The sequence below is a fragment of the Hypanus sabinus genome, chromosome 20 (assembly GCF_030144855.1).
Source record: "Hypanus sabinus isolate sHypSab1 chromosome 20, sHypSab1.hap1, whole genome shotgun sequence".
Lineage (NCBI taxonomy): Eukaryota > Metazoa > Chordata > Chondrichthyes > Myliobatiformes > Dasyatidae > Hypanus > Hypanus sabinus.
The window spans coordinates 30222555-30366733 of NC_082725.1; the positions used below are offsets into that span (position 1 = coordinate 30222555).

The 144179-nt window shown below is 40.9% G+C and overlaps 1 pseudogene; it reads right to left on the reverse strand.

Annotated features, from left to right (window-relative positions):
- Nucleotides 1-15035: 15035 nt before the first annotated feature.
- LOC132378202 (RNA-binding protein 25-like) lies at nt 15036-70840 on the reverse strand (annotated as a pseudogene).
- Nucleotides 70841-144179: the final 73339 nt, after the last annotated feature.

Below are 144179 nucleotides of genomic sequence, written 5' to 3' on the forward strand. Positions count from 1 at the left end.
TTTGCACCGAATGGAATCGCACTGCACTCTCATTGTCCTCAGGAATGACAGTGGAGCTTGAACATAAAATGATACACTCACACATCTTTTGCACTGACTCTTAAAGATGTACTTCAGCTCTTCTTGTTTTTTTTGCTGTAATCTGGAAGTAAAATTTTGCAGAAGTAGGAAATCTGAAGTAATACTCAGCATCTGTGGAGAGAAAAGCAGAGCTTCAGACCAATCATTACAAGCGTGTTCTAAAGGCTTTCATTCATAATTTTTGTAAAACCTTTGGGTTCCTCTCTGTTGGTTTCCATATTTGTGCACGACTTGATTATGAGAAGTTAGAATCCAGGAAATTGAAAATAATGACTGCTATTACTGTCATTAATGCTAATTTAATTTAAATATAGGAAGAAAAGCCACCTACATACAGTCGGCTTGCCTTATCCGCAAGTTCCGCATGCGCAAATTCAACCAACTGCAAATCTAGAAAACCCAGATGTGCTCTTCCAGCACTTGTTGTTCGAGCATTACAGACTTTTTTTCTTGGTCACTATTCCCTAAACAATGCAGTATAACCACTAGTTTACATAGCATTTACATTGCATTAGGAATTATAAGTAATCTAGAGATGATTTAAAGTATATGGGAGGATGTGTGTAGGTTACCGTAGATCGGGATCGAAAAAAAATCGTAAGTTCTCTTACAATGTAAGTCAGAACAGGTACATCTGGTATTATTTAGCGTCAGTTAGTCAAACATTTGCCTTAGTATATAGTATATATTTTACCTTTCTATGCATATAAAACACTTAAGAATGTAGGTTTCAGTGCCGGGCTCAGGAACAGAAGTTCCCAAGTTCGATCCAGTGACTGATCACTCCCAAACGCACTCTCCATCCGTACCTGGTTGATGTGGAGGATCAAAAACCCAAAACCCCAAAACCCAATAATTAAACCACTGCGTTGCTTAGTAATAATTGTAGCTTTCATTGGGGCAGGGCCATTCTCACTTTATTCTTTAAAATTGTTCTGATCGTTGACCAACTGTAGCCTAACACTTTTCCAATGACCAATGGCTTTTCACCTCTTTCCAATTGCTTCATTATTTCCACTTTATTTTCAATCGTGTTTGTGATTATTTTCGTGAACAGAAACACTGTGGATTCAGAACTCTCCTGCCAGGTCCTAATGTCTTCCGCACTGAGACAGGTTAAATAAGGTCTGGGGTTCCGCTGGGTCCTACGGTCCACTGAATTGAGACAGGTTGAATAAGGGACTTGAGCATCCGCATTTTTTTGGTCTCCGCAAGGGGTCCCAGAACCAATCCCTCGCGGATAAGGAGGGCCGACTGTATATGCAGCAAGGAAATCAGTTGTGTATTAATGATTTATAATTAGTTTTACATACTGCAGATCTAATGGAAAACTTCTCACTGACTTATGTTTGCCATCATCATAATTTATTAACATAGACCATATAGACAAGTGATTTAAATCTATTGCAATTAAAGTCTTGTCACTCAAGACTTTCGTCATTGAATGTGGATTTTATTGACAAAGCCAACATTTATAGTCAATCACATTACGTCACGAACTATGAGAATTTGTAGGTCACTTCTGAGACCAGATAAGATAAGTAACTTTGCTTTCTGAACCAGACTTCTGAACTTGATCAAGATACTTTTATGTATTGGCAGCAGTGTAACATCAGAATGACAGGCTCTGAGCTGAACATGGATAAAATACCCCTGATTTATATTTTGGGAGGATCAATTTATCTCTGATGGTGTTGCAATACTTATGTGAAATGCTGTTTGCATTGCAGCAAGCCGTTTGTTACATTCACCAAGATACGAATCAGATTTACTCCATTCTGATCATCTCACTTGTGGATAAGCCTGATGTATGTCAAGTTGATATTTTGAACTGCAAATCAAACCTTCTTTTAAGCTTTCACCTCAAGTGTCCATGGTGTGTTCTGATGAACTGTACCAATATTCTGCCTTAAGAAAGTCAAAAGGCATCCAGTGCCAGTTGCCTTACAAGGACAAGAAGAATGAGTCGGTACACAAGAGAGGCAGCAGATGCAGGAAGTCTTAAGCATTACATATAAAATGCTGGAGGATACATATAAAATATTGACTGTTCATTTCCTTCCATCTCTACTGTCCATTGCTCCACTGGTACTTAGGGCAGTGATGAATGTCCTCCGACTCTGGTAGCGTTCAGGTCTTCCTTCATCGCATCAGTAGCTTGGTTTTTACTACTGTCAGTTATGCAAGTTCTTGGTGGAGACTCAGGAACACCGTTGCATTCAGACATTGATGGATTCTTCATTGCTGTTTCTGTAATAGTTTTGTTTTACCGGTCAGGGTCGTTAATCCTAAATTGAACCCCCAAACCTGGAGGACTGGTGGACCACTCTTAGTCTGGCCTTTACCCTTTGACCTATTTGGCATGAGCTAAAGCCTAATGCCCTGACTCCAGCCAACATATCTCTTCAGGTCATTGAGGCACGCAAGCCTCCAAACCACGACAAGGTTGTGGCCCTATTTTCTTCCATAGATGCTACCTAACTTGCTGAGTTCCTTCAGTATTGCCTGTGTTGACCACAATCCATACAAGGTAGATACAAGGAGAAATTAATTTAAAAAAACAGTGATATTATCAAAGTCCTGGATTTGTGACTACACGACACCCAAGTAATTATATTGTGGAGAGTAACGCTGCCTCATGAGTAAGCTCCGGTGTTAATCTGGTTTCAGCCAGATTTACTTCGCAAACTTTGTGTGTTAATATGATGTGTGTGAATACATATTGGGGAAAAAAGCAATTGAACTAGAAATGATGAAATCAGAAATATCCCAGAAGGATGAGTATCTTATCATGAAAGATAAATCTTTCATTATCCAGACTGTCATTTTCCAGATACAGAGAAAAAAAAATTCTTTGTGTAAGAACCAATTCTCAAAAAGCTGTAATGATGACAAAGGCAGCGGGAAGGTAGAAAATGAAGTGATAATGAGCCTCATCTGAACTCTAGCCATCAGTGCTGCGGAGTTCTCTGATGTGCTGTCCTAGATATTGTGCTGACATGTGCAAATTCCATTCAAGTCTCCCCCTGCTGTGAAGGACAAAGCTGAATTTCTTGAAATTGCGCCATTATATTGAAATTTTGAACTCTTACTGAATATATGTAAATAGAAATTACTTATTATAAGCAGACTAGTAAATTTGGCTTTCCTAATTCCAAAACTATTTAATTTCTAAATGTCCCACCTCTTGCTCAGAGTAGCAAGCTTCACTTGAAAATAGATTAGTGGAAATTGCTGTTATCATGTTACCTGTATATTCTGTCCTTGAGAAGGGGTCTTTTTTTTAACTTTGAGTAAAGTATTAAAAGAAAGCACAATGAGGACTCCTGATGTTTTACTGTTACCAAGTTCTGTTGAAAAATACAGGAGTCATGATCATTCTTTTACGATGGGTTTATTTTTATTCTCACAATTGAACGTCCAGTGATGCCCAGTGAAGAGAATGCTTTAAATCAGACCTGAAGGTTCTGCTGAGGGTTTAGATGCTACCTGGGCTGTTAAGTTCCTCCAACATTTTGTGTGTGTTGCCCGGAACCGGAGCCTTTTTCAAACACAGCAGTGATACGCTCTGCCTCTCCATCAAGCTTTAGAGCAAGGTTAAGTTAAATGTCTCTTCACCTTTTCTCAGCTCTTGATCCTCTATACATTGACTTTGGAAAATTAAAGTCAAGGCGTATGTCTCACATACGCATGTGTAAGGAATCTCAGCTGTGCATTTTTAGGCTTACAGAAACACATGCTACAAACTCAATCCCAATCACACTTCTTAACCCAACCCTGTTCTTACTCACATGCTGCTCATACAGTGATTCACAGCCACAGACCAGGCCACGTTCATATGTGAAAATTGTTCTCCCAATTGCGTACACCCATGAATATTCTGACGTCCATTCTGGACTGACGTTATGCTGATTAGCTATTTTATATATGTTATTTATATAAACATAGAAACATAGAAAATTCAGAGCACATTACAAGCCGTTCAGCCTACAATGTTGTGCCCACCACGTAACCTACTCTAGAATTTCCCTACCGCATAGCACTCTGTTTTTCTAAGCTCCATGGACCTATCTAAGAGTCTCTTAAAAGATACTATTGCGTCCTCCTCTTCCACCTTCACTAGCAGTGTATTCCATGCACCATCATTCTCTTTGTGAAAAACCTATCCCTGACATCCCCCTTGTATTTACTTCCAAGCACCTTAAAACTATGCCCCTCGTGTTAGCCACTTCAGCCCTGGGGAAAAGCCTCTGGCTATCCAATGCCTCTCATCATCTTATACACCTCTATCTGGTCACCTCTCATCATCCATCACTACAAGGAGAAAAGGCCAAGTACATTCAATTTATTCTCATAAGGCATGCTCTCCAATCCAAGCAACATCCTTGTATATCTCCTCTGCACTCACTCGACACCATTCATATTCTTCCTGTAAATGAGGTGACGAGAACTGAACACAGTACTCCAAGTGGGGTCTAACTAAGATCTTATATACCTGTATCATTACCTCACGTCTCTTGAACTCAATCCCTCAGTTGATGAAGGCCAAAACACCATACACGGTCTAAACAACGCTGTCAACCTCCGCAGAAGCTTTAAGTCTCCTATTTACACGGACCCCAAGATCTTGCTGATCCTCCACACTGCCAAGAGTCTTACCATTATTTTTACATTATTTTTATATTCTGTCTTCATATTTGACCAAAATGAACCACTTCACACTTATCTAGGTTGAACTCCATCTGCCACTTCTCAGCCCAGTTCTACATCCTATCAATGACCCACTGTAACCTCTGACAACCCTCCAGACTATCCACAACACCCCCAACTTTCATATCATCAGCAAGCTTGAATCTTTCTACTTCCTCATTCAGTTCATTTATAAAAATCACAAAGAGGAGGGGGTCCCAGAACAGAACCTTGCAGAACACCACTGGTCACCGTCCTCCATGCAGAATACGAACCATCCACAACTGCCATTTACCTTCTGTGGTCAAGCCAATTCTGGATCCACAAATCAAGGTATCCTTGGATCCCATGCCTCATTACATTCTGATTAAGCCTTGCATGGGGAACCTTATCAAATGCCTTTTTGAAATCCATATACACTACATCCACTGCTCTACCTTCATCAATGTGTTTTGTTAGATACTCAAAGAATTCAATCAGGCTCATAAGGCATGACCCGCCCCTGACAAAGCCATGTTGACTATCCCTAATCAGATTATGTTTCTCCAACTGCTCATAAATCCTACCTCTCAGGATCTTCTTCATTAACTTGCCCACTACTGAAGTATGACTCACTGATCTATAATTTCCTGGGTTATATCTACCCCCTTTCTTGAACAAGGGAACAACATTTCCAACCTTCCAATCCTCTGGTACTTCTCCCAACCCTATTGATGATGCAAAGATCATCACCAGAGGCTCACCAATCTCCTCCGTCACTTGCCACCGTAGCCTGGGTATATCTCAACCTGTCCCAGTGACTTATCTAACTTAATACCTTTCAGAAGCTCCAAATCATCCACCTTCTTAATGTCTGTACACAGAGGTGTTTAAGTCTGCTTTAAGTCAACCACACAATTGCTAAGGTCCTTTTCACTGGTGAATACTAAAGTAAAGTATTCATTAAGTACTTCCACTACCTCCTCCAGCTCTACGCACATGTTTCCACTCTGACTCCTGATTGATCCTATTCTCACACGGCTCACCCTCTTGCTCTTCACATACTTGTAGAATACCTTGGGGCTTCCCTTAATCTTGCTCACCAAGGTCTTCTCATGGTCCCTTCTGGCTCTCCTAATTCCATTCTCAAGCTCCTTCCTAGCAACCTTGTAATTTTCTAGAGCTTTAACAGTACCTAGTTTCTTGAACCTTTCGTAAGCTTTTCTTTTCTTCTTAACTAGATTGTCTACTTCCTTTGTACCTCCATGGTTCTCTTACTCTACCATCCTTTCCCTGCCTCAATGGAACATACCTATGCAGGACATTTGCCACCTTTCTGCTGTGCATTTCCATGAGAACATCTACTCTCAATTTATGTTCCCAAGTCCCTGACTAATAGCATCACATTTCCCCCCTACCCCAATTAACTGTTTTCCCAAATTTTCTGCTCCTACCCTTCTCCAGCACTATGGTAAAGGAGATAGAGTTGTGATCACTACCTCAAAAATGCTCTCCCGCTGAAAAATCTGACACCTGATCAGGTTCATTTCCCAATACCATATCAAGTACAGCCTCTCCTCTATCTGGCTTATCTACATATTACATTAGGAAGCCTTCCTGAACACACCTAACAAACTCCACCCCATCTAAACCTCTTGCTCTAATAAGATGCCAGTCAATATTAGGAAAGCTAAAATTACCCATCACAACAACCCTATTATTGTTGCACTGTTCCAGAATCTGCCTCTCTATCTGCTCCTTGATATCTTTGTTACTATTGGGCGCTCTACTAAAAACACCCAGTAGAGTTATAGTCACCTTCCTCTTTCCGACTTCCATCAACAATGACTCAGTAGACAATCCTTCCATGACTTTCTCCTTTTCTGCATCCATGATATCATTCCCGATTAGCATGCCTCTCCCCCACCTCTTTTGCCTCCCTCCCTGACCATTTTGAAACATCTAAAGCCTGACACACTCAGCAGCCCTTCCTGCCCCTGAGATATCCAAGTCTCTGTAATGGCTACAAATCATAATTCCACATATTGATCCACATTCTAAGTTCACCCTCCTTGCTCATGATACTTCTTGCATATATAAATTAACATTAATTTCTGTTCAGCAGGGAGGTGATGCTGCAGCTAACAATCCTGCATTAGTATAATTTGACTATTCTAGTGTCAGTAACTGGGGTAAATTGTTATGTAATCTCTATGATTTGATTGCTAATGCATATTGTTTTGATAAAAATCAGCATTACCGCCAGAAATATATTTACAAAGATGACAAAGATAAAGTAATTTATTCATTACACAAAATAAAATTTATTACAAATTAATGGCTTAAGCAAACTAAAGTGCCTTGAGCTGTCAATGGCAAAATTTTAAATGCACAATTTAAGATTAATGAAAGACAAGATACCTTGGTGACCTGGATTGGTATTTGTACCACTGGTGTGATATGGGCAATACAAACCTAAAACATTTCACATCGATTTTTGGTCTGTGTGTGCTGTACAGACTGAATACAGCCTCAGTGGAATTAAATTGACCTGCACGATCTTACTTTAATTACAGTAGAGTGACTCCTAGGGGTGAATGAGCTTTGGATTAGATTGTACTTGGTTTTAATTGACTAAGCCATGTGCATTAGTTAGTGTACCTGTGAAAAGCAATCATTTGTAGAAGGCATCAAAACAGTGATACTTGCAGGAAGAGTGACTAATTATACCTACATCAACAGGGCTGACTGGTTGTACAGAATATGGTAAAGGACACAGCCTATCACCCCAGTCCCAGGAATTAACCAAAGGTGTAACATTTCAGCATGGAAAGTATTTAAAAAATATATATTCTTTCTCAATGAAAATGTACCCACTCGTGAATATATAGTTGATGGAACTTGCACTATCTAACATCTTCCTTACAATCAATCATAGATATTGATCATTCTCCCACTTACCTTGCTTCAAAATTGCACTTGAAAATGCAATAAACACCCAGCAAGTCAGGTAACCATTGTGGAAAGAGGAACAATTAATGTTTCAGGTTGGTCTAATGAAACAGGGCAGGTGATAAGTTTCTGTAAGAGAACACTTTGCATCTAGTGACCACAATGCCAGGAGTTTTAAAGTAAATATACAAAAAGATAGATCTGGTCCACGGGTTGAGATTCTAAATTGGAGAAAGGCCAAATCTGATGGTATCAGAAACAATCTAGCAAATGTGTACTTGGTAAGTGGGAGGCCTTAAAAAGTGAAATTTTGAGAGCATGTGCCTGTCAGAATAAAAGGTAAAAAGAACAAGTGTAGGAAACCTTGGTTTTCAAGAGATACTGAAGCCCTGCTTCAGAGAAAAGGAAGGTGCATAGCAGGTACAGACAAGCAGGAACAAATGAGGTGCTTATAGAATATAAGAAATTCAAGAGAACAATTATGAAATATATCAAGAATGATAAAAGAAGGCAGAAAGTTGCTGTAGCAGACAAGTTAAGTGAGAATCCTAAGGGATTCTACAGATATGTTGAGAGCAAAAGGATTGCAAGGGACAAAGTTGGTCCTCTGGAAGATAAGAATGGTAATCCATACAAGGATCCAAAAGAGATGGGGGAAGATCTTAAACGTTTTTTTTTTTTGCTTCTGTGTTTACTCTGGAGGTGAACACAGATTCTATAGAAGTGATACAAAGTGATAGCAATTTCATGGACCATGTACAGATTACAGAGGAGGAGATATTTGTTATCCTGAGGTAAATCAGAGTGGATAAATTTCCAGATTATGACAAGGTGTTCCCACGGACCCTATGGGAGAGAAGTGCAAAAACTTCTTAGGTCCTAGCAGAGATATTTAAATCATCTTTAGCAAAAGAATAGAAACCAGAAGATTGAATGATAGCCAATGTTGTTCCATTGCTTAAGAAAGGCTCTAACCATAAACAAGGAATTTATAGGCCACTGACTCTGTAAACAGTTGTAGTAAAGTTATTGGAAGGTATTCTAAGGAATGGGCTGCCGGCAACAGTGGTGGAGGCAGATATGATAGGGTCTTTTAAGAGGCTTTTAGATAAGTACATGAAGCTTAGTGAAATAGAAGGCTATGGGTAAGCCTAGTAATTTCTGAGGTAGGGCTATGTTTGGCACAACTTTGTGGGCTGAAGGGTCTGCTTTGAGCTGGAGGTTTTCTATGTTTCTATGGAACCAGATTTATAAGTATTTTTAAGACATGGACCTATTAAAGATAGTCAGCATTGCCTTGCATGTGGTATGTCATGTCTAACCAATCTAATAAAGTTTTTTGAGGAAGTTACCAGGAAACTGGATGAAGGCAAGGCAGTAGATGTTGTCTATGTGGACTTTAGCAAGGTATTTAATAATTTCCTGCATAAGAAGTTGGTCAAAAAGATTAAGTTACTCTGCATTCAAGATCAGGTGGTAAATTGGATTAGACATTGGCTTTGTGGGAGAAGCCAGAGAGTGGCAGTTGAGGGTTGCCTCTCTGAATGGAGTACCACAGAAATTGGTGCTGGGTCCATTGTTGTTTAACATCTATATCAATGATCTGGATGATAATGTGGTTAACTGGATCAGCAAATTTTCGGATGACACCAAGATTGGGGGTGTAGTGGACAGCGGGGAAGGCTATCATGTCTTGCAGAGGGATATGCATCAGTTAAAAAAATGGGCTGAATAATGGCAGATGGAATTTAATGTAGTGTGAGGTTTTGCCCTTTGGTAGGACCAGAGAAGGTTCTTACATAGTGAATGGTTAAGAACTGAATAGTGTGGTAGAACAAAGGGATCTGGGAATACAGGTCTATAATTCATTGAAAGTGGCATCACAGGTAGACAGGGTTGCAAAGAAAGCTTTTGACACATTGTCATTCATAAATCAAGGTATTGAATACAGCAGATGGGATGATATGTTGAGTTTATGTAAGACATTGGTGAGGCCTAATTTGGAGTATTGTGTGCAGTTTTGGTCACCTACCTACAGGAAACATGTAAATAATATTGAAAAAATACAGGGAAAATTTACAAGGAAGTTGCCAGGTCTGGAGGACCTGAGTTATAAGGAAAGATTGAATAGGTTAGGACTTTATTCCTTAGAAAATAGAAGACTGAGAAGACATTTGATAGAGGTATACAAAATTATGAGGAGTATAGGTAGGGTAAATGCAAACAGGTTTTTTCCACTGAAGTTGGGGCAGGAAAACAACCAGAGGACATTGGTTAAGGGTAAAAGATGAAAAGTTCAAGGGAACATGAGAGGAAACTTCTTTACTCAGAGGGTCATGAGAATGTGGAATGAGATGCCAGCACAAGTGGTAAATGCCAGCTTGATTTCAACATTGAACAGGTTTGGATAGGTACTGTACATGGATAGTAGGGGTATGGAGGGCTATGGTCCTGGTGCAGGTCATTGGAAGTTGTGAGTTTGAATGTTTTGGCACAGACCAGATGGGCTGCAGGACCTGATTCTGTGATGTTCTTCTCTATGATTCTATGATTCTAAAACTGGCAAAAGTGGGAAAGAAACAAGTTTTCTGTACCAGTGAAGGAGGGGGGAGTAATTGCCTGAGCTGCTGTGCTTTCTGATTTTATTTCAGAATTTCAGTATCTACCATTTTATTTTGATCTTCCATTATTTGTAACTATTTATTAACTATTTGCATGTTCTGTTAGAAATAGACCTTAAGACAATCACATATGGGAGTAGAATTAGGCCATTTGGCCTATGGCGTCTGTTCCACCATTTCATCATGGCTGATCCATTTTCCTCTCTACCCCAATCTCCCGCCTTCTCCCCATAGCCCTCCATTCCCTGACTAATCATAAACCTATCAACCTCTGCCTTAAATATACCCAAAGACTTTCCTTCACAACTGCCTATGGCAACGAATTACATAGATTCACCACTCTGTAGCTAAAGAAATTCCTCCTCATCCCTGTTCTGAATGGACATCCCTCTATTCTGAGGTTGTGTCCTCTAGTTTTAGACTCTCCCACCGCAGGAAACATCCTCTCCATATCAATTCTATCAAGGCCTTTCAATATTTGATCCCTTCTCATTCTTCTGAATTCCAGTGAATACAAGCCCAGAGTCATCAAGCACACTTCATATGATAAGCCTTGCAATTCTGGAATAACTTTTGTGAACCTTATTTGAAACCTGTCCAATGTCAGTATATCCTTTCTTAGATAAGGGGCCCACAACCGCTCACAATAGTCCAAGTGAGGACTCACTGGTGCCTTATAAAGCCTCAACATTATATGCTTGCTAGTCCTCTTGAACTGAATGGTAACACTGCATTTCCCTTCCTCACCACCAACTAAGCATGTAAATTAATCTTTAGGGAATCCTGTATGAGGACTCCCTATTTGCTTTGCACCTCAGATTTTTAAAAATGTCTCTCCATTTAGAAAATAGTCTGTGCTTTTATTTCTTCTAACACAGTGCATGACTATATACTTGTTGACATTATATTCCAACTGCCTCTTCTTTGCCCATTCTCCTAATCTGTCCTTCTGTTTCCTACACCTCCACTTATCTCTGCAAATTTGGCCACAGAACCATCAATTTCTTTGTCCAGATCATTGACATATAATGTAAGAAGAAGCAATCTCAACACAGACCCCTGTGAAATTGCACTAGTCATCAGCAGCCAACCAAAAGTGGCTCCCTTTATTCCCACTCTTTGCCTCTGGCCAATCAGCTCTGGCTATGCTTGTACCTTTCCTGTAATACCATGGGCTTTTAACTTGTTCAGCACTTAGTTCACACTCGGAACCAGTTGTAAATAAAATCTTTTTTTTTTTAATCTGCAAGACTCTACTGACCAATGTCTGTCTCTACACTCTGCATCTGCTTAGACCAAGTCAAATGCAACACGTGCACTACTTCTTTTTTCAATATTATCCAAAGGTACAGCATAGTAACCGGCCCTTCTGGCCCATGAGACCATACTCTCCATTTGCATCCAGGTGACCAGTGAACCTACTAGCACGGAATTCGGAATCTTTGGAATGCAGGATGAATTTGGATCACCCATAGGAAACCCGCACAGTCATGGAGAGAACATGCTAACTCCACTTCGAGACAGGTAAGAACTGAACCCAGGTCACTAGAGTTGAAATAGTGTTAGGCTAACCACTATGCTACCATGCCTTCATTGCCAATTGTTTCAGAATAGTTTATTAGGAAAGGACAGATGATATCTCTAAACAAAGTACTGATTTTTACTCACGTACTGTGATGTTACTGGCTAGCTGTTCACAGATATTTCATAGTTCAGACAGTAGTTAGAGCACAATGGGTTATGTAGCTAAACCATTAATAACCAGACCAAAACCTCTATGCAAAGGTTATTGCCAAAACAGAGGCGAGACACTGACTCTACACCTTTGAGCAACTACAGCGTGCTGCAGTCACTCTGCACCCAGCAAACTCCAGCAAGCAGCACCAGGATCAGAAACAAATAGGAGAGATAAATAATGGGTAAGACAAGAGAGAAAGCTCCCCTGGACATCCTCAAAACTCTGACTTGGGATTTTTTATTTACATCTAGAGAATGCTAAATATAACATTTCTCATGAATGACAGAACTTCCAATTGTGAAGTACTCCCCGAATAATACACTGGAATTGTCAGGATATATATTTGTGCTGGGAAGAGAAATGATGACTCAGAACTGTGCTACCAACTGAGCTACAGCCAAGAAACAATAACCTTAAAATTGGACTGATTCTGTATTCCCATACCACGAAGTCTCCATTAGTGCATAGCTTCTCTAGTTGCACAGAAATACAGATGCTTTAAATTCAGAGGTTGCTTCCTCAGTGCTGTTATTAATTCACCATCCCCAACAGATTATGTCTTCAATCCCCACATTAATAAAGTCGCATGAATTCAAACTTTCACACATCTCTGAATATTTAACAATTGCATTTGTTTCAATTTATTTTACAAAGACCAGACTCCCTTTTAAGTAACAAAGGAGAAAACTAGAAAATGATCAATAATGGATGGACTTTAATCTATTGATTTCTTCTAATTCTAATCTAATTTAAATTAGTTTAATAAGGGCTGTGAGTATAATATTTTATAAACAAAAATAGTAATCAAGAAGTTAATCAAAGTTCAAGGTAAATTTATTATCAGGGTACATATATTACCCTGAGTTGTTAATCTCCTCATAGTATATAAAATATCAGCTGTTCTCCTCGCTAATGCTCCAAGTAACTCAGTGACAGATTTACAAAGATATGATGCTGGTTCCTAATTAGTTGTGTTCATTTTCTCTCTGTTTTACTGAATATCTGAGCAACTTAGAAGGCTGAGTGAATGATTTATGACTGTTTATGACCAATATTGAAAGAATTAAGTCAGGAAATTGCATCTCAAACAGAGGCATCGCTTAATAATACCATAAGAGAAGAAATTTGTTTAAATGACAGACTAAATTGTGTTATAATGATGATATTGTTGTTATCTGCTCCATTTGTGAATCAAGAGGCTGATGGAGAAATGACAAGTGAGGTGTGAGTCTCACCAACCACAATAACTACTTCATATGTTTACATGACTTAGGCTGGAGTTCAGTTACAGGCTTCTGCCCAGCTGTAGGCCAAACCTGGACACTGGTCCATAGCTGCTATTTGCCTTCCCCTTAGTGTAATGTGCAAATTAATGTAAGTTTAGTTGTTACTTTAAGATTGCTTAACAATGGTCGTAGTTATAACCTTGCCTGTGGCTGGACAGAGACAAGGTCTACAAATGGGCAGTGGTCCAGGAAGTCCAGGAAAAGGCCAAGATGAAGCTCAGAGCCCTCTCCAGCTGCAGGCAAGACTGGAATTATGTTCCATGATTTGATTTGTCCAGTCTGTCATTGGATAATGTGAACTACAAGAAGAAACTTGCATGGGAAAGGCAGTTGCACTGTGGTAATTCCACTCTCGGAAATGCAGATCCAATGGTACAAGTAGTTGTCATAGCTGGGGTCTTTCTTCATTGCAGTGGATGACTAGCAGCCACAGGTCAGAGCTGAGTGTCCAGTAGGGATTAAACATGAGTGAGCTGCCCCTGAATGGACATGAGAAACCCCTCCACCAGTGGAGCTACCCCTCCCTGGACATATTATACACCCCCTTTGCATTTGTAACAAGGATGAATTCCCTTAAAACTATTCCAGCTTTCAATATTCACCACATCTTCTTTTCATAATAGTCTTTCAACCTGCAGTTACATCTTTCAGGGTGGAGTGGTTCAAGGGAAAAGGAATGTGTTGGGAAATGAGGTCTTTGGAGATGTAAGTGCAAAAAGAGCATGATTGTTTTCAAACACTTCATACTCCATCTCCCACTGTCTTTCCAGACTTGGCCAGGAAGTAGTTAACTCTATAATAATAGTTAATATGTATGGTTTCATTGCTGGAGAGACAGAACACATGGTAGAAATTTGATCAACAATCCAGGAGAATGAATTATTTTGCAATTGTCTGGCGGAAGCAGTTACTTGCTGTGAAATGTTTTGAATGGAAAATTGTTCAGAAAATATTCACAACCAGAAGAAAGGAATCAACTATTGTGAAATGTTATCAATAACCTCATCATGGCACATAGCTGTTATGTTTTGTAACTCCAAAGCATAAAAATAATTTAAAGGAAAACAAGGGAAACGAGAGAAGTAAGTCTTAGTTCATAGTCTACTTTAAGTGAGGTGCATGCTTATCACGTGGTAGCTTCATGACATATGCAGTTCACTTATCTTTACATATAATCCATATTGAATTATTCAAACAATATATTTACAGAATTACTCAAAAGCTTCTGCAATATTGAATGCAGAATTCTTCTCCCAGCTTAGCCGTAAATTCCAACTTGATATAGCATGCGTCTCAACCACTGTATATATATATATATATATATATATACACTTGCATCCTATATAATACAAATACTATGTAGACATCAACAGTATAGTCAATTTTTAAATTGTCTCATTCAGGCCTAAAGACTTAATCACTCAGCAGGCCTTCTCCCTCTTGTGCGACAATGTCCCTCCCAACAAGGGAACCACTGTGCCCGGGAGGTAACACACACACACAGCTACAAAACAATCGCATGTCTCAGAGCCTCCACTAAGACTGCAGGAAGCTCTGGACCCCTTTCTTCTCCCTTTCTCTGTTTTTCTATCTGGATCTTCTTCGATTCATTTTCTTTCTCAGGTTCCTTCTCTTTCACACCATTCTCTTTATCGCTTATATTCTTTCTCGCTATCTCTTCTCTCCTTTTCAACCTCTTCTTTTTTTCTCACCATCCATTTTCTTCTTTCTGGGATGTTCCTCTTGATCTTGGGAAGGCACATTGAATTCAGTAGGGTATTCTCTTATTAGTCCTTCTGTTGCTCCCTTTTCGATCTGATCTCTCCTCTTGCTCCTCATCCACAAAATCGTTTGACGAATTCTCTGTTTTCATGTCTCCATTGACACCTTTCATTTTGTCCTTCCATTCATCCAGCTGAGCCTTGGTCTGTGCATTTACCTTTACAAGCAACTTTTTGTCTCCTGCAATACAATAACCTTATTCACATAGAGTAGATTACAGATCTTTTTATTCACAAAAATGAATACTTACAACTTTCCTGAAGCTCCTTGAACTCTCAGCTTAAAATCAAGCCACATTTCAAGTAACTGCCTGATTAGCATATCAATGGCTTTCTCAGATATTTTACCTACAAAAACTATTGTAGTCAGACCACTGCGTTCATCAATTTTGCATTTCCTCTGAGGGCCATGGTCCTTCCCTGGTCCAATAGGCTTTCTAACCAAAGGTACAGAGGCTGGCACCAACACCTGTCTGCTCTCTGTTGGACGATGGTTGATGGCAATGCATCATCCAGTACCCTTCTTAATTTGTTTTCAGTTGACTCTATTACAGGGGATGTGGCATGAAAATTATGGATGGATTTCCAATCGTTGCAGTTGGCACCACCACAATGCTGGCCCCCCTGTTGTTATGCATACAAGTTCAATGTGGCTTGTTGGTTATTATAAGTCACTGTCATGAATACTATTACCAGCTTAAGTTCTTAGCTGGATTCTGCAGGTTTCAGTTTAGTATCTTTAAAATGTGTTTAAACTCATTTTGCAGAGCCAGTGTCCACATCCATTTTAATTAACATGCTGTTCATTTCTGTTATACACCATATTGCTTAACTGTTAGTTTTCACATGTAAATCTCAAGACTACACAGTCCTGTGTCACTCTCACTCTTATCACATTTTTCATCATCAGTATGCTGACTAGTGCTCTTTCTTGAAATTGCAACTTGAGTTTTTAGCATTTTCTCTTTCCTGTGCAGTCCATTTATTTGGCTGCCTGACATACTCTTTGATTATGTCTTAATTTCTTGTGTTGTCTGCAAATTTCATCTTTAAATCTGCATTTGTCTGGTGTATGTGATCTCCACCCTTCCAAAAATGTAACACAATATTTTCAGCCAGACTGTTAGTATTTAGACATTGCAATTTTTTTCATGTTCACTTTCATTTCTGACTGCAACTCAAATGTTTCTCTGTCTGTTGTTTCCATTGATACAGCTATTTCAATTGATCTTTTAAATGTAACTTATGCTTTCATTAGGAGCTTTCTTATAAGATTTCACAAACTAAACAGTCTCTCAGTGCATCATTAAGTCCATCATTGAAATGACAATACTCAGGCAATCTCTTTAATTCAGATAAAGTGTTCTACAATCAACAATGGCTTTGGTTTCAAATATTTCTGCATTATTTCATTACTTTAGTGAAGCTCTTTTTGGCTGGTTTGGATGAAGCATTCAAACTTCTAAAAAAACTGTATGCTATTCCACCCAATGAACTCAGCAGAACTGGTACTTGCTTCTAGTTGGCTATTTCATTTACTTTAAAATGTTGCTCAATTTGCTCAGCATACATATTCCAGTTATCTTTTGTGTAATCAAACATATCAATCTTTCCAATGTAGCCAGCTATTTCTGCTTCTTTTTAATGATTATTATCACCCAGTACTCACTGTTTATGAACCCATGAATTAATTTATTTTCTGCCTTTTTTTTAACTTGATTGTCTTTCCTTTTGCCAAAGAAATGTGCTGCTCTGAAGAAAAATAGACATGTTGTGCTTTTTTTTTAAAAACTTGACCGTTTCTCACTACTCTTTTTGTTGAACGCAAACATTTTGCTGTGGTTCAAAAGGTAGGTAGTCATCTCAGGTTTGTTTCAAAAACACAAAACTAATTGAGAGAAAAAAAAGGGAGATGAGAGAGACAGACCCGCGTATATCAAGTGGTAGCACCATATCACATGCAATTCACCTACTTTTACATATAAGATGTAATGAATTATTTAAATGAACATGACTGCTGAATCAAACAATATATTTACTATATCACTCAAATACTACTGAAATATTTAATGCACAACAGAAAAGTCACCTCAGGCAAAGTTCTTCAGTCAAAATATTTATAAGTATTTTTATGAGTTCTGTGAAATGCATAACATTGCCACTACAGACATGCCATTGGGAATGTCTTTTATTGAAGCTACCTATGACTTGATTTGAAGTTCACATTGGTAAAAAAGTACTGTGGCATCATTTGAGATATAGACAACCTAGGGAGGTAATAATTATAATTGTCTCTTCACAATTACCAAGAGAAGAGAAAGGGTGCAAAAAAAGTAAGTATACCTTTTGAATAGTGGCCAATCAGAGACAGTGAGCAAGAGAAAAGTGATTCACACAGGTTGGCAAGTGTTCATTAAAAAGCAGTGCTTCAACTTTTGAACAAAGGACAATCGGGGATCAGAATTCATTAGCAGGTGCAAATAAGGCTACATCCACACTACGCCGGATAAATCCATAACCAAAGCTTTTTCTCTTCGTTTTTACCCACCATCCACACTAAAACGGCGTTTTCATCCCCCCGAAACTGGAGCTTTTCAAGGTGGGTATTTTTGAAAACGTTGCTCGGGCACATCAGTGTGGACGGGGTAACCGGAGACTTTTGAAAACACTGCCAGACGGCAGCACGCTATTTCATTGTTTTCTTGAACACAACTTAACAATTTCAGAACAGACAGCAAAGAGACTGAAGCCAGAAGAGTTAGAAATGTACTCACCAAATACTTCGACCTATAACTTACTGAATAAACAAGTATACTGTACTCACTTTGACCTGTTTTCTGTCCTTGCTCGTATGAATGAGGCTTACATATTTATACAAGTACTTCTCTGACAATAGATGTGCAACAGCCTAATGTAACATTGTATGGAAATACAAGATAATGCTGATGCAGACATGTCTTATACATTTATCAAGGTGCTTTATTAGTGCAACAGAGTTAGTCAGTTTTTCAATGTTCATCGTCAGCCGGGTCAATCTGTCCATGACCTCCTTGTCGGTTGCTGCTGTACGCTCCAGTATTTGCTTTTTTTTAGTTTAAAGTTCTTCTGCGCGAGAGCCAACAGCTGTCTGTAGTTTTAAGTTTTTATAGTCTGTAACTACACAAATGCGCACTTTTACGGTGAGATTCGACAACAAACATGTCCCTTGTTTTTGGTAGATGTATCCTGCACATGGGCAGGAGGAGGAGATACACCGAAATCTCCATTTCAGTGTGGATAGAGGTATTTTCAAAAATGCATAGTGTGGACGCCTATCGTTTTTACGTGAAACCAGCATTTTCAAAATTATCCGGTCTAGTGTGACATCAGCAGTTGGAAATTATTGGAAGGTATTGTAAGAGATCGGATATATGAGTATTTTAGTAGACGTGGATTGATTAAGGATAATCAGCATGGCTTCATATATGGTAGATCGTGTCTAACGAATCTTATTGAGTTCTTCAAGGATGTTGCCTACATGGACTTTGTTGTTGTTGAGTGCTGTTGAGGTGTTGTTGACCTATGACAGCCCTATGGATATTTTAGTTGTCCATAGGGTTTTTGTGGCAAGATATAGAAGTAGATTGCCAAGCTTTTTTTACATGCAGATACTGCTGTTGCCCAAATATGGACTTCATCAAGGGATTTTTCTAGGTCCTGCATGGAAGGTTGGCCAAGAAGGTTCAGTTGCCTGTGTTACGTACCCCGTAACTGGGTCACTTACCAGCAAAGATAGAGAGGTCCGTTGAAGTCTGATGGTACTATTTTTAACAGTATTTATTGATAAAAATACACAAAAATAATATCAATGCAAACATACAGATAACATACGTCGTCAATACTAAATCTAAAAGCGCAGGTATAATAATAATCAATAAGAAATAGCTCTATCATTGTCTAGGGGGATAATGTATTGTCCAATGGAAATATAAAAGTCACTCAAGCTCATTCAAGCTGCAGCTTTTTGGTTGGAGAGAAAGACGGAGGTTTAACCTGCCCATTCCTTTTATGATGTCAATCCTTCGAGAGTCGTTGGGGGACTGATTTCCCCTTTTGTGGTTAGTTAAAGCCGTGCTTCCGTGGTAAGGACCACCAATTCCGAGGCAAATGGAAAAGGACGTACGTGGGCTTTTCCACCGGCTTTTGCTATTACGCTGTTACAGGAGTTCGAGCATTTCTTCTGGTGCGTCTAAAGGGCTGTACCCCAGACCCTCTTTTATCCTGCCTCACAGGGTCTCAGATGTCAATCCCTCCATCAACCCCCCCCCCCCCGGTTCATTGCCTGGGGGCTTCGATGAATCGTACAGTATCCAATACACAATTCTGTCTCCAAGAAACAATAGCCGTTATCAGTGGTTCCGCCTTTCAGAGGCCAGGACACATTCCAAACCCTTCGTGGATTCTGCATGACTTTCTCTCATTTCCTGGGTCTCCTGAACTGACTTAATAGTGATTGTGTGATTCTCAGAAAGGAGGAGGCTACTTTGTACCCTTTGGCCCCTCAGAGTTGTGGCACATTCGTAACACTTGGCATTCAAGATAAGGTAGTAAATTAGATTAAACATTGGCTATGCAGGAGAAACCAGAGGGTGGTAGTAGATGGTTGTCCCTCTGGTTGGAGGCCTGTGACTAGTGGATTGCCACAGGGATCAGTGCTGGGTCCATTGTTGTTTGTCATCTATATCAATGATCTGGATGATAATGTGTTTAATTGGATCAGCAAATTTGTGAATGGCACCAAGATTTTGGTTGCAGCGGACAGTGAAGATAACTATCATGGCTTGCATTGGGATCTGGATCAGCTGGAAAAGTGAGCTGAAAAATGGCAGATGGAATTTACAGATGGAGTGTCCCAAATAAATGAAGGGAATCCCAGCTATTTTCTCAGTTTCGTTTTGTTCTTTAAGAGTTGTTGCAAATAAGTGGCTGTCCTTATTAACCAATGGTCCAATTAACTGGAATCCACTGTGTAAATAAATTAAATTAAATAAGTAATGTTAAAAGACAGCAAAAACATAGTGAGGTAATGCACAGGGATGCATTGTCCATTCATAAATTTGAAGGCAGTGGGGAAGAAGCTGTTCCTAAAACATTGAGAGTGCATCTTTAGGCTCCTGTAGCACCTCCTTGATAGAAGCAATGAGAAGAAGGCATGTCCTGGGTTCAAATGATTCTGTTTATTATCAGAAAATGTTTACCTTATACAACCTGAAATACTTGTCTTTGCAAAAATCAGATGAACCCAAAAAGAATGAATGATAGAAAAACCTTAGAACCCCATGACCCCCTCTCCACCCTCCCCCATGCATCAACACAACAACATTCCCCCTGCCCGCTTCAGCAAAAATCATCAGCCGCCATCACCACCAAGCAACAGCAAAGAGTGACCATGATAGGCTATCAACAAAGACTGTTGTTTACCTGACAATTCAAAGTGACACAAGTTCTCTCTCTCTCTCACTTCCAAGGCACAGAGAAATATCACCCATTTTCACAGTGAAAGGGGAGAATAACAGTCACTTTATGATATTACAGTCTGCTATGTTGTTTTTCCACACATTTGCGACAGCGAAATCCTGATGTTCCACCTCCCATGATGCCTCAGTCACAACATTGGAACCAGTCATCCACAGGGCCACACCCCAAAATTACTGTCTTCCAAGCCACATCAGAAGAATGTTGGAAAACAGTCAGCCAGCAAGTTCCAGGAATGGGAACTCATTCACTGTAAAAAAAAGATGCATTTTGAGTGTCACTTGATAGAACCTCAACCACCTTGCAAAGGGAAAAAGAGACATCAAAGAAAAAAATCTAAGCTGTTTCTGCAGATGAGCTCAAAGACCCAGTTACTTGGTGTCATCTTAACTCTGGGATGAAAGATGCCACCATTTTAAATGAGAGAAATTTTAGGAAACTTCTTCACTCGAAGGATTGCAAACCTTTGGAAGTTCCTGTCCCAAATGGCTGTGGAAGTTCATTTATTGATTATGCTCAAGGAAGAGGGTGATTGGATTCCTTTACACCGAGGAATGCAGAAGTATGGTTAGGAGGCAGGAAGTTAGAAGTTCATGCCTCAAGGGGCTGACTGACTTTTTGGTTGCATTTTCCACATCCCCATGCTCTTATGAAATGATGTTACAATTGGGTGGAGCACCATGATGTGCACTAGAGAATAATGACTCCACCTTGATAACTTCATCATCTTGGCCAGGTACTAAGTCAAGCCAAAGAAATGGTACAGGTAAAGCAAAAAGATCAGTTTCTATGCATCCCATTCAAAATGCAACAAATCTTCCTTATTCCATCTGCAGTCAATAATTTGTCATCTTTCAGACTGATGAATCAATAACAATACAGGAACTTCGCAGCAAAGAAAGAAGATCATACAAATTCCTTAACCACCTAGAAAGATGATCAAGATCCACAAAATTAAATTGCCTACAGTGAAAAAGGCATTCAATTCTTTTATGCAGTGCATTTGTGGATATGGAGTCTCTTCACCGTTTTAAAATTTGTATTGACTATTTTTTGTAAAAGAACCATTTTGTCTTCTCCAACACTTAAATAATTTTTGGTTGCGTTCCACGGAGGTTCCTCCTGCATTTAATAAAGTGGTCACTGAGTGACTTCTGCTGCTCTCTTCTTCTTCTTCTTCTTCAAGTTTTGACATGTACACACTCAGGGATGCTTTTCGTCAAACCACTGTTTTAACACATAGTTATTTGAGTTACTTTGACTCTCTATCATTCTGACCATTCTTCTCTGATCTTTCTCATTAACAAAGCATTTTCACCCACAGAACTCCTGCTCATTGGATGTTTTTTTTGCACCATTCACTGTAAACTCTAGCAACTTGTGCATGAGAATCCCAAGAGATCAACAGTTCCTGAAATGTTCAAACCACCCTATCTGGCACCAACAACCATTCCACGGTCAAAGTCACTTAGATTTCATTTCTTTCCCATTCTGATGTTTGGTCTGAACAACGACTGATCATCTTGATCAAGTCTGCATGCATTGAGTTGGCTGATTAACTATCAGGTAATAAAGTGGCCACTGAGTGTATTTTTCCCCTATCTGACTTAAACATACAGAAGCATTTTACAATCTAACCACCTAAACCTAATCTAACCTGAAGCAATCTAACCATCTAAATAGATCCCTCAATATCTAACATAGAAAAAAATCTTTTCTAAGATTAACTCAAAAATCTGATGAGTTTTAAGATAAAGATAATTCCAAGAAAATAAAGATATGATACCCAAATAAATCAATAAAGAATGTAAACTATAAAATAAGAGGTTGTACTGTCATTCTTAGATAATGACTGCATTTTTCTTGGAACACTCAACCCTTTCAGTATTTTAGACATTAAATAAATCCCACTTTTGTACGAGCTGTTACGAAACCCCGTAACTGGGTCACTTACCAGCAAAGATAGAGAGGTCCGTTGAAGTCTGATGGTACTATTTTTAACAGTCTTTATTGATAAAGGGGCACAAAAATAAGATCAATGCAAACATACAGATAATATACGTCATCAATACTAACTCTAAAAGTGCGGGTATAATAATAATCAATAAGAAATAGCTTTATCGTTGTCTAGGGGTTAACGCATTGTCCGATGGAAATATAAAAGTCACTGTTAGTTCGTTCAAGCTGCAGTGTTTTGGGTTTGAGAGAGAGACGGGTTAAACTTGCCCAGGTCTTTTATGAAGCCAATCCTTCGAGTCTTTTGGGAGTTGGTTTCCCTGTTGTTAGCTAAAAGCTGATTTTCCGTGGTAAAAGCCACCAGTTCCGAGCAAATGGAACCAAACGCACGTGGCCTCCTTCCAATGGCTTCCGCTATTACAGGATCGCTAACGTTTCTTCTGGTGCATCTGAGGGGCTGTTCCCACAGACCCTCTTTTATCGTGACTCACAGGGTCAGAGATGTCAATCAGGTTGGGGGTGATGCAATCCCTCTCTCAACCAGCCCACTTTGTCTGAGGGCTTCCACGTAGCCCAGTATTGCAATACACAAGTTCGTCTTCAAGAGACAATGGCCGTGTCCCGTAGCTTTATATCGCCAGGGAACGAGACATTCCGCACGTCTCTCTCTCATTTCCTGTGTCTCCTGACCCAACTCAATAGTGATCTTGCGATTCTCACAAAGGAGGGGGCTGCAGGTGTAACAGCTCCTTTCTTCAACGCGTTTTCACCAGCGGTTAAAACGAAGTAGTACAGAGTCTTACAGGATTGTAGAATCTAACACAATACAAAAGCTTTTCCTTTTCACTACAGAGTAATACAGTTATACATTCAATTCAGCATCTACACAGTTAACGATTACAGTGTCACTTCTTTTAATATCTTAACATCTTGTACCTTACTAAAGTCTTGTAGCATCAGACTCCAATTTAATAACCACCTATTTTCATTTCTTTCCTTCCGCAAACAAAAACTAAGGAGTTGTGATCTTAGCTTACGTGTATCCACAAAAGTTCATGCAAATACTAATCTTTCTGTTGCTTTCAAACTTAACAGGCAGGCTTCCATGGGGTTGTCTTTATTATTCGCATGCGTTGTCGAAATCCCGTAAAAACGGCTTTTGCTAATTAAAAATGGCGTCCCCATTAACCGTCGCCTCTTTTCCAGTTAGTTCCCACAGGGGGGAGCCTGGGTACCTTGGCGAAATAAACTCTCGCCCGCCTCTTTCATAGGAGTTATTTTATCAACCCCGTGTCCCAAACTTAGACCATCTTCTGAATTTCCACCCAATTCTTTAATTTTACACAGGTGGCTAGCCCTCTCGTCAGGACCCTTCAGGCTATGTGTTTTCAGTTCAACCTCTTTGTTCATTTCAAATTCTGCCTTTTCACACCACACTCTGGAATAACAATAGCATGCCCCCCCCCACCCCCGTCATCTCCTGGCTTAATCTGTAAGCGATCTGCAGGGTTTAAAATTTCTTCATTCGATTTGGGAACTACATATTTCCCATTTCCTTCAATAATAATATTTATCTCCCCATTTTTGAGCTCCGCATTAACTTTTAACACACTTTCGAGCACAAACACCTGGGAACTCTCACTTCCCACTATTACCAAGGTTAACCCTTTCTTCACTGAACCACAACTATCTGACCCGCAAGGACAGCCTTCCCTGTCAACGGAATCAAATACCTCAGACTTTTTCTGAGCTCCAGTACTAGGTTCAGTACCACGTGCATCCACATCTTGGACACCTCAAATGGGACATTTGCCTCTTCCAGGCTTTCAATACCCGTACCCTTTTCAAATTCTAAGTTCCCCTGATCCTCCCAGTTACTCTCTGGGCAACGCCCTTCTGGAGTAAACTCAACCCCGCGGGCTGAAGCAACCTCATCTGCCAACCCAACAGATTTCTTCAAGGCAAGGGCACCCTCTTCAGCTAGGACTGCCCTCATTTCACTATCAGGAGCACCTTCAGAATTTTCACCTTCTTCAAACAGTTCTGCCAAACCAGACAGATCATCCCTGTCCAACTCTGGACCTCTTAACCGCTCTATCAGTTCCTCATCTTTATTTTCTGCCTCTAGAACTTTTCTCCTCGCTAAGGGCAGGTCTACCTCCTCTCCCTTATTCTCTTCCACTTTACTACTCTTCGTTTTACCACCCTCTAAACCCTTGTGGTACAGGGTCGGTAAAATCGTCTCGGCCAAATCGAAACTGGCCAGATTTAAACTGCTCCGTTTCTCAGCTGCCTTTCTCGACATGCTGCGAGTGATCACGCATGCGGGATAGATCTTGGAATCTAGGGGCGGGGCCGCAACACTCATCGGCCGGCTGGTCATTGTCATTGCTGCCCAAACCTTACCACCTGCTAAATCGTTACCAAGAAGGACGTCCGCGTCAGTTCTTGGGAATTCTGATCGCACCCCTATTTCAACTGGTCCAGACAGCAACTCACAATCCATAATGACCTTATGTAAGGGTACCATTTCTGTCCCTTTGCTTATTCCTTTTACAGCTACCATTCCCGTTTTTTGACCAAAATCTAGTACCTTACTGCTGGTCAACGATAGCTCACTCCCGTATCTCTCCAGATCCGTACTGGAACTGGTGTGTCCCCCTCCCTCACAGACACGGTTCCGTTTGACATACAAGTCTCAGACCCTTCTCGTACTCTGTCTACCCAGGGCTCTCTTGTTGATTTACTGATTACCACGGCACATCCGATAGGGATTGCTGCTTACCCTTTTCCTGTCTCTTTCCTTGGAGCAAAGCACCAAGATGCAATATGCCCCCCCTTCCACAATTAAAACAGGTCAAGCCCAGAAATCTCTGGCCGTCTGGCCTTTCCCCCTCAACCTTACCACTAGCTCCCGGCGGGACCTCTGCCTCAGCCGGCGGGCTTTCTCGATCGTTCCCACAGTCTCTCTGGGAACTTTTATTCGAGGAAAACTTTGTCTTTTCGGTTAGGGAATATTCATCTGCGAACCTAGCAAATTCTGAGGTGGACTTATTCGGCTTCTCATTCAAATACATCCGGATATCCTCCGAAACCCAACCTTTAAATTCTTCAATCAGAATTATCTCCCTGAGATGCCAATAATCCTCATCCACTATCTCTGCTGTGCACCAACGGTCCAAGAGCACACCCTTCTCATAGGCAAACTCAGTATACGTCTGATTCCACCCTTTCTTTAAAGTTCTGAACTTTTGTCTATACGCTTCCAGTACTAGCTCATAACTCCGGAGAATGGCCACCTTTACTTTGTCATAGCTCTCCTCCTCTTCATCCTCCATGGCCAACGCTGTATATGCCAGCTGTGCCTTCCCTTTTAACACACTTTGTAACAGCGCCACCCACTGCTCTTTGGGCCACTTCTGATTCACTGCCACCTTTTCAAAAAGCAAGAAATAACTATCAACATCCGTCTCCTCGAACGAAGGTACAAACCTCAACTCTCGACTAACATTGAACCACTCCTCTCGGTCTGACCCCTGAACTCGTGGTTCTTGCCATAACTTCTCCATCTCCAAGTCATGTTTCCTCTGTTTCTCTGCCTCCCTCTCCTTATCGGCCCTTTCCTTCTCCTTCTCAGCTCTTTCTTTCACTTTCTCAGCTGCTTCCAGCTGTTTTAACTGAATTTCATGCTCTCTTTGTTTCTCAGCACTTTCCTGCTCCCGTTTCACCTCTAACTCCTTTAGCTGGAGTGCATGCTCCCTCTCTCTCTTGGCCCTTTCCCTCTCTTTCTCTCTCTCGGCCCTTTCCCTCTCTTTCTCAGCTGCCTCCAGCTGCTTTAACTTAATTGCATGTTCCAACTTTAATTTCTCCAACTCTAACTGAGCCGTCCCACTAGCTGGTGCCTTTTCAGGGATATTTTCCAATACTTCAGCTGCAAACACATTCTTCCCAATATAAGATAGATAGATAGATAGATAGATAGATAGATAGATAGATAGATAGATAGATACTTTATTCATTCCCAAGGGGAAATTCAACATTTTTCCAGTGTCCCATACACTTATTGTAGCAAAACTAACTACATACAGTATTTAACTCAGTATAAATATGATATGCATCTAAAATCACCCTCCCAAAAAGCATTAATAAACAGCTTTTAAAAAGTTCTTAGACAGTTTACTAAAGTGCATTGAGTGGTAACTTAAGCTCAGTCCTAACCCCGGCACTTTAACATGTCTTGCCCCTGGTGGTTGAATTGTAGAGCCGAATGGCATTGGGGAGTAATGATGTCTTCATCCTGTCTGAGGAGCATTGCATTGACAGCAACCTGCCGCTGAAGCTGCTTCTCTGTCTCTGGATGGTGCTGTGCAGAGGATGTTCAGGGTTTTCCATGATTGACCGTAGCCTACTCAGCGCCCTCCACTCTGCCACCGATGTCATACTCTCCAGTTCTGTGCCCACGACAGAGCCCGCCTTCCTTACCAGCTTATTAAGACGTGAGGCGTCCCTCTTCTTAATGCTGCCTCCCCAGCATACCACCACAAAGAAGAGGGCGCTCTCCACAACTGACCGATAGAACATCTTCAGCATCTCACTACAAACATTGAATGATGCCAGCCTTCTGAGGAAGTACAGTCAACTCTGTGCTTTCCTGCACAGGACATCTGTGTTGGCAGTCCAGTCTAGCTTCTCGTCTAACTGCACTCCCAGATACTTGTATGTCTTAACCTGCTCCACACATTCTTCATTATTGAGTTATTGCCCTTCGCACCTCCCACTTTTTCATTGACAACCTCACCTCTGCGAGGTTTAACCCCTTCGCCAAATTTATCAAGTCTGATTTGGTGGCCGCCTCTAGCACCTCCAGAGTCGGGTTTTCTATAAATTCACCCACGTCCATCTTTGCTGGTTTCCCATCTGGCTACCCGCATAACCAGATCCAAGTTTTGGACTTACAAGCCCGATTCACTGGCCTCCCAATTTGGTGTCAAATCTCGAGATGAGAACCCCAATTTTGTTACGAAACCCTGTAACTGGGTCACTTACCAGCAAAGATAGAGAGATCCTTTGAAGTCTGTTGGTACTATTTTTAACGGTCTTTATTGATAAAGGGGCACAAAAATAAGATCAATGCAAACATACAGATAATATACGTCGTCAATACTAAATCTAAAAGCGCGGGTATAATAATAATCAATAAGAAATAGCTCTATCGTTGTCTAGGGGATAATGTATTGTCCGATGGAAATATAAAAGTCACTGTTAGTTCGTTCAAGCTGCAGCGTTTTGGGTTTGAGAGAGAGATGGGTTAAACTTGCCCAGTTCTTTTATGATGCCAATCCTTCAAGTCTTTTGGGAGTTGGTTTCCCCGTTGTTAGCTAAAAGCCGTTTTTCCGTGGTAAAAGCCACCAGTTCCGGGTAAATGGAACCGAACGCACGTGGCCTCCTCCCTACCGGCTTCCGCTATTACGGGATCACTAACGTTTCTTCTGGTGCATCTGAGGGGTTGTTCCCACAGACCCTCTTTTATCCTGACTCACAGGGTCTCAGATGTCAATCAGGTTGGGGGTGATGCAATCCCTCCCTCAACCAGCCCACTTTGCCTGAGGGCTTCCACGTAGCACAGTATTGCAATCCACAAGTTCCTCTTCAAGAGACAATGGCCGTGTCCCGTAGCTTTATATTGCCGGGGAACGAGACATTCCGCACGTCTCTCTCTCATTTCCTGGGTCTCCTGACCCAACTCAATAGTGATCTTGTGATTCTCACAAAGGAGGGGGCTGCAGGCGTATCAGAGCCTATAAGGATAACTGGTATATCATTTACTGCGGAACAATTAAGCACTGTCCAAATCATTTCAAAGTTCAAAGTTTAAAATAAATTTATTATCAAAGTATATATATCACCATATATAACCGTGAGATTGACTTTCTTATAAGCATATGCAATAGATACATGAAACACATAAATACACAGTTTGGTGCCTTTTGCACATTGAATGTCTGTCCTATTCAGGCAGTCTGTCATTGATTCTATTTTGTTTCACTGGTTAAGTGGTTCCATTTAGTATCAGAGAATGTATACAGTATACAATCTGGAATTATTAGTCTCCATAGATGTCTATGAAGAGTAAGAGTTTTAGGTTGTATACATTCTCTGATATTAAATGGAACCAATGATGCATTGAAACACAATAGAATCAATGAAATACTACCCCAACAAGATCAATGTGCAACAGACAATGAACTGTGCAAATCCAAAAATATAAAAAAATAACTATTGAGAACAAGAGATAAAGAGTCCTTGAAAGCAAGTCCATTTTCTGCATAAGATAATCATTTCTTATGTTTTATCTCCATAACATGTCACATTATTTCACCAGTGGGATTAATGCTTTTTCTCCCAGCATCCTTTTGCTATTATCAGCTGAAAGGAAAAGTCTATATTGACATCTATCCATCATCCTTATCTATAATAGTGTGGACAAGAGACAGTGCTGGACAACACCCTTCAGTTGCTCAGTGACAGGTGATAACATCATTGACCTTAGCTTCAAAATGCATTATCAACCTCTCCAAATTCAGAGCTTTATAAGTCTGTGTAAAACGTTGTCAAGCCAATATCCAAACTGATTTACAGTACCTAGCGCACATTGACATTATATAATATTACTTTGGTTTTTCATTATTCAGTGTGTGAAGTGCATTGCTGGTGATACAGAACATTGATCAGCATGATAAAGAGGAGATGTCTCCACATTCTACAGATAATAAGCAAAAAACAACAGAAGAAGAAATTACCTAAATAAATCAGTAGGACGTTTAGTCCAGCTTCTTCAAGGAATATGCCCAGATGGTTGGGAAGGTATCACCAGTAAATGAACTCAGAGAAGAGCTTGTGAGCAGACAGCTGGTCTCATTCTATATTAAAAATGGTCAACTTGCAGATCCCTGTGCATGTCCTGTATCTGATATACGATGGAATTCTTGGTTCACTGCAGGACAGACACAGCTTTCAATCATTTTCATAGAAAACATGGTGCTAATTCAATTAAGCTGTTTTTTGGTTTGCTGCCAATGCTGCTAAGTCATCCAGCAAGAAGCCAGTTGGAATTGTTCACACCATTAGGTTCTAAGTTGTGAGTAGTCCTTGCCAGGCATTCTATACATATTTGAATATAGGCCTGGGCAGCACAAAAATTACTCCCATCAGAAAATTAAGGTCAGCATTGACATGAATTACAAAATGTGATGATCTTGGAGAGTAGGCTTTCATTAAATACCATTGAGAGCTGCAAATGACAGTGATGTCATCATGTTAAGTAAGCACAGAAAGGGCTTGAAGTGCACAATAGGTCTGGTAGAATATGTAGAGAAGAAACCATGCTTAAGTTTGAAGAATTTCCATCAAAACCTGAAATGCTTTAAGCCACAGAGAGGGGAGGTGTGGGGGGGGGGGGATGGGTAAAACGTAAATACATTTTCATGCGTCTGAAAATATAGCTAGAAGATTGAAAGTAGAAGAGAAGACACAAACAAGTGCTGGAACAGTGAGATGCGAACCACAGCAGATGCTGGAAGCTTGAAATAAAAGGAAATGCCAGAAGTGCTTAAAATGCTTAGCAGGTCATATAGCTTCTGTAGATAGCAAAACCCCTCTATCTCCTATAGTCTATGGGCTTTTCTCTTCATCTGTGAACGGAAGCCCGATTAATCCCCCTGTATTACACTCAGTGAGCAAGCTGAAATTGTTCAGGAGTTGCAGCAAATACTTACTGTATATCTCATCCTATCCCTTCCTGCTGCCCAGGGGCACAAACTGTCCTTCCAGTTGAAGAAGCAATTTAAAAGCACCACTTCTAATTTGGTTTATTATATCTGATGCCCACAATCTGGTCTCCTCCATATGGGAAGTCATAGATTAATAGAACTGTATAGCATAGAAACATGCCTTCAGCCCACTGTGTGAGAACTGACTATCAAGCAACTATCCTATATCAAGTTAGATATGGCCCTTGTGGCTAAAGGGGTCAGGGGGTATGGAGAGAAAGCAGGTACAGGGTTCTGAGTTGGACGATCAGCCATGATCATAATGAATGGTGGTGCAGGCTCGAATGGCCGAATGGCCTACTCCTGCACCTATTTTCTATGGTTCTATGTTTCTATAACTAACTTCATTTATCAGCAAGTGGCCTGTAGCCAAACATACCTTAGTAACTCAAGGACCCATTTAGAAACCTCATAATTTCGTGAAAGTACCCCTCGGGGAATGTAATCCAGATTCCAACCACCATCTGGATGATAAACCTCTTCCTCAGATCTGCACTGAATATCCCACTCCTTGCCTTCAACCAGCCTTTACTCTTCATAGACACAAACAATTCTGCAGACGCTGGAATCCAGAACAATATATGGAATATGTTCCAGTAACTCAGCAAACCAGGCAGCATCTATAGAGGAATAAATAGTCAACAATTCAGACTGAAATATTGACTGTTTATTCCCCTCCATAAATGCTCTGTGACTTGCTGAGATCCTCCAGCTTTTTATGTGTGTTGTATACTTTACCTTTGATTCTAGATACCTGTACTATGGTTAAAAATTCTTATTATCCTCTTTATTTATGCTTATTATAATTTTGAGTACATTAATCATGACAGCCCATCACCAACCCCCCCCCAACCCCCCACCAGCATTTACTGGATTCCAAACAACACCATTCCCCTAACTATGTCTGAGTAATCTATTCTCCCTTATATGCCTATTTGTACCCCCCTCCTACCGCACCCCGATTCTCATCCTACATTGGGGAAAAATTACAATGGCCGATTAAGCTACCAGTGCATGTTTTCCAATGCCTACTGGAAAGCCATGTGGTCACAGGGAGAATATGCAAACGCCACAGTGATGGCACATAAGCTCGGGATTGAATCGGGTCACTTGAACAGCGAGGCAGCAGTTTCGTCTGCCGTTCCACTGTGCCACCGTAAATTTACAAGAACTAACACCTCAAATTGGCATGTAAATTTCAGAGCAGATATCTTAATACTCAGCTGGTGCATGCATGGATGCAGCCAAAAATCACAGATCAGAATGATAAATCAATAAATACAGAATGCCTCTTGCTATTCTTTTACTTCAGAGGTTAGTTGATGTCAATGTTCTCTTGACAGATGTTGGCCATTTTTTACATTGTATTTTTCTCTCTCTCTGCGGCTATGAAAGCTCTGTGACCTTTGAAACAAAGTAGTACTGACTGGAGAAATTAATTCTGGTGTTCCTGACAGACTGATGGAACACTGAAAGATAATAATCGCATAGAAGTTAGAAGTGGCATTCAATCCAAGAGCTGGTCATACTTGACCTGATCTGACAACTCAAATCCTCTCTGAACTCAGCATCCAGGACAGCAGTTATTTGTTTATTTATTCAAGACGTCTCAGGAGCATAGACATCCCATGAATCTATTGAACTAGTCAATGTCTCTCACTGCTGATAGCTGTTTTCCAGCGACAGATAGTGTGGATTCGTGTTGTATCTTTGAAAATGGTAGACAATACTTTCCCACGGGAGTACTTGGTAACTGATCTGGGGTTCCACTGAGTTTCCTGTTTTATATATGGAAAACCTGCGGTCAGTGAGGAATAACCACAAGTCTCTCTAGATGGTAGAATTGAAGCAAACAGGAATAAGAATTTTTACTGTGAGCTAGCGTCAATTCAATAGCATTAGCTCAAATTTTTGTACTAACCAAAGCCTATTTTGGCATTAGAAATAAAACTAATAACCTAAATGAAGTAGACTCTCCCTACATCCTTGAATCTTTGGTGACTTCTACGTAATCTGTCTATGCCTAAGGGTAACATTCAAGATCCTGCATTCTTTTCTAAGAAGGTATGTTGGTCTACAGCTGGTGATGACTTTAGTAGATCACCAGAGTTTCTTAGGGTGATGACTAATACCTCATTTCAGAGCTTGGACATCTGGGCTGTATTTACTTGATTGTGAAGTTCTGATGAAATGCATGTCTGCCTGTGTATTGCAGGAATACTGGCAGGATACCGTGTTCAGTCAAACTGACAGCCTATCAAAGTAAAACTCCAGCAAAAAAAAAAGTAAAAGAAAATTAACGATCCCAATCCACTTGTGGGACATTTAGAGTGTGCTTTCTGTTTTGAACAAAAGCAAAAGAACACTAAAGAAACAGGTATCACTACACAATTTTGCCCACAGAATTCCTAACAAGCTTTCAACCTCTAGGGCTGGAAGTCAATGAATTCTTTCTAATCCTAGAGAGTCATAGAGCAACAGAGCATGGATACACGAACTTGACCCAACAAATTATTGCAAATCCAATGATTTCACATGTTACACCTAAATGAATGAAGTGAAAATTCCTTGTACCTACTGTGAATTAATCAAATAGTGCTCAAGATATTATAGGATGAGTGCAGAAAAGTGACTGCAAATATGGGCTAAAAAGTTTCTACGGAGAGATATGTTTGGAGATATGAAAAATAAAGATTTAGAAAAGAATGGGTGGATAGTCTTGGAGAATGAGTCACTATGAATGACATTGCTAGAAAATGGACCATTTTAAAGGATACATTTAGGAAATGAAAGAACATAGGATGTTCAAAGGAGCAAAAATGCCATGAAAATGGGGTGAGAGATAAAATAGTAAATTGTTAATTCAATTGCACTAAGAAGCAGGGAGGGTTCTACAATTGGCAAGGCGTTAAATAAATTTCAATAAAAACTGGGTAGGCATGCATAAACTCAGTCAAGATGATAAACACATCTTGTTTATAATTGCTTGCTTTCAACACCTAGTAGAAGTTACAGTAAATCAGCAAATTATTACAGAAACAGAACTGAATGAAACTACCAAAGTTGTGCAGAACATAGATAAAAGATTAAATAAATTTCCCTTCTGATAGTGGGGATAAGAAGACATAACACTACATTGCATAAAATAAGAGAGAAGCAATTGAGGGGTTAAGTTTTGGGGTCCTCCGGCATATCCATTTTAGACATTGTAAGATCTGTGAAGCTGCCTAGGTTTCAGACTCTGCAGTATATCTGGACAATTAAACAAATATTTAAACATTTCTGAATCCACCAGCAAATGCAGAAGGTTATGGAAGGCATATTTATTAATTTCTTATTTTATTACATTGTTCAGCATACATCAAGCCTTTTATAATCTCAGAAGCTAACAAATATGCCTTTTTGTATAATGGCACTTTAAATCTCTGCCCTAACTTTCAATATTCCAAACATCTAGTGCAAAAAAAACACTAAAATGTGTTATTTTATCTACAGCAATCGGCTGAATGCAGATTTAAGACTCTTAAAATAGCAAGCAATTTGTTTGCCTTGAGATAAATTAGCATATCAGAAAGTGACTTTTGTATAAAATCATATTGCTATTCAAGTAAAAGAAATCTTAATACGACAACTTGCTGCACTGACGTGTTAGAGTCTGGGAGACGGTTTCCTAGGCAATCAAGGGCATCATAAACGGCTTCTCTCTTTGAAAAGATGAAGTCTCACCAAGAAAACTAGGACATTGGTCTCACAGGGAAAGACTGACGCAAATGCTTACAACAGCTACAAGAAGCTCTTCACTTCATTAAGCCTCAGGTTTGTACCAACGGACTCCATTTAACAGTTTGGTACTGAGACAGAATCATAAAGTCAATGCCTGTGCATCATGGCATTTCAGCTTGACAGAAAAAGCACAGATATTTCAACATTACTATTTATCAACATATGAAATTATCTATCGTAGATGAGATTACTGTCTTTTGAATGTGCTGCATGCTCTTACTTTTAATAGAAACATAATAATTCCCCACACAGAGCTTATATATAGAAATGTTTTAAATGCTTGTTATTTTATTGACCGCACAAAATGGTAGCAAGATAATTTTTCACTGAACTCAAGAATGATTGGTAATCCAACAGAATCATTTTTAGTGTGAACAGAGTTGTAGGGGGAAGGCGAAGTTATATTATCCCATCGAAAGCAGAATGCTTTTTGTTGGTTGGTATGATTTATGAATGTTTTGAAATCAATGCTGGCTCAGAGATCCCCATTATTAGATCTTCTTTCACCCTGAAGGCAATGAATTGAGTTAGGTGAAATAAAATCTCTAAAATGAAAGCAACTCCCTTGAGATACTCGCGGTTTTATGGCAATAGATCAAATCCAAAAGAATATACATTGTTGTGGTTATATAAAACTTTGGTTAGGCAACATTTGGAGTATTGTATGCCGTTCTGATTGTTGTATTATAGGAAGGATATGGGGGCTTTGAGGGTATAGGAGAGGTTCACCAGGATGTTGCTTGGATTAGAATGTAAGAGCTATAAGGAGCATTTGGACAAAGGTAAATTATTTTTTTGAACCATCAGTTGCTGAGGGGAACTTGGTAGTTGTATTATGATAGTCATGATCTTTGTCCCACAGAGGAAATGCTTAATATTAGAAGGCAAATATTTGGTTTAAGATGGGAAAAAGAATTAAAGAGTATTTGTAAAGCAAGGCTTTTACATAGGTGCCTCCAAAGTGTGGCCAGAAGATCTAGTAGAAGCAGATATGATAGCAATATTTATGAGGTATTTTGACAGACAGACAAGCAGGGCATAGAATGATACTGGCTATGTGTCGGTAAATGGGATTAGTTTAAGACTATGTTCAGTGGAGGCATGGTTGTTGAAAGGCCTTTTCCTGTGCTGTACGCTTTTATGAATGTTAAGCAATATGACAAGAAATAATTAAGCCACATGAATGTATTTTGGGAATGCTTCTAAAGTTATAGAATTTTAACAATAACAATCATGTCCTATTGAAAATAATAGAAGTGGGTACAGACAAGAGTAAAAGGAATTTCAAAATTTGATTATTCTTCTGATGTAACTAGAGAACAGATTAGGTAGGACCAGTGGACATGGTGTATTTGGACTTTCAGAAGGTAATTCTAGGCTGTGTCCTTCCTGCTACTTAAATTTACTATGGCTGTCCTAGCTCGGGATTTTACAAAACACAAAGAACCGGAATTCCAAGGTGGAATAACTTTACTTGAAGATACAAGGTTACAACAAAACTTTCCTTTCCCCATACCCTCCCATGTTATGAGCTGTACTCTGCTGCCTATCACCTTTTTTAGGGTCAGTCTGTAATGAATCCAACGAGGCACAATTTTTAGCGATGAACCGGGTCTCCCGCCTCTGATTGCAACTGCTGTCACAGCATTCCAACTCCTAACGTCTGCTGGCAAGTGACTGGGTCACCCTTCTCTGACTGCCTTCATAGTTAACAGGTCTTATATTTAAGCTGAAATTCAACTAGTCATAACCAGTTGCAGTCCCCCCACCTTTGATTTAACATTAAGTGTCACGTTCTCTCCCTCTAGTCGGGCCAAAGAAACAGAGCATTCATTGCATTTTTGATGCAATTTATTTTCTCGTAATTTTGTTTTAAATAGTCAAGTGTCAAATATAACTTTAATAGCTACGATGGGATTGTACAGGTAATAAGGTTTCAGGTACGAAGGTGCTTTTTTACTGGAATTAGAAAATCACAAAGGTGATATATTTCAGATGAGAAAATACATACTTTGAAACTTCTCCACCTACATTCCTATATTGGAAAAAAGCTAACCATATATACGTAGCTATGAAGATACAGTCAGTTTCTTGATTGTAAGCTCTTTGTTTGCTTATTTTACAGCTTGCATGGTTTAACCAGCCGACTTTTAAAGACTTTTAGATAGGTGGTCACGAATCACATTTTCCTCTTATTAAGGAGAGAGAGAGCCTGGAGCATGTCGAATACGAGGTGAACGTGTAGTTTTTGGGGTACTGCAAGTCTGTGTCTTTATTGATGCTTTGCTGCATGCTTGAGTACTCAGCAGGGAGTGCCGATGTTTTTTTGCTGGGGGGGAAGGGGGGTCATTGCTTTGCTGCTGCTGATGGAGGGAGGAGTTGAAGGTCCTTGGGGTTCTAAAATTTAACCGTCATGCACTCTTCAGTTTTCATGGATGTTTGCAAAGGAAAAGGATTTCAGGATGTATATTATATACAGTTTTCTGACATTAAATATACCTATTGAAACCTATTGATAATACAATAAATCAAAGAAGATGTCTCCTGCAACTTGTACATTTATAGAGCCTTTGGTTCTCTCACTGATGCTGAGTTATCAGAACTGATAACTTCTTTCTACGTGGACCAAAATTATTTCTTCGGCATAGCTGCCTGACTTTGTTAACATAGGTACATCTAGTTATTCTTTCTGCAGATGTGGCTGGGCAGACAGTAACATACAACACAAGAGATTATTCTACTATATTAGACATGGGATCAGTGAGTAATGTTCTGGATTGGGCTGGAGTCTGCTTAACAGGTAGGAAACATTAACTAGACTTGGTGCTACAGGGACTAGTGCTGACACCCCAGCTTCTTACGCACCACACATGGGTGATGCTTAAGTATTCAGCACCATACGCCTGCATTTGACTGGTCTCGTGTTCACTCCTGCTCAACGCTCCCAGGGGAAGGTGGCTGCATGTGATGATCTCTCTCTCTCTCCTCTCATCTGCTGCTCCTGGAGGAGGGTCCGTGCACTTGAATGGTCTCTCGTTCCCTCTCGCTCAATGCTGATGGAGGATGGTGCAAGAGTCCTGGGTCTTGGGCAAGGTTAATCGCCATGGTTTGTGGATTAGACTCCATCATTCACATTATGATATGTTTCTGTTCACTCTTCTTTTTGTTGCTATTTTGTGCGGTCTTGATCAGGGCAGATGGGATCAGCAGCCATGAGTGAATGAACGACACAGCGGTACATTGAACTCAACTAAGCTGAACTGAACATGCTGGGAACTTTTTGATGACTTTGTGGGTTTGTGCTTTATATTCTGTGTTTTTGACTCTTTTCTTTTTCCAGTTTGTGTGATTTGTTTTTATTTTTACATGTTAGGGGTTTGATGTTTTACTTTGAATGGGTTCCATGGTATCCTTTGTTTTGTGGCCATCTGTGGAAGAGGAACTTCAGGGTTGTCTACTACACAGCATACATTGATAATAATTGTACTTTGAATCGAATTTGAAAACATACAGGACATGTTAAGAATGTAATAAAATAACGTTGATTACCTTGTTGAGCACAATTCCAGCAGCATTTAAGTTCTCAACACCATTCAGGACAACTTGACCTTCCATCCATTATGCTAAGTATTAACCTCCTCATCTGCATAGTGATCACAGTCTGTACAAAGTACAGTACAGCTATTTGCCTAGGCCAGGGGTCAGCAACCTTTATCACTGAAAGAGCCATATGGACCCATTTCCCACAGAGATGCCGACCCCTGGCCTAGGCTAATCCGAAGAATCTCCAACACTTATGTTCCCCGCTACCAAGAAGGAGAGAGGCAGCAAACATATGGGAACAATAGTACTTGCAGGTTCATCTCTAAATCACTCCCCATGCTAACTTGTATACACAATTACCATTCCTTTTCATTGTCAGTGGAATTCCCTTCCCAACAGCAAAACAAGAAAGTCATTCACCATTATCTTTTTGGGACAATTAGGGATTGGTGAGAAATGCTGACATTTAATCAAAGAATAATGTAAACCATAAAGTGCTTGATTAAAACCAGCAAATGTACAGCAAAGGCCCATAATGCTTTCCCCTTACATTCCTTCTTCACCATTCCTGCCTGTCCCCTCCCCCACACCTTGATCTTTCCTCTTACTGGTTTTTCACCTGGCACCGACCAGCCTTCTCCTTCCCACCCTCCCCCCACCTTCTTTATAGGGTCCCTGCCCCCTCTCTCATCAGTCCTGACGAAGGGTCTCGGCCCAAAATGTTGAATGTTCGTTTCCACGGATGCTGCCCGACCTGCTGAGCTCCTCCAGCGTGTTGTGCATGTTGCTTTGACCCCAACATCTGCAGAGTACTTTGTACCTTCATATGTAAGATTTGTCAGTGATTTCAAAACCATACAAAACAGCATGCAATAATAACATGCCAAATATTCTAATCCAAGTATATTACCAAATATTCTGTATATTATATTAGTTTCAAGGTAAATATTCTTTCTGCTCAGTCATCGTTAACCTTGACGTTTTTCTAAGGAAAAGACATATCTTCTGAGTGATCTTCAAAGGAAAGAAATCACTTTCTTGAGGTTATTTCTAACCCACATCCTGCCTGGTAAAGAAAAGGAATTTAAAGTGGCCAATAGTACTAATGTTTACTTTGTGCAGGATAGATACTGCTCTTAGTAGAAGCCACTTTGATCTACTCTCTTGAAAAATTACACTCTCATCTTTCCGATTTTATCAGATTAGTATTTTGTAAGGTGGAAAATTTTGCATCACAGGACATGCCTGCACTACATGCTCCAGTGCAGCTTCAGGCTCTGAGCAAAAAGCTTGCTTGTCTGTATTGATTTAACTAGCCCTCATCCGTTTTTGTTTACTGATTTTGGATGAAGTCAAATTTCAGAGTAGAGACCTGGCAAAGAAAATCCAATGATACCAACTAATCACCATCCTGTTGAAAATTAAAGAATGCAAGTGTTCATCACATTTCTAAATTAATAGTTGCAGAATGACTGATTAAAAATCCATAAATGAGGTGGCACAGTACGGTCATACTATTAGAGTGCCATCAACCCAGGCTTAATTTTGCCATTGTCTGTACAGAGTTTATACATTCTTTCCGTAACCATGTATGTTTCCTCTGAGAGCTCTAGTTTTTTCCCACATTCCAAAGACATACGGGTTGAAATGCCAGAGCAGACTCGATGGGCCAAATGGCCTAACTCTGCTCCGATACCTCATGGCCTTATGGGTTAGTAAGTCACATGGGTGTAACTGGGTGGCTTGTGCTCATTTAAATGGATGGGCCTGTTTCAGTGTTGTATCACTAAATAAATTTTTTTAAATGTTCTAGATGCACAAATATTTCATCATGTATTTATTTTCCCAATAAATGTTGTGTATGGCCTATTATTAGTATACTGCTAAAGTACCTTTGTTTTGATTAAATATCCTTTTTTTATATGTTCTTTGAAAATCGCAGTATAAATTCTGCTGTTGCCCATGGTTGAACATTCTATGAGTTGGGCAGACTGCTGAGAGAATAAAACACGCTGAATTACATCAGAAAATTCAGCTATCAATTCAAATAGTCAGCTGGTGTTTCTTACTAGATTTGAAAGCTCTCTATTATCATCCCTTATAGATGTTTCAGGATTCTCCTCCAGTTTCCTGGAAATGATTAAAAAGAGTGGGGAAAAAACTGAGGCACCTCCAAATGGTAGGTTTTTCATTAGACTTTGACTCAACAGGCTTAGGCTAAGGGTGCTGAGTTCTTTGTTGTCATTTGTTTTTGATTGTGGAACTTGGCATGGGAAGCTGGAGCCAAGGTTTATAACAAGCTCGGCAAGAAGAAGCTGAGTAAGTGACCCAGGAGGGTGCAAAATACCAAGGTTTCAGAGAGAAGGCAGAGGTAATTACAGACAAGCTTGTTTTTATTGTCTATAAATCCTTAGTCCTTAGTTCAGTGAAGGTAGAACGTTTAAGGCAGCAGAATGTTCCTCCTCTGAGATGTGGTGTTTCAGTGTATTTACCAATCTCCCCGATGACTACATCAGCAGGAAATTGACCCGTCTTCAGCTGCTGACAGACAAGGTCAAGGAACAGGAGCTGGAACTGGTACTCACGGGCATAAGTGAGGCTGAAAAATTCCAAAGTGAAACTTTTACTAAATCTGGTCACACCCAGCATGCAGCCTTCAGGTAACAGATGGGTGGTCACCAGGAGAAGTAAATGGAGGAAGCAGTTGGTGCTTCTGGGGCCATTCCCTTCAGGAACAAGTATACCCCTTTGTAGACTGTTGGGGCTGGGGGTGGAGGGAAGACCTATCAGGGAACAGCAGCAGCAACCAGGTCAGTGGTACTGTGGCCAGGTCTGTAGATCAGAAGGGAAGGGTAAAGTGAGGCAGAGCAATGGTGATAGGGAAGCGAACAGGAGATTCTGTGACAAAGAAAGAAATGCCAGGATGGTGATTTGCCTCCTGGGTACTAGGGTACAGGATGTCTTGGAGCAGCTGCAGCATAATCTCAAGGGGAAGGGTGAGAAGCCAAGGGTCATGATACACATTGGCACCAAACACATAGGTAGAAAGGTGAAAGAGGTCCTGTGCAGAGAATGTAGGGCGTTGGGAAAGAATCTGAAGAGCAAGACCTTCAAGGTAGTAAACTCTGTATTACTCCTGGTACCATGTGCTAGTCAGGACAGGAAGAGGATGATAGTTGTAACCCAGCTTAATTAAACCCAAAGATGCAATGTTAGAGCTCCACTTACTGGAGGGGTGACCATGCGACTTTCAGGATTGCAAAGAGAACTTGAAAAAAATAGCTATGCAAGAATGAGGCGTGGCTGACGACAGTGTGGGCAAGCAACAGGAATGCAGCAAACTATAGAAACTAACAACAGATATAAACTGTTAAAAGTGGAATTAGTAGTTAGTATCTCTACCCTACCTACTGGAAATTCTTAGGGTGAAACCCCTGGCAAGAGATGATATCAATAAATGATTTATTGAAGCTACAGCTATAACGGGCATCAGCTACAGTGAGACGATATCGACAGAGACTGGGGTCCAAGACCTCTACTGTGTAACAGGGAATTAGTTCTGTTAAGTCATACCAAGAGATTTGATCAAGGTTTTTTTGTGTAAGTATTGTGAATCTACTTTCCATGTTTGACTCAGCATTTCATCTAACAAACCAAGAAATAAGATGGCCGAGCCACCCAAGATCGAAGAACCAGCACGAGAATGGAATGCTTCAAGATGTAGAGGACTTAACACAGTCAGATATTTAATTTTATTTCTCATTTAATGGATCTGAATTTGATTTTCTGGAAGCATGAATTATTATGTTGTGAAATGAGTTAAGCTGGATATATTTTTTGGTGGGGGCGGTGGGTTGAATTTGTAGGCTTGCTGACTTGAACTGAAACTGAAGTTAACCATAATACTTAAAATAGGAATTCAATTAGTTTCCTAACTAACTAGGGAAAAATAAAAAGGCAGGTGTTAGTCTGTAAACCTTTAAATAGGGAATTACACTAGATCTAATTAGTTAGAAAAATTGGAGTAATAAAGGTTATTCTAAAGTTTCTCACTGATTCTAACTAAAAAGGAATTTGGGTTTCATTTGTTAGCTGAGATTTGGAACCTAAACAGAACATTGGAGTTCTGAATTGTTCTTACTCATGTAATTATCTTGCATATATTGCTATATTTTAATAAACAAAAGTTACCTCCAGAAGTTTTCTATTCACTGCCTCCTTTTGAAACTTACAGCTTTTGATTGGCGGCAAGCACAGGGTGTAGTACTAGGTCGGGGGTCGGCAACCCGCGGCTCCGGAGCCACATGTGGCTCTTTTACGTCTGTGCTGCGGCTCCCTGTTGCTTTGGGAAATAATTGGTTGTGGCGACCCTTTTCCTGGCACATCCGAACCGACTCACAATTAGATAGCCTACGGGGGTTTGCGAGCACAGAGCTTTGGAGCCTCTGCGCCATGGGGGGCAGGTTGAGGGAGGCTTAAAAGTGAGGCTGAAGATTTCGAATAAAGTTGTTTCCTTCGACTGCAGTTACCGACTCCGTGTCGTAATTTTAGCGCTGCGTGTAGCACACTGCTACATGGTCAGTATTTAATTAAAATGTATTTTATGTTAGTTTGTTAGCTTTTGAAATGTAAATCTAAATTTGAAGATTATGGTGATCTTGTACAATCTAAATAAGACGTTGTGGCGACCCATTTCCTGACACATCCGAACCGGCTCACAATTAGCCAGCGTTCAGGCTAAGGGAGATAGCCTACGGGGGTTTGTGAGTACGTGTCTTTTGCAGCATCCGCGCCCATGGGGGGGGGCGGGTTGAGGGAGGCTTAAAAGCAAGGCTGTTTAGTTTGAATAAAGCTATCTTTGACTGCAGTTTACTGACTGCGTGTTGCACACCGCTACAACGTGTTTATATCGCTGGCTGTCCAGAGGGGAGGTGCTGAAACGCTTTGTCGTGTGTCTGGAAGAAGTGAAAACTTTCCTGGGCAGCAAAGGGCTCACCTTTCCTGAGCTGGAACAGCCAGAGTAGCTGGAAAAGCTACACTTCATGGTAGACATGACAGCGCACCTGAACACGCTGAACACAGCTCTTCAACGGGGTAAGGACGTACAGCCCTGCACATGTTGGAGGATGTTTTGGCATTCGAGCGCAAGTTGACGTTGCTTGCCAGAGATTTACAGAAAGGCACATTGTCTCACTTCCCCAATTTGAGAGAGTTCAAACAAGGTCACGACATGATAAATTCGGAGTATTTACATTCTGCAATCATCGCAATGCAAACATCGTTTGGGAAACGCTTCTGTGAGTTCAGAGAGGAAAAAAACACATTATCCTTCCCGGTCACTCCCCTAAGCATCGATCCATCCCTACTGAATACGACTGCATTGTCAGGTGTGAGTCAACCTGAACAAGTATGATAAATATTTTAATTGCCTATTATTTTACATATATTCATATGTTTTCATTGTTCAGTGAAATAGTCCTTTTATTTTTCAGGTTGACAGCTGGCTGACGTTATTTTTGGTTTGCTGCTGGCGGCAAATTTAAGTTTGGCATTTTTCATAAATACAAGAAGGACTCAAATAGACGTTGAGTATTTTACTTAAAAGTAACCTTCAACCCAACGTCTTTTTTTCGGAGTTCAAAATGTTTTTGTTGCATGCAGAAATGTAATTTCGTTTTCTCTGCAGGAGTTCATCAATTTCATAAATGCAACACATTATAGTTTGTTTATACATAGCATAAAGGCAAAACAAAACATTCTATGCAGTGTTATTTCATTTTAAATGTCAAATGCGTTTTGCGGCTCCCAGTGTTTTCTTTTCTGTGGGAAACGGGTCCAAGTGGCTCTTTCAGTGGTAAAGGTTGCTGACCCCTGTACTAGGTAATTAGATTTTTCTCATCAGGAGAGCAGCAACCAGTCACACAAGATAAGATGAGCACTGCACAGGTGTTACATAGCACAGATGAATGAGTGGCTGAGGAGCTGTTGCAGGAGGCAAGGTTTCAGTTTCTTGGATCATTCTGGGGCAGGGGTAAGCTATAGAAGACAGATGGGTTGCACCTAAACCGGAGGGGAAACAATATCCTGGCTAGGAAGTTCACCAGTGCTTGGGAGGCTTTACATTAGCTTGGCGGGGGATGAGAACCAGAGCACTTGATCAGACCTTGGAGGGATCCAGAGGAAGGTAAATGTCAAGGCCAGTAAATACAAGCAGGAGCAAAGTAGTAGATACAATAGGACAAATAGTTGGGTAAAGGAGATGAACATAGAACACAGATTAGTACATGGAGCTATGATGTTGTGGCTGATAAAGTGACTTGGTTGAGAGAGGGACAGGAATGGATGCTTAAGTTCCAGGGTTTTGATGTTTTAGAAAAGACAGAGAGAGAGGGGAAAGTGCCAGGGGCGGGTGGGGTGGAGTAGTTGCACAACTAACAGGTACAATATACCAGCTGTGCTTAGAGGGGACATAATGGAAGGAACATTCACTGTCTATATGGGTAGAGTTCAAAAATAGGAAGGGTGCAATTAGTCTAATGAGACTGTACTGCAGATCTCCCAATAAACATCAGGACACTGAGGAACAGATATGCAGACAGATTGAGAAAAGGTGTAAAAACAATAGGGTTGTTGTCATGGGAGACTTCAAATTCCCTAGTATATGAATTTGGCTAATCCCCAAGGCCTGATGTGACATATGCAAGGTTGTTGAGAGAGGTTAAGAGTTTGCTGGGGCCTTGACCAATATCTTTGTGTCCTGTCGAGCCACAGGCGAAGTCCTGGAGACCTGGGGAGTAACTAATGCTGTTCAAAAAGGGATCCAGGGATAATTCTGGAAACTATGGATAGGTGAATCTCATGTCAGTGATATCAAAGTTACTAGAGAGATTACATAGGATTTATGAACAGCTCGAAAACCATGGTCTAATTAGGGAGTGTCAACATCATTTTGTATGAGCAAGTTGTGTCTTACTAACTTGATTGAGTTATTGATGACATGACAAGGGTGATTGATGAAGGTTAAGCTGTGGATGTTGTCTACAGGGATCTTAGTAAGGTATTTGACAAGGTACCTTATGGGAGGCTCATCCAGTAGATTAAGATACATGAGATCAATGGTGAATTGGCCGTTTGGATTCAGAACTGGCTTGCCCATAGAAGACAGCATGATGATAGAAGGGATATTCAAACTAGAGGTCTGCAATTAGTGGTGTTCCATGGGGATCTGTACTGGGACCTCTGCTGTTGTGATGTATAAAATTACCTGGATGAAAATGTAGATGTGTGGGTTAGTAAGTTTGCACATGATACGAAGATTAGTGGTGTTGTGGATAGTGCAGCTGACTGGCAAAGAATACAGTGGAATATAGGTAAGTTGCAGATATGGACGGAGAAAGATCAGATGGAATTTAACCTGGCTAAATGTGAAGTGTCGCACATTAGTAATCAAATATAAAGAGACAGTCTACTGTTAAGGGCAAGACCCTTAACAATGTTGATGAGCAGGGGGGTCTTTGAGTGGAAGTGCATAGCTCCCTGAAAAACCTACATAGGTTGATAGAATGGTTAAGAACATTACAGCTTTATAAAACTCTAGTTGTGCTGCATCTGGAAAGCTTTTACATTTCTGCTCACTGTTGAGGCTTTGGAGGGGGTACAGAGGAGGTTTACAAGGATGCTGCCTGAATCAGACAGCATGATCTACAAGGAGAGATATGACAAACTTGGATTGTTTTCTCTGGAGTGGAAGAGGCTGAGGGGAGATCTGACGGAGGTTTATAAGATCATGAGAAGCATGGATGGACTAGACCAAGGGTCGGCAACCCGCGGCTCCGGAGCCGCATGCCGCTCTTTGATCTCTGTGCTGCGGCTCCCCGTGGTTTGTTAGTTTTTGAAATGTAATTCGAAATTTGAAGATTATGGTGATCTTGTACAATCTAAAAACGTTGTGGAGACCCCATTTCCTGGCACATCCGAACCGGCTCACAATTAGCCACCGTTCCGGCTAAGGGAGATAGCCTACAGGAGTTTGTGAGTAGGTGTCTTTTGGAGCATCCGCGCCCACGGGGACAGGTTGAGGGAGGCTTTAAATCAAGGCTGTTTAGTTCGAATAAAATTACCTTTGACTGCAGTGTCTTTATTTTAGCGCTGCGTGTAGCGCTACACAGCTACAACGTGTTTTTTTATCGCTATTAATATACATAACCACTGCCAATGCCTGACACCCGCCAGTGTGCGCTTTCTTTTAATTCTTCGATCCAAGGTAGGCTAACTATGGAGTAACCTTCAACCCAACGTCTTTTTTTCGGAGTTCAAAATGTTTTTGTTGCATGCAGAAATGTAATTTCGTTTTCTCTGCAGGAGTTCATCAATTTCATAAATGCAACACATTATAGTTTGTTTATACATAGCATAAAGGCAAAAAAAAACGCTGTATGCAGTGTTATTTCATTTTAAATGTCAAATGGGTTTTGTGGCTCCCAGTGTTGTCTTTTCTGTGGGAAATGGGTCCATATTGGCTCTTTCAGTGGTAAACGTTGCCGACCCCTGGACTAGACAGTCAATATCTTTTACCCAGGGTTGAAATGTCAGATACCAAAGAGCAGGCATTTAAAGTGAGAGGGGCTAATTTTAAAGGAGATATGAAGGGCAAGGTTTTTACACAAAATGTGCTGACTGGGCTGGAGATAGAGGCAGGTACATGAATGTGAGGAAAATGGAGGGACATGGACATTGTGTAGGCAAAAGAGAATAGTTTAATTAGCCGCTTGATTACTAAGTTAATTGGATTGGCACAACACTGGGGGGTTGTCCTGTGTTGTTATATGTTCTATGTTCTAACCAGTTTCTGTGAGTTTGAGTTCAATAATTTGTTTTATGGTGTGCCAAACAAAGCTTTTAAGTAGTTTGCAACTGGGCCACGTCCTTTCTCAAAGTGAAGTAAACAAGCAGCTGAATGGAGCAAACAGTAAAAGGATGATACACCATAAATGCAGCTCAAAATTCAAAGTAAATTTATTATCAAAGTACATATATGTCACAATATACCACCCTGAGATTCATTTCCTTGTGAGCATTCACAGTAGATACAAAAAAACACAATAGAATCATTGAAAAATGACACACAAAGACAGACAAGCAAACAATGTGCATAAGAAAAGCCAAGCAGTTCCAAACAAAACAAATAATAATAAACAAACAAACAAATAAGTAATTGTGGAGCCCCTCAAAATGAGTCCATAGATTGTAAGATAGTTCAGTGCTGACATGAGTAAAGTTATCCATGCTGATTTTGGAAACTGACGTTTGGAGAGTAATAACTTGTCCTAATGCTCATTCACTATGGCAGCAGTGAGAAGAGAGCAGGGCCTGGATGGTGCTCCTCGTGGATGTGTTCAATAGTGGCGAGGGTTTTTACAGTGACGGCTTATTCACTACGTTTCCATTCATGGGCATTGGTGTTCCCATACCAGGTCATGATGCAAACAGTCAGGATACTCACTACTGCGCATCTACAGAAGTAAGCCAAAGTTTTACATGACATGCCAAATCTGTGCCAACTTCTAAGAAGGTAGAGGTGCTGCCATGCTTTCTTTGTAATAGTGTTAATGTGCTAATTCCAGAACACATCCTCTGAAAATGGGGGGTCTTCCTTATTAGGGAGAGGGAGAACCTTCGGGTTGCCGAATGCCGGATGAATTGTGATTGTCTTTGGGGTAACTGCAAGGTCGGTGTCTTTGCTATCGCTTAGCTCACGCTTGTGCTCGGTAGCGGGTGCACTATTTGCTTTGCCGGTGGGGGGAGGGGGAATTGTTGCTTGCCGCTGCTTACACATGAGAGGGGAAAGCTGGGGTGGGGGAGACTTTGTGGTTCTCACGTTGAACTGTCGTTCATTCTTGGGACGCTTCTCTGTTTTCATGGATGTTTTGTGAAGCAAAAGCATTTCAGGATGTATATTGTATACATTTCTCTGACATTAAATTGAACCTTTGATCCCCAAATGAGGACTGGCTCATGGATTTCTGGTTTCCTCTTCCTGTAGTCAATAATCAGCTTAGATGATGCTGAGTCAGAGGTTGTTGTCAACCAAATTTTCAATCTCCCTCCTACATGCCAATTTGTCACCATATTTGATTCGGCTAACAACAGTGGTGTCATCAGCCAACTTCAATATGTCATTGGAGTTGTACTTAGTAGCCTCACAGTCATAAGTATAAAGCAATTAGAACAAAGAGAGACTACCAGTGAAACCTTAGGACAGAGCAAAATTCAAAACCCACTCAAACGAACCAGTTGAATCATGTCCACTAACATGACCCTGTCATTGATATGAATTTCCCTGTCTCAAGCAGCCTATCTATTGCTCCCACTTGTGATAAATCTGGTAGTGACTATGTAGAACTTCCTAAGGAGACTGAGGTCCTTTAACATCTGCCAGATGATGATGAGGATGTTCTACGAGTCTGTGGTGGCCAGTGCTATCATGTTTGCTGTTGTGTGCTGGGGCAGCAGGCTGAGGGTAGCAGACACCAACAGAATCAACAAACTCATTCGTAAGGCCAGTGATGTTGTGGGGGTGGAACTGGACTCTCTGACGGTAGTGTCTGAAAAGAGGATGCTGTCCAAGTTGCATACCATCTTGGACAATGACTCCCATCTACTCCATAATGTACTGGTCAGGCACAGGAGTACATTCAGCCAGAGACTCATTCCACCGAGATGTAACACTGAGCGGCATAGGAAGTCATTCCTAACTGTGGTCATCGAACTTTACATCTCCTCCCTCGGAGTGTCAGACACCCTGAGCCAATAGGCTGGTCCTGGACTTATTTCCACTTGGCATAGTTTACCTATTATTATTTAATTATTCATGGTTTTATATTGCTATATTTCTACAGTATTCTTGGTTGGTGCGACTGTAACAAAACCCAATTTCCCTCGCCATCAATAAAGTATGTCTGTCTGTCTGTCTGTCACAGATGCTGTGGAGGCCAAGTCAATGGCTATGTTTAAAGCCGAGGTCAATAGGTACTTGATTATCAAGGATCTCAAAGGTTACGGGGAGAAGGCAGAAGAATGGGGTTGGGTGGAAAAGTAACTCAGCTCTGATCGAAGAATGGAGCAGACTCAGTGGGTAGAATGATCATGTTCGGATGCCTTATGGTCTAATGGACAAAGGACTGAAAAGGTCTTATCTAAATATATGTTAAAAAGTCTGCAGAATCAGATATAATATCTGCTAAAATACTAAAATTCAATTATGAAAATCATGATTCAGGAATTCACAATCTCATCAACTACATCTGAGACCTGGCTCGGAGATGTCGTGATCTTGACCATCTTCAAGAATGGAGGTTAGTCTGACAGTAATAATTATAGATGGACAACCCCCAACCCCCCCCCCCCCCCCCGAGATCTGCTACAACGGAAGTTAATACCAGGGTCCTGTATTACTGCATTCCTCCAGTAATTGCAGAGCTGTTTCCTAAATTTCAGTGTCACCACCCTCCACTCCATCTTCTAGATTCACAGTGGACATGGTGTTCACTGCTCAACAATAGCAAGAGAAATGCTGGGAAAAAGCATCAAACACTACATGGTTATCCTGAGAGAAGAGATGCATGAAAGCAATGTACCTCACAGAGTCTAATAATAAGGTGCAAACAGGGCTACTGCTTCCAAAGTTTTAGCCGACTCCTACATTCAAAAGGGCAAACGGTCCTCCAGAATGGCATTGCTAGGCTATGTCTCTTTCTTAAAAGCATGCATTTCTGCTTATTTATCTAATGGATTGGAAGATTGTGAATTCTGTGTTAAACTATTGCTCAAACATTTTCACTGCTGATTATGATCTGAAAGCTATCTACATTCATGCAGTCCCAGCTTCCTCACGTTTCTCAGCATTCGTACCATGTGAACACGGCTGCTTCGGGGGGTTAGAACCTTTCACTTATGTTTGGTAAGGTCCCGTGTTACAACCATATTATCTATACACCTAGATAATGGTTGCATCTATATAATAATTGTATAACAACCAATTAGCACAAGGACTTCTGAGAGATGGTTATACCCAAGGAAAAAGTCAATTCAGGTAAAAGTCAATTTCACCAGGAGGGAACCAGTGAGTTTGGTGGCTCACCACTCAATGCCAGGCTAAACAAATGTATCAAGGAACTTTAAAAACAGGTAGCAGTATTACAAAGTCTTCATGTCTTAAACTATTTAAGAACTTTTTAAAAGCTATTTATTAATGCTTTTTGGGAGGGTGATTTTTAGATGCATATCATATTTATACTGAGTTAAATACTGTATGTAATTAGTTTTGCTACAATAAGTGTATGGGACACTGGAAAAATGTTGAATTTCCCCTTGGGGATGAATAAAGTATCTATCTATCTATCTATCTGGTTTCAATCTGGAATGCCAACAGTGAAGCCCAATGCAGTGGTGACATGGATATGAATCTGTATCTGTCATATTATCATTTGCTTGACATTGGATGCTAAGGGTAAACATAGTTTCATCATAATTTCAGGTGCAGCTTTTTGTTGAACAGAGGCTCTAGGTTTGGTGTCTTTGAATTAGAAATGCATTCTTCCATTATTGCTGATGTAAAAGCTCTTGTTCAGATACATTGTATTGACAGAATGCGAGTACGCTTTTGCACTTAAAGTAGTTATTGCAATGAAGCAACTGTGCTGCAATTCTTAGTTAAATGCATATATATATTTGCATTGAAATTTTCTATTAGTCAAGCATGCAAGTTACATCTGCATTCCTTTATGAACTACCAATATATTCCCTAAATTGTTTGTTTACTGTAAACCTCAAAGCTCATCCAATCAATGCAGGCTTAGCCTAAAATGTATTTTTAAATGTTTTGCTCCTGTTTTTTTTCCTCATATGCATAGTATTAATTTTATCTTGTTGAATGTTTGTTTGATACAGAATCATGGAAGTACATTTACTGTGCATCAGTTGTGTACTCCACTTCAGACATTTCATTCCATTGACTTCAATGTAGAATTCACACAATTAAATAAAGGAAGATTTCTACCCAGTGGCACTTAAAAAGATTCCCTGTGGCTGCTTGATTAGAGTTGAGAATTCTTTTTGGGAATCGGTGAGGTTAAGAGCAGATTTTACTTTAAAGGTGTCGTAATCCAAAGTATTTTTCTTTTTCCTGTTCAGGATGGGGCCAAATTGATTTTCTGCATTCATACATTCAATGGCCTACAGAAGACTGATGACTTAGTCCTTGCAAATTGCAAATTAATTCATTTGAGAATCATGCTGAAAACCTTTGCAGGCTGGTTTCCAGTTGGTGTCATGATTTCTCCATTGATTTTGCAACTACTTTGAGTAATGCCTTCAACTTGCCCTGCAGAGCTGGCCCATATTTATTCATTGATTTTCTGTTCAATGGAGATCTCACATCTTCAACACAGAGAGATAACATCAGCTTGTTTTCAAAACCAGCCACTTCTGAGAAATCTTAGATACGCAGCTTAATTTTGAGTAGTATTCCAAGTATTAATCTAAGTACAATGTTGCTGTTTAGAGACAGGAGCCAAAAATTTAAATTCCATGGCTAATAAAATATTTACTCTATATTATTTTTGTTGCTCAATGAATATGTTATTTATTTATAACTTCACTGGATTTGTTTTCAATGAAAATCCTTTGAATTAATTTTAAGTATTAGTATGACCTGTAATTCAAAATCTTCTTATTCCTTGGGTGAACAAATTTGTGCCTCTAAATGTTACATCATCACTGAAGCCAAATGTTTCTGACTGACTTTCCAAGTAATTGACTGACTTTAATTGCTACACCTTACAGGGTTATAAGGCTTAAATCCTCTAAAAAGGATAATAGTTTCAGATGTTATCGTTTCTCAGCATTCTGGACATAACACTCCAGCCCAAACACTTTACCGTCCATCGCATGGATGGGATGGCAGCATTAGGGAAAGACAGAGGGGGTGGTGTTTGTTTTGTCCACAGGATTGGTGGTTCTGTTTCATCCTGCTATCCCAACCTGGAATATCTGACAGTCAAGTATTTGCCATTCTGTCTGCTGAGAAGTTCTATACCATCATTTTGGTAGCAGTGTACATTCTACCCCCCGGTAAATATCAAACTGGCATCGAAAAAATTTAGTGCCATGACCAACAGTCATGAGGCCCACCCCTTGATGTCTTCCTGTTCATTGCGGGGCAGTTCAACCAGGCCAGCTTGATGAAGTCTCTGATAAACTACCTCTAATGTCATCTTCAGATCTGAATGAATGGTTCTCACCCACTTCACCAAGAACCTGTGTAGATGAGAGTATGCCTTTGAGGACATGCTGAGTTTCTTCCAAACCAGAAACTTTGGATGAATCAAGAGATTCACAGTCTCCTGAAGATAAGATCTGTGGCATTCAAGACTTGTGATCCAGGATCCTAAAAGAAGTCAAAGCACGCCTGACAGAAGGCTATCATTAGAGCAAGAAGGCAACTCCAACTGGATGTACAACAGCTTTGGCAGACTTTGCTTGCCATGACATCCTATATAGTGAAACTTATTAGCATAAATGTCAGTGAAGCTTCACTGCCACTTTGTGTATGTTTTGAAAGGGAGAATTGCATGGATCCCCACAACATCTGGCGACCCTGTGATCTCTGTCTCAGAAGCCAAAGTCAGAATATCCCTCAAGATGGTGAATCTTCACAAGGCACTACCTGGCAATAGTAAACCTAGATGGTAATGGAAACCTGGGCCAGCAAAATAGCTGTTCAAGGACTTTGTCAAATTCTCATCATTGTGGTCTGCATTTCCCACCTGCTTCAAAAGGGCAGCAATAACACCTGTGCCCTTGAAGACACGGTAAGCTCTCACAGTGGCCATCAACTGGTAGGACTCACATTTACTGTGATAAAGTGCTTTGAGAGGTTGACTATGGCTAGAATTAACTTCTGCCCAAGCAAAGACCGGGAATCATTGGAATTCACCAACCTCCACAACAGGTCTACAGAGGATGTGATTTTACTGGCTCTCCACTCAACTTTGGAGTACCTACACAACATTAAAACATATGTCATGCTGCTGTTTATCAAGTACAGCTTGTTGTTCATTGCCATCAGCACATCAGTGTTAATCACCGAAGTTCTTAACCGGGGCCTCGGTACCTCTTTCTGCAATTGGGCCCTTGACTTTCTTATGGTCTCAGGAGACCATGATCATTGTGGATCAGTAATAGCATCTCCTCCTCACTGATAAACGCATAGGTACCCCTCAAAAAAGTGCTTAGTCCACTGCACTACTCTCTATGCTCATGTTTGTGTGTCTAAAGTACCTTCTATAAATTCACAGATAACATCACTGTGATTGGTGAAATCTCAGGAGGCAATGAGGTGGTGTACGGAAAATGAGACAGATTAGATAGTAGAGTGGTGTCACAAAAATAACCTTGCATTGAGCAAGGAATTAATTGTAGACCAGGAAGGAGATGTAAGGAAAACAGACACTATTTCTCATTGAGGAGTCAGCAGTGGAAATGATAAGCAGATTCAAATCCCTAATGACAACATTTTGAAGAATTAATCCTGGGTTCAAAACATTGATACAATCATAAAAGAAACACGTCAATGGCTCTACTTCATTAGGAATTTGGGGAGATTTTGTATGTCACCAAAGTCTCTTGCGGATTTCTGCAACTGTACTTTGGCGTGTATTTTGACTGGCTTCTTCATAGCCAGGAATGGAGGCACCAACGCACAGGATGACAAGATGCTGCAGAGGGTTGTAGACACAACCGGCTCTATATCAGACATGACCTTCCACCATCAAGGACATCTTCAAGAAGTGCTGCCTCAAGAAGACGGCATCCTTCACTAAGAACCGTCACCATCTGTGATACGCCTTCTTCTTATTACTACCATCAGAGAGGAGGTACAGAGACAAAAGTCTCACAATCAATGATTTAAGCATAGCTTTTTCCTCTCTTGTAACACATCTCTAAATGGTCCATGAACCCATGAGTACTACATCTTCATTTTCTCTTTGTACACTTATTTATTGTGTAATTTTTAGTAATGTTGTGTACTTGCATTGTACTGCTGCTGCAAAACAACAAGTATCATGTCATTTTAGACAATGGTAATGAAACTGATTCTGATTCTGAATCCAAATGATTCAAACCAAGGATCACCAACAAGATTTTTTACTTGTTGGCTTCACTTCATTCTTGATAAATGTAACACTCATTGAAACAGTTATTATGTTTCAGCAGTAGATTTATTCTGACTATCTGGCTCCAGCTAGCAATCTCCTTGATCCCATCCTCTCATAGTTTCCATTTAGTCCTGAGCATTATTTTCCTCCAAGTGGTAATGCATGCAATAAATCTGCTGAATCTCTCTTTGAATAACAAACTCCCCATCTCAGCAATCACTCTCTTGAACTTCTGTTGTTCTACTGAATGTATATTGTCTTATAGTTTGAGGCACCAGACCTGTACACAGCATTACTGGTGAAGTTTCACCAGAATTCTATATAACTCGAGGAAGATCCTTTACACTTGTGCTTAAATTCTTTTAAAATAAAGATCCAACATACTATTTGTTTTCTTAATTACCTATACATTAACTTTCAGTAAATTATGTATAAGGACACTGAAAAGCCTCTAAACATAATCTCTTTCATTGTCTCTGTGCTTCAAAAGCTAGCCTTTTTTTTCTAATGTTTCCTAACAAAGTCACCTATTTCCATGTTATACTCCATCTGCCATATCCCTGTTCACTTAATCCATCTCTATACTCCTGAAACCTCTCTGCAATTACCTTGTACTGCCACTCGGCTTTGTATTATCAGCACACACTGTTGTGCATTTAATATTTTAGTAATATCTGAGTAACATTGTAGATACATTGCTTGATTAAGCATTCTTTGTTGTTTGCTTAATTCATTACAGGCTATACGTAAAAGTATGTGAATGGCATACGTCATTATGCCACCAAATCAAAGGTGTGTGTCTCACTAAAATTTTAAAAATTAAGTGTACACGCATCTCTCAGCTCCCATATTTTTATTTTGATTAGTCTTATACTTTTGGAGTTACCAAACATAACATACACCAGTAAATTACAGTTGATTTCATCTAAATCATCAACATGGACTTTAAACAACTGAGCTCAAGCAATGATTCATGCGGCATCTCTACAAATTCATAGTCATCCAAATGAAAATAACTCAATAATATCTGCCCCACTTTCTATAAACAATTATCAATCTATGTCAATAAATAATCTTCTGTCCCACGTGTTCTAATTTTGTTTAGTACACTCTTGTGTGGTCCCTTCTCAAAGGCCTTTGGAAGATCTAAATATCCCACATTCTCTTGTCTCTCTTGACTTACTTGGCTGCATGGAACTTACCAAAACTCTAATAGATTTATCAAATATAATTTCTATTTTATTAGCACATATTGACACTGCTCATTTCTTGCATTCTGTAACCACTTCCAAAATGCTTCTAGTATTTTGCCTCTGATGAGGTGTTTGATGCATTTGTCTACTGGCCTGGAGGCAAGGCCAATATGACCTTGCCAGATCCATAAAGGTCCCATGGAATGGTTGAGTCCTCTCTTCAATAAATATATGTGAATAAAAATGACCCTTGTTTCAAGCCATTTTATCAGATTAGTCCACCAAGTTAGAACAACAGGATCACACAACACTCCAAACCCAGATTCCTAAACATTAGTGAAATGTTCTAGATAAATGAAAGGTCATTAGAGCCCATTATGTATCCGTTTTCAGAGAAACTAAAAATGCATCAAGTTTGATTTGAAATTTGAGCCTTGGGGATGCAATCGGTATAGTCCTGGCATTACTGACTGGGTAAGAATAATGTTAGGACAGTGGGTTCATAGTTATCAGATAGGCTTAATCCCCTTAGACCTGAAGAGATAGTTAGCCTTTAGCAGTACATGCTCTAAGCTAGAGAGAGGTGCAATGTTAATATTTAAAGGGCTTTTCCAAGGGAGTTATCTCAAGATTTCATTCATTGTTTTTATTTCCAGAAAACTAATAGTTTAGAGCTGCTTCATTATACACAGAGCATACTGGCCATAAAGAAATTGGGTCAATTTTTCCACAGAGCATAGAACAGCATAGCGCAGGGACAGGTCCTTTGGGTCACAATGTGCGCACCCTCCATGATGTCAAATTAAATGAAATTTATTTTGCCTGAACATGATCTATATCCTGCATTCACTGCATATTCACACGTCTATCTAAAAGCCTTTTCAGTGCTACTATCATAACTGCTTCCACCTTTACCTTGGCAGTTAGTTCCAGGGACCTGCCATTCTCTGTTAAAAAGAATTGCCACACACAGCTTCTTTGAACTTTCCCCCTCTCACCACAAATGCATTTCTTCCAGTACCTGACATCTCTATCTTGGGAAAATGAGTCAGACTGTTTATACCTCTCATAATCTTTTAAGTTTTAATCAGCTCAGCCACCGACACTCCAGAGAAAATTTCATAAGTTTGTCCAACAGATTATCTGCAGGTTGAGCAGCACCTCTGGAAGGAATGAAATTATAAACATATCAGGACGACACCCTGCATTGGGATTTTTCTTCCTACATATACTACTGAGCTCATTGTATTCCTCTAGCAGAATGCTTGTTGCTCCAGATTCCTGCACCACAGCCACAGTCTCTAAGTTCGTCCAAACTCTTCTTGTAACCCAAACTCTCTAATCCAGTCAACATCCTGGTAAACCTCTTCTGTACCCTTTCCAAAGCCTTCACATGTTTCCTGTAACAGGGTGACATGAATTGCACACAATACTCTGAATTCAGATAAGCATAAGTTTTATGATATTTTAGTGTTGTTGGATATTTAAATGGATAGAAAGTTGCTCACAGCAAGAAACTAATTTTTTTGGGAAATAGATGCATGGAGGAATGCTCTGTACCAGAAGACCAAGATAAAATATTCATTTAGCATCGTTATATTGATACGAAAGCATGATTACAGGCCTTCATGGGTAAAATGACAGCAAACCAATCCCTCTCAACAAGAGAAGCTTAATTACAAATAATTTACTCTCTGGCTCAGTCAATCCATTTTACAGTCCTGATTCCACAGCAAAAACAATGCTGAATTAGATTGTGGCATTCTTCCAAATCCAAGCTAGGGATTAATGTTCAGAGAAAAGAATACAAATGCAAACAATTTCACTGATGTAATTCAGGGGGGTGTCAGATCAGACCATCCGCCCATCATAGCTCCCATAACAACAACCATAATGCTTTATTAAAAATCCTAGTAAGATTTATGTGAAATATGACAGATGCATTTAGTTAGTCATGTGAAATTTAGTTGGCAGTTTAGCATTCAAAACAAAGGGCACAACATTTACACAAAAATATCTTTGTTCAGAAGCAAATTGAAATTGCACTTAACTTGCCAAGATGAACAAAACAACAGCTAAAATCAAGTTTGCAAACTTGTGTACATAGGGATAAAGCACATTTACAGATTCAGCATGTGCACTGACTAATTTAGCTCTTTCCAGGAATAGAAATTTAAATGGAAGAGATTATGAATTAAAATTATTTTACATTCCATGTTGCTAGTCTAGTTGGAAGCATCTTAAGAGATATTTTTTCCTCAGTTCACAAGAAATAGTGTTTTGTTTGCCAAATGTACCCACTGAGTATTATATAATGAGACATAAAGTAACACAGTGGGATAATTTGTATAAATGGAAACAGAGTATTCAGGAAATAATTTTAGTTATATGATGGTATTCTATTGCAAAAGAATATCTGAATTATGATTAGTTATCACAGCACCAGGCATGTCAATAGCTCTGGACAGGCTGATAAATATTTTATTTGATCATCATTATCATGAAACTAATGTGAAATTTCATAATAGTTTTCTGGAAGATAATACTCCCCCAATATGAGAGATCCCTTGGTTCTTAGGTGAAACAAACTGTGCACTGAACTATTGGCCCAGATTGTTGTCAAAACTAAGATGACACATCATATAGTACATGCATTCCTAAGGAAAATTCTATGACATCTATGAGTTGAGGTCTGTTATTACGATTAGTTATCAATTATTCATACTTCAAAGAAGGTAGATCATATTACAGCTGGCCTTTGGAAGGTTTTGATCATTCTTCCTGTAAGGCAGCTGTTTCAAAGAAGACTTCTTCATGGAGACATTAAATGCATGTGAGGGAGTAAAGCAGGTAAACATGGCTGCAAGTAGGTCTGTGTCATATGTCCATATAATTATTTTCTTTGAGGGTTTATTATTTATTGCTAGACCTAGCCTTACTCAGAATATATTAGTAGAAATAATGTATTTTAATACACTTAGAAACATCACAAAATACACAGAATGTTGCACTTCAATGGTTTGATGTAATTGATCATATCTCAGGGGAGAGATGGTTTTCTTTTATAGCCAATGGATGACTGCTGAAGATCAGTACCTGAGCAATGAATAGATATTCCAACATCTGTTTTTAACTTGCATTAAAATAATACTACTGAAGTAGTTAGAAAACAATGTAATATTCAAAATAGCATGTAGATATTAAGAAAGAGGATGTGCTGGAGATTTGAAAAGCATCAAGTTTGTTAAGTCACCAGGACCAGACGAGATGTACCCCAGGCTACTGTGAGAGGCGAGGGAGGAGATTGCTGATGATGATCTTTGCATCACCAGAGGTTCCAGAGGATTGGAGAGTTGCGAATGTTGTTCCTTTATTCAAGAAAGGGAGTAGAGATAGACCAGGAAATTATAGACCAGTGACTCTTACCTCAGTGGTTGGTAAGTTGATGGAGAAGATCCTGAGAGGCAAGAATTATGAACATTTGGAGAGGTATAATATGATTAGGAATAGTCAGCATGGCAGGGACATGTCGTGCCTTACGAGCCTGACTGAAGTTTTTGAGGATGTGACTAAACACATTGATGAAGGAAGAGCAGTAGATGTAGTGTATACGGATTTTAGCAAGGCATTTGATAAGGTATCCCATGCAAGGCCTATTCAGAAAGTAAGGAGGCAAGGGATCCAAGGGGATATTGCTTTGTGGATCCAGAACTGGCGTGCCCACAGAAGGCAAAGAGTGGTAGTAGACAAGTCATATTCTGCATGGAGGTCAGTCACCATTGGAGTGCCTCAGGGATCTGTTCTGGGACCCTTACTCTTCGTGATATTTATAAATGAACTGGATGAGGAAGTGGAGGGATGGGTTAGTATGTTTGCTGATGACACTAAGGTTGGAGGTGTTGTGGCTAGTGTGGAGGACTGTCAGAGGTTACAGCGGGACACTGATAGGATGCAAAACTGGGCTGAGAAGAGGCAAATGGAGTTTAACCCAGATAAGTGTGAAGTGGTTCATTTTGGTAGGTCAAATATGATGGCTGAATATAGTATTAATAGTAAGACCCTTGGCAGTGTGGCAGATTGGAGACATCTTGGGGTCCGAGTCAATAGAACGCTCAAAGCAGCTGCACAGGTTGACTCAGTGGTTAAGAATGTGTACAGTGTATTGGCCTTCATCAATCGTGGAATTGAATTTAGAAGCCGAGAGGTAATATTGCAGCTATATAGGACCCTGGTCAGACCCCACTTGGAGTACTGTGCTCAGTTCTGGTTGCCTCACTACAGGAAGGATGTGGAAGCCATAGAAAGGGTGCAGAGGAGATTTACAAGGATGTTGCCTGGATTGGCAGCATGCCTTATGAGAATAGGTTGAGTGAATGCAGTCTTTTCACCTTGAAGCAACAGAGGATGAGATGTGACCTGATAGAGGTGTATAAGATGTTGAGAGGTGTTGAGCACGTGGATAGTCAGAGGCTTTTTCCCAGGGTTGAAATGGTTGCCACAAAAGGACACAGGTTTAAGGTGCTGGGTAGTAGGTTAAGAGGAGATGTCAGGGGTTAGTTTTTTACTCAGAGAGTGGCGAGCGTGTGGAATGGGCTGCCGGGAAAGGTGGTGGAGACAGATACAATAGGTCTTTTAAGAGACTTTTGGATAGGTACATGGAGCTTAGAAAAATAGAGGGCTATAGGTAAGCTTAGTAATTTCTAAGGTAGGGACATGTTCAGCACAACCTTGTGGGCTGAAGGGCCTGTGTCGTGCTGTAGGTTTTCTAGGTTTCTATGTTTCTAAATTATTTTAAATAACTTAAATGAACAATTTCTAATATTTTCCAGTTACATTTTTCTTTGGATCAGTTATTAGCTTTGATTGTTAATGTCTGCAAAAAGTATGTTTTTCACAAGATTTTTTAACCAACAGCTGAACCAAAGATGATTAACTATGGTAGAAAGACAGGCAAAGAAAAAATGTGTTAAACTCTCAGCAGGTTGTGCAGAATACGCACAAAATGAAACAGATGTAACATTTCAGTCATCCTCTTTTTGAATTATAATTTCTCGTATCTGCAGTTTTTTTTGGTTTTCACTGATTGAAAGAAATTGTGTAATAGATTTGGTTGATGGCTAGAAGTTATGAGCACTGCTTTCAGGATTGTAACATTGCTAATTGTCCCTTAACATTGCATGAAATATCTCATAAAAGGACATAACATCGTACAGCATGTTTGAAAGACACAACGTTGTCAGGATCCTTTATATTGTTTCACAATGCTGTTTCAGAAAATTCGGAGATTATTCAGAAGCTCTAGTTAATTTTCTTACAGGTGCAGGATTTGAACATTCAGCTGAGACTCTCTTACAGGTATGTTCACACCATCCGATTCTTCCCATCACTGAGGGCACCTGTTTTGTTCTACATATTTGCACCCAGTAATGCCTTAGTGCAATTATTGTGCTCTAGAAGAGCCACGTATTTGCTGGAGTGATGGGTAGCCAGGCCCAGAGACCCACATGGCTACCTTCAAGTAATGCTGTCAGTGAGTTGACAGGGATATTTTTCCAAGGAACAGCTGGTGGTCACTGTTAAAGAAAATATCAAGACCTTCAAAAACTGGTGCTCATAACTTAAGACATCACCTTTACATGTGCAGCTCCTGTGGTGGCGCCTCCTTCTGGTGGCACTCTGCAATATTACAGAGCTAGGGTGTCATTTTTAGTGCTGCTCTGCCATAACTTCATGAGTTTACCATCAATGAACTCGGTCACTGCTAGCCAAGATTCATCAAGAGGAGGACCTGAAACTGGAACAGCAGGAGCAGCATGGAGAAGGAGAAGGAGAAACAGTCAAAGCAGAAACCCCAACTGGGGTTGGGGGGGGAGTGTGGTAGAGTGGCAGATGGAAAGAAAAAGGTTCAGAGAGAAAGGAAGCAGGAGCTGCATTACGTGAGTGAATATATTATGGAGTAAGGTGCTGGCAGAGTGACTGAACTTCTGAATAAGATTGTTTATAAGCATTTAATACTGATAGCAGCTAATTCTTCTGTGAGAGGACTGCAACCATCATTTCTCAGACCCATATGGTAAAAGAAATCCAGAGAGTTATGAATTTTGGGCATTATATCATTTGTCAATCTTCTTTCCAGTTATCTAGCTAATCAAGATCTCCCCTGTAATTTTAATAAACTTCTTCACAGCCCACAGTATTACCTATTTGAGTATCACCTGCAAACTTAAGAATCATGCCATGCACATTCATGCGCAAATAATGAACAACAAAGCTTCTAGCATCCACCACTGTAGCACACCACCAGTCACAGGACTCTAGTATGAGATAACCTTTGATCATCATTCTCTGATTCCAACCATCAACCAATTATGAATCCAGTTAGCCATCTGTCACTGGTTTCCATACAGATAGCCTATCATGCGGTCTTACATAATCCCTTTCTGACTTGCATCTCCTCAGATATATTATTTCACATTTCCCGGAGTTAACTTTGTACATTTTTTCCTGACAGAGCAGACAACATACTTTCCCATAGACTAAAGCATTGTATTAAACCAAACTTAAAGTCATGCCCGAAGTCACTGCTTTCAACCTCCCTTTCAAAGAATAAAATCCAGTTAGTGGGACACAAAGATAGCATAAATGTATCACCTCATAATAAAGATATCATTTTCAATTATGAACAGAGACTGGAAATTGTATCCTTATATTTGAAAATGATATTTAAGGAATTGTTTTACATGGAATGAAGGAAGTCGGTGAGGGAACAAATAGAAATGTTCAAAATTATGTAGAGCATTGACATGGTGGATAGTGAGATAATTTTGCCAATACTGGATTGTGTTTAAAATCAGAAAATTTTTTAAGGTGAGGATTAAAAAAGTTAGAGGGGAACTGGAGAGGAACTTTTTCACCTGGGGATGGTTGCAATCTGGAACAAACTATCTGATGACATGGTGGAGGCAGGTATGCTCATAGCACATAAAAAGGATCTGCATAACTTGGATGACTAAAGCAAAGCGGGCTATAAATCAAATGCTGATAAATCAGATTAGTATTGAGTTATACAGCACAGAAACAAGCCCTTCAGCCCTCCACATCCATGCTGACAATAACTCCAAGACAAATCCATGTTGACTCTCCTTAATTGATTCATGCATTTTATTACAACTTTCCCAATTTGCAATGCATATTTGTAAGTTATAATTATGCAAGGCTCGAGAAACCAACATGCTTTGTTAATCTTGCTTATGGATCTTCCATCATATTGGTCTTTCCAATCGAAAGTTGATTCGACTGTGTACAACTTAGCTATATCATGACAAAAAATAAGCATACCATTTTCAGCAGATCCTGAAATCATGTTTTCAAAGTTCTTAAGATTATTTGCTTATGTTTATGCATTTTTATAATCATGTTATACAGGTACTGCAGATTTTAATCAATGACATTCAAGTGGCTTAAAAATGTTATTGTCTGAATCACATCATATAATTTTATAATACATTTGACAAGGAGTTTATTATAATATTTTGCACATAAAGCTTTCTGGTAAATATTGTTGTTTGAAGTATAGACAGTCCTATCACTGGGTTTTATGAATTCATTTCTGTGCCTAAGGAATTGGTGTTTTCTGGGGAATTGCAAACTTCGATCATATGAAAGAATTTTGCTAAAATATCTAATATCAAAGGAATCTGTAGGTTGAGAGATTGTTATTCCCTGTATATTGAAAGCATTTGGCCTAATCCAATACGGGGATTCTTGATTCCTGGCTTTTCCATTCTACTCCCTTCCCCTATTCTCTTGCCTCTTTTTCAAACTCAGAACTTCTGTATTTTCCTTCATGCATTCCACTCTGGCAGTCTGAGTCTGCATTGGGTTGACACACCTGGACAACTTTCTTGATGCAGCAGTGAGTTCCACTGGGAACATTTTTTTCTACCAAGAACTAGTTCATATCTGTCCTCAAAATAGAACTAGTCCTGAGTCTAAATGTTGCTCAGGAGAATAGCTAACACAAGTATAATCATGAAAAGATTTCTGCAAGTAGTACAGAGACAAACTATCAGACCACAGATCAGAGAGCCAGCTGCTGTAATGGAATATCCTTATTTGGATTTGTTAAAAGTGCTTTGTTAACAAATGGGAGTAAAGCCATGGAATAAATGAACAAGCTGACACATCAGATTGTGTGAGATAAAAATCAAAAGAAACAGCAGATGCTGGAAATCTGACGTAAGAGCCAAAATTACTGGAAATGTCTAGCAAGCCAGGTAGCCTCTGTGGAAAGAGCAACAGGGTTAACGTTTCAGAATGAAAAATCATCCACAGAATTAGGAAAGCCAGAGAGAAAACAATAAATTAGATTTAAATGGCAGAGAAAGGGTGGGCAGGAATAGAGAACACAAAAAGAATACTTGGGTTTGGATAAAGCCTAATTATCTGAGATGTAGGTTTTCACAAGCAACGTAAAAAACAGTTGTATAGTGTTGCACTTCGATCCAGGACACTTTTGTCCTGTCTTTAAGCTGATCAGCTGTGTCATTGAACATACTTTTGATCCAGAACTAAGCAGTTTGTGTTGCAGTGTTATTTTTTAATGGATTTACTCCAGGAGAAAGGAAATGGAATGTCAGATGAACTCTACGTTTAATCTTTCAAGAGCTCTTCTCTTGTCTAACCTTCCAGGATGCTACACTACAAGATTTACCAAATTAGACACTTGAGTTGAGCAGAATGCATTTAATTTATATCTTCTCAAGTTAGTTGGAATAATGTTGTTTTGGAATCTTGCTTGATTGATCTGCCATGAACTGATGAAGCAGAATACGATGAACTGCATTGGGCTGTGAAATTAATAGTAGCATTTGGTCTGTGAAATTGCTTTGGTTTCTGTTGATACAGGAAATAACCCAGGAAATTTAGTTTGAAGGAAGTTTTTCTAAGTACGTAAAACCCAGTGAAGTCCACAAAGACAAGGAAAAATATCAAGTCCATTCTTGTCATGAATTCAACAAGAAACAGAGTAAGGTCTGATGGAGTTTCAGAACCATTGTCTTCACCATCCTTCAGGCACAATTTAACTTGGATCCAGCTATACTTCTTAAAGGAGGACATGGGCTAAATTTCTATTTTCTCCATTGATCATTAAGTCACCACAAGGCAAGCTAATGAGATTGTTGGTTACTGATTGGCAAGGGCAGTGTTTTCCACCTTTACAGAGCCTTGTATACTAATCAGTATTGTTATGAATGTACCACAGCTCTGAGGGGCCGAAGGGTGCGGGGTAGCCCCCTCCTTTGTGAGAATCGCACGATCACTATTGATTTGGGTCAGGAGACCCAGGAAATGAGAGAGAGACGTGCGAAATGTCTCGTTCCCCGGCAATATAAAGCTACGGGAAATGGCCATTGTCTCTTGAAGACAAACTTGTGTATTGCAATACTGTGCTACGTGGAAGCCCTCAGGCAAAGTGGGCTGGTTGAGGGAGGAATTGCATCACCCCCAACCTGATTGACATCTGAGACCCTGTGAGTCAGGATAAAAGAAGTTCTGTGGGAACAGCCCCTCAGACGCACCAGAAGAAACGCTAGTGATCCCATAATAGTGGAAGCCGGTAGGGAGGAGGCCACGTGCATTCAGTTCCATTTGCCCCAGAAGCAGTGGCTTTTACCACAGGAGACTGGCTTTTAGCTAACAACGGGGAAACCAACTCCCAAAAGACTTGAAGGATTAGCATAATAAAAGAACTGGGCAAGCTTAACCCGTCTCTCTCTCAAACCCAAAACACTGCAGCTTGAACGAACTAACAGTGACTTTCATATTTCCATCGGACAATACATTAACCCCTAGACAACGATAGAGCTATTTCTTATTGATTATTATTATACCTGCGCTTTTAGATTTAGTATTGATGACATATATTATCTGTATGTTTGCATTGATCTTATTTTTGTGTCCCTTTATCAATAAATACTGTTAAAAATAGTACCATCAGACTTCAACGGACCTCTCTATCTTTGCTGGTAAGTGACCCAGTTACGGGGTTTCGTAACAATCTCGTCTCGAGATTTGACACCAAATTGGGAGGCCAGTATCCATTCAGGGATCATTTTCCTGGTCTGATGAATGTTATCTATGTAGCAGACTGAGATCTGATAAACTGATGACCTCTCTTTTGTAACTTCTAGTACAGTACCATAACAATTGTGAGCTTTGACGTTGTGTATGTAGAATTTGCACTGATCATGTAGGCATGATCCAGTTCCTTCTCACAACCTAATGATATGCAGGTTTATAGATTAATTGTCTACTGTAACTGTGTCTACAGGTGAATGGTAGAACCTGGGTGAGTATGAGGAGATGAGGTTACAGGGAAAATTAGTTTGGAAATCTGATTACTTACTTAGCATAGACTCAACAGACTGAATAGTCTCTGCTACCTAAAGAAAAATATCAATGGTCAACACAGAGCCAGATTTGCTAGAATTGGCAACTATTTACAACAAAAGGCTGGCTCACACTGTGGATGTTGTGTTAAAGCAAGGACAACATCCTGGCAAGGATGACTGCAGCAAGGCGTGTAGTCAAACCCAGAAAAGTGAGACCACAGGAGTCAATTTTATTTACTGCAGACAGATAGGTGAGAATGATGATAGCAGAGAGTTATCAAACCAGAAGAACATGGCTTCCTTTTATATAGTAAGGAGTGCCAGAGACAAACGAGATAGGAATAACGAACGGATGTGAAATATACCCAACAGCTAAGGGACAATTGCTTTTCAAAATTCAGAATATCATCAGTTGTCAGCTGGAAGTTTAAGAATGGCAGTTTTCTGTCCAGGCTTCAGAACAGTGTGGGTGACAGGGGCCATTTGAAACTAATTTTACTTGTGCACAAGTAAAGTAAATTCTGTTTGAGTTGTACAAGTGCCCAGTTATTTTAGTTACTTTATTTTAATATTGGTGACGGCACTGCCAAGATGTCAAATGGCATAAGGAAGCCCATTGTTATGGGATAGGACTCAGCCTTAGTCGCTGATCAGTCCTAAATTCTGGGCTGTTCATATCTGAGCAAGGCTCTGAGTGTGCTGCTGGAACACAGGTTTTTTTCCTGTGTGGCGTTGTCAAGTTGTACCAACACCTTAGTCATTAACACTGGAAAGCAGCAACACTAATGAAAAGGTAGTCTTGGTCTAGCTTGTGCCGTGCACGAGGTTGCTGTGGCCCAGGTCAAGTTCTGCATGAATTTGCCATGGTCCGTGTTGGGTACTGCTTGAAGCACAGGCAAATTCAGTAAGTATGTGGTTGAAAAAGGAATTCTAAAATGTGTGCGTCTCTGTGTGTGCCTACGTGTGTGCACCCTGACTGTGCGTATGTGTGCATGGTAGCATGAAAGTTGCCTGTCCCAGTCCTCTAAAGGACTCTGGTAGTGTGCATGTTTGTACATTATGGACCAGAAAACATTCAGCATGTTGAGAAATATATTGTATGGGTGGACTGGATGAGTGTCTGCAGATGTGCTGCAAGAGAAAGGCAAATGTGATAAGACAGGGGTGATCTGTGTTTGTTTAATGTAGATGTGAAATGCAAAAAACAATTAGACAAATCCTGTAAAAAAGAAAAGAATGAGCAAATGCTAAAGGAGGAAAAGACACAGAAAGAACAAGCAAAGTATAAAACTACTTCTGTTTTTAAAAGCAAACAAGTCTGTAGATGAACTACATTCTGTACCCTGCCTTCCCCTGACATAATTTCAACAAAGGCCATGCCAAGTGATGCTTCTTGACATCAGCCCGTGCTCAGCATTAGGTGGCCATTCCCAATAGCACTATGGGAGACAGGAAGCTGCAGAGGGGATGAGCAAAACGTTGATTTTATTATTTATTTTTGTTTTATTTATTGAAGTACAGCCTGAAACAGGCCCTTCTGGCCTTTTGAAGTGACCACCCAGCTCCTCCTTACTTTAACCCTAGCCTAATCATATGGCAATTTACAATGATCAATTAACCTTCTGACCTACTGGTCTTACTATTGATGGTGAGGACATACAAGTGGTGAGGATCTAAACGTACCTGGGAGTGCACTTGAATGGAGCATCAACACAGAGGCTGTGTACAAGAAGGGCCAGAGTTGCCTCTACTCCCTGAGGAGACTGAAGTCCTTTGGTGTATGCAGGCTTCTCCTTCACATGTGCAACCAGTCTGCTGTCACCAGTACAATCTTCTATATGGTAGTGTGTCGGGGCAATGGCATCAACGTGAGTGATGCCAATGGGCTCAGTAAACTGATTAGAAAGGCTGGCTCTGTTATAGGAGTCAAACTGGACTGACTCACTGGAGGCTGTGGTGGAATAAAGAACCCTATGGAAAATACTGTAATTCTGGACAATGTTTCTCACCCTCTGCATGCCACCTGGGCTGAACAGAGGGGCACATTTAGTAATAGACTAAGACAACTGCACTGCTCCAAAGAGCACTATACGAGGTCATTCTTACCCTTGGCCATGAGGCGCTATAACGAGTCAACCTGTAGCCAGGGAAGCGATGACTTCCTCCTGTTAGACTGATTGTGGTAACTTATTTTTTATTCTCTCTACTTCTCTTCTAATATTTATATCTGTGCTCTTGTAATGCTATTGTGACACCATAATTTCCCTTGGGATCAATAAAATATCTATCAATCTATCTACTTGTAGATTGTGGGAGCAAAGTGGAACACCCAGACAAAACCCATGCAGTCAATGAGAAACGTACAAACTGCCTATAGACAGCAGTCGGAGCTCCTTCAACTGATATAGTCGGAGCTCAAAGAAAATGTTTCCCTCGCACTGTAGCTTGATATAAAATATACAGTGCCTTACCAACGTGCGCATAGATGTTTTCAAAAGTATTCCAGATTAACTATAGAAGCACGGACGCTCTCCTTAATAAATGCTATTACTAAGTTGCAACCTCGGTTTAAGGAAAAACATACTGTTGTGTGCAATGAGAGAGTTAAGTAAAATTGCGAGTCTTTTGCAGTATTGTCAACAGCAATGACAACATCAAAGGATTAAAGTTGTTAAGGGGATTGGGGACAATACTTGTGTGAGATTTTCCAGGCTGCTTCACTATAGCTTCTGGACAATATTGTACATTGTTTAAAAAGTATTACAATTGCTGCCCTACACAATTTAAATGTTATTTTAATTTATAGCTTTGTTCTATATTTAACCAAATTGACAGTGACGAAATTTTGGCCAATCATTACCAGATTAGCTTCTGCTTAAAATTTCACTGTGAACTTCATTTTTGCCATTACCTGCTTTATACACATATGGTTCATGTGACCTACTTGTGCCTGGTAATTTTTGTTTTGAACAGCGTAGCTGTTTAGCTAATACTCTTCTAAATATGGAATAATTTCTAAATGGGCTTTGCAGTTCTTTGATGCAACAAACACGGAAATGGGACAGTAGACATGGTAGGGGTAAACATAGGAATATCTATCAGGGCTATGTTTTTGTTTGCAGACAGCTTAGCCACTTGCCTCAAAGATACCCTCATGCGAAGGCAACTCTGATAACTGTTTCAACTTCCACCACCACCAGCACCACAGACTGCACAGTTTAAACAATCCATTCCTGAACTGTACTTAAGAACTTGTACAATTTGAATTCTAGCCATTGTAAAATGCCACCTGAGGCAAGCCCACACGCATTTTTTCTTTGACAGCTTTTCTTCCCGATCTGATACCTGGAAAGATTTTAGTGGAAAATCCTTGTGGAAATGTGGTATGTGGAAGGCAGAGGAAAGTCAAAATGGCACTAAGCAACTCCTATGCTTGCATCTTCGGAAACAATATTATTTATGACTTTGATATCTTTTTATTTTTTTCCTTTTCAGGGTGCGGGTACTTTTGAAGACACTGACCTGGAGTTACACTCGGACTTTGCTTCTTTGCGGGAATGGGACCTGCTCTGAGGGCCTCATAACGGGACGCTTTTTGATATCCCGAGGATGGGGCCTGGAAGGCGAGTGTGCCCTCGGGATCTGGGATTTTGTGGCTCTGGGCATGTGCTGGTTCTAGGCCGGTGCCCGTGGCCGAAGCGTCGCAGGAGAACATGGAACCTCGGGAGCAGCGGGTCAGCTGCCGTGTGCCCGGAGAGCCATGCCTTTCTGGTGCTGACTCTCTGGGCGCAGAGCTCGGAAAAAGCAATGGAACAGACTTTTAACATTGTAAATCAGCGAGTTGTTTGTTATGTCTCTCCCCTCACTGTGAAATGGGGACACCTCTTTTTCCTGTATTAGGGAGAGAGAGAGAGAGCCTGTAGTGTATTGAATACTGGGTGAACAAGTAATTTTTGGGGTAGTGCAAGTCTGTGTCTTTATTGATGCTTTGCTGTATGCTTGAGTGCTCGGTGGAGGGTGCTGACGCTTTTTTGCTGGTGGGGTAGGGGTGAAATTGCCTTGATGCTGCTTGTGTATGGGAGGGTGGATTTGGGGAGTCTTTAGGGTTCTAATCTTTTAACTGTCATTCATTCTTCGGGAAACTCCTCTGTTTTAATGGCTGTCTGTGAAGAAAAATAATTTTTGGATGTATATTGTATACATTTCTCTGACAGTAAATGCACCTATTGAAAGCTATTGAGATGGCACAGCTGGCTACCTACCCTGCTCAAGCACTGAACTAGTTTGCCTTACCAAAAGCTTGCACCCTTACAGCAGCTGCTGCTGTAAACATTTACACCTAATCTCTTTATGCCTTAAGAGCAGATCGCACACTGCAGTGGGCAATTATGAAACCTATGTGGGCTTCTCACCTAACACACACAAAAAGCTGTAGGAACTCAACAGGCCAGGTAGCACCTATGGAGAAGAGTAGGGTCGACGTTTCGAGCTGAGACTCTTCAGCAGGACCTTTCAGATGCCGCCTGTCCTGCTGAATTCCTCCAGCATTTTCTGTGTGTTGCTCTGGATTTCCAGCATCTGCAGATTTCCCCTTGTTTGTGATTGGGTTTCTCACCTCTTCCGATCAAACACACAGTGAAATAACTGTGAACTGTTTCCTGCTTTCAAATTACTTGCTGCAGTTGCTGTCAACCACCACAAAGGGACTCATGCTAACAGGAAGGATAAACTAACCAGAAGGAACAAAAAAGATGACTCATTTTCTAAGGCATCAATAGCAGATCTTTCTGGCCACATAGTACTCCAGTGTGATCAGGCTGCCAACGCTTCACAAATTCTTTTAATGAACTAATGCAAAAATGATGTGAGATCAAAGAAAGCCCCCTCTCTTCCTGAGGAACAGACACACAGTCTGGCTACACTCAAGGTGAGGAAGGCCTAGCTAGGGCACGCCCACACAAAGCTGCAGGAACGAACAGCATACCTACCTGATCAGGTGTTGAGGGACTTTGCGGCCCAGCTAACAGGAGGTCTTAATGGACATCTTTAGTATCTTTCTGAAACAGTTAACTTTGCCTGTAGGCCTCAAGGCAGCCACCATCATTCTGGTGCCCAAGAGAGCAATGGAAACTGGCCTAAATAATTACCACTCAGTGGCAAGGACTTCAACTATCAGGAACTGCTTTGAATGGTTATTAATAGACCGTATAAAATTCCACCTTCCAGCTACTTTGGACCCTTTCGAGTTTTCCTGTTGTTCAAACCAGTCCACTGATGATGCCATGGCCTCGGCCCTCCACTCCATCCTGTCCCAGCTAGACAATGCTGCCTGAAATGGCAGGATGTTGTTCATCAACGTCAGCTCAGTGTTTAACACGATCATCCCTCAGAGGTTGGTGGGTGAACTGTCCTCGTTGGGACACGACACCCCCTCTCTGGAACTGGATCTTGGACTTCTCGATGGAAGGACCCTACTCAGCCTGAGTTGGGAGCAACTCATCAAGCCCCATCATGCTGAGCTCCGGTGCCCCGAAGCGTTTTGTGCTCAGTCTGCTGCTGTTCACGCTACCGACTCACAAATGTGCTGCCAGATTCAGCTCAGACTGCATCATTGAGTGTGCTGAGGATACATCAGTGGCTGGGCTCATCAGCAACAATGATGAGTTGGTATACAGAGAGGAGGTAGGTTGCTGATCTTGCATCATTTGACAAGCCTCTCTGAGTCTCAACGTAGACAAGACGAACAAGATGATTATGAACATCAGGAAGGAACAGGTCAGCCACTCTCCACTGCAAAACAATGGCTCTGCCATGAAGAGAGAAGTGAAGAGGACACAGCTCTTTGGCATGGACATAATGGACAATCTAAACGAGAACCACAACATCTCCTCACCAGTCAAGAAGGTGCAGCAGTGTCTACAAATCCTGAGGGGATTGAGCTGTGCAAGGCCACTCACCCCTACTCTAACAACTTTCTACAGGAGCACCATCAAGAGTACCTTGTCTAGCTGCGTCATTGTACTGTATGGAAGCGGCAAAGCATCGGACTGCAAGACCCTACAGAAGACAATAAAAACCACTGAATGGATTATCTGGTAATGTAATGGGACTGTTACCAAGGAAGAGCCCAAAGCATTGTTGACGATCCCTACCACCCATCCCACAATCTCTTAGATGCACTACTGCCAGGAAGGACAGGTTTGTTACCCCTGAGTTAAACCCCCAAACCTGAATGACCAGTGGACCACTCTTAGTCTGGCCTCTACCCTTTGACATGTGTGGCATGGGTGACCCTACCTAGAGTCAAAGCACAAGGCCCTTATTCTAACCAACATAGCCCTCCGGGTCATTGAAGCATGCAAGCCTCCAATCCCTATGACAAGGTTATGGTCCTTTTGGAGGTCTAATAATCCAACCCAAGTTTACTGGAGGACTACAGTCAGGAGGTTGATGGATTAAAAATATAAATATAATATCATTTTGTGAGAATTTTCCTCGCATCACACCTGTGTCATTTAAATTTTGTTCAAAAGAGAGTAACAGATCATAGTGTGAACTTTCTAAATGATCAATATGATAACAAATTAAGATAGTAATGTTCACTTTTTTTCTGTCCCAAGCATTTAAGAGGTGTCCTGCCCCTTGATGAAGCTACACATTTATTTGCCAACTCAGCACAAAATTGATATTTTAAAAAATCTAAGCATTCTCAGCATTCAGGTGCAAGTGGTTTTCTCCAGTGGGAATTAGAAGCAGTCCACTATGACACAACTAAGGCATGGGGAAAGATTTAACTACTAAATACAGAGTAGCACATAATCTGGGGCATTTTAAATGCCACATGCTCTAAAGTGCTGTGACGGTGCAATAAATTATGAGTAATTTTGTTAACTTCATTAACTCAGACATTGTCCTTAGCTGTGTCACAGGTTTGGAAAGGTGTCATATGGATTCAGTGCAAGAAAATATGGAACCAGTAAAAGTTATCCCTGAATAAAATAAATCTTGGAGGAATCCTATTTCATGCTAACTTCAAGAATGTTTTGAATTGAGATAAGAATCTCAAGTAAATATGATTCAGCGGAAATGGCTTTTCACCTGAATGTAATGTACTTCCTGGCCCATTTGCTGCCACAACAGAATCGATGTAGCAGAAGTTTTACACTCAGGCAATTCATGAGCAATTAGTATGTCCAGGGTTATTACTTACCACTTACAAGCAGGAATGACATTTAGGATATTGCTGCCAGACTATGTAATATTCATCGGGTATGTCTATATAACACCCATTTGTGATCATCTAGATATTCTATTGTTTTCCAAAAAGACTATATGTTCAAGCAGCAATTTTAAACTGAAAAACATTCTTAATGTTTTCGCCCATGTACCTACTGTAACAACATCATACTCGGTACACCAGATACCCAGGGACGTCTGTAGGTAGTGGTTTGTGTTTGCAATGTTCTGTGAATTCCTTTAACCCTTTGAGATTGTTGGTTATCTTCCATGGGAGTAAAGTGCACAATGCAAGGATGCTTTGCTGCAAAGGAGGAGGGGCTCCGAAATTACCATTCTTTAACTGCTTTGGAGGAATCTACTCCAGGAAATCCTCGTATCAAACTGTCAAGAATGAAAATCTGCTCAGAGGAGTTATCACCAGACCTATATTTTTTCCTCTCTGATCCCTTTCCACCATCCCCTAAATACTTCTGAATAGATCTGATCATTTCTGACTTTCAGATGTCACCATTGTCTCCTTAGGGCAGGGATCTCAACTTGGTGTCCATGGACCCTTCAGTTAATGATGGGAAGGGGTCCATGGCATAAAATAGTTTGGGAACTCCTGCCATAGGGAATAGAAATGAATTTGTCAATTTTTTTTTGTGTAAACCAGTATATATATGTAAACAATGGGAATGAGGTTTAGAATCACATCCAGAATCACATTATATCAGAGAATTGTACTTTCTGTGACCCACACCAAAGAATCTTTCAAGAGATCAAAGTCAAATCCAAAAGCCATTTTATTTTCCAGGATATCAATATGTACCCACATCATCCTGATTTCTGAAGGATCAATGGGACGTTGAGATAGTTCTTGCTTGGACACTATTCTACACTAGTGACAAATGTTTCAGAGAACTAAGCCTTTACTGAAGGAAAATATCCACATCAGGGATGAATTCTGACACAAAACATCATTTAGCGCTTATAGGTCTGGTGAACGTATTGAGCGTTTTCTACTTTGTTTCAGATTTCAACACCTACTTTTTTTTTATTCACAGAAGGGAAAGACTCTGAGGCTCTGGTCCAAATCCAGGCAAAGGAGACTTGCTTGGATGGGCATTTGGGTCAGCATGGACCAGATGGGCTGAAGGGTCTTTTTCTGTGCTCTATCATTCTATGACGCTGTAGGGAATTGAGCACAGTGTAAGGATTGGCAAGTTGATACAGTATTTCCGTCCATTAATTAAGAACATCTCCACACTTTGCAAGGAAGAAAAATTATACTCTGAAGTTTTACTAAGTTATGAAAATCATAGATCAGATAGATAAAATAATACCTTTCAGGATTAACTTCCTCCCTTGTGACTACTGGAAAAAAAATAAGCTGTTAATCCAAACGTAGGCTAAACTGCCACTGTGGCTGCCTTGAGCGATATTGTTAATTTAATACAGAGGGTAGCAGCATGCCACCAGACAAGCAAATCCTTCAATCCAATTTCCAAATCTGCTCTGCTTAATGTTGTCTACCAGTGTAGTAATTCTATTGACCTCTTGCTGCACTGTCTAGACCTGATCACTCATTCAGCCAATTCATTGTTGTGCATGAGGCTGATCAGTGCAGTCATACTTTGGAATAAATTGGAACCTGCAATGTGATATGACCATTAATTTTTTGCAGGATAAACTATTCTGTGGCTTCTGATTCTGGCAAGAAATTTTGGATCCAGATAAAACATTGTTTAAACCCAAAAATGTGCTAAGACAGGGTGTGCTTGTTTCCCAACAATTGAGCAAACCAGACAAAAAAAGGTTGCTGGAAAAACTCAGAGGGTCATGCCACATCTTTTGGGAGGAAAAATTATCGATGTTCCTGCATCAAGATGCCTTGACCCAAAGTGCCAACAATTTCTTCTCCATCCCTTTCCCCATTCTCCCAACCCTAGATATCATTCCACCTGCTTAGGTCCCCCAGCATACTGCTGTTTTTGTTTTAGGAGGGGTGTCCTGTGCATCGGGGTTGTGTGGGGGTGAAGGGTGTCCAGGGATCTGTTAGGACTGCTATTGGGTGATGATCCTGGAAGGAGATAGCTAACATATTGTCTGCCAGTTGTGAGGATCCATAGAACTATGCCAGAAGAACTTTCGTGTCTTCACCAGTTATTTCAAGGTGAAACCCAGACCCACAGAATACTACCCTTTCATACACACACACACACACACACACACACACACACACACACACACACACACACACACACACACACATCTGTTAATCCCACAAACTATTATCTCATCTGTACCCCCACACATCTTACTTACTCCTATAACGACCCAAACCTCTACCCTCCATTGATATTCATTTTCCACCTGGGCACACTGTCACCTCAGAAATTTATACAGAGGTCAACAATTTCAGGTAACCATCTTTTTCCTGAGCATTATTAATGTAATGTCACTATCTATAACATTAACTCAGTTTTTTTTCTCACTTCACAAATGTTGCCTGATTTGCTAAATATTTCCAACAAACTCATTTCTATTGCAAACTTACCTTTTATTCACTCCGCATCTTTCCTCTCCTCCACAACAGAAAGTTCTGATGAAGGGGTCACTAATCTTAAATATTAGCTATGTTTTTCTCTTCAGAGATGTCTGATATTAGCTATGTTTTTCTCTTCAGAGATGTCTGATATTAGTTTGTTTTTCTTCAGTAGCTGTGATTTTTTAAGTGAGAATTATTATATTAATTACACATTTTATGAATTTGAGTATTTGTCAATTGTGTAATTTGTTACAAGTTAATTCCAAACTTATTTTAGAAACTTTCAAATTAACTCAACATATCTGCTCTTTAACCACACCTTTGAAATGTTCATTATTGCTCTGTGAACATCATCTTTTCAAATTTACACATCAAATGTTGGAAGAACTGAGCAGGAGAGGCAGGATCTATGGAAAAGACTACAGTCAAAGTTTCGGGCTGACATCCTTCATCAGGACTGGAGAGAAAAAGATGAGGAGACAGAGTAAGAAGATGGGGGTAGGGAGAAAGAAACATGAAGTGATAGGTGAAATGGGGGGAGGGGTGAAGTAAAGAGCTGGCAAGTTGATTGGTGAAAGAGATACAGGGCTGGAGAAGGAGGAATCTGATAGACAGAAAGCCACGGAAGAAAGAAAAGGGGGAGGATCACCAGAAGGAGGTGATGAATAGATAAGGAGATAAGGTGAGAGAGGGAAATGGGAGTGGGAAGTGATGAAGGCATGGGGGTCATTACTGGAAGTTCAAGAATCGATGTTCATGCCATCAGGTTGGAGGCTACCCAGAGAGCATTGCTCCTCTAACCTGAGTGCGGCCTCATCACGACAGTACAGGAGACCATGGACTAACATGTCGGAATGGGAATGAGGAGTGCAATTAAAATGGGTAGCCATTGGGAGATCCTGCTTTTTCTGGCAGATAGAACATAGGTGGTCAGTGAAGCCATCTCCCAATCTACATTGGGTCTCACCGATATACTCCAAATGCAGTAGAAGACCCCAATAGAAGTGTCATCTTACCTGGAAGAACTGTTTGGGGCCCTGAGTGGTAGTGAAGGAGGAGGTGTAGAGTCAGGCATAGCACTTGTTCCTCACTACCATTCAGGGCAGGTTCTTGTATAGCTTGTGTACGGTGTTGGAGATGTATTTAACCACGCAGTTATAACTGTAAAGCACCTTTGTACATGAGATGGAACAGATAGAAAGTGGGGGGAAAGGAACCGTTGATTTCTGTGCCAAATTTTTAGACAAATAATTAGCAATGGGAGAGACAGAAACCTCAAGCTTCTTACCTCCCTCAAAGTGTACCATCAGTCAATTCATCCAACTGAAGAAGACGTTTGACAATTTCACTTTGCTACTGGGACCATCTCTAACTGTTTTGAGATCGTTATTGATACTCATCATTAGTAACACCATATGCTAATATTCATTGTAATAATTATATTCAGTAAAGCTACCGATAGAAAAACAAGGTGAAATTGGAAGCATTTTCATTCCGATTCCCATTCTCATTCTGACGTGTTGGCCCATGCCCTCCTCTTATGTCATGGTGAGACGACCCTCAGGATAGAGGAGCAACTCTGATATTCTGTATGGGCAGCCTCCAACCTGAAGGTATGAATATTAATTTTTCCTTCCGTTAATTTTCCCATCCCCCTCCCCTATCTTCTATTCCCCATTCTGGGCATTTACCTCCTCTCACCTCTCTTTCACTTCACCCTGGGTCCTTTCCCCCTTCCACTCTCCTCTCCGATCAGATTGCTTCTTCTCCAGCCTCTCAACTTTCCAATCCACCTAACACCTTCCAGCTATCTTCCTTCTCCCCCAACCTTTTTATTCTGGCATCTTCCCCCAGTCCTGAAGCAGGGTCTCAGCCTGAAAAGTCAACTGTTTATTAATTTCCATAAATGACACCTGACCTGTTGGGTTCCTCCAACATTTAATGTGTGTGTTGCAATGATTAGTAACATTGGCTTTGCCCACATGAGTCATCTAAATGTACCTCAAGATAAACATTAATAGCGAATGGTGTTTTTACAAAATACCTTTAGAGTGCTTTTATCTCTACAGCAATTTGTTCATCTTGGCACCCAGAAAAGCTCCCTCAGAAACATAAATCAAGCCCCAAATGTGGTGCAATAAGTTTGGCTGGAGTTTCTAGCATAAGCAAAAAAATGCATAGAATTAAAAACAGATTTTTAATATTAGTCATTATATTTTGTAACTTGATTTTAAAGAAGTCTGGATAACTTTCATGATTTTATTCCCTTATTTCTTGGGAGATTGTCCAGCGAGGCCATATGGGTAGAAGGGAGAAACAAGCAGGTGAAGGTCACTAGATTGACTTGAAGAGCAGGTGTGTAGAGAAATTGTTCATTGTTGTAAGAATAATAGGGTTGTATTCTTGGGAGATTTTAATTTCCCCAATTGTGACTGGAGTACTTAAATTGTTAAGGGCCTGGGCAGGATAGAATTTGTGAAATATGTCCTGGAAAGTTTCTTCATAGAAGATGTAGAATGCCCTATTTGGGAGGGTTCATCTAATATGGACCAACTTTTAGGGAACAAGACAGGGCAAATAACTGAACTAGCAGGCAGGGAACTCTTTGGCTCCAGTGACCATAAATTTATTTGTTTTGAGATAGTACTGGAAAAGGATAAGACCTGTCCACTGGTTAGGGTCCTAAACTGGAGCACAGCTAATTTTGGGTAACTTAAGAGAGATCTAGCAGAGCTGAATTGGATGAGCCTATTAAAGGGATAGGAATAAATAGCAGGGGGGATGCTATTAACAGTGTGATATACCAGAGACAACATGTTCCTCTTAGGGTGAAGAGTAAACCTGGCAACTTTAGTGAATCTTGGCTGACAAAAGATATTGAGGCTCTGATCAAGAGAAAGAAGAAACCACATATGGGTTTAGGAGGCTGGGGATGATCGAACCCCTTGGTGACTATAAAAAAAATTAAGAATACTCTTAGGAGGGAAAACATGAGATCAGAAGATATGAGATAGATCTAACATGTAAGGTTAAGGAAGATTCCAGAAGTTTTCTATCTGTATCAAGAATAAAAGGGTGGCTAGGGAGAATAGGTCCCCTTAGAGATTATCAGGCATGCCAATGAATCGAGACACAGGAGGGCAGTGGGATTTTAATTTATATTTCTGCTTGATGTTTACTGAGGAGTAAATCATAGTTGCTCAAGAAATAAGGAAAACAAGTGAAGATGTTTTGGAAGACAATCGTATTGCCATGGAGGAGGTTTTGGCACCTTACAGTGCATTAAGGTAGATAGATTCCCAGGGCCTGACAGAGTACTTCCAAGGTCTTTGTAGGAGGATAGATAAGAAATTGTAAAGGTCCTTGCAGAGATATTTTCTTTATCGTTAGCCACTAGTGTAGCTTCCAAAGACTGGAAGGAATTGAATGTTCTTCCATTGTTTAAGGGTAGCTAGGACAAGGCAGGAAACTACAAGACAGTCATTAGTAGGGAAGTTACTAGAAGGAATTCTGAACAACAGGATCAAACAGCATTTGGGTAGACAAAGTCTGATTAGGAGTAGTCAACAGGGGTTTGTGCATGGGAAATCATTTTTGATAAATCTTATAAGGTTATATGAAGAGGTAACTGACGAGGTTAGGACAAAGGATACCATCTATCTGGAATTCAACAAGGCTTTTGATAAAGTCCTACACATGATAGCTTGGTCTACAAATTCGGGTTCCATGGAATCCAGGTAAATCTAGTTAGATACACCCAAAATTAGCTGAGTAATAGGAAGCAGAATCTGGTGGTTGAAATTTGTGTAGTGCCCTGGTTCAGCTACTGTTACGCTGTAGGTATTTCATTTAGCAGCTCTATAAGAGCAGTCTGTTCTGCTGTCAGCCTGTTTGGGTTATTGTTCAAGATGAGGGATGATGTGGAATGTGTGCCACCCAATTAGCGGGAGGTTTTTCTCGGTGAGGGACACTAAGGTTGGTCTTGGGCTTTTGTTCAAGAAGAGATGAAGAGAGAAGATGCTGGGGAGAACTGGTCGTAGCATACAGTCTGGTGGGAATCCATTTGTTCAAGGTGGATTGCGAGCGATGTTTGGAAGGTGCTGTGTTCTTTATGTTGACCAAGGGCCCAGCACGTGAGTGACAAAGAAGTTCAAGATGAGCTCCAACTTGTGCACATTTGACTGTTTAATTAGAATGGGCCCTTTTCTTTTTGTTATTCTTTACTAACCCTTTAGTTAAGATTCATAAATATAATTCCTTTAATTGTATGCAGTATACTGTCTGTTATTTTGTGGCATTAATTTGTAACAGGATAGTGAATTACACAGCATCCACACAAACAGGGGGTTTGGTGGGGAAGGGGTCTCACGCCTCAATCTCACACGATTGGTGGGGCTGGAGATTGTCTTCCGTAGACTTGGGCAACCGAAGAAACCAGAGAGTTCCATTTATTCCTCAGAATAAAGGCAAAGGATTAGTGGTGTTGTAGCGGTGTGCTACACGCAGCGCTAAAATTACGACACGGAGTCGGTAACTGCAGTCGAAGGAAAAAACTTTATTAGAAATCCTCAGCCTCACTTTTAAGCCTCCCTCAACCTGCCCACCGTGGCGCAGAGGCTCCAAAGCTCTGTGCTTGCAAACCCCCCGTAGGCTATCTAATTGTGAGCCGGTTCGGATGTGCCAGGAAATGGGTTGCCACATAACCCCCCCCCCAGAACCGGCGATACACCCCCCAATGTCCATAGTCTGGACCAGAACCTGCTTGGGAGGTCGGCCTCTGCGCCGAGGTGCCGGAAACTCGGCCGGTTGTGCCAGGTCCACATGGGCCGGTTTGAGGCGGTCCACCGTGAAAACTTCCTCTTTCCCCCCAACGTCCAGCACGAACGTGGACCCGTTGTTCCGGAGCACCATAAACAGCCCCTCGTATGGCTGCTGCAGCAGTGGCCGATGCCCGCCCCTTCGTACAAACACAAACTTACAGTTCTGCAGGTCTTTGGGTATGCAGGTCGGGTGCCGCCCGTGCTGTGAAGTGGGTATGGGGGTCAGGTTACCGAGCTTCTCGCGTAGTCTGCCCAGGACTGCTGCGGGATCTTCCTCTTGCCCCCGTGGGGCTGGTAGGAACTCCCCGGGGACGACCAGGGGCGCGCCGTATACCAACTCGGCCGACGAGGCGTGCAGGTCGTCCTTGGGCGCTGTGCGGATGCCGAGTAGGACCCAGGGAAGCTCGCCCGCCCAGTTGGCTCCTCGCAGGCGGGCCATGAGGGCCGACTTCAGGTGACGGTGGAAACGCTCCACAAGCCCGTTCGACTGTGGGTGGTAGGCAGTTGTGTGGTGCAGCTGAGTCCCCAAAAGGCTGGCCATAGCTGACCACAGGTGAACTGGGCGCCTCTGTCGGAAGTAATGTGGGCCGGTACACCAAAGCGAGATATCCAGGTGGTGATCAGGGCTCGGGCGCAAGATTCGGAGGTGGTGTCGGTGAGCGGGACCGCCTCTGGCCATCTTCTGAACCGGTCCATGATAGTCAGGAGGTGCCGCGCTCCGCGGGACACTGGCAGGGGGCCCACGATATCCACATGAATGTGGTCGAAACGCTGGTGGGCGGGATGGAACTGCTGCGGTGGGGCTTTGGTGTGCCGCTGCACCTTAGCTGTCTGGCAGTGCATGCACGTTTTGGCCCATTCACTGACCTGTTTGCGGAGTCCGTGCCAAACGAACCTGCTGGAAACCATCCGGATGGAGGGATGTGCCAAGTTATGAATGGAGTCGAAAACACGGCGCCGCCAGGCTGTCGGGACGACGGGACGGGGCTGGCCAGTGGCGACGTCACAGAGTAGGGTCCTCTCACCTGGGCCTACGGGGAGGTCCTGGAGCTGCAAACCGGAGACTGCGGTTCTGTAACTCGGAATCTCCTCATCCGCCTGCTGCACCTCTGCCAGTGCCTCAAAGTCTACCCCTTGGGAAAGGGCATGAACGGTAGGACGAGAGAGCGCATCCGCCACGACATTGTCCTTACCCGAGACGTGCCAGACATCCGTAGTGTATTCAGAGATGTAGGACAGGTGGCGTTGCTGGCGGGACAACCAGGGGTCGCACGCTTTCGTAAACGCAAAGGTAAGCGGTTTGTGGTCCGTGAACGCGGTGAAGGGCCGACCTTCTAGGAAGTACCTGAAATGCCGGATTGCCAGGTAGAGCGCCAACAGTTCCCGGTCGAAAGCACTGTACTTGAGCTCGGGTGGCCACAGGTGTTTGCTGAAAAACGCCAGGGGTTGCCAGCGACCTGCGATGAGTTGCTCCAGCACCCCACTGACTGCCGTGTTAGATGCGTCCACTGTGAGGGCGGTAGGGGCGTCCATTCTGGGATGTACTAGCATTGCGGCATTCGCCAAAGCTTCCTTTGTTTGAACGAAAGCGGCGGCGGACTCCTCGTCCCAGGTAATGTCCTTGCTCGGACACGACATCAGGGCGAACAGGAGGCGCATGATCCGGGCAGCTGAAGGGAGGAAGCTGTGGTAGAAATTGACCATACCTACGAATTCCTGAAGGCCTTTGATCGTGGTGGGTCGGGGGAAGTGGCGGACCTCATCTACCTTAGCGGGCAGAGGAGTTGCCCCGTCTTTAGTAATCCTGTGGCCCAGGAAGTCAATGGTATCGAGTCCGAACTGGCATTTGGCGGGGTTGATTGTAAGACCGTACTCACTCAGTCGGGCGCAGAGTTGACGGAGGTGGGACAGATGCTCCTGACGACTGCTGCTGGCTATAAGGATGTTGTCCAAATAGATGAATGCGAAGTCCAGGTCCCGTCCCACCATGTCCATTAACCGCTGGAATGTCTGTGCGGCATTCTTCAGGCCAAACGGCATGCGGTGGAACTCGAAAAGGCCAAACGGGGTGATGAGAGCCGTTTTGGGGACGTCGTCAGGATGCATCGGGATTTGATGGTACCCTCGGACGAGGTCTACCTTGGAGAAGATACATGCGCCGTGCAGGTTTGCTGCAAAGTCCTGAATGTGCGGCACAGGGTAGCGGTCCGGTGTGGTAGCCTCATTCAGCCTGCGGTAGTCGCCGTACGGTCTCCAGCCTCCCGTTGCTTTGGGCACCATGTGCAGGGGGGAGGCCCATGGGCTGTCGGACCACCAGATGATCCCCAATTCCTCCATCATCTGGAACTCCTCCTTCGCTAGTCGGAGCTTGTCCGGGGGAAGCCGCCGAGCGCGGGCATGGAGGGGTGGTCCCTGGGTCGGGATGTGGTGCTGTACGCCGTGTCGGGGCATGGCCACTGTGAACTGCGTTGCCAGAACCGATGGGAAATCTGCCAGGACCCTGGTGAAGTCGTTGTCGGACAGCGTGATGGAGCCGAGGTGAGGGGCTGGCAACTGGGCTGCACCCAGGGAGAACATCTGAAAGGTCTCGGCGTGTACCAGTCTCTTCCTGGGCAGGATGACCAGCAGGCTGTGAGCCCGCAAAAAATCCGCACCCAGAAGCGGTTGGGCTACGGCGGCCAGTGTAAAGTCCCACGTGAACTGGCTGGAGCCGAACTGTAGCTGCACCTGACGGGTGCCATAGGTCCTTACTGTGCTGCCGTTCACAGCCCTCGGTGGGGGGGACCCGGTGCCCTGCTGCCTGTGTCATAACTTGTCGGAGGTAAAACGCTGATCTCGGCACCAGTATCGACCAAAAACCGGCGTCCCGACCTTCTATCCCACACATACAGGAGGCTATCCCGATGGCCAGCCGCCGTAGCCATCAGCGGCGGCTGGCCCTGGCGTTTCCCGGGAACTTGCAGGGCGGGCGACAACGGCGGGCTTCTGCGCCCCACCGCTGGTGGTAGAAGCACCAGTGTTCCTTGGGCCGGGGGTTGGCGGGCTCTGCGGCCGGGCCTGGACTGGTTTGCTGCGGGGAGCGTGGCTGGGAGATCTGTGCTATGGACTCCCCGCTCACCTTTTTGGCGTTCCACAGCAAGACCGCCCGGGCTGCCACCTTCCGGGGGTCACTGAAATCCGCGTCGGACAGCAGCAGGCAGCTGCTTGGGCAGCTGTCCTTGGGCAGCTGCTCCAGGAATGCCTGCTCAAACATGAGGCAGGGTGTGTGTCCATCGGCTAGAGATAACATCTCATTCATTAAAGCCGATGGAGGTCTGTCACCCAAGCCATCCAGGTGCAGTAAACGGGCAGCCCGCTCGCGCCGTGAGAGTCCGAAAGTCCTGAGGAGCAGGGCTTTGAATTCCGTGTACTTGCCGTCTGCCTGGGGCGACTGTACGAACTCCGCGACCTGGGCCGCTGTGTCCTGGTCGAGGGAGCTCACCATGTAGTAGTAGCGGGTGTCTTCTGAGGTGATCTGGCAAACGTGGAATTGGGCTTCGGCTTGCTGGAACCATAGGTTCGGTCGCTGTGTCCAGAAACCCGGCAGTTTCAACAAAACCGCATGAACAGAGGCAGCGTCGGTCACTTCTGGTCCAAAAATCGTTTGGACTGTCGGGGTCACCAATTGTAGCAGTGTGCTACACGCAGCGCTAAAATTACGACACGGAGTCGGTAACTGCAGTCGAAGGAAAAAACTTTATTCGAAATCCTCAGCCTCACTTTTAAGCCTCCCTCAACCTGCCCCCCGTGGTGCAGAGGCTCCAAAGCTCTGTGCTCGCAAACCCCCATAGGCTATCTAATTGTGAGCCGGTTCGTATGTGCCAGGAAATGGGTCGCCACAGTGTCTCACAGGAGTCAATTTGGAACCTCTGTTATTTAACGCATGACATTAGGTGTTATTGTAGTGAATAAAGTTATTGTATATTACAGGGGGAATTTGATCAGTTAAAGAAGTGGAACAAGGACTGGCAAGTAGATTTTGATACAGATAAATGTGATGAGATACATTTTAGAAAATTAACAAAGTACAGAATTTATACTCTGAATAGTTGGACAATAGGGAATGTAACAGAACAAAGGAACCTAGGGGTACAAGTAATGTCATGGGTAATTACAGAGGTGAAAAAGGCTATTACAACTGGCCTTCATCAGTCAGGGCTAAAAGTACAGGAACTGGGACATTATGTTGTGTTATGTAAGTTACTGGTGAAACCACACTTGGAGTTCTGTGTACAGTTTTGGTTACCCTTTTATAGGTAGGAGGTAATTAAACTGGAAAGAGGGCAGAAAAAATCTGGTGAAGATATTGTCAGGATTGGGTGTTTAATCTTGTAGTGAGAAATTGTCCAGGTTAAGTCTTTGTTCCTTGGAACACTGGAAAATGAGTGGTGACCTTATAGAAACACGTAAAATTATGAGAGAGCTAGGTAATGTGGAGGGTAACAGTGCTTTCCCCAGATTAGAGAATTCCAAATCTTTGGGGCATTGATTTAGGACAGGGGTTCCCAAACATTTTAATGCCATGAACCAATACCATTAAGCAAGGGGTTCTGTCGACCCCAGGTTGGAAACCCCTGATTTAGGGTGAGAGGGAAAAGACTTAAAGCAGACCTATGGGGCAATGTTTTCACACAGAGGGTGGCAAGTATTTGGAACGAGCTGCCAGAGAAAGGGGTTGAGACAGTTACAATAGTGTCATTAAAGATGCATTTGAATGTGTACCTGGAACTGTGTACTTGGAGGGTTATAGGTCAAACACGGGAAATTGGGGTGAACTGCGCTTGCACCATCATTGTCACGGACTCATTGGGATGAAGGGCCTGTCACTGTGCAATATTGCTCTATGAATATGACTCCATACAATCAATTCTTTTGTTTCCGTTGAATTAGCACTTTCTCTGAAGGTTTCACTGGTGATTGACGCCTTAAAGGTTTTGTAATATCCTTTGGGGAAAGGATTAACGGATAAACCTTTAGCCGGGGTAATGTGCTTCTTCTCTGGCAGTCTGCTTTTGCTGGAAACTGGTTTGTTTTACTGAGGCTAGTAAACAAGAATAATCACATCGATGTAACCAGATCAAAGAGATTTTTTCCCCTCATTTTGTTTAGGGCGTAACAGTGATTGATGACTGGTCTCTCCTCCTTTCTCTTTGGGATCCTGCTTCAACGGATGAGCTTCTCTCTGCCAACGTGTGACTAATAGCTCAGAGCAGGTTAATTGTGCCCAATACAAAGTAGAATCAGCAGTTTGACCAAGCTCTCTGGCACAGGGCACGATTGCAGCCAAAGAAGAAATAGAGCTGAAAACACTGGAAGTACTCCACACCGGACAACAGCAACACTATCCACAAGCACATAAGGCAAATTGTCTGCTTGGTTAAGACAAAAAAGTTTTTGTGTTGCTGAGTAAAATCAGAGTGATTTCCACACCAAATGCATTCAGGAAATCGGAGTGGGACTCTGGTAAAATCACTGAAGGGAGTTATCCTCTGAAGTTTCCTTGGATTCTTATGGGTAGTAAAATGTCTGCTGAGTAAGCAGGGGTTACGGTCACTGGAAATAACTTCTTTAACTACAAAATGACCTCTGCAGTTATCATTTTGTGCAGATGCAGGAATTAAAACAGGCACCCGGGATCTGCAGGAATGATAAATTGTAGAAGTTGGGATTGTTGTTACACATTGTTGCTGTTAAGACTATAAATCTGTAAATCTGGATTTGTTGCTGTTTTCCACTATAAAGCAAGAAAACAAAACAGCTCAGTCACTTTATCCTATGTCACGTGATAAACCTGTTTTCATGAGTCTGTGAGTAATCATAGACTGAAAGACTAATACTGTTTTATTGTAGATAAGTCTGTGTTTACCTCACAGTAAATAAAAACACAGAACACAGTACACAGCACAGGAAAGGCCCTTCAGCTCATAATATATGTAGACCTTTTAACCTGCTATACAATCAATCTAACACTTGCTCTCCATTTTTATACCATTCAGGTGCCGATCTGAGAGCTTCTTAAAACAGATTGTACCAGCCTCTACCATCATCCCTGACAGGGAGTTCCACACACTCACCACTCTCCCCCATCTATATACTACTAAAACTCTCATGCTCTGTCTGTGACCTCCAATTAGCCCAAACAGTGCATTACAGTGGCAAACACGAGGAAATCTGCAGATGCTGGAAATTCAAACAACAACACACACAAAGTGCTGGTGGAACACAGCAGGCCAGGCAGCATCTATAGGGAGAAGCGCTGTCGACATTTTGGACCGAGACCCTTCGTCAGGACTAATGTCCTATGTCCTGACGAAGGGTCTCGGCCCAAAACGTCGACAGCGCTTCTCCCTATAGATGTTGCCTAGCCTGCTGTGTTCCACCAGCATTTTGTGTGTGTCATTACAGTGGCACTTTTTTTGACTAAATCGACTTAAAATGTGCTAACGTACAGAATGCATGCAAAGTTCAGGGTTATATATTTGTATAAAATTGCTCACTCGTCAATCAACAGGCCCCGCTTTCCACAACCTGAGCCGATTCCACCTTTCATGGAAACCATGACGCGACACCGCGAAGCATGTGCACGGCCAGCCTCAGCAGCACCTCACAGTGCTCACAGCAGTGACATCAACCACAGCAAAAGGACAGGGCTATCAGGTCCATTTAGGAGAGCGCCAACCACATCATCAAGAACCATCAGCATCCTGGAGCCTTTGGTGTTACTGCTTCTTATCCTCTGCATTCAAAAATGGCGTTGTCATGATCCCAAGAATTGCTCTCAATTTATCAGAAGGGCAAAAGGCGCCTCTTCAGTGAAGCCAGTTCCTGATACAGTCATGCCTTTTTACGACTATACGTAAGGCGCAAGGCCAAACCATGGAGTATGTGTTGATTTATCTGGAGAAACCGGTATTCCAGCATGGTCAGCTGTATGTGGCTTTAAGCTGGGGAAAAAGAAATGAAATTGTTAGAGTATTCTTGAAGGGTGGCAGATCAACCAGAAACATTGTCATCAAAAGTATCCTTTGTTAAACGAGAAGGAACTATATTTGTCTTGCTACGCATCTTTCTTCTTTAATAAACTGAGTTTTTCTTCCTTAATTTCCAAAGCACATCACATCAGGCTGCACTACCTTTCTCTCAAAGGGTGCCCCAATGGTTCACCCGGTTGTCTAGTTGACCTTAAAATTATGCCCCCTTTTATTAGCCATTTCTGCCCAAGCTATCCAGTCCATACCTTTTATCATTTTGTACATCTCTATCAAGTCTCCTCTCATCCTTTATTGCTTCAAAGATAAATGTTGTAATGTGAGTATTATTAAAAGTAAGTTAAAACTAATTGGGGAGCTATTGGTAGCAAGAGGCGGGATCCAGAGTTGGCGGGGTCTTTACTTCCGCTCTTTTTACTCCCAGTATGCATTGTATATAGTTCCTCCACCCATGCCGCACGAGGTACCTGGAAGCCTCTGTACTGTAAATATCATTTGCCCTCCCAGATAAAGATGCTTTTTTGGCCATCAAGTTGTCAAGTGGTCTTTTTGTAAAGTAGAAGTTACCACAAGAAAAGCCCTAGCTCACTCAACCTAGCTCATAAATCATGCCCCCTTATCAAGGTAGCTTTCTAGTAAATCTTCTTTTCACCCTCTCTAAAATTTCCACAGCCTTTCTATAAACATTTGCAGTAAAATCAATGATAATTTTAAGTCTGGATGAATGAGGAATAAATGGCATCCTAAGTTATAGTTACTGTTGAGTAATAATCTTTGGCCTCGGAAAACTAACTTGGTAAACAGTATGTGGAGTTTTGATATCTGTGTGTAACAAAATAACGTCCCATGATTTTAAATTGTTAAAAAATGTGTTATATTTAGTCTCTAGCATTGGAAGAGAGGTCATGCGGAGGTAGAAGAGATATTTGGGACATTTAGACCCTTGTAGATAACCTATCCATTTATTATCTTAGTGATGTGTGTCAGAAGTGGGAATTAATTGTGCTTCTTTTATGAATACTCATGAATACATCTGTTGTGAAGTCATGAAGTTGGGATTGATTGCCTGAAAGACTCTTCTTGATACTGTTGGTGTTACCTTCGGCTGGATTTTCATGCTGGGGATGCTGGAGGCTTAGTTTGAAAGTGCTGGGCACTCACTTACTGATACAATGTCAGAAAGCTCCAAAAATTAATTCTGAAGGAATTTGTTTCGCTGCTGTTAATTCACATGAATCATTGGGTCTCACAGTGTTACCATCCTAAAGAATTTCTCCGATACACTGTGCATTCTGAACAACATTTTAAGTGGGATCTTTAATATTTTGGCAATTTTTCCCTGTATGTTTACGCCATTCACTGCTGCTTGGAGGTAGCTAAGCTAGATTTGAGAGTTTGAAAAATAGCAATGAAGACGTTTAATGACTTTTATTGTTTTAGTCTTAGACTTTGCAACTTCTGTAATCTTATTTCTTGATGATAACAATTTATGAATGTAGAACAATGTTGACAAAAGCTTTTGGCACACTGGCCTTCATCAGTCAGGACAATAAGTATAGAAGCAGGAATTTTAGGTTCCAATTGTACAGTCCATATTTAGAATATTCTAAATACAGCTTCAACATCTTCTACAACTGTAAATGGATCCATTTTGATCAAATTGCTATAAGAAGGTTGCATTATGCCAGCAGGAATACAGAAACACTTACAAGGATGCTGCTAGGATTTCATGGAACTGGGTTATTGAAAACAATTCAGCAAGGTAGGGCTTTATTCATTGGCATGTAGGAGACTAAAGTGTCATCACACATAGAGAAGTTTAAAATCATGAGGGACACAAGTAAGATGGACAGCATCCCGGAGAATTAGAGGGCATAGGTTTAAGGTGAGGGGGAACAGATTTAATCAGAACTTGAGAAATATCTTTACCCAGAGGGTGGTACATACATGGAATGAGCTGCCTGAGGAAGTAGCAGAGGCAGGGAAAATAACAACATTTAAAAAACATTGGGACAGGCATATGGATAGGAAAATGTGTCAAACAGGGGGAAATACAGATGTGGCTATTGGTCAGCATGGATCAAATAGGCTGAAAGGCCTCTTTCCTTGCTATATGCTTCTAAGGCTATATAACTAACCAACAGTTTTAAATAAGTATGAAGCCTGGTAAAGTGACATATTTATTCATCATCTTTCTATCATCATGAAGTAGTTTTGCGGTGTGGAAAGCAAAAAACCCTTCCCCATCTGATATCTAAAATTAGAGGGCTTAAGTTTAAGATGCAGAGTAACAGTTTTAGAGAGGATCAGTGGATGATTTTTTTTAACCAGCTGGAGGCTGAAGGCTGGAACGTATTGTCTGAGAAGCGACTAGTGGCAGGTACTCTCACAACCTTTTCAGAAGCTTCTGATGAGCTGATATACAGGTTCAATATAGGTGGGTGCCTGATGGTTTGGTGAGCTGTAGCCTCTGTGCTCGGCAATTCTAAGACAACAAGGCCATAACTCTGAACACATTGCCCTTTGGGGATCAAAAACAGGTTTGTCTATAATAGAGCTACTGTGTGAGAAGCCAGACTCAACGCCAAGGCTACTAAGTGATACATTTGATTGTCTGATCACTATGAGCCACGACAGAGCTGGCTGGAATCACAGCCATTTTTGAGAATTGTAAATTCAGATTTAGCAATATTAATCTTGCCTGCACAGAAAAAAAAAAATTAATCTCACTGATAAGCAGTATCACTAAAATCATTACCACATAAGATGTTCAGTAAGGTGCAGTGTATTGTTTTCTTTCACATCCTGTGCTTTATGTTGTATTTTTGGAGCTGCATTTGATACAATGACACAGTCCACAAGCATTCCTGATTGCTAACTGCAGTGCTCAGGTTATTATCCATGTATATTATCCCTGGAATTCTCAAATGGGCAATGTGATCCAGGCATATATAAGCAGATCCTTTACAATCTATCAGTCAAAAAATGTAACATCTATGGGGCTATATGATAAGGTTACTGTATTCTAGGCCTCTATGGGTTGCTAATTCTTTTCATAAAGCTGAACAGCATGTCTAAAAAGATTTTCTCGTCTCCCAGGTTGCTGTTATGCCATTGAAAAACAAAACCACTGCAAAGAAAGCAACATCTGTCTGGCTCTGAGCAGCTCCGGGCCAGTTATCCAACAACTATTGAAACTTCATCTGCATTTTAAACAGACAGCATTCTTTGAAGTAGGCACTTTGGAACTGGAGGGGCTAAATTTGATGGCACATGAAGATTGCCTTGGGGATTGAGATTCATAATTAACCGAAGGCCATTGATTGTCAGATGTGGCACAAAAGTTTCATGCTGCCTGCTCATTATAGTGATTTTAGCATCCAGCCAGCACTAATCATGCTCTTGATTGGCTGGAAGAACAGCAGGGTGCCAATATCACGTGCCGCTAGCTTCAATTAAAGTTAGCCTGCATGGTTTAAAGGAGAGGTCTGTTGGTCTTCAAACACTGCTTGGGAGAGCTTGGCGGAAATAGCAGAGAATTGTGGAGTTTGATAAGAGGGGTCAAGTTCGTGGGATCTAGTTGAAGTGCTGCCAGAAATGAAAGACAATCAAATGAAAGATGAACGTCTGTGCTGTAGAAAGTCGTAAACTCAGTCAGCTCCCTCATGGGCATTTGCCTTCCTAGCATCCAGGACATCTTCAAGGAGCGATTCCTCAAAAAGGTGGCATCCATCATTAAGGATCCCCTTCACCAAGGACATGCCCTCTTCTCATTGGTACCATCAGGAAGAAGGTACAGGAGCCTGAAGACACACATTCAAAGATTCAGGAACAGCTTCTTCCCCTCTGTCACCAGATTTCCAGATTTCTGAATGTACATTGAACCAGTGAAAACTCCCTCACTGTTTCTTTGCACTATTTATTTAATTTAACAAATATACATACTTACTGCAATTCACCATTTTTATTATAATGTATTAGAATGTACTGTTGCCATATAACAATAAGTTTCACGACCTTTGCCAGTTATACTGAACCTGATTCTGATTCAAATGTCCCTTTGTACGGAAAGCAGTAACAGCCTCAGATACAGCATTGCTTACTGTAGCTACTAAACATCTCTAATAAGGAGATGCATATTTAACATTCAGTAACATACATAAGAGTCTCATCACATCCTCATTTATTTACCACAATCATAAAGTTTTCACTCACATATTACAACACTACCATCTATTCACATTTTGTAAGACATTACATGAAAAGACTACCCAATATTCATTAGAGTACCCTTTTCTCTCAAAGGACAATGTGGTAGAAAATCAGTGACAATAAGATTTAACTGGAGCGGGCAAGTGTGTATGTTTACCCGACCAGCTAAAGAGAGGACAATGTTATTCAGTATGGAGACATTCATCATTGAAACTAGGGTGAGCCTATCAAAAGAGACACTGCTTATGTCTAATTTATCTTCCTACTTCCATTTCCATTTTCGATGTTGGAATTGTAATGAACCAAACATACAACTTCCTTCACACCTTCCCTGCATTATAACCTTACGATGCACCATCTTGGAGACGTGAGGCGAGACATCGGCTTTTATTGGCTGAAAGAAAGAACAAACAGCAATTGTCCACCACACTGCATCCTGGAGACTGAGACCAGGGCGGAGTCCCCAATCGCCTTTATACCAGGGTCCGTGGGAGGAGCCACAGGAGCAGTCAGCGGGGGGGGGGGGGGAGGCGAGTCCAGACAGGTAAATGTAGTTCACCACATTCACTCCCCCTTTGTTTTAAAAGAGAGTCCCCATGGGGCGAAGTTTCTTACAAGTATATTTACAGGTTAAGTCTATCAGGTGGTCGAATCTGTCGCTGCGATCTACGTAGCACCGGCTGTGATTGCACAGATGCCAGTGGTGATTGCACCGGAGACAGTGGTTGTGCTGGTTTCAGACTGACTGGAGGTGTCAGCCCACTAGGCGTCAGTGATCCCTCATGCGTGTGCGAGGAGCCTGGTATATGCGTGTGCGAGACACCCGGTATAGGAGTGTCCTGAGGAGTCTGTGTAGGGCTTGGTGTCCACGGTATCACCTCGGGTACAGGGTTCATAGTTACCGTGGAGTGTTCAGGGTAGTGGTCTGCTGCTCCTGTGGGAGCCAGGTCGCGGATGGAGACCATGTCCTCCTGCCCGTCAGGTAAGACCACGAAGGCATACTGGGGGTTCGCATGAAGTAGGTGAACCCTCTCGACCAGCAGGGAGTATTTATTCCAGAGCAGCACTGGCCCTGGGGACGTCAGCCAAGCTGGTAGGGTGGTCCCAGTGGCAGACTTCCTGGGAAAAGAGAATAGGCGCTCGTGAGGGGTGGCATTGGTGGACGTACATAACAGAGAACGGATAGAGTGGAGTGCCTTGGGGAGGACCTCCTGCCATCCAGAGACCGGTAACCCTTTTGACTTAAGGGCTAAAAGTGTGGCCTTCCACACTGTGGCATTCTCCCTCTCCACCTGTCCATTTCCCCGGGGATTATAGCTCGTGGTCCTACTCGTAGCAACGCCCCTAGCCAGCAGGTACAGGTGCAGCTCGTCACTCATAAAGGAGGACCCTCTATCACTGTGGATATAGCAGGGATATCCAAACAGAGTGCAGAGCTGGCACAGGGCTTTTATGACGGACATGGCAGTGGTGCCGGGGCAGGGGATGGCAAAGGGGAACCACGAGTACTCGTCGATAATGTTGAGGAAGTAGACATTGCGGTCAGTGGAGGGAAGGGGGCCCTTAAAGTCAACACTCAGTCGCTCAAAGGGGTGGGTGGCCTTGATAAGTTGCGCCTTTTCATGATGGTAGAAGTGCGGTTTGCACTCAGCATAGACTTGGCAGTCCCTGGTCATTGTACTGTTGTCCTCAAGAGAGTACGGCAGGTTCCGGGCTTTCACGAAATGGTAAAGTCGGGTGACCCCCGGGTGGCAAAGATCTGCATGGAGGGCGTATAGCTGGTCGAGCTGCGCGCTGGCACACGCTCCCCGGGATAGGGCATCAGGGGGCTCATTGAGCCTTCCAGGCCGGTACAGGATGTCAAAGTTGTAGGTGGAGAGTTCTATTCTCCACCACAAAATTTTATCATTTTTGATTTTGCCCTGCTGTTGGTTGCTGAACATGAACGCAACTGAGCACTGGTCGGTCAGCAAGGTGAACCTTTTGCCGGCGAGATAGTGCCTCCAGTGCCTAATAGCTTCCACTACGGCCTGGGTTTCTTTCTCCACCGTGGATTGCCGATTTTCAGGGCCTTGAAGGGTACGAGAGAAGAATGCTACTGGCCTGCCTACCTGATTGAGGGTAGCAGCCAGCGCGAAGTTGGAGACGTCACTCTCGACTTGGAAGGGAATGGTCTCCTCCACCGCATGCATCATTGCTTTGGCAATGTCCCCTTTAATGCAGCTGAAGGCTGTGCAGGCCTCGGCAGAGAGGGGAAATGTGGTAGACTTGACCAGGGGGCGGGCCTTGTCTGCGTAATGAGGGACCCATTGGGCATAATAGGAAAAGAAGCCCAGGCACCGTCTGTGAGCTCTGAACGTGGTGGGAAGAGGGAGTTCTAACAGGGGGCGCATACGGTCGGGATCAGGGCCAATGACCCCGTTCTCCACGACATACCCAAGGATAGCGAGTCGGGTGGTTCCGAACATACACTTGTTCCTGTTATAAGTAAGGTTCAGGGCTTTGGCCGCTTGGAAAAATCGTTGGAGGTTGGTGTTGTGATCTGGCCAGTCGTGTCCACAGATGGTGATGTTATCCAGATATGGAAATGTGGCCTTCAGTTGGCACTGGTCCACCATCCGGTCCATTACCCTCTGGAAGACAGAGACACCATTTGTGACACCGAAGGGGTCGCGCAGGAAGTGATAGAGCCTGCCGCCCGCCTCGAAGGCGGTGCAGGGGCAGTCCTCTGGGCGGATGGGGAGCTGGTGATAAGCGGATTTCAGATCTATTGTCGAGTACACCTTGTACTGAGCTATCTGGTTGACCACATCCACGATGCGGGGTAGGGGGTACGCGTCAAGCTGCGTGAACCTACTGATGGTCTGCCTATAGTCCACGACCATCCTATATTTCTGCCTGGTCCGAACAACAACCACCTGGGCCCTTCGAGGACTTGTGCTTGGCTCAATGATCCCCTCCCCGAGCAGCCGCTGCACGTCCGACTGAATGAAGGCCCTGTCTCCCGCACTATACCTCCTGCTTTTAGTTGCCATAGGTTGACAGTCAGGGGTCAGGTTGGCGAACAGCGGTGGGGGAGGGATCTTGAGGGTGGAGAGGCTGCAAGTGGTATCGGTAGCGCAGCTGTCGGCATGGTGCTGGGTGGGATGTGTGGGTCGGTGTGTGTGTGTGTGGTCAGTAGCGGGGTATATGGCGAAGTCCCACAAAACTGAGGATTCCTGACAGTGAGTGGTGGGAGGGGCCGGTCATATGCCATAGTCACACTTTCAAGGTGGCTCTGGAAGTCCAGCCCCAATAGCACAGGCACGCACAGTTGAGGCATGACCAGTAGCGCAAAGTCCCAATATTCTGTGCCCTGCACCACCGACGTCGCTACGCAACCCACCTGGATGTCTGTGGAATATGACCCAGAAGCCATGGTGACCCTCTGGCTTACCAGCTGTGTCACAAGTTCGCAGCGTTGCACCGTGTCTGGGTTAATAAAACTCTCAGTGCTGCCCGTGTCAAACAGGCAGCTAGTCCTGTGCCCCTCCACCAGGATGTCCATCATTGACCTTGCAAGCTGGTGTGGGGCACTTTGGTCGAGGGTTACGGAGGCTAGAGTTGAACTGCCATCTTGGTGCCCGGTAAGCACCAGTGGGTCAGGGGCGGGGCGAAGTGGCGCCGACAAAGATGGCCACCTCCATGCCTCGCACGAGGCGGGCATGCAAGATGGTGGCCCCCATGCCTTACACGCAGCACTGCCCGACCCCGCTTGTGGTTCAGACTTACAGACCTTGGCAAAATGGCTCTTCTTCCCACAGCTGGAGCAGGTCGATTCTCGAGCCAGGCAGCGCTTTCGGGGGTGCTTTCCGAGTCCGCAGAAGTAACACTGCGCGGACTTGCGACTGGCAGCTGCTGTGGTCGGTTTCGGGGAGTTCATGGACTCGCGACTGGCAGTGGCGTTGGTGAATTCGCTCGCAGGCGGTGGCGGCTGGGTCTGCAGTGTCCACGGAACCAGCGGGAGATCACGTGGCTGGACAGTGTTAGCATTGTGCAGAGCAGCCTCCAGCATGTCGGCCATCTCGATCACCGAGCGTAAGGTAAGATCGGCATTTTCCAGCAGCTGTTGGCGCACGTACACTGACCTGATCCCTGTAACGAAGGCGTCTCGTACTAGCAGCTCTGCATGTTGTTCCGTCGTCAGTCCTTTGCAGTCACAAGCTTGCACGAGTGTCTGTAGGGCTCGGAGAAACTCCCCGCTTGACTCGTCAGGTCGTTGTCACCGTGTCACTAAGCAATGTCTTGCGTAGACAGTGTTCACCAGCTGCAGGTACTGTCTTTTGAGGGCGTCCACTGCCCCTTGGTAGGTCGGCAGGTTCCTGATAAGGGAGAATACTTTCGGACTTACTCTGGATAATAGGATTTTGTACATTGTGGCAGGCTCAGTCACTGGAATCGCTTCCCAGTATGATTGGAAGCATGCAAGCCAGAGTTCAAAGGCAAGGCAAGAGCTGCTTCTGGAGCTTGGGGGTCTAAGTCTAATTTTTCTGGATGTAAAATACTTTACATGTTTTAAAACTTCCAGCCAATAAAATTGATGCACCATCAAAACTCTCGGAGACGTGAGGCAAGACATAGGCTTTTATTGACTGGAAGAAAGAACAAGCAGCAATTGACCACCACACTACATCCTGGAGACTGAGGCCAGGGCGGTGTCTCCAATCGCCTTTATACCGGGGTCCGTGGGAGGAGCCACGGTCAGTGGGGGGAGCCACAGGAGCAGTCGGGGGGGGGGGGTGCATGTTCAGACAGGTATATGTAGTTCACCACACCTTACCCTTGTGCTTTCGTACTTTTCATGTTAAAAATTTGTAAACTAACTTTGCAGGTAAGAAGCAAAGGGTAAAGGGTAATTACAAAGATGCATAATCAATTACTACCAGCTTAGATATCCATGCTGAATGTTGAAGGCAATGGATAGAAGTGAGTACTTACACCTTAGAGACTGGGGACTTGAGCAGCTACCAGCAAAGGTAGTGACAATGTTGATAAACGGTACTAGCTCTCTGGAGGGGATAAACCCACAAGACTTTGCCACAGACAATTCAGATTAACATTTCAATCACTCAGGCTAGTAAAATATTGATGCATGTACACAACTAAATGCTTGATATATTAACAGGCCCAACATAAATCCTGCTTTCAGTGTGCTGGGGGCAGCCTGGAAGTATCACTGCATGTTTGTTCCAGCACCAACATAACATGCCCACTATGCTTGGCAAACCACCACAAAAGGCAACAAAATAAAACAACAACAGCAAATTATGCCCTGTTCCTCCCTCCCACCCATACACAAACACGGTCCTTTAACCAACCGTCTTTGGTCTCCAGCTTCCAGTGTACTTGGACTTACAGACATTGGGCCTTTAACATCTCCAGTGGACTCACAAAGATGTGCAAATTCAAGGCTCCAACAATCAGGCCTCAACATCCAGAGCTCTGATCAACCTTCGACCTTTGATCTTTGGCATTGACCCTAGGACTCACTGATGACAATGAGTGAGAGGCCTGGATGAGGACCCAAACTCCAGGCCTCAAACTCTGGACTCACCAATGACAGGAGCCTGAACACTAGGCCTCATATTCAGGTCTCACTGATTTGCATACTGAGGGGGCCACATGGAAGTCTGACCCCATAACCTACAGGTGAATCACTAACCACAATAGGCCATGAACCTTTGTCTTTGCTGCTTTGCTGACCTGACCATCCAACCACAGATATCCTTCATCAAGTGTCCACGTCTCTGGCCTTTGAGCACAGAGCAAAGGCTTGACTCTAGCCTGACTTCTAACTCCCCCAAGTCCTTGTCCCTCAACCCTAATATGACTCCTAGCTCCACTTTTTGAACCCCAATTCTCCTGCAAACCTAAAAGCAACCAAAAAAAAACTAATTACATTTGAGCTACAACCTCAATAGAGACCACAGCTCAGCGCCATCTTACCCAGAAGGAACTCTGACTAAAACCTGGAGATATTTTCCTTCATTTCAGATTAAATATGATAAAGGGAGTTCTAGGATTTGGAGTGGCTTATAATCTCTAAAACAGAACTGTGAAACACCTTAAAGTCAGTTGCAGAACCAGTAATATTTAGTTCAAAATGAAATAACATGTCAAAGCCTGAACTTGTTTAACAGCCTGGGAAAACATAAATGTTGCGGTCGATTAATGAGCTTAGAGAAGCCAGCACGGAAGACATCAATGCATCCCATCAGGGTTCATTAAGTCAGCAAGCTTTCACTCAATCACAACCGTACTGAGGGACCTGGGTAATCTGCAGGATGGTCAGCACTGATTAGCATTTACTCTCATTGCAGTAATTTAGAAATCAATAGAAAGGAGCTCTGCAGAACCAAATTAGCTGAAATTCTGGCATTGACCCCTGGGTTTTAAATGCAAAAGCTGGGAATGCCAGATTTCACTTCACTTCAAATGCAGCATCAAAAGTGGTGTCAAGTAAAATCAATTCATATCACAACACAGGAAACTTAAAGGAACAAGGGAAAACTAAAATCCCATTTGCTCCTGAATAATTTACAAGGCATCAATTGAATCTTTTGCACAAAAGTTCCAGCTCCTTCGTTTTGCGTGAATGCTTTTCATTTGTATGTGTGGTTTCTTCTCCCATTTGATCTTTGCGATCTTTCAAACGTTGTGCAATGTGGCCATTAAAGGGTTCCGTTTGTGCTTAAAAATCATACTAAGTGTGCATTGGAATTCCCTGTCACACGTGGCAGCAATTTAAAGTGTTGCAAGACAGTCAGCGTTGCCAGCCACAGCCCAACCAAAGTCTGGGAACTTGGGAGTTACCATGACAATACAAAGATATCCATGCTGAAAATTTCTTTGAAGAGAGAAAGGAGCACTGCTTTTCCTGCACCAGCCTGTAATCTGAAGTATGTGCTGAGCAATTAGCCCCTAACCAATTGCAAACTCATTCATTTGCCACTCACTTTGGCTTTGAACATTTAGAGCATTCCTCTACTAAACATCATGATCTTATGGATCAGCTTTATTCACCATATGCATTTACATATTAGAAACTTGTTGTGGTGTGTTGGTGTAACACGTAGCAATAAACATTCAGTAACTGGAAGAGTAAAGAATAGTATTAAAACAAATATAATTGATAAAATACAAATATGGAATAAAATGTGCATAAATACATAGGTACCAGCATGTATTTACAAAGTAAGCAGCATTATAAAATGTGATTTAAAGTGTTTGTAGTGCAGAAACAAGTTAACTCTTTATACTCTGCACTATTTAAAGTGCGTTCCCTTTTAGAGTTAGAGACCTAGAGGGGTTAATTAGTTCAGACTCATTTTTGTTTTCATGACAAGGGATTACCAACCAGCACAGAACCTTAAGAACTTCAAATTTGGTTCTGGAGACGTAATTTAGTTTCAACCAGACAGCCTGTTAGTGTCTGTTGAATCTCCCTAGGCAAGTCAACCATTTAGTCATGCTGAATAAAGTTCCTTGCCTTACCAGCAGTAGCCCGAATAAGCCAATAGGTATAGAGGGATGTTGCCTCAACATGGGCGGCTTGCCATTTAGCAGTATTCCACCTGACTTTAAGGAAGATGTATGAGGTAAATATTTTACAGGCTGGCAGAGGGCATCAACATTGCTGTAGCTCTGGGATGGGCATTTCTACTCCACCCATTAATGTACAATAATGAACAAACGATGTTCAACAGACTGCATCCTGATAAGTCGAAGTCAAGGTAAAATATCTTATCAATTTACATATACTGTATGTTACCATATACTACCTTGAGATTAATTTTCTTCTCAGGAAAATAAAGATATAAAGAATGTATGAAAAACTATACATAAACGAAGACTCATCAGCAACCAATCTGCAAAAGAAGGGAAATTGTGCAAATATATAAAAAAAAGACTGAGAACAAGTTGAAGAATCCTTGAAAGTGAGCCTAAAGGTTGTGAAATCAGGCGACATAGGTAACAACAAGGCTTCGCTCCCAGATGAGCTCAACGTCTTTTATACTCGCTTTGACCATCAAAACATGAAGGCACCTACACAAACTCCCACAGCTCTGATGACAATGTGACTTCAGTCACTGAGGCTGATATGAGAGCATCCCTCAGGAGGGTGGACCCATGGAAAGCAGTTGGCCCAGATGGGGTACCTGGCCAAGTATGAAAAGCCTGTGCTGATCAACTGGCTGGTGTGTTCACTGACTTCTTTAACCTCTCACTTCAGCAGTTTGAGGTACTCACCTGCTTCAAGCAAGCTTCAATTATAACAATAACTATGAAGAACATGATAATCTGCCTCAAAGACTATCATCAAGTAGCAGTTCCATCCAATGTGATGAAGTGCTTTCAGAGGTTCATGATGAAACATATTAACTCCTATCTGAGAAGCAACTTGGATCCACTTCAATTTGCCTACCGTCACAACAGGTCAAATACAGATGCCATTTCATTGGCTCTTCACTCAGTCCTGGAACATCTTGACAGTGAAGGTGCATACATCAGGATGTTCTTCGTTGACTAAAGCTCAGCATTCAATACCATCATCCTCTCAAAACTAATCAATAAGTTTCAAGCTCTAGGCCTCAATAACTCCTTGTGCAGCTGGATCCTTTTTTTTTAATAATTTTTTATTGCATTTTTAAATGATTACAAAGTATGAAAAAACAATGTATGTAACCCATACCCCCTCCCCTTAACCCCTCCACCCTAACTGCCCCATAGAAAAAAAAAGAAAGAAAGAAAGAATGCCTGGTGGTTGGAAGATCTCCACATGCTCCATGGAGTTCGTAATAATTTTAATATGTATATTTATTTCTTTCCCCTAATAACCAATTGTTTCATCTTAAAGCATCTTGATTTCCTCACTTGCTGACACTAGTCGGTTCAGATTGGCAACAAGATCTCCTCCCTAATCTTCCACGGCACAGGTGCACCTCAAGGCTGTGTGCTTAACTCCCTGCTCGACTCACTTTATACTTATGACTGTGAGGCTAAGCATAGATCCAAAGGTATATCAAGTTTGCCAATGACATCACTGTTGTTGGCCAAATCAAAGGTGGCGACAAATCAGCATATAGGATGGAGATTGAAAAATTGTCTGGCAGGTGCCACAACAACAACCTCTCACTCAATGTCATCAAAACCAAGAAGATGATTATTGACCAGAAAGAGGAAACAGGAGGTCCATGAGCCAGTCTTCATTGTGGAATTAGAGATGGAGGGGGTCAGCAACTTTAAATTCCTCCATATCATCACCTCAGAGGATCTGCCCTGGGTCCAGCATGTGCGTGCCAGAATAGTTATTACCTTACAGCATCAGTCTCCTGAAACAATGGTTAACTCTAAACTGATTCAAAATACCAAGTTCCATGTTCAAGATAAATATATTATCAAAGTACATATGTATATGTCACCATATACAACCCTGAGATTCCATTCCTTGTAGGAAATCCCAGTAACTACAAGAAACATGACAGAGGCTCCCGAGCCTCTTGTGCTGAACTGACAAAGCTAGTGAGAACCATTTTAATCAGATGAAAATTTCTCAACCCATCACATTTTGGAAGATGCACCATTCTGTAAAATGACTTTGAGCCCCCCCCCCCCACCCAATTTTCAGTCCAAATAACTAACCCTAGTTTGTAGATGAGTGGTAGATTCTGGGGGAAGCTGATGGGAACGTGAGCGGAATAAAACAGGATTAGAGTAAGACTGGTTTAAGTGCTGTTTGATAGTTGACACAGACTCGATGTACTCTATGATACCATGGCTCTGTCACATCAGATAAGTGGTGATCAATGGGGGAGATGAAGAGCAAGCTTGCCATTTCAACTCTCCTTCCAATTGCCACTCTGACATGTCTGTCCTCCAGCATCTGCACTGCCACAGTGAATTACAGCACCTCTCATAACAACACCACCCCATTTCCCTAATTCGATTCCATGCTTCACCTTCCTTTTGTAGCAGATCTTATCATCTTTATTGCTACCATCTATCACCTCCCCGCCTCTATTGCCGAGCCTGTGGTGTATTGAATATTTCAATAACATTGTAAATATATTGCTTGATTAAGCATTCTTTGTTGTTTACATAGTTCATTACAGGTTATATGTAAAAGTACGTGAATGGCAAACATTATCATGTCACCATGTCGCAAATGCATGTCTCGCTTTGTGGGCCAAAGGGTCTGTATTGTGCTGTACATTTTCTATGTCAAATAAAAAAGAAAGTAACATTCACTCATTCCAGACTCCCTTGTTTTTCTTTCTTTTTTTTGTAATTTATTTTTTATTGAAGTTCATCATCAGACAAACATTTCCATAAGATGTATTTCAGATACTGTATATCTATCATGTATTCATATTTGCCACAAATCTCCACATAATATTTATCTGAGGTATACACTTATAGAAAAGAGAGCAAAGAAAGAACAAGCAAAAGGAGAAAACTATGTTCAAGTAAGGAGAGATCATTTTTTTATACAACATATTCATTGATTTGTGAGAATAAAATCAGGTCTATGAGGTGTTATGTAGTTAAACCATTTTTCCCTGTATGAATCAAATTGTTCCAACTTATGATTAACAGATGCTGCTATCTTCTCCATTTTGTAAATGTCCATTGTAATTTCCATCCATGTATTTAAGGTTGGGCTCTCCTGTGATAACCATTTCCTAGTGAGAGTCTTTTTACCAGCCACCAACAGTATATTCATTAAATATTTATCTCTTTTCAACCATTCTTGAGGTATATACCCAAATATATATGGTCTTACTTTCTTTCTTTTTCAATATTTTTATTAATATCAAAATAATGGATATAACATAATATTACTATACAATTATTGGGATTTCGTTGTTAATGGTTAACATATATAAATATCTATTCAGTTATAATAAGGTAATAAACCTCCCAAAATTGTTCAAGTACAAATGCAGTATATATAGAAGAAAGGATTAACATATCCAAAAAGAAAAAAAAGAAAAAATATACCACCCACAAAAAAACTAATCTAACCAATACTAACCAAGGAAAAGAAAAGAACATGGGCTGTTTGTAACATCAAAAACAGAAAGAACCATTAGTGTCATTAACTCCGAACCTCTCTGCATATATTAAAATAAGAGAGTAGGTTTGGAAAAAGGGGTCTTGCTTTCTAAGAATATTTCACATTCAAAAATGTCTTGTAGGGCATTGTATATCCCACTCCAATAGTCTTTGATAACGGGGCAATCCCAGAAAATATGATAATGGTTTACATTTTAATTTCCACAATTTCTCCAGCAAACAGGGAGGTTACCATCATAATGGGATTTTAGAGAGGGTGAAATAAAACATCTTATTAAGTTTTTCCACCCAAACTCCCTCCATTTCTGTGAACTGATACACTTCCATTGATACCTCCATATTATTGTCCATTCTTCCTCAGATATAATTACCCCTCCTTTCTTCTCCCATTTTGTTTTAATGTATAAAGTCGAATGTGTTTTAACATTTGACAAACCCTTATACATGCTTGAAATGATTCTACTACTATTATCTGAATTATATGCTTTTCTAAATATCTCTATCAAGCATATACTTACTTTGGTTACATTTTTAACCCTCCTATTAACATACTGTCGCATCTGCATACTGGTAAAAGTCTTGTTTTTCTACTAAGTGTTTCTCTTTAAGCATTTCAAAACTGAACAGTGTTCCTTCTTTCATTATATTGCAAAGAACTGTTATTCCTTTAGTTGTCCAGTCCTTAAATCTAGCATCCAGTTTATTTGGCATAAAATCTGAGTCATATGCACACCATTTAAGAATTGCAATATCTCCCTCTAGTTTATATTCTTTTATAATAGGTTTCCATAGTCCATTTCACCATGGGTTATCAATAGTATTTATATAACTTTGTAGGTTGTTATCAGCCAAAATTGCCTGTATAGGGATGGAAAGTATCTTCTCCTCAATGTTTTTCTAATGAGCAGCGTATGATGGGTTGCACCAGCATATCACAGTTCTCAACCATGCCGTGAAGTAATAATCTCTAAGAGAAGGTAGGCCCCGTCCCCCCTTTTCCTTGGCTAATTGCAAAGTTTTGAGATAAATTCCAGGCCTTTTACCTTGTCATATATATCTTGATAACATCTTATTCCATTCATTGAATTGATTTTGGTTAATCTCTATTGATAGGGTCTGAAGGAGGTATAATAGTCTGGGCAATATATTCATTTTAATGGATTCAATTCTTGAACTGAAACTAAAAAAGGAAATTAGGTTCCAACTTGCTATATCTTCCTTAATGTTTTTATATATAGGTGGATAATTGCATTCTGATAATTTTGCCAAATCTTTTGGCATAATGATGCCCAAATATTTGAAAGACTCTGTTTGCGATGCCCAGGGATATCTGCTTTCAATTTCTCTTGGTGGTCTATAGTTATATGAAAGCAATTGGGTTTCATCTACGTTGATCTTGTATCCTGATAATTGAACATATAGTTCAAAGGATTGCATCAATTTAGGCAAAGAGCATGTTGGTTGCCCTAATTAGATCAAAATGTCATCCACATAACAGGCCAATTTATGCTCTGTCCCTTTAATAGTAATTCTCCGATATCTTCATTTTGTCTGATGTATTGAGCTAGTGGTTCCAGATATAATGCTAAGAGTAGCGGTGACCATGCACAACCCTGTCCCATGCCCCTTTCTAAGGTAGAACTATCTGATAAATATCCATTGATTTTAATCCCAGCAGTAGGATTGTCAATAAGTGCCTGTATAGTTTTAATAATCATGTCATGTAAACCAAATCTATGTAAAACTCTGTAAAGAAAATTCCAATTAACCAAATCAAATGCCTTTTCAGCATCCACGCTTATCACTATTGCTTCAATTTTTTTGCATATGGTCCATAATGTGAAGTGTCCTTCGTATATTGTCTTGTATTTGGCGTTGTTGTATAAAACCTGTCTGATCATTATGTATCAATGTGGGTAGAAACTCTTCTAATCATTTGGCCATGATAGAGGTAAATAATCTATAATCTACATTAAGAACAGAAACTGGTCTAAATGACACACATTCCATTTTATCCTTGCCTTCTTTCGGTATAGCTGAGATTATCGCCTCCTTCCAACTGGATGGCATTTGCACATTTTTTAAAGCGCAGTTCAGTGTGGGGAGTAAAACAGGAATTAATTCATTTTTAAATTCTTTATACCACTCTGCCACATATCCATCTGATCCTGGTGACATGCTTAATTTAAGCCTACTAATTGCAGTTTTTAGTTCAACTTCAGTTACGTCAGCAGTCATTGTTCTATTTGTTCTTCGCTTAAAGTGGGTAACTCTAGAGAATTCAGGAAGATGGCAATTTGGGTTATGCTTCCCCCTGGAAATTTGGAATATACAGTTTTGTAAAACACTTCAAGAGCTTCTTGAATTTCACTTAGCTTATTTTTTATCACTTTTGTTCTTGGATCCCTAATTTCATGAATTATATTTTCTGCTACCTCTTTTTTTTCAGTTTCCACACCAGTATTTTCATAGATTTAGGTGATTGAGGTCCACTTTCATAGTGTCTCTGTTTCAGAAACATTAGATTTTTCCTGATTTCTTGTGTAGCCAAACTATTAATTTCATTCCTAATTTTAAAAATTTCCTATAACGTATTCTGTGCCAAACTCAATTTGTGTTTTTTTCTTGTTCCTTCAACTTATTTTTTAATTCCGCTAATGTTTTATTCCTTATCATTTTCTTAGATGAAGATATCACTATAATTTTTCTTCTTAAGACAGCTTCCAGAGTATCCCATAAAATGGGAGGTGACTCCTCCCCATTATTATTGAATTCTAAGTAAAGACCAATTTCTTTTTTAATTTGTTCCTTAAAATAGGGATCATTGAGTAGACTTGAATTTAGTTTCCAAATAGTATTCTTTGGGTGTAGGTCAAAATCAACAGATACATATAGAGGGGCACGGTCACTTATATCTATTGTCTCAATTCCGCAGGTGTTTACTTTTTTTTAAATCTTTTCCAAATGTTATGAGATATTCTATTCTTGTATATATAGAATGGGGGGCAGAATAATGAGTGTAATCCCTTCTGTCTGGGAGAAGGTCCCTCCATATATCAATTAGACAAACATCCTCAAAAAGTGTATTCACTTTCTTATGTAAGGACTTTGTTTCATAGGTTTTTTTTAATGGAAGAGTCTAATTTTGGTTGAAATTGTAAATTTAAGTCTCCCCCACATATCAAGAGACCTTCTGTTTCTGTTTCCATAATATCAGTAATTTTCTGGAAGAAACTAATATCACTTTCTGGCAGTGCAATAGAGTAACTGAATTTCTGTCTATATTCCCCCTTATCAGAATATATCTGCCCTCCTTATCTCCCATTTATAATACTTTTTCAAAATTTAGCTTGCTTGAGATGAGAATAGCAACTCCACTCCTATGTCCTGATTTATATGAGGAGAAAAACAAATTAGTGAAGACCCATTCTCTTTAGTTTTCCATGCTCATTATCACTTAAGTGAGTTTCCTGTAAATATACTACATGGGCTTGTTCTTTCTTCATTTTTGATAGAATTTTACAGTGTTTGATTGGATTTAACAGCCTATTGACATTAAAATAAATGAATTTTACTTTGTCCTTAGCCATGTGTATTTATCTGCCAGTATATCATTAAAATTAGCAAAATAGAACTTATTCGAACTACTCCCTGAACAAATAAGAACCAAGAAACGCGAATGTAAAAAAAGTACCAAAGGTGTGATTCCAAGGCTGAGGTCTCTAGTAGATGACCCTGGGTTCAGCTAGAGGAAATGTCTAGCTGTGGGGGATAGCCTCTCCTACCTGTGAGTTGAGGGCCCCCACTGAAGTACCCATAAAAGTAAGTGAAAAAATCTATGTCCATTACACAGAAAAGACTTCCCTGTGTATACCTCCCATGTATATATTCTCATTTATGTGGGGGAAAAGGAGTGAATGAATGAATAAAAAATAAAATAATTGAGTAATATAAAATCCACATTATAATATGTACTTCTTGAGTTAAGTATAGCACCGTCTATTTTTGCTTCTGTTTAGCTTATCAACACCTTTGTAAATAGTCAGATCTTGTGGCTCTTCTGGAGGGGGTGAGGGCTGTCTTCTGAAAACTCACAATCTCTTCCTGATATTCTTCTCTCGCCCTCCTTCCATCCCCTTGCTTTCTCAATTCTCTCACTATTTCCCAATCAGAGTGGGATAGCTGCTCAGCCAGACTTTCCCTTGGTTTGATCACGCTGACAGCAACCCTTTGGCCTTCATGTCTGCAGTCGCCTCTTCCACTGTGTGATACAGCCACGTTCCGTCTTCATAAAACACTCGCAGTTTAGCAGGGTACGGAGTCTGGAAGCTAATCCTTCTTTGCTTTAATACTCGATTCACATCAGAATATTCCTTGCGTTTCTGCAGGACTACTGGGGGGTAATCTTGATTAAAATATATTAATTTCCCATTTAAACATACCTTCTTCTTTCCCCAGATCTTGCGCAGAACCTCAGCTTTGGTTTTGTACCGAGGAACCTGATTACTATTGACTGTGGCTTATTTTCCCTGTCTCCAGAAGGCCTCAAGAGGAAAATGCGGTGTGCTCTCTCAATGTCAATTGCCATGGTCAGGGAAAGCTCCAGTGTGTCCTGTAGCAAGTTTTCTACAAACTCTGCCATAGATAAACCCTCCACTCTGCCGGGAACATTATATATCCTGATATTCTTTCATTGTGACCTTCCTTCTTGGTCAAGTAATTTATTTTCCTTGTTTTGCTTTCAAATAGCTTTATGTTTTGGAGTTAAGAAACATAACATTGACGATGAATGAAGTTTTCAATAAACACAAGATGACTTCCTACCTGATGAAGCACAGCAAGATGTTTGAGTTAAAAACAAAGCACAGTGAAATATTTGAGTTAAGAGAAAAGTGTAGACATTTTTTCTTCACAAGGGGAAAGCAATATATCGTTAGAAATGGACAACTTCACGGGTTCATAAACACTAAGTACTGAGTGTTAATAATCATAAATATGAAAAAAGAGTAGAAATGGCTGGCTTCATTGGAAACATAGACATGTTAAATTGCACAACAGGTAAATAGATATTGTATAATGAACAAATTGAGCAGTATTTTGAAACAGATGAAATAACCAATGAAAAGTGGGTGGAAAAACATACAGTTTTCCTAAACTTTTATCTGCCTCAACCAAACCAGCCGAAATGAGCTTTGCTGATATCATGAAAGTAATGCAGGAATGTTAAGAACCGAAACCATTGTTGCTTGCACAGCACTAGGTTTCATCATTGGAGTCAAAATGGAATCCATTTCAGCATACATGGCTCAATTGAAGAAGCTGTCTGAGCATTTTCATTTCAGTGATGGGCTTAATGATTCACTGCAAGATCATTTAGTTTGTGGAATCTCACAAGAAAACATTCAAAAACTGCTCCTAGCTGAAGCACAACTTACATTTAAAAGAGCAGTTGAAACAGTTCAAAGGAAAATGCAGCCAGAGACACAACTGACCTGCAATCAGGAATGAAAGTGAGTACAAACAAAATTGCAAAGCTTAAACAGAAACCTGATTGGCTAAAAGAAATGCATTACTGTTGTGCCATGGGCTCACATACAACAGACCAATGGAGTTTTAAGGTGAAACTTGCAGAAAGTGCAACAAAATAGGAAAGCATATAAAAAACATGTCAGGAAGACAAAAAATTAGGCTGCACAAGGAAGACAAAAAGATAAAAAGTCAAGCTGTAGTTTCAAAACGTCTGATAATGATGAGAGTGACACAAGACTGAGTAGCATTAAGATTTACAATGTGAAAACTAACAGACAAGCAACATGGCTTACACCAGAAATGAAAGGCAAAGTAATTAACATGGAATTGTGCACTGGAATAGCTGTTTCATTCATTCCACAAAATGAGTTTGAAAGGCATTTTAAAGATACTGAACTGAAGCCTGCAGATATCTAGCCAAAAACTTATACTAGAGAAAAGATAACTCTTGTGGGAATGGCATTCGTAACAGTGGAATACAACAATGAACAAGCAATATTGGCATTTATAGGTGGTCAAATCAGGAGGAACAGTATTGTGGGGTCATGAGTGGCTGAGACAACTACAACTCGATTGGAGATCCATCCACATTTTGCATATCACATCCCCTGCAACAGGGTCAAATGGTAGCAAATTAACAAAGGCACTGGATGACACCACGTCAGTGTTCAAGAATGGCACTGGAAAACTCAATTATATCAAAGGTAAAATGGTGTTAAATAAAAATACCACATCCAAGATTTACACAGCCTGTCCGGTTCCTTATAACATCAGAGATAAAGTAGTCAGTGAGCACAGAGGCTGAGGAAATCCTTCCAAGGTTGAGTGGAACCCATGGGCAATGCCAGTGTCCCAGTGGCCAAGAAGAATAGGTCTGTTAGGATCTGTGGTGGTTTTAAGGTCACCATCAACCCAGTACTGAAAGTAGATCTATACTCTCTGCCAGGAGAAAGGGTATCTTTGCAAACAACTCTAGAGCAAGCACTTTAGCAAAGTAGACTTTGCTGATGTCTACCCACAGAGATAGAAGAGCCAAAGAGTTTCTCATGGTAAACACTCACAAGGTGCTGTATTGCTGTATTAGGCTTGTTTTGGAGTAACATCTGCACCTGATGGAAGGTGATGGATCAGGTGCTGCAAGGGTGCCCGGGCATTCAGTGTCACCAGGATGATATCATTGTTACTAGTAAGGATGGCAAGGAATAGCTCCATAATTTCAAGACAATTTGGTTTCAAGATTTCTAATCTTAAAAACATTAGAAGATTATGGACTCAGAGCATGACGGAACAAGTGTGATTTTTTTAAACCAAACATCACTTATTGTGGTCACACTATTGATACCCAAGTATTGCACAAGTGTGCTGAGAAAATTCAATCAATGGTGTATGCCCCAAGGCCAAAGGACATGTCACAGCTACAATCCTTTTCAGGGTTTGTCCATTTATATAACAGGTTCTGCAGGACCTGCTCACTGTCTCCACACCTTGAACTCATTACTACAGATTGGGAAGAAATGGCAATGGATATAGTAGTGTGAAATGGCTTTAAAAAAGGCAAAGGAAATGGTGACAGTATTCACACATTATGATCCACCTCATCCAGCGAAGTTTGCCTGTGATGCTTTGCTGTATGGTATAGGTGCAGCCATGTCACAAGCTATGAGTGAAGGCTGATTTATGCTTGTGTGTATGGTCTGTGCTGTAGTCTATGCCATATAACTGATTTTCACTTCTGCGTAGGCTCTACGAGCATGCGTTGGTGTGCACCAAAACGCTAGTTGGCGGTGGGGTTTCTACGCTACTGTGTTGAGTTTCTTCATGAGAGGCATGGACAAGGAAATGCATTTCAAACATTTTCGCATGTCGGCAGGTAGATTTGACCATTTGGTTCATCTATTTCGCATCTGTGTACAGACATGGCAGAGAAGAAGCAACCGGAAATGCCTAGGAGGAGATGCGATGCTACCAAGTGGATCAATCACAGTTGTTGCAGTCTGCGTTGCTGCGACACATGAGTTACTTGCTTGCGGAGGTGCACGTCACCCTGTGACGTAGGGTACACAGTACCTACGGCATACATGTGTCACAGAAGTATAAGTTAAGCTTAATAGAAGTAAACATCCCAAAGCCTTTCCATGATGTTCTCTCGGCAGAGAAAAAAAATTACACACAGATTGTCAGAAAATTCCTGAATCTGGTTTGGGATGTAAAATATTTCAGCAGATATTTGAATGATAGAGATTTTACCCTTATTACTGATCATCAACCACTAGTGTCCATTTTCAATCCACAGAAGAGTGTTTCATAGCCTGCAACAGACTGAATGCAGTGATTGGCTCTGTTTCTTGGAGGACACAATTACAAGATCAAATTCAAGAGGAAACTAATCATGGAAAACTGATAGATTGCACCTTTGCTCTTGGAAAAGGAAATAACTTAAATATTTACATAAGAGGACACTTCTTTTGATGTATTTCCCCCTAACATAAATCAAAAGTCTCCTTACTATGACAGAGATGATCCAAAGGGAAACCAGAAAAGACCCCACACGGTCTCAGGTCTACATGACAAAACAAAATGTCTGGAATGTGCAGCAGAAATCCCCAATCCCACATTTTTACCAGTGCTGGGATGAACTTGCTCTTCCCTGTATGTTAATGTTGTACCATTAAAGCTGAGAGCTGAAATGTTTAGAGGAGCTATCTGCTGGTCATTTGACCATGGTCAAAGTGAAAGCATTGATTTGACGCTTTGTCAGGTGGCCTGAATCAGTCAATTTAAAATTTATTATGCTGCGGATGTCTATTTAGTAGTTGTATTATACAGTATACTGTATCTATACAGTACTGTACAAAAGTCTTTGGCACATAAGTATAGTGAGGGTACCAAGGACTTCAAAAGTTCAACTTTTGCACAATACTGTAGTAATTTTATGTTTTGCACTGTACTACTGCCACAAAGAAAAATAAAATTACATGACATACGTGAGTGATGAATTAACTTGATTCTGATATGGGTCTCTAATGTGGATTATTAGTGGGAAGGGGGCCATGAAAGGGAAATTGTGTTTGAGAAAAGAGAAGGGAGGGGGAGGGAACCGGAAGCGCCATAGAAACATTCTACGATGATCAATAAACTATTTGTTTGGGATCAAGTGATCTTGCCTGGTGTCTCAGGGCTGGGTATGCCTGCACCTGCTCCACCTGCTGCTCCTGGCCCTCTTTCTCTGCTACCTGTCTCGTGCAGCACTCCATCCTCACCATTCCCAACATCCTTTGCCCCTGCCAAGTTTGTGCATTTAATATTTCAATAATACTTGAGTAATATTATAAATATGTTGTTTGACTAAGCATCCTTTGTTGTTTACATAATTCATTATGGGTTATATGTAAAAGTATTTGAATAGCATATGACATCACACCACCGTGTCATAAGTGCGGTCTCGCTAAAGCAAAAATAAAACTAATATACATGCTTTCTGGACTCCTTGTTTTTCCTTCAATTAGTTTTATGTTTTGGAGTTACAAACCATAACAGCTTCCATTCTTCCCTCCTCAACCTGCCTATCATCCCTCTTCGTTACTTACCAGATCTTGCTCCAGCCTTTCCTTTTATGGGTAAAACCAGAGTGATCAAAGAGATAGACTGTGAACAGCCTTGACAAGTTCTATTGAAGGATCTTTGATCTGAAATGTTGAAATAATTTCTTTGCCAACAAGTATAGCTTGACATGCTAAGAGTTTTCCTACATTTATTGTTTGTATTTCATATTTCCATCATTTGCAGTTTTTTTTTACTTTACTTTTCATGACCATATTATAATTTGATATTAAGTGACCAAATCTCTGTATGGAGATTATTAGGCATCAGGTAGATTTTGCAGTTGAATTAGGCCAGCTGGTTCACCAACTATTAAAGAAAGTAGCACCGTTCAGTAATTTTTATGCATAAACCGATATATTTCTCAATAAAATATTTAAATTCCATCCAAGTCTTCATCTTCTGTCAGTGCAAGCTGTGATCTGAACTCAATACATCGTTATCAGATCATAACCTTGTTATTTTTTATTTCATGAAACAATGTTGCAATAATCATCTCTGAAGTAACAGCTTCTTGTAAAAGAGAAACAAAATAATAATGCCATTAAAATTTTGATTCCAGGATGCAAAACTTTATGCACACTGTGTGATCTTTCTGTTTGGTAGGGAGGACTGGTGGGAAAATAATCAGGATCCCTCTTCCACCCATCAGAGATGTTTACCAGGAGCGCTGCATACACAGGGCCCGTAGCATTGCCAATGATTCCCCCCCCCCCCCCAATTTGCTCAATAATCTCGTGGACCCCCAACCATCGGCAAGAGGTACCTTAGCATTAGGACAAGGTCTGTCAGAATGGGAAATAGCTTCTTAATCCCGGTCGTAAGACTACTGAACTCCTTGCCACTACCCGGGTGTCAACATGCATAAAGCGTTACACAGTACTGTTTACTTTTTAACTTGTATTGTAAATGCACCTTAATTATTTGTTAATTGTCTAGTGGTAATAATACTTCACATAGTGTGTGAGTTACATCTTCTGTTTTGTGCATCTTGGTCACAGGTATGCTGCTTCGTTTGGTGGTATCCATGTGAACATTTGAATGTCAATAAACTGAATTTGAACTTGATATATTGATGCACTATTGATTACTCCAAAAGACTGGAAGTAGAGTAAGTACTGAAAGGCTTTTATTAACAGTAAAATGGATCCACTTCCATGCTGTATGTCTGTCCTGGACAGCGGGAGGAGCAGTGACACAATCACCTTTATCCAGGGGTCTGTGGGAGGAGTCACAGGAGCAGGCAGCAGAGGGCGTGTCCAGGCATGACTAGACAGATAATCCAGTTACAACCTATATACATGGTTTACCGCATATATCTGGTGTAAATTAATGTTAGAAGCTATGAGCACTGGAGTGACGTAAGTTATCTGATCCTGATAAAGAGGGATAAATTGTCTTTTGGATCATTTAATATAAACCCAGGATGTTGCTTTCTATAAATTGTACATTGTAATTGCAAATCCTAAGAATTAGAGGCAGGGATAATATCAGGGAAACATCCTCAGAAGATTTTTTCAATGCCGCCCCTACACATGAATGAAGGGAATATTGTGTTGTTGGAGCTGCACTTGTTCCAGGATGGACCAGACTGCTGATTTGAAGAGAGCAAAAGGCAGGGGTCTGTATTTCATGGTAAAGTCTCTGTGGTGTTCGGTTGTAATGGTCTTGTCACACTCTTGTTCCCCCAGTCCGGAAGACCTAATGATTAAGCGCTGACTGTTCTACCTATCGACAGAGTTGTCTTCTATGGTCTTGACCTCAGCTTACATAGGTCAATGTTATGTATGCACCTGAGGTACTGAATGCAGCAATATGGTGGAGAGCTTCATCAGCTTTAAATTCCTCAACATTATCATTACAAAGGATCTGTCCTGGGTCTAGCACTTAAGTGCCATTACAAAGAAAGCATTCCCTCTACTTTCTTAGATGTTTTTGGAGATTTGGCATATCATGTAAAACTTTGACAAACTTCTATAGATGTGTGATGGAGAGTATGCTGATTGTTGTATCATGACCTGGTTAGGTAACACAAATGCCCTTGAACGGAAAAGCCTACAAAAAGTAATAGATGTGGCTCAGTCCATCACAGGTAAAGCTCTCCCCACCATTGAGCACATCTACAAGGAGTGGGTTTGCAGGAAAGCAGCATCCGTTGTGGAGGACTCCTACAATCTAGGCCATGGTCTCTTCTCACTGCTGCCATCAGGAAGAAAGTACAGGAGTTGCAGGATTCACACCACTAGGTTCAGGAACAGTTATTACCCCTCAACCATCAGGCTCTTGAACCAGAGGGCATAACTTCACTCAACTTCATTCACCCCAACCCTGAGCTGATCCCACAACCTCTGGACTCTCTTTCATCTCATGTTCTCAGTATTTATTGCTTATTTGTTTATTATTATTAGTTTGCCATTTTTTCCCTTTTTTTATATTTGCACAGTGTGCTGTATTTAGCACATTGGCTGTTTCTCTGCCTTGTTGCACGTGTGGTTTCTCATTGATTGTATTTACTGTGAATGCCCACAAGAAAATGAATCTGTGTTGTATATGATGACATATATGAACTTTAACAATAAATTTACTCTGAAGCTAAGAGTGTTCTTAGTTTTATTCTATCAATTATCAATTTGACTAATTCAAGTCATCAAGCTGATTATGTCATTGACTTTATCTAACTGAGCCAATGTTTTAGTGCTTTAAAGGTATCAATTTAACCATTTCTCAGGAATAAACATAGAGGTCCTTGAATATGTTAATTGAGGACCAACTTCTGCCAAGAGGCCACTTAGAGATTTATTTTACCAGAGACTCAGCTATTTACTTATAATAAATTAACACATTTGTTAAAGTGGCGCAGAGAAGCATTTCTGAGAGACACAGAAAGCAATTGTACTTTGTGGATTCGAGGCTCTGGTAAAATGTTGGCAGGAAGCAGTGCACTGTCATTCTGACAGAAAAACTACTTGTGTTCCCATGAAGATCGTTCTGAGTAATTCCAGAGTTGTGACTGTAATTGCCCAATTACTGAAGGCAATGCACATGAACCCAGGAATGTGTTGAAAAGGCATTAGACACATGCATGGACTCACAGAGAGATACAGAATAGAAACAAGTCCTTCAGCCTTCTGAGCTACAACCAAGCAACAACTATCCTTTTACACTAATCCCACTCTCATCCCACTTTTTTTTTCTCCTCAGATTCTGCTCAACATCCCCAGAACTTACCAGTCACCATTAAACTGCAGGCAAGTTTTTAGTTGCTAACTTACCCACCAACCTACATTCGGAGTAGTTCAACCATGCCTCAAATGGGTGACCCTAATCCACTTAGCCATCTCCATTTCGCTTGTCAATTTGCTTTTGTGTATTGAGTGATTCAATAAAAATATGTGTCTTATAATTGGCATTTTATCAAATGTTAGCCTTTGTGATTAGTTACTTTGTAAAGTTCCTTCATTGTCGTCTACCACAAGATTCTAATTAAATAAAAATCCTGTTATCTTTTGTCGGCAAGTAACTTGTAAGACTTGAAGACCAGACAATTATGGTTTGATGAACTAATCCCAGAACTGTTCATCTGAATACGAAGGATGCACTTCAGTTTACCACCGACCAAGTTGAAACACAAGACAAAGACAGATTCTCGACAATGTTCTTGATATCACCATGTACTCAATATAACTGGGCTGAGTTACATTTTATGAATTGTGTACCCCACAGACTTAGAACACAATGGGAATGACATTTCCAGAAATAGATAACATCAATTTGCTTGGCGTCCTTCTGTGAAGTAATAGTTCTATGACTGCTAGTGTTCAATCATTAGGAGATGTGTGCAATCAATCACAGCAGACTGTGAAATCAGTACCAATAACATTCCAAGAAGAATGCTTTTATTCACTTCATTAGACAAAAAAGCTGAATACACTCAAGTATGATTAGTTTTATGAAAATCTAATTATATATGTTGTGTCTGAATATTATCAGTGGACCTTCTATTCATATATTTTAATGAATAAATAAAAATATTTAAAGCAGGTTATTACTTCAATCTAATATATGAAGTAAAAGGTTAGTTTGAGTTTTACTAAGAGGAAATGTAGCCATTTTTGATGTAGTATCTGATAGATGTGTTTAACAATGGGCTGCTATACTGATAGGTCCTCAAGCTATCTGTTTAAAATCTGATTTTTTTTGTATAAATTGTTTTCCCCATATTTTCATTACTAACTGCTTTACATAATGTGTAACACTTTTAGCCTCATCTATTCTTTGAAAAATGAAGCTACTTTTAACCCACTATATCCTGTTAATTGATTGGTGAGGCTTAATGAAATTAGCTCTGTGTTTGCAGTTAAAATGTACATTAGCGATTGTGCATATGAGGAATCAGAATCATGTTTATTATCACAAACATATGTTGTGAAATTTGTTGCTTTGTTACAGCAGTACAGTGTAATACGTACAAAATACTAAGTTACAATAAGAAATATAAAAATTAAATAAATACTGCAAGAGAGCAAAATATTGAGGTAGTATTCATGGGTTCATGGACCATTCAGAGATCTGTTGGCAGGGGGGAAGAAGGTGTTCCTAAATCATTGAGTCTTTGTCTTCAGGCTCCTGTACCTCCTCCCTGATGGCAGTATTGAGAAGAGGGATTGTCCTTTAGCCAGAGAGTGGTGAACCTCTGGAATTCATTGCCACACGTGGCTGTGGGGGCTAAGTCAGTAGGTATATATAAGGTAGAGGTTGATAGATTCTTGATTAGCCAAGGCATGAAGGGATATGGGGAGAAGGCAGGAGATTAGGACTGAGAGGGAAATGGAACAGCCATAATAAAATGACAGAGCAAACTCAATGGGCTGAATGGCCTACATCTGCTCCTATAGCTTATGGTCTTATGGTCCTGGATATTGAAGGTCCTTAATGATAGATGCCGCCTTCCTGAGGCACTGCCTTTTGAAGCTAATCTTGATAGTAAGGAGGTTATTGCCCATGACGGAGCAAACCTCTGTATTGGAGGCTTCATACCAGGTAGTATTGCAACCAGTCAGAATGCTCTCCATGGTACAGCTGTAGAAACTTGCTAGAGTCTCTGGTGACATACAAATCTCCTGGTGTCCCTTTATGATTGCATCAATATGTTGGGCCCAATATTGTTCCTCTAAGCTGTTGATGCCCAGGAACTTGAAGCTGCTCTCTCCTTCCACTGCCATTCTCTCGATGTGCATTCTCTTGACTTCCCCTTTCTGAAGTCCACAATCAATTCCTTGGTCTTATTGATGTTATGTGCAATGTTATTGCAACTCAACTCGATGAATCAATTTATTTCACTACTGTATGCATTTAGCTCCAATGCATTGATATTTATATATTGCAAATATGCACAAAGCCTAATATATGGCCAAAAGAAAAGAAAAGTCAGAAGTGCCTAGATTTGTCTTGAAAGTAAGTCTCTTTAACTTCAGCTTTTTACTCTTCAGGGTACACACACCTACAGTCGACTGTATTCTTCTGAATGTTAACCAGAATACAAAGAATTACCAACTGGTTGTTGTGTTCATGTCAGTGCATTCTGGAGACCTGCCCCTGTGTAATGCAGAGCAAAAATAACATTCATGCTGCAGGTCAGATCCTTATCCCTGTGTCACAGTGATGTCTTTTGCAAAATTATTACTGAAATGTACCTTAACATGTGCCTGAAATGTCCACACTTCCTGGAGAGGAAGGAAAGGGACAGAAGGTGTAAAACGTTTCGGATTTTGAATTTGATGATATATTATGAATCAACTAATGAACTCAATTTTACACAATACTGTGTCTAACATTATGTTTCAATAATTATCCTATATGGCATACTAATAGAAAAGATATTTCTTTACAATTAACATCTTTTAAACACCTTTAGTAATATAGCATAGAAGAATATTTTGTAAACTATCATCTCAAACTGGAAATATAACTAATTTTAATATTTACAGTGGAATAATTAGTGTTACAAAGGAGGCAATCAATAATGCAAAGTCAAAGTAAATTTATTAACAATGTACTTATATGTAACCATATACTACCTTGAGATTTATTTTCTTGCAGGCATTTATAAAAAATAAAGTAATACAATATAATTGATGAAAATCTATACATAAACAAGAACTGACAAACAACCTATGTGGGAAAAAAGACAAACTGCAAATAAAAAATATAAATAATACTGCGAAGGTGAATTGTAGAATAACCTTGAAAGTTAGTGTTAGTCTGTAAGCTGTGGAATCTGTTCGGAGTTGAGTTGAGGGAATTTAACCATTCCAGTTCAGGAGACTGATAAACCTGCTGGTGTGGGACCTAATCTTTCTACCTGATGGTTGTAGTGAGATGGGAGCAGTGTCTGGATGGTGTCAGTCCTTCCTCATGCATGCTGCTTTCCTGTGGAAGTGCTCCTTGAAGCACAGTCGGGGGTGGAAGGGCATTGCCTGTGATGAGCTGGACTGTATCTTCATGCAGACCCACTGACGTTTTACAAATGTACTGCTCCCAACAGCTTTAACGCTTTGATTCTATGACTGTCCACAAGTGGAGTTAGCCTCTGAAAGTGACCAAACGTCTAGGTCGGGGGTCGGCAACCCGCGGCTCCGGAGCCACATGTGGCTCTTTTACGTCTGTGCTGCGGCTCCCTGTTACTTTGGGAAATAATTGGTTGTGGCGACCCTTTTCCTGGCACATCCGAACCGACTCACAATTAGATAGCCTACGGGGGTTTGCGAGCACAGAGCTTTGGAGCCTCTGCGCCATGGGGGGTTGAGGGAGGCTTAAAAGTGAGGCTGAAGATTTCGAATAAGGTTTTTTCCTTCGACTGCAGTTACCGACTCCGTGTCGTAATTTTAGCGCTGCGTGTAGCACACCGCTACATGGTCAGTATTTAATTAAAATGTATTTTATGTTAGTTTGTTAGTTTTTGAAATGTAAATCTAAATTTGAAGATTATGGTGATCTTGTACAATCTAAATAAGATGTTGTGGCGACCCATTTCCTGACACATCTGAACCGGCTCACAATTAGCCAGCGTTCAGGCTAAGGGAGATAGCCTACGGGGGTTTGTGAGTACGTGTCTTTTGCAGCATCCGCGCCCATGGGGGGCGGGTTGAGGGAGGCTTAAAAGCAAGGCTGTTTAGTTCGAATAAAGCTATCTTTGACTGCAGTTTACTGACTGCGTGTAGCAACCGCTACGTGTTTTTATCGCTGGCTGTCCAGAGGGGAGGTGCTGAAACGCTTTGTCGCGTGTCTGGAAGAAGTGAAAACTTTCCTGGGCAGCAAAGGACTCAACTTTCCTGAGCTGGAACAGCCAGAGTGGCTGGAAAAGCTACACTTCATGGTAGACATGACAGCGCACCTGAACACGCTGAACACAGCTCTTCAACGGGGTAAGGACGTACAGCCCTGCACATGTTGGAGGATGTTTTGGCATTCGAGCGCAAGTTGACGTTGCTTGCCAGAGATTTACAGAAAGGCACATTGTCTCACTTGCCCAATTTGAGAGAGTTCAAACAATGTCACGACATGATAAATTCGGAGTATTTACATTCTGCAATCATCGCAATGCAAACATCGTTTGGGAAACGCTTCTGTGAGTTCAGAGAGGAAAAAAACACATTATCCTTCCCGGTCACTCCCCTAAGCATCGATCCATCCCTACTGAATACGACTGCATTGGCAGGTGTGAGTCAACCTGAACAAGTATGATAAATATTTTAATTGCCTATTATTTTACGTATATTCATATGTTTTCATTGTTCAGTGAAATAGTCCTTTTATTTTTCAGGTTGACAGCCGGCTGACGTTATTTTTGGTTTGCTGCTGGCGGCAAATTTAAGTTTGGCGTTTTTCATAAATACAAGAAGGACTCAAATAGACGTTGAGTATTTTACTTAAAAGTAACCTTTAACCTAACGTCTTTTTTTCGGAGTTCAAAATGTTTCTGTTGCATGCAGAAATGTAATTTCGTTTTCTCTGCAGGAGTTCATCAATTTCATAAATGCAACACATTATAGTTTGTTTATACATAGCATAAAGGCAAAACAAAACATTGTATGCAGTGTTATTTCATTTTAAATGTCAAACGGGTTTTGCGGCTCCCAGTGTTTTCTTTTCTGTGGGAAACGGGTCCAAGTGGCTCTTTCAGTGGTAAAGGTTGCTGACCCCTGGTCTAGGTGATGCAACCTATGGCTCTGGCACCAAACCCAATGTTGCTGAGAAAGCGAAACTGAATAATCAAACCAGTTAAGAACTACTAACATGTTTTCAAAGATTAAATATAATAAATGTACTCAATCAAAGCAAGAAAAACCATTAATTAATTCACACAATAAAAATAAACAAAGATCTTAGCAAAGTTTATATTTTTAGTCAAAGGAATGGGGCTGCTGTAGGTGCATCAGATGTAGCTGGTTATAAAGCTGAGGAGCAAGTAGTAAATTTTATTCAGCTCCCTCTGCTCAGGACATTGAACAACATCTCTGTGTTTGATCAGCAATTCCAAGGCCGGTGAGGGTGATAACAAAGATGTTGAAAAGACGTTAATTGCAAATAAAATCTTATTTGTTAATAGTCCATATAGGATAATTATTGAGCAACGTTAGAAACATGTAAAATGAAGTTTATTAGTTGCTCCATAATATCAGCAAATCCAAAACTTGGAACTTTTTTTTCACCTTCTGCCCTTTTTTTTCCTCTCCAGGAGGTATGGACTCACATTAAAGTGCAGTTCAGTGATAATTTTGCAAAAGATATCACTGTGGCACAGGGATATATTTTTAAAAGACAATCACACACGATGAAGGTGTATTGTAATATAGTGGATAAGGTCATAAGACATAGGAACAGTGTGGGATATTCAGGCCATTCAATCATGGCTGATTTATTTTCCCTCTCAGCCCCATTCTTCATCCTTCTCCCTGTACCTTATCACCCTTACTATTAAAAACCAATCAACCTTTGTTTTAAAAGTACACAATGACCTGGCCTCCGCCCTTCTCATCTCTGTTCTAGAGGGACATGCTTGTATTCCATTGCTATTCCCTCTAACACTAGACTCTCTCACTCTTGGAAACGTTTTCTCCATGCCCAGTCTATCTAGGCCTTTCAGTATTAGGGAGATTAAATTACTAGATTAATAGCCTAAATTGTGGAATATTGGTCAGGTATGTGCATTTAATTCTTACAGTGAAAACTGAAGAATTAAAATTAAAATATTGAATGAATCTGAATCTCTTTATTGCAAGAAAAACTAGTCTCAATATTGTAGTGAAACAGACAATATTGGAAACACTCAATAGGTCAGGCAGCGTCTATGGGAAGAGAAACAGGATCCAGGATCCTTAGTCAGAACTACGAAAGAGAGAATACAAGTTTGATTTATGGAGTAGAGAAGATGAGGGAAGGATGAGTTGATCAAAGGGATTATTTCTGATAGAGCAACATGGACAACCTACTCAGATTTCATGCTAAACCGTAGATCAAACTATTGTGATTTACAAGGAATTTTTGATTTCAATGGTGTTAATAGTGTTTCCACTGCAAACAGGTAAAGCCTTAAATATATTAATCTTAGAGGATGAAAGCTCACATTTAAAGTAATCTTAGCATCAATTAGCAAAGAAATTGTTCCTTCCTCAAATCATGTGGAATGGACAGTTGAAAATGCAATCCTATCAGACCATTTAAAGGGACACTCACCCAGTCCTGCATCAGGGGAACCTTAGCCTAAGTACAGTATTTCTGAATATTTCATAATAATTGGTTATGTCCTTGTTTTCCAAGTTAACAGCTGATTGTTGCTCCTCTTTTACTGTATTCTGATTAATCAAGCCGTTAACCAGCATGATTATATAATTTGGGCATTTTCATGGCATTTTATAAGCATTGCAAAGCTTAAGATCCTAGCAGTACCCTGAAGCAATAATTCCCAGTTTTGACAAACATTCACATCTGCCACACAAATTAAAACAAGCCAATTATGCAAGACTATGATCTGCCAGTAGGGTTTGCATTTCACTTAATTTTTAAATCTGCCTGAATTCCCCCATTAGACCAGTTTAAAATTCATTTTCATATATCCTTTTATTAACCAATAACATCTATTTCTTGTATTGAGATTAGCTACTTGTGTTTTATAATCACACTTTTGTTTGTTTCTGTCTTCTAAATCTGAAAAAAAACAGGTTATTATAATCAGAATCAGGTTTAATATTAACAGCATATGTCGTGAAATTTGTTAACAGTGGCAGCAGTACAATGCAATACATGATAAATACAAATAAATAAATAAATTGATCAAATAATTACAGTAAACATATATATTGATAAGTTAAATAACATATAGTGCAAAACAGAAAAAGTGAGGTAGTGTTCATGGGTTCAATATCATTTTAGAACTCAGATGACAGAGGGGAAGAAGCTGTCCCTGAATTGTTCAGTGTGTGACTTCAGGCTTCTGTACCTCCTTCCCGACAGTAACAATGAGAAGAGGCATATCCTGGTTGATGAGGCTCCTTGAAGATGTCTTGGATACTATGGAGTAGCCATGATAAAGCTGACTAGTTTTAAAAATTTTGGTAGCCTCTATATGATCCTGTGCAGTAGTGCCCCAACCCCCCTCCCCACAAGACAGTGATGCAGCCTTTCAGAATTCTTTCCAGAGTGTGTTATTCCATAAAAAAAATGCTCTAATTATGAAATAATAATATTCTAATCAAATTTATTGTGTTTTTCTCTCACTGAATGCCACAAATATTGTTTCCTCTTAGTACCTTGTTACATTCAAGGCTGGCAATTATTTCCCAACTGAGTGAGATAGGATCACCTAGCTGTGTCAGGCACTACTTGGTCTTATTCTCTTTGAACAGAAAGTAAAATCAGCATAAAGTAAAAGGATTGTTTGATCGACTCAGGATCTCATTGAACTAATAAGGTTAGAGTTGCTAGGAATCAGACTTCTGCTTTGCTACTTTCTACTATGCCTCATGCAATATCTTTTGTTAACTTTGTTATCACATTATTAAAGAGATTTTCCATGAAGCTAGCTGAATGTACAGAAATTAAAGATATGCAGTACATTTTGAGTACTTTAAATTATTCTGGTGTCTTGTTATTTCTTGAAATGTATTTTGGCAGTGACCATTCGTTTCCAAGTCTGAAAATATATTGAAGTGGACTTTCCACATGGACCTCCATGTAATTCTCTTTTGTTAAATGCATAATCTGGTGTGAACAGAAGATTGGCTAGGAAATTTCTTGTTGGCAAACTTTCATGTGTGGGGTCTCATAGGGATTATTGATGGGCCTTAAGTTTTTATACGTGTGTTAATAACTTGAACGATCGGCCAAAATATGGTTGCTCAATTCATTGAATATATAAATATTGTAGAAAAATAAGTTATGATTAAAACATAAGTGGGCTATAAGAGCTTATAGACAAGTTAAGAGAAGTGTGGAAGAGGAAAGATTTGACAAATGGAGAATGATGTTGAAAAATGTGAAGTCGTCTATATTGGCAAGAAAAAAAGATAAGAGAAATGTAAATGGTGAGAAAATGCAGAGCAATGAGATGCAAAGGGAGCTGAATGCCCTAATGTGTGACTAACAAAGGTTACTATGCAGGCACAGCAAGTAATCACAAAAGCTAAAAGCTGTTTATTGCAAGGAGAATTGAATGCAAAAGTAGGGAGCAGTTATGTAGAGCATTTGTGAGACTACCTTCTGAGTACCATGTACAATATAATATTGGCATTCATATCAAAGACAGAATATTAATGAGCTGGAAGCAGTTTAGGGAAGGTTTTCCTTAATGATTTCAGGATGAACAGATTTCCTTATGAAGAAAGGTCAGCATTTAGAGGTACAAGAAGTGACTTAATTGAAATTGTGCCATTTCTTAAGTCACTTTTTGAAAAAAATTGTCAGAGTAAAGTTAATGTGGAGGTTCATTGGTTCTTGATGAGTATTGCCATCTAAGGTTATTAGTAGAAGGCAGGAGAATAGGCTTGAAAGGGAAAATAAATCAGCCATGTTCGAATGGTGGAGCAAAATCGTTGGGCCGAATGGGCTAATTCTTTTCGAACGTCCTTATGGGAGGATCCAGAACTAAGGGTCTCTATTTTAAAAAAGGGTCTGTCTACTTCAAAAAGAAATGGAGAGATTATTTTTCCACTCTCACAAAGGGTTGTGAATTTTTAGAAATCTCTTCATCAAAGAAAGCAGAAACAGAGTGCTTGAAAGCAAAGACAGGCAGGTACATGATAAGCAAGAGGGTGAATGGTAGACAGAAATTGAGGGGATAGAATCAGATCTACTCTTCTTCCTAATTCATATATTCATAAATGTGTAGGTAAAACAAACAAAAAGTGTTGTTAGTCAAATCAGGGCATTCTATGGAAAAGATGCCACTGAATATTCAAGGATAAGCAATGTAATTTAAGATACTTTTAACAGCATAAGAAAATATCGAATGATGGGAGCCTGTTTAGCAATATGGTCATGGCTAATTATCAATATCATTCACTTATCCAAAGATTCAGAATCCAATGAATACTAAAAAAGTAAAAGAATCATGGTAGAAGAAGATGTCTTCCAATTGATTTGGGGGTCCTGTTTAGCCAAGAATCATATAAAAGCTGGCATGCGATACTGTCTCCATATTAAGCAGAGGTATGCACTGACATCTTGTGTAGGACAATACCTCCCACAATATTTACCTATTAAGTGTAAGAAGTACACCTTTCATTTCATCAGTAGGATGGAGATTGTTTTCTTCATCTTGTGATTTCTAACTGCAGGACGGACTGTGTAATGATTCCAACAATTCAACACAATTCCATTCAACTTTCAAAAGCCCAAGGTTAGATTTTAAACATTTGTATTGAAATAGCCCACAACATGAATTATAACTATAGTTCATTTTGAACCAATTAGATGAGGTTATTCTACTTTGGCAGCTTATATCTTCAGTTTTCAACAAGAAAACATTTGGTTTTTTTTGCCTCTGTCCTGGTCCTCACTCCCTGTAAACTCTAGAGACTAACGTGCATGAAAATCACAGGTGATCAGCAGTTTCTGAGATACTCAGACACCCATCTGGAACCAACAATCATCCAATGGTCAAAGTCACTTAGATCACATTTCTTCCCCATTCTGATGTTGGATCTGAACAGCAACTGATCCTCTCGACTCCGCCTGTGTGTTTTTCTGCATTGAGTTACTGCCGCATTATTGGCTAATTAGATATTTTCATTCATGAGCAGATGTACAGGAGTACCCAATAATGTGAGTATACTGAGAGTATATTGAAGATCCAGCTGGTGGAAGTTTAAATAGACAAGATATAATTTTGTGCATTAGTAAATTACTAACTCACCTTCCCAAAACTGCCTAAGTGACAGGAATAATTCTGGAGGATTAAATCAAATGAATCTCTATCTGAAATTCCAGGAATTGAACATTACTCTATGGTTGTTGGACAAGAACAGAATGCTGTCCTTAGAATACCCATGAGCTAAAGGATGCACAGCAGTAGTATGTATATCTTAGATTCTTCCTCAACAACTTTAGTAACATTTCAGATTCGGATTCTTACAAGCTGCCCCCGGCTCATCCTTGGTTGTGCTGGTTGTTAATGCAAATGGTGCATCACAGTGTATGTACATATGATAAATAACTGAAGCTGAAAGTGAACCTGAACATTTGGTTTGAATGTTGACCTCTCCTCTCCAGTGACTGCATAAGATAATTGTCAGTTTAATAATTTATACTTCTTGATGAAACAAGATGTTTTATTGTTTTATTCTTGACTGCTTTTTCTGTAGAATTCAAATAAGCAAAGGCATTCAAATAAATTTTGCAGAGAAAAATCTTATAAGATGCTTCTATAATTTTAATCAAATACTGTCTTCTGTCAGAATCTATTAGAGATTGTTCAGTGAGGAAGTTATTTATATTTAATAGAGAATCCTGATGTAAAATGAATCAAAGGCTTCTAGAGTTTCTCTTCAGCCACTCATCCACCGTCATCTTCATTTACTTTATCCAATGCCTGAAACAGTAAATTTATCTGCATCAAAATATCAAAACTGACTTCTGTTGTTGTTGGGCTGCTCCTTACACTTGGCTCTTCTTCTTCCAAACCACTTTTTAAAAGTGAAGTACATTTTCAGAGCAAACAGCTGTTGATATTGATCTAGGTTCATTTTGTTCGATACGTTCCGTGTTGGCGTGGACGATCATGGTCTTTCTATCATCATGATTGTTCTTGGCAAATTTTTCGATAGAAGTGGTTTGGCCTTGCCTTCTTCTGGGCAGGGTCTTTACAGTCATTGCAATTTGCCTATCAATGGCAGACTGTGGTGAACTACATATACCAGTCTGGACACCCTTATCACCAGCTCCCCATCTGCCCAGAGGACCGCCCCTACACCACCTTCGAGGCGGGCAGCAGACTCTATCACTTCCTGCGCGTCCCCTTCGGTGTCACAAATGGTGTCTCTGTCTTCCAGAGGGAAATGGACAGGATGGTGGACTGAAGGCCACATTTCCCTATCTGGATAACATCACCATCTGTGGTCGTGACTGGTCGGATCACAACGCCAACCTCCAAAGATTTTTCCAAGTGGCCGAAGCTATGAACCTTACTTATAACAGGGACAAGTGTGTGTTCGGAACCATCCGACTCGCTATCCTTGGGTATGTCGTGGAGAACGGGGTCATTGGCCTTGATCCCGACCGTATGCGCCCCCTGTTAGAACTCCCTCTTCCCACCACTCTCAAAGCCCTCAGACGGTGCCTGGGTTTTTTTTCCTATTACGCCCAATGGGTCCCCCATTACGCAGACAAGGCCCGCCCCCGGTCAAGCCTCTCTGCTGAGGCCTGCGCGGCCTTCAGCTGCATTAAAGGGGACATTGCCAAAGCAACGATGCATGCGGTGGACGAGACCATTCTCTTCCAAGTAGAGAGTGACGCCTCCAATTTCGCGCCGGCTGCTACCCTCAATCAGGCAGGCAGGCCAGTAGCATCCTTTTCTCGTTCCCTTCAAGGCTCTGAAATTCAGCACTCCATGGTGGAGAAAGAAGCCCAGGCCATAGTGGAAGCTATTAGGCACTTGAGGCACTATCTCGCCTTTACGTCTCAGAGTGAGTTATTAATGGTGCATCAATTTTATTGACTGGAAGTTTTAAAACATGGAAACCGTTTTACGTCCGGAAAGATTGGATTTGGACCCCCAAGACCCTGAAGCAGCTCTTGCTTTTGAACTCTGGCTTGCATGCTTCCAATCATACTTGGAGGAGGCTAGTGCAATCGAGCCCACTATTATGCACAGAATTTTCCTCTCAAGAGTCACCCCAAAAGTTTATTCATTTATCAGAGACCTGCCGACCTACGAAGGGGCACTGGACGCCCTCAAAAGACCGTACCTGCGGCTGGTGAACACCATCTACGCAAGACATCGTTTAGCTACACGCCGACAGCAGCCTGCAGAGTCATGCGCCCAGTTTCTCTGAGCTCTACAGACGCTCGTCCGAACTTGTGACTCCAAAACGCTCACGGCGGAACAGCATGCGGAGCTGCTAGTACGAGACGCCTTTGTGACAGGAATTTGGTCAGTGTACATGCGCCAGCGGCTGCTGGAAAATGCCCATCTTACCTTACACTCGGCGATCGAGACGGCCGACACGCTCGAGGCTGCTCTGCATAACGCTGACGCTGTCCAGCCGCATGATTCCCCGCCGGTTCCGTGGATACCTCAGACCCCGCCGCTGCCGGTTCCCACAAGCGAATTCGCCAACTCCACTGCCAGTCGTGATTCCACGAACTCCCCGAACCTGACCACGGCGGCAGCCAGGCGAAAGCCCGAGCTGTGTTACAGATGCAATCTCAATGGATCTCCATATGGCTATAGACCACCTGGACAACACAAACACCTATGTCAGGATGCTGTTCATCGACTATAGCTCAGCACTTAATACCATCGTTCCCACAATCCTGATTGAGAAGTTGCAGAACCTAGGCCTCTGTACCTCCCTCTGCAACTGGATCCTTGAATTCCAAGCTGAAAGACCATAATCTATGCGGATTGGTGATAACATATCCCCCTTGCTGACAATCAATACTAGCACACCTCGGGTGTGTGCTTAACCCACTGCTCTACTCTCTATACACACATGACTGTGTGGCTAGGCATAGTTTTTACCATCTTTAAATTTACTGACAATACAACCATAGCTGGTAGAATCTCAGGTAGTGATGAGAGGGCGTACAGGAGTGAGATATGCCAGTTAGTGGAGTGGTACCACAGCAACAACCTGGCACACCATCAGTAAGACGAAAGAGCTGATTGTGGACTTCAGGAAGGGTAAGACAAAGGAACACATACTCGTAGAAGGATCAGAAGTGGAGAGAGCGAGCAGTTTCAAGTTCCTGGGTATCAAGATCTCTGAGGATCTAACCTGGTCCCAGCATATCAATGTAGTCATAAAGAAGGCAAAACAGCGGCTATACTCCATTAGGAGTTTGAAGAGATTTGGCATGTCAACAAATACACTCAAAAACTTCTATAGTTGTACCATGGAGAGGACTCTGACAGGCTAAATCACTGTCTGGTATGGAGGGGCTACTGCACAGGACTGCAAGAAACTACAGAGAGTTGTAAATCTAGTCAGCTCCATCTTGGGCACCAGCCTATAAAATACCCAGGACGTTTTCAGGGAGTGGTGTCTCAGAAAGGCAGCGTCCATTATTAAGGACCTCCAGCACCCAGGGCATGCCCTTTTCTCACTGTTACCATCAGGTAGGAGGTACAAAAGCTTGAGGGCACACTCTTAGTGATCCAGGAACAGCTTTGTCCTTTCTGCCATCCGATTCCTAAATGGACATTGAACCCTTGGACACTAGCTCATTTTTTAATATATGCTATTTCTGTTTTTTGCACATTTTAACCTATTCAATATATGTATACTGTAATTGATTTATTTACTTATTATTACTATTTTTATTTTATTTATTTTTTTCCCTTCTATATTGTGTATTGCATTGAACTGCTGCTGCTAAGTTAACAAATTTCACATCACATGCCGGTGATAATAAACCTGATTCTGATTCCCTTCAGAGATTGTCTGCTTGGTGTCAGTGGCCACCTAATCAGGACGAGATATGTACCAGTTATTTATATGGCCAATCACGTACCTGCTCCCATGGTTTCATGTGACCCTGATTGGGGGGCTAAGCAGGTGCTACACCTTGCCCAAGGGTGACCTGCAGGCTAGCAGATGGAAGAAGCACCTTATACCTCCTTTGACAGAAAAGTACATATCCCCACCCTGGCACCTGCAAGGTTCAGTACAGTTGCTAAATCAAAAGACTTAGCAACTTAGCATGGAAAAACTTAGTTTTTCCATAAACCATGAACCTATACTATGTGACGTGCAAGTATCTACAGTTCCTCGATTCCACTAAAAATCTTGAGTCTTATACACAAGTCACTACTGATCCATCTACTCTATTTTAAGTGGAAGTGGTACTGGACAATAATGTGTAAGCCATAAATCTGTATTTTTTCTGAGATCAATGTAATCAGATTATATACTAAACACAAGCTACTCTTTTATGCAAGAGTTAGTATAATGAATGAGAAATTACTACTATCCTATGAACCTTATTAAGTCTTTGACTCATTTTGTATCTAGATTTTTATTACATTTATGTAACCTTCACACCGAAATTTTTCTAATGGGATCTGACAGATAGCTTTTTCTGTGAGACAGTCTTATTGCTATAAAGAGCTTCTGATTAATGTTTGCCATTTGTTTTACCTTTCTGTCTCAGGAAAATCAAGGCCAGGTTATGCACACACGCAAAATACTGCGTGTGACATTAATCTCTCCTTTTGCTTTTGGTTATTTGATGCCATTCCTTTGACTCCAAAATCTTCATTCTTAATCAAAAGCAGCCTTTAAATTTCCTTTCAAATGTCACTCATTATTTTGGCAGTAAATTAATGCTGTGCTTCAAATTGATCATTGTCTGCATTTTGGAATTTTATTTATCATCTAGGGATAAATAAATTAATGTGCTCAGTACTAGGCTGTATGGATTTCTGCTAAAGCATATATTTCAACAAAAGCCACTCAAGCAGTGACTCAAGGGAGTGGGCCACTGGCCGTAAAAGAACTCGCATTATTTTCATTTCATTGATTTTAACAGAGAACAAAACCAGGCGACTGGTCTGCCAAGCAGTGAATTTAAAACTGACTACCAATTTTATTCAGGTCAAAACTGATATTACTTCACAAGCTGTTTGAAAAGACAATTTTAGTCTTTATTATTATTGGAGAAGACATTGAAGCAGGTAATTATAACTGAAGAGAGACCAAAATGCCACGAAACACTGTGATATATTGGTTGTGATTCAGTGGGCAGGCAGCACTCCCACTTCTGAATCTAGATGGTTATTGCATTTAAGGATATGAGCACAATTTCTAAGCTGTTAATCTGTACAATTCTGCTGAAGAATGGACTGTTAGGAATGCTAGTTATTAAATAATATGTTTAACAAAGACTTTATCTGCCCTGTGAGATGGATATAAAAGATCCCATCATGCTGTTTCAGAGAAAAATATGGAAGTTTTTGGCTTGTAGCTCCCGATCACTAATTCTGTTGGAACATTATCACACTGTTGTGTGAAGGGTTTTGCATTGTACAAATGGGCTGCCATTTTTTCCTACATTTTACTATAATGGCAGCACTTGAACAAAGTATAATTTATTTCCAGGCTATCGTTTTCTGCAAGGTAAATTTCTACCATAACAAGTCCCTAAAATTTCCTTATGAGCCCTTTATGAGACATTTTACAGTATATTATTTCAAAATCTTCAGCTCATTCAACACCTTTCTGACTTGTAAGGTAATCTCCCTTCGTGGTGTTATGTCGAAGGCTCTAAAAAGGGAATATATATTACATCTAATCAACTTTTATTTATGACTAACTCAGAACACTATTGCATTTTGAAAGCAAAATTCAGCACTGTTATTAGTGGATGGAAACTGAAGTATTCAGTTATAGATGAAATTACCAATTTGACTCATCACCTTCTTACTGCAGAAGTCATTTTGTGAGGTTCTACTGTATTGATATAACAGGAGTGAGGCCATATCTTTGTGCTGCAAGTGGAGATCTGCAAAATTTCTGAACTTTTCTTTTTCTAGACAGTTTATTATTCCCTCATTCAAAATGTTGGTTATTAATATCAAATCGGGCTTTGTTGTTATTATCTATCACCTTCGAGCAATCCTCATACCCTTCTTCCCACCATTTTATTCTGGTGTCTTCCCCCTTTCTTTTCAGTCCTGATGAAGAGGCTGAGCCTGAAACTTTGACTGTTTATTCATTTCCATAGATGCTGCATGACCTGTTAAGTCTCTCCATCATTTTATGAGTATTTATTGTTTGTTAGTCCTATAATTATCAATTCAATATTCCTGTTTCACATTCAGTAATTATGTTAAAATTCTCTACCATTATATGGTTCTCAATATTCTATTGTGCCAGATGGTGGTGTAGTAGCATCCTCACTGAACTTTGTGGTGAGTGCTCCTGGGTTCGAATCCGGCCAGCTCCTTGCTTGTTTTTCATCCGTGCTGCATTGAGCATTGAGCTAGCAACTTGGCCTCATAAAAAAACAGACAAAAATGCTAAAGAAATGGCATGGTTGCAGCCCAAAGCGCCACAAGGCATGGAACAGAACAACAACAATAACGTTTATTGTGAGGCACCTGAAGGCTAAGTTTCCAGAATGGTTTATGATCAGGCATTTGCTTTTTGCCTTTTGAGGAACAGCTTCTCCACCCAGATTCATATTTAACTTTAGCTGAATAAATTATATTCATTAACTGGGAAAACAACTTCCAGATTAATTTACTATCAGCAAAACAATGCATTGATGGTTTTTAATCATTGTTATTATGTCCGGATGATCCTTCTTGGGGCCCTGTACTTGCTCTGCATATGCAGACAGAAACATTCACATTGCAGTTATATTTACTCTGTACTTAATCCTGGGGAAGAAGTGCCAGGAATTCTGTGTAGAACAGCATGCATCCCCTGTGTAGAATTCCTGCTCAAACATGCTGAAAATTTGCTGGATGGTCTTTATTGATTGTTTCCAGTCTGCAATCCAAATTTAGAATCAAGCAGCAGACTTGTTTCAGTCCTCCAGCAATAATGCTTGGTTATTTGTGTCTTGCACCTGACAGAACTTCTAAGGAGCAACTAATCATTCCATTTTAATGAAATGAACAGGAGACAAGGTACTGTAGACTTAAGGTAGATATAATTATTCAATTATTTGAATTCATAGCTTTATAGATGTGGGCCCTTCATCCCATCACATCCAGGCCAAACTTTTTGCTCATTTCCACTCATACCATTTGCCTATATTGTATCCTTCGATACAATGTCTATTTATGCGCCTCTCTAAATGGTACTTAAATTATAGTGATTTATTCTGCTCTAGATTTAGCCAAACTTCCCCTGTTAATCTTTTGCCACACACAAAACTGAAATCCAGCGAAGAACCACACAGAGAGTGAAATAGTCAATAAGCAAAAATGATTTACTGTGCAAATACAAAAAGTGAATAGCAATAACAAATAAATAATAAATAATATTGAGAACAGGAGTTGCAGAGTCTTTGAAAGTGAGTCCATAGGTTGCAGAATCCGTGTGGAGTTGAGTGAAGTTAATCAGTACAGTCGTACTGCTGAGGACCAGGCCTACTGATCACTGGCTGATAAGAGGATAATCACATCACAAATCAGCAATGAGTTTGGGCAGCTTCCTGCAGGCAGCAAGTTCTGATCCATTGGAAAATCATCTACACTACTTGAACTTTAAACCTCAGTGGTAAGAAAGCATTTCAAAACAGTCACCTAGTGAAACATGGATTGCTTAAGGTAAGCCAGCATGAACTTGTTAAGGAGAAATTATGTTTAACCAATTTGATAGTACTTTTTGAAGGTAGAATTAATAAGGGTAATGTAGTTATTGTGGTGTACATGGACTTTCAGAAGACTTTGTGATAAGGTCTTAAGGTCTCACATAACAAAGCAAATCTGAAGTATGTGGCATTAAGCAACACATAGAAAATGCTGGAGGAACTTCGCAGGCTAGGCAGCATCTAGGAAAAGAGTACAGTCAACATTTCACCGCCTTAACCTTTTGGCAGGATTTCTGTAACCAAAGAGCTTCAGTCCAAAACATTGACTGTACTCTTTTCCTGGATGCTGCCTGGCCTGCTGTGTTCCTCCAGCATTTTGTGAGTGTTGCTCTCGATTTCCAGCATCTGGAGATTTTTTCTTGTTCGTGATACATGGCATTAAAAAGGCACTGATACAAAGTTGGTTAAGTAACTGGCACCAAAGAATCATGGAGAATGCTTATGTTTTTTTAAACTGGGAAAAGGCGAAGGGTTACTTCTGCCAGTGATTGCAGTTAGGGCTATTGCTCTTTTTAACCTATATTATCGATGAAAACTTGGGTATACTTAACACAATTTCTAAATCTGTGAATGGTACAGTATTATGAACTGCAAAGAATGGTGATAAACTGGAACAAGACATAAGCAGGCTGGTGGAATTAGCAAGTTAAGAATGCATCTTTGAAGCATACAATTCTGGCCTTTGTTTAGAGGGGTTTCGAATAAAAAGGCAAAGAACCTTATGAAACACTAGTTCTGCCTCAAGTGGTGTATTGTGTGCAAAATTCAAGATCTACAAGCCTAGGATCATGAGCTTGCTGAGTTCCTCCAGCATTTTGTGTGTGCTGCATGCATTTACAAGGATAGCTGCTGGGATAAGGACAACAGTTCCAAGAGACTGACACTGTCCTTTTTGAGGAGAGGTCTCCACGTGATTCCACAGTCATGTGTAACTTCTGAATGCTCTATGAAACAGTTGATCAACCCTTTGAGTTTCAAGAGATTTGGGTGCCACTGTAGCATAGCAGTTAGCCCAAAGCTATTACAGCTCGGGGCATTCAGGAGTTCGGAGTTCAAGTCCAGCATCCATTTCATAAGGAGCCTCTGCACGCCCTACCCATGGAATGGCTGGGCTTCACCCAGGCGCTCTGCTTTCCTCCCATAGTCTGAAGACATACTGGGTCGGTTAATTGCTCGTTGTACATTCTCCTTTGGTTAGCTTAGGGTTAATCAGGGTTGTGGGGTTGCTGGGGCAACATAGCTTGAAGAAAGGTCTATTCTGCACTGTATCACTAAATAAATTAATTAATTTAGAACTGGGATGTAAATAGCCTCCCAGGCGAGGCCTGCATATCATGAATGATTAATAAAAACTCGTGGCTTTAATTAGACTCAATAATCAAGTGACCATCTATGCAAGAGTGTGCTAAGATATTTTTATGCCCTCGTTCGAGAAAAACTTCACTATTATAGAGCTTGTTCTGTTCTGAAAGAGCTCCGCATTCCAGCAACCAAACCAAAAGAGCTCACTCCTAGGCCAATAACTATTGGATTACACAGAGTCACTGCAGTCCTTGATGCCTTATATTAGGGGGTAGGATGGGAAAGGAAGTTACACGATGGCTGATCGGGGGCAGGCAGAAGTGATAGGTGGAGGGCCGGGTACTGCTCAGGGAGCTGGGAGTCTGCAGAAAGACATAGCCAGACTGGAGAATGGGCAAAGAATTGGTAGGTGGAATTTAGTGTAGAGAACTGTATGGTTGAAAGAGTAAAGGCATGGAATATTTTCTAAATGAGAGCAAATTCAGAGATCAGTGGTGCAAAGGAGCTTAGAAGATCTTGTACAGAAATCCCTAAAGATTGACTTGATAGGTGAGTTGGTGCTAAGGAAGGCAAATGCTGTATTAATATTAATTTTGAGAGGACTAGAATATAAAAGCAAGGATGTAGTGCTGAGGGTTTATAAGGCATTGGTCACCTAGAGTATTGTGAGCCGTTTTGTGCCTCTTTTCTAAGAAAGGATATGCTGGCATTGGAGAGGGCCCAAAGGAGATTCATGAGAATGATACCAGGAATGAACCTTCAGTCCATCTGCTTCATGCTGATCAAGATGCTTATTGAAGCTAGTTCCAATTTGCCAGCACTTGGCTCATATCAGGAGTGTTTGATGAATCTGGGTCTGTACTCACTGAAGTTTATAAAAATGCAAAGAGTGCTCATTGAAACCTATCAAATATTGAAAGGTCTTGGATAACGTGGACATGTAGAGAATGTTTCCTATATTTGGCTGGGAGGTAGGGTGGTATTGTTCAGGACCAGCCTCAGAATACAAGAAAATCCCTTTGGAACAGAGTCCGGGAGGAAGTAATTTAGCCAGAGGGTGGTGAATCTGTGAAATTCATTGCAACATACAGCCGCGGAGTCCAACTCATCGAGTATATTTAAAGCAGAGGTTATTAGGTTCTTGATTAGGGTGCCAAAGATTATGGGGAGAAGGTAGAATAATAGGATTGATGGGGATAAATAATCATGATGGAAAGAAGGAGTAGACTTGATAGACTCAGTGACCTAATTCTGCTCCTATGTCTTATGGACTTATTAGAAAATGGTTACAATTCTTTTACAGATGAGTGCTCATATTCTTTAAAAAATGAATTACTTGCAAGCAAAATTGAATGGACCACTAATCACATCCTTACGAGGCAATTACTAAGTCATAGGTGAATAAACAAGTCACTTAGTAAAATGTATCAAATGAATGCAAAAATCAGTAAGTGGTCTGCATGCTGTAGTGTTGATTCCGTACTTAAATGAATAAACTTTCATGGTACATTTAAAGGCTGAAATTAATATCAGAAATATTATGGAGGTGAGGATAATAGAAAGAGCTATTTAGTATTTCCTGGCTGCTGTGCAGGAAGGGTGCTGGAAATAAACATGAGACATATCAATAAACTATTGATCATGCTAAATTGGACTATGAGTAAGTAATAAAATGGAAACCTCAATCGCATTGTTGATATCTGCAATATTGCCTTGTACTCAGCTGGCAGCTACTAGAACCATGGACAGATAAAACAAATTATTATAAAGGGAAGAGTACAGAGATTAATGGGTGTGAGAAATTTATTTTTATTTATTTATTGAGGTACAGAAGGAATAGAGCCTCCTGGTCCTTCGAGACACACTGCCCAGCAATCCCCACTTGAATGCTAGCCTAACCATGAGACAATTTACAACGACTAATTAACCTACCAATTGGTGCACCTATTACTGTGGGAGGAAACCGGTGCACTCAGAGCAAAACCCATGCAGTCATGGGAACAACCTATAAACTCCTGACAGACAACAGTTGCCCCATCACTACTGTGTTGCCCCAAGATAACACAATGTTCATTTGACTCCGAAAGAGGAAATAGTTGATGGAAAAGGATTTTTCGTCACTCTTCCCCCCTCCTAGAATAGAATGGGTCAACAAGTAAGGAAGCGATTTGGCATCTGAACCTTGTTAGTGGGCTGATTTGAACGGTATGTCACGGTGGGTCACAAAAATTTATCATATTTATTAGTACCTTAAAAGATGGAATCAAAAGCTTCCTCTGCATTTGTCGCTGAATAAAGGGGTATCAATAATGTGGATAAATGGGATTATTGTGGATGAGCAAGAAGTGTTGTGGGTCCTTTTCTGAGGTATGACTCCATGGCTTTATGACTTAAAGAGCTGAACAGAAGACACTATCTGATGCACCATCAATAACTCACTCTGAGACGTAAGGCGAGATATCGGCTTTTATTGACTGGAAGAAGGAACCAGGAGTGAGTGACCATCATACTACATCCTGGAGACTGAGAGGCCAAGCATAGGCCTCAGATCGCCTTTATACAGGGGTCTGTGGGAGGAGCCACAGGTGCAGTCAGCAGGGGGCATGTCCAGTCAGGCACACATAGTTCACCACACTATCAAAAGAGAAAATCTCCAAGTATTAGTGGCACAGTACACATCCATGTAAAAGCAAAATCAAAATATACAGAAAAGAATCCAAACTGGCAGTAAAATGAGACCATTACATCTTGAGGATTGGAAAATGACTGGATGGAAGTTAACTAATTAGATCACACTGGGAAAATTGTCAGCAATTCTTGTGACCGTATTTTCAGAAAGGAATATTTGCCTTGCTTGGGGTACATCATTGGTAACACGAATGTTACCTGATACTTTAGGCTTTGAATGTAAGAAGAGACTACAAGAGTTATATTCACTTGAAGTTAGAAAACTAGATGGTGATTAAGTCCAATGATATTATCTCCACAGCTTGGGGAGTTAAGAGAAAATGAATATTTAAGAGTAAATGAGAGACAAGCTGTTCAGGAATAAACTTCTGAAACAGTAAACACATTTTTAGAATCAGACAAAGAAAAACTACCATACAAGAATAAAATAATAAAATGGTGGCTTAAGACTTGCTATAGAGTAATGTATAAATTAATGGTTTCAGCAAATTTTGGGGAATATAGGCAATACTGATAACTCCCCAGATCAGTTTCTGGAACGATGCCTACTTATATCCATCTGTAGGCCAATATATTAATGTATCATCTCCTGCCTTTGGTCCCACCTCAGAACCTGACCACGGTCCAGATCTGCCTTCTGGGGATCACAAGAAGTAAAAAGTTTTTCTACTACTTATGTGGATAAGTGGAAAACCCCAAGAATAGCTCTCTTGGGAGAATTCAATAATTCCAACATTGGCAGATTGCTAGCTTTTTAGTTAGCAGGAAGTAATGCCTATAACTGGGATTACATCCTGTTTTATTGTGCACAGCACGTACAATGAACAGCATTAACAGTCATATAAATACCTGCAAAAAATTGTAAAGTTGAGCAAAACCACATTAACAGCATGGGCTTGGTACTTTGATCATGAATGTGCTAAAACAAGAGATTTTTGTTGTTCTTGTAAAGATCTATATGGAAAGTTTACACTGTCATGTCATTGGTACTCTAATTGATGAGAAGTATCCAGGTCTCTCCTCCAACAGCTGCAAAACAGCTGTGTAAAAGACTGCAATGGAGGTGTGAGAAAACATGGGAGACAGGGGAAATATGGTACTCGTTTTTTTTGTTTTTAAGTGCTCCCAATCCAAATCGCTGCTCCCATCAATTCCTATGCCACAAGTGAGCCCATGTCACATTATGCTGCAGGCCCATCAAGGGATCACAGCGTGCAGCTCAAAATTAATCTGTGCAGAAGTGCTATGAGTAGAAATGGAATTATCACTGATTACAGTTTCCATTAACCTGAAGATTAGCACTGCATACAGATCATGGGCGGCATTGTGCAAAACTTCTTATTGCTGAACCTCGTGCTCCAAGATTCTAGTTTTTTTTCTGTGATTCAAGGTCATAGTTTGACCTCCCCTCCAAATCATTCCAGCTGACATAAATTCTTATTACTTGACCTAAGACATTGTTAGGTGTATGACTGACGCTGGGAGAGTGAACTGCACACAGGAATGCCCAGACTCTTAATGGGGCAAGATTTATACAAAGGTGCTTGCCGCTCCAACCACCTGAAGTAAAACCATATTTGTGTATAAATTGGCCAAAAAAGAACAACATGATCAAATTTTCCATTAGAGTCATAGAATCATGCAGCAAGAAAACAGACCCTTCAATCCAACTGGTCCATGTTGACCAAGATGCCTGTTGAAGTTAGTTCCAATTTGCCAGCATTTGGCTCATATTCTTCCAAATGTTTCCTATTCACGTACCACTCCAACAGTCTTTTAAAAGTTGTCGTTAAACTTGATTCAACCACTTCTTTGGCATAGATTCAAGGAGCAGAGTATCTCAACATAAGCCAACTAGATTGGTCAGAAAGCATTGGGATCAATTAGATCAACTGGGACAGAAGGGTGTCAGATCTATAGGCTCTCTGACTATAAGCTGTGCCCACATTTGAAACAGAAAAATATAATGAAGAATCATCAGTTGGGAAAGTTATCTATCTCTTTCACTTCATGGGTGATGTCCTCCATGTTGCTTTTACATCAATTTTCCTTTAGGATTTTGATCTTCAGCATTTTGGTGCACACTTATGACAGGCAAGACTCTATCACTGTCACTGTGTTAGTCTTTTCATCGCACTTCTGCTACTCAACTTCAACAAGCTTCCCACTTAGGTGAAGCTAATCTACAAACGTTTGTACAACATCAACTTGAAATTGTTCGATCAACGTTGCTCCTTTTCAGAACCTTGGTCACTCCAACTTCAGTAATCACCCTGAAGGATATACTTGACAGGCAGACTGAACTCTGAGTTATTTTGGGTCCATTAACTAAAACACACACACAAAACAAGGGGCTTTACACTTAACATCAGTGAAACAAATGTCCTCCAACAACCAAATTCACTGTGCAATACCTCCAAAATTGGAAGGTCACTATAAGATAAAGGAAAACATTGGCTTCTTCTCCTGTGGAGACACAAGAGACTGCTGGAGGAATTAAGCAAGATCAGCAGCATTTGTAGGAGGAGAGGAATTTTCATTGCTTCAGGTTGACAGATGGTTTACTGTTTCTCATGTACTCACAAACACTCTCCAAGAAAGGTGAACATCAACAGAGAAATTGACTATCATGTTTAGTGTGTTTCAAGGACTTTGCCATCAGAGAGATTGAGTGCTTAAAGATCAATACCCCAAAATTTCACTAATTGCATGGTTGATCATGCATCACAGATCCTGCTCTTTAGTGCACATCTGTTGCATGGACTACATATATCAGGTAACCCAAAGCAATAGGGAGGTCAAACCAACATTTCCAGCTTTGGGCCCTGAGTAGACAGCTGGCCCTATTGGGCAGGACAGGTTATATGCCTGTTCAACATCAGATTCTTGAAACTGCCTCCAGACTTTGCCGAGGCATCCAGATGGATAGAGAATCAATTCAAAGCATCTTTGGAAAAAATGAAACAACTCTCAAGGACTTTGATAAACTTCTATAGATGCAGAATTGAGAGAATCCTGACTTGCTGCCTCAGAACCTGGCATAAAAATGCTAATATCCATCAATGGAAAGCCTTCAAAAAGCCCTTCCCCCACCATTAAATACAACTTCAAGACGTGCTGACTGAGGAAAGCAGCATCCATCATCAAGGATCTCCACCATCCAGGCCATGCTCTCTTCTCACTGCTGTCATCAAGAAAGAGGCACAGGAGCCTTAGGTGCCACACTACTAACTACTAGGTTTAGGAATAGGTATTACAATTCAACCTTCAGGCTCCTGAACCAACGTTGATAACTTCACTCACCTCAATACTGAACTGTTTCCGCAACTTATTAACCGACTTTCAAGGACTCTTACTCATGTTCAATCAATTCATTCATTAATGAATTTTGTATTTGCACAATTTGTCTTTTTTTGCACATTGGTTGTTTGTTAGTGTTTGTATGTAGTTTTTCAGTGATTCAATTGTATTTCTTTGCTCCATGGGGAATAACTGAAAGAAAATGAATCTTGGGGTACTAAATGGTGACATACGTACTTTGATAATACATTTATTTTGAACTTTTAACTTGACAGAATCCCTGGATCTGAGATCTCCCAAATGCATGACCATACAAAATGGACAAGTGTTCAGTATTTGCTGGTCTTGGGTTCATTTGTAGGAAGGGCATAGAAGTACTGCAGAATAAATGGAAGGAGCAAATTTTATATCTACCCTAACCACTCACCCAACCCATCAAGTATGAAGCATGTTCTAATTCAACCATGCCAGAGTCTGTGGATCCCACAACTACATCAGAACCTACAGAACTGGATGAAGAATAAATCATCCTTAAACCAAGGGACTACCTAAGAGGCAAAACACTTACTGCAAATTCACTCCAAGTTTCAGCTCTTCAGCATTTACAATGTTCTGTATTTTCATTAATTGGAAGTTTATGACCATACTTAAAAGGCTTTTCTGTTGCATATTTGAGCATAGTCTTACAAGAAGACATGTTTTACTTGAGGAATGTTTGCTGTTATTCTGAGGTAGACCAAAAATCCTCCCTGTGTAATCCATTAATAGCCTTTATTCAGCATTCCTGAAGAAAATGATGTAGAATTTCTTTACAGCTTGTTGCTGTGATGTTTGATTGTGTGTGGTGTGTGTTTATATGAATTGTGTGTGTTTTTGTCAATTGTTGTGCCCAGTTAAAATAAGCTCCCAGGGAGATCATCAGCAGCATCTTTATTCCAGCAGTTAATGTTTATGGAGTCTTACAAAATGTGACATTAATATCACAGATAATAATTACTTTGACCAATAGGGGACGAGTATCTGACAACATAATCCACTGCCTACTGTGTTTAGTATCACTTTAATAATTGGACTTTATAATAATTTCTTATTTCCAGCAGAAAATAATTCTTTCATCAGGTTTGAAAAATAACTAAGGCCTTAAATCTCATCTGGTAATACTAACGTAGGAGAAATACATCCCCAGTCATGTTCTACAGAGCAACGGTGGCATAGTGCAGTCTGTTCCTGAAGTATGGCTCAACTGATGAAGGCTACTTTTGGAAACAGAATAAAATGCTCACATGCATTGCTAATTTAGCAATGCTTGAAGAAGAATGTTTATGTCACCAAATGTCATCTTTTCATTATTTTAGTACCGCCTATTAACTAATTAATTTAACCATCCTAGAAAGTTGAAATAGGATCTAGTGCATATGACGAATAAATTTTGCCATCTTCATCAGGGATGCTGCCTGGGCATGCCTAGTCTGGTGGTATTTCTACCCCCCCCCCCCCCATTCATTCCTCCAGATTGGTCATCCAAAGAGGTTTCCACTGTCCTATCTTGTTTGCAATCTTATCCCTGTCTAATTTAGAGTGAGACCTCCATCTTTGTTAAAATTCTTTCGCTCTAGTTTTATTTGAATGGCTTCCTTCATCAAATAGTCCCAAAAGTCATTGGTATGGCACAGTAACTTGTGCCATCAAAGTCAATCCTATGGCCACTGTGAATACAGTGTTCTGTTACCGCTAATTTCTCTACGTAACCCAAATGGATACACCTTCTGTGCTCCATGATGCAGGTTTAAGCCATGTGCCCTGTTCATATGCTGCTCCGTGTACACTGGGAATCCTGTAAACCCTGTAAGTCCTTTGATCTGCATCAGCTGTGATTTAAACTTCCTTACGGGTTTGTGGATTGTCTTAATCCAGTATTTCTTCAGGATTCTGGCGATCCTTCCAGAAACTGTGGAAATATAGGGAAAGGAGGCAGTAATGAGAGGTTCCTCCTCGTTGTTAGTTTTCCTGGTTTTTCTGTCAGCCCTTTTAAGGGCCCAAATGATTTCCTTCACCTTGTAGCCATTCTGTAGGAATGTCATACCTAATTGTCTTAATTGCTTGTGGAGACTGTCCTGATTCGTAACAGTTTTCACAAAATTAATCAAGGTTGAAAGAACCGATCTATGTTGGGAGGCGTGATGGTGGCCATTATTGTTGAGGTATAAGTTTGGATGAGTGGGTTTCCCTTAGATGCAATGTCTGGGGCTACTGTCTGATTTCCATTGTATTAGAATATCCAGGAATGGGAGGCAACTATCCTTCTCCATCTCCATCGTAAATTGCATCTTTAGATGTATGCTGTTCAGGTGGTCGTGGGACTGTTAGGGTGCCATGAGGCCCACAATGAAGAAGCATTTGAAGAAGTATTTGAGGCATAAGGGCAATGAATTCATAGCCCTCTCTTCAAACTTCTCCTTGAATAGTAAAGAGTGTCAGAATTATATGTGCAGAGCAAACATCTGCAACAGCCAGTTATGAACATTATAGATCGGGCAGATGCTGGAAATCTTGAGCTGCACACACAATATGTTTCCAGCGTCTGCCCGGTCTCTAATGTTTGTGGAACTCAGCAAGTCAGGCAGCATCTGTGGAGGGAATAAACAGTCAATGTTCCCGGTGGCCTGGAACATTGGCTGTTTACATCCCTCCACCAGTGCTGCCTGACTTGTGAGCTCTGCCTGCACTTTCTGAGTTTTGATCAAGACTTCCAGCATCTGCAGAGTCTCTTAAGTTTATGCTTTGCTCATGCAGACTTCAGCTTTGCACATATTTTCAAGAGGTATTTCCTTTAATTCCTCTTTCAATTAGGTTTCATACTTCCAGAGCTCAAGCCTTCCCACATAATTCCTAAGTTCAAAATGACCACAAATGGTGCTCTTAAGAACTTTAGAATTCCATTTCCTCCCCACTACCTCAATTAAAATAGAATAAATGTTGCATATCAAGATTATATATGCCAAGTTCTTCTGTTACTACCCATCCATTTTCTCTGGATTCTTATTCTAATTCCCTATCCTCATATATTGCTAATCATATCTTCAGGTTAGCTTTATTTGACAGTTTTTTGTGTCCATCTCAACTGGTTTACAATTAAGACACTTGCTGATCCAATATTAGTCAAGTTCACTTACAGGTCACAGATACAGACTTTAGGTAGTATGAAATATAAGATATTTAGAAAGGAAATTCAAGAATAATCTTAATTAAACAGTATTATAGAACCACTCAAGTGTCCCAGAAAAAAAAGGCCGTCGGCTCTTTCACTCTGTGTTAAATGCAAATAGAATTCAATCAGTTTCCCCCCCCCAACCATCTTCCAATGGCTGATCATTTTCTTTCATTCAAGTACTTGTCCAGTCCCTTTTCAAATCTGCCTCCGTTGTCACCCTGCAGTCCTCTTTTAAGGTAGACCACTCCAAATCTCAACCAGTTACCGAGTTAAAAAAAACTATTCCCAATCAAAATTATTCTCTGCTCTTTCATTCTTAACCCTTCCACCTGATTCTGATTTTGATCCTGAGGTAATATAAACACACACACCTTCAACTCTCTGTTCTTGTTTATATTACCTCAGAATCAAAATCAGAATCAGGTTTAATATCACCAGCAAAATCTGTTGTTTTATGGCTGCAGTACAGTGCAGTACATAGCAATAAAGCTATAAATTTCAGTGAATATATATTCTCTCTCTCTCTCCCTCTCTCTCTCTCTTTCTATAATTAAGTAGTTATATTAAGTAGTTTAATATATTTAAAGTATTTAAATACTTTTAATACTTTAAAGTATTTAATATATTAAATATATTAAGTATATTAAATTAAGTAGTGCAAAAAAAAGAGCAAGAAAGAATTGTAAGGTAGTGTGCACAGGTTCATTGTTCCTTCAGAAATCTGATGGCAGAGGGGAAGAAGCTGTTCCTGTAATGTTGTGTGTGTGTTGTCAGGCTACCTGTACCTCCTCTTCAATGGTAGCAATGAGAAGTGGGTACATTCTGGGTGATGGGGGTCATTATTGATAAATGCTGCCTTTTTGAGGCATCGACTTTTAAAAAGATCCTGGATGTTGGGGAGGCTCATGCTCACCGTGGATCTGGCTGAGTTTGGACTTTCTGCAGTCTTTTCTGATCCTACGCTATGGCTCCTCCGGAATAGACAGTGATGGATTTAGCTGGAATGCTCT